This window comes from Amblyomma americanum, chromosome 6, assembly GCF_052857255.1.
Source record: "Amblyomma americanum isolate KBUSLIRL-KWMA chromosome 6, ASM5285725v1, whole genome shotgun sequence".
Lineage (NCBI taxonomy): Eukaryota > Metazoa > Arthropoda > Arachnida > Ixodida > Ixodidae > Amblyomma > Amblyomma americanum.
In genome coordinates, this window is record NC_135502.1 from 12,668,809 (window position 1) to 12,811,147 (window position 142,339).

At 48.3% G+C, this 142,339-nt stretch overlaps 7 protein-coding genes across 7 annotated transcripts in view; 3 read left to right on the forward strand and 4 right to left on the reverse strand.

Moving 5' to 3' along the window:
• The first annotated feature begins 2,741 nt into the window (after positions 1-2,741).
• On the forward strand, positions 2,742-29,771 carry LOC144136331 (uridine phosphorylase 1-like). Its single transcript, XM_077668580.1, has 8 exons — positions 2,742-2,855; positions 20,776-20,926; positions 21,166-21,327; positions 21,763-21,877; positions 23,680-23,750; positions 25,925-26,066; positions 27,766-27,912; positions 29,460-29,771. The coding sequence occupies exons 1-8, from the start codon at positions 2,821-2,823 to the stop codon at positions 29,606-29,608; spliced, it is 972 nt and encodes a 323-aa protein (XP_077524706.1). The 5' UTR covers positions 2,742-2,820; the 3' UTR covers positions 29,609-29,771.
• A 5,175-nt stretch (positions 29,772-34,946) lies between these two features.
• Positions 34,947-59,773, reverse strand: LOC144136332 (uncharacterized). The gene is made up of 13 exons (XM_077668581.1): positions 59,576-59,773; positions 55,120-55,252; positions 53,964-54,115; positions 51,133-51,339; positions 50,653-50,874; positions 46,914-47,438; positions 45,727-46,073; positions 43,682-43,850; positions 40,258-40,382; positions 37,925-38,548; positions 36,224-36,497; positions 35,996-36,117; positions 34,947-35,174 (listed from the first exon to the last, which is right to left on the reverse strand). The coding sequence occupies exons 2-13, from the start codon at positions 55,238-55,240 to the stop codon at positions 35,042-35,044; spliced, it is 3,021 nt and encodes a 1,006-aa protein (XP_077524707.1). The 5' UTR covers positions 55,241-55,252; positions 59,576-59,773; the 3' UTR covers positions 34,947-35,041.
• A 286-nt stretch (positions 59,774-60,059) lies between these two features.
• On the forward strand, positions 60,060-88,400 carry Pex19 (peroxisomal biogenesis factor 19). The gene is given in 9 exon segments (XM_077668582.1): positions 60,060-60,312; positions 69,991-70,055; positions 71,207-71,375; positions 73,146-73,228; positions 75,855-76,034; positions 84,139-84,219; positions 84,221-84,316; positions 84,745-84,786; positions 86,142-88,400. Coding segments are annotated over 9 exon segments (909 nt in total). The 5' UTR covers positions 60,060-60,194; the 3' UTR covers positions 86,217-88,400.
• A 7,719-nt stretch (positions 88,401-96,119) lies between these two features.
• On the reverse strand, positions 96,120-120,882 carry LOC144094557 (uncharacterized). Its single transcript, XM_077628473.1, has 9 exons — positions 120,812-120,882; positions 119,796-119,819; positions 117,135-117,257; positions 115,320-115,489; positions 114,083-114,286; positions 111,976-112,085; positions 110,419-110,533; positions 104,060-104,380; positions 96,120-97,939 (listed from the first exon to the last, which is right to left on the reverse strand). Exons 1-9 carry the CDS (start codon positions 120,879-120,881, stop codon positions 97,775-97,777), a joined length of 1,302 nt encoding a protein of 433 aa, XP_077484599.1. The 5' UTR covers position 120,882; the 3' UTR covers positions 96,120-97,774.
• A 5,868-nt stretch (positions 120,883-126,750) lies between these two features.
• Positions 126,751-129,115, reverse strand: LOC144094470 (uncharacterized). The gene is made up of 2 exons (XM_077628400.1): positions 128,720-129,115; positions 126,751-126,950 (listed from the first exon to the last, which is right to left on the reverse strand). The coding sequence occupies exons 1-2, from the start codon at positions 128,889-128,891 to the stop codon at positions 126,751-126,753; spliced, it is 372 nt and encodes a 123-aa protein (XP_077484526.1). The 5' UTR covers positions 128,892-129,115.
• Positions 129,116-132,747: 3,632 nt separating this feature from the next.
• Positions 132,748-136,965, reverse strand: LOC144094558 (uncharacterized). The gene is made up of 4 exons (XM_077628474.1): positions 136,694-136,965; positions 136,141-136,325; positions 135,410-135,689; positions 132,748-133,100 (listed from the first exon to the last, which is right to left on the reverse strand). The coding sequence occupies exons 1-4, from the start codon at positions 136,938-136,940 to the stop codon at positions 132,850-132,852; spliced, it is 963 nt and encodes a 320-aa protein (XP_077484600.1). The 5' UTR covers positions 136,941-136,965; the 3' UTR covers positions 132,748-132,849.
• Positions 136,966-140,279: 3,314 nt separating this feature from the next.
• The window catches only part of LOC144094559 (uncharacterized), an 11,459-nt gene continuing 9,399 nt past the window's right edge, over positions 140,280-142,339 (forward strand). The window contains exons 1-2 of the mRNA XM_077628475.1: positions 140,280-140,659; positions 142,071-142,106. Of these exons, the coding sequence (XP_077484601.1) occupies positions 140,305-140,659; positions 142,071-142,106 (391 nt within the window). The 5' untranslated portion in view covers positions 140,280-140,304. The remainder of the gene's footprint in view (positions 140,660-142,070; positions 142,107-142,339) is intronic.

A 142,339-nucleotide genomic window follows, 5' to 3' on the forward strand; every position in this document is an offset into this window, starting at 1 on the left:
AAAGCCCTGTGTTTCTGGTTAACCAAAGCTTTCGCACTGTTACTCTAAAGTCATCACTGTAAGGAGACTCATAGTACCTTGGTTGTGACAGTGACAAGTGCGACTGACTGCAAGTGCCAGGGAATAATAAATATTGCAGTCAAAGTTACAAAAAACAAAAAGTGAGAGCAGTAGCTTTGTATAGCCTGCCCTCATTAAGTGCACCCACCCTATCACATTTGCTAAAGCTCCCGCCCGGCTGCATATAGCTTAGGCCCACGTGCTTTGTACTAACATTGAACAGTAGGTCAGTGCAGGCATTATCAACTGAAGGCCTTAACCCTCGTTGAGGTGGAGTTCCAAGTGTGGGCTCACTGAGCAAGAAAGTGCACTACAAAAAATTCATCATAATGCTGATTTTTTATGTGGTGTACAAAACTGGAGTAACACAGCACTGCAACATCAAAGTAAACTAGCTACGTGGTGGCACTAAGACGGGGTAAAACCTCTTGTGCAGTCATTTCACTGCTGATGGCGGCCCAGCCATATGCACATGTTCTTTAGTGTGGCAAGCACACCAAAAGAAGGCCGCTGATTGGTATTTGATGCTGATTTATCGTGATCTGGCTCGTCACTACCTCCTTTTTTTTGCAGCCTCTTGTTGGATATAACCCAAGAACGAGGAGGCAAATGCTCGTTAAAGAATGCCCTCCAACCAATGGCTTCGATCGATTCTCACAGTGTTCTGGTTAATCTCCTTAGACCTGCTAGTGTGACATCGCCATGGGGTGGCAGATGAAGCGGGATAAACCAGGGCTTAAATCAGACTAACCATGACATCAGAAGCGGTCAGTGCCACTGGTTGAAGGGCCTTTTTTGAGAGGCATCTGCTGCTTTGTTCTTGAGTTGTTTCTGACTGTAGCATGCTCTGATGGAACTCATATCACTTTTGTGTTTTCATGGCACACATGCTCATGCACCATATTATATTTGCAATGCAGAAGCTCCCATTAAGGTGTCATCTTAAATGATTAAATTAAATTCTGTGCAGCTATTGCAAGGAGGTTATGGTACATAGAGGCATCGGAAAATGCTCTTCTCGAGACAGTGCCATTGCTACATTATATAGCCCTATTTAAGGTTTTGGTTCGCACACATCTAATAGCCTCAGAGCATGAAATGGTTTTCACCTACTTGTAGCGGTTGATGCCATTTTGTGATGGAACCTTAATTTGGCACAATTCTGTGGCACATGGACCTATCTGCCATACTTTTTCTGGAAACAATGAATTGTGAGAACTAATTTTTTTTTTGCGCTGGTTTATTTCTTTCTTGTATTCATGTAAATACTTGAGCACAGATTGTTTCATGAATTTTGTAACTGAAAAACTTCAGTACATTTAAGTTACTGTGCTACAAAATCTCTCGTCCTTCTATGCCTCTTTATGTGTTGTCTAAGTGTATTAAGTGCGTGTGTATTATCTGCTGCCCAGGTCTCTCCTGCTGTCTGGTCCTCCAGGATAAGAAATAGGTGGACTTGTGAGCTGTTTGGCTGTAACCTTATTTAAAATAAAGCCCATATGTGGTATGTTTTCTTTTCAGTTGTGAAAAATCTTGTTCAGTTATTGCACTGTGCCTAAACCAAAACACGCAACTACTACACATTATACATGCCTGCTTCTTGTGTACACATTGCATCACTACTCTGCATGATTAGAAGGCCAGCCATTGCATTCTGGAGAGAAATATAACCCATAGCAGCAAAGCTTTATGCTGCTGTGGAAGTAAGTTATGCTGTCTGGAATAAAACATACTCGTTCTCAAAAATGTATCAATACTCCTAGACAGCCTAACATTGCACTGGTATTGATGGCATAAATTTACGCTGCTGTGGGAGTAGGAGTTAACCCCTTTGGACTAAAATATAGTCTTCCTGAAAAGATGTAACTTTAATCTTGGGCAGCATAAACTTACACTGCCTTTGAAGACGTAACTTTACACTAGAGAGAGTGTAACGTTTACACTGTCGTAGACTAAAACATAGTTTTCCTGAAAAGGTGCAACTATAGTCTTCGGCAGCGTAAACTTGCACTGCCTTTCAAAGTGTACCTTTACGCTAGAGAGAGTGTAACGTTTATATTGTTTGTCGTGGACTAAAACTTTAGTCTGGAGCAAATAGCGTAACATTACCCTCCTAAAGGTGTTAGCTCAGCGACAAGTAGTTTACCCCCCAAAAAGACTAAAATCGCACTCCTTTTTTTTAGAGTGCACCCCCTGTTACGCGTGCCTTCTCTTGGAATCCACTCCGTCACCCTTAACGACCAACGGTTATCTTGTCTTCGCATGACATGCCCTGCACAGGCCCATTTCTTCCTCTTGATTTCGAATAGGATTTGATCAAACCGTGTTTGTTCCCTCACCCACTCTATGTTACCTCTATGTAGAGAAATACTAATAAATGTGCCAAGTTGCTCTCCCTCCAAAGGAAGTGGGTCGGGGGAAATCTTTATTGAACGCCCCTCGCAGCAACCCCGACGGAAATGTGAAAGGTTAATAGAAAGGAGACAGACAGAATACGGGCGTTGAGCGAGCTTTGACGTCGCGACGTTGTCTGAGCTCTTACTTTCTGGAGTAGTCCACCGTAAATCGAAGGCCGCGCGCTAGTTCTCGATGGGGCCGGAAGGTGGCATCGCCTCTTGCCTTCCCTCCGTCCCCACGCTTCCGTCCCTTTGCGGCGCACTGCGTCGCCGTCCATCGATCCGCGCTTCCAGTGACGCAGTACGACGTCAGCGCAGCGTTGACGACAAAGCGAGCGCGCCGCCGGGGCTCTTTCATTCGACCATGGCGCAGCAGACGAACCGGGACGGCAGCGCGCGGTAAGTGCAGACCGGCAACGGCCGATGCTTTCGGAATCCGTCCTCTTGTCGCGAAAGCCGGGCTGTCCGGTCGCGCAGGTTGTAGAGAACGCCATGACAGCTGGACGCGCGCAGAGTTGTAACCACACCAGCGCAAACCTTTGAACGAGTCAAATGAATGGGTGTGCTCCAGGCATGTGGAGACGTCGCGGCACAGTCGGTGATCAGCCGATCGAGGCGCGATTTGTGTCGGGCTAGGCTCATGATTCCCCATGGCAACCTTCGCGCCTCCGAAATTAGCTGTTCTTCGAAGGCGCTTAGCGTACTCGCGCAATCCTTCAGCGCGTGAGAGCGTCTGGCCTGGAATGAAGGGGCGCCGGCGTTCCTATATTTGCGCCCGATGATCTAGAGTTTTGATGAAGACGATTGCACTCAGCGCCTCTTGGGCTGAACTCCGGGGCCCGCTGTCGGTAAAGGACCTTAGTTTGTTTTGGCGGGCAGCCCCATGCGTGCTGCCGGTGTTACGTTGCCAGTACAGAAATGCGAAGCCGCGACCTGTCTCTGCGATCAGTCGAAATACATTTTTCTTCTTTTATGCTCTTCCATTTTTAGAGACCTGCACAGTCATCTCGCGTTGTTTTCCTCAGTGAAGAAAGGAACAGCAGCACTGATAGCTGAGCGGTATTCGCGTGGTAAGAAGGGGCTTTGTCACAGCTGCAGGTGATAAGAAGACTGACGTAAACTGAAGACAAATAGCGGTGCCGTTAATTTGTCCGAGTAGTCGTTCGCCGGCCTAGAGCGCTTGAGTGTGGCATCCAACCGCGCAGGGGCGACACCTGACAGTCGAACAGCGAAGAATGCTGATCAACAGGTCGCTATATCACCCGTGAGCAGTCATTTGAGAGCACAGCTTTCGCTGTAGAAAGCCGAGCCAGAAGCAAGTGGCCGTGCTATGTTTTAACGCCGTTTAGCGTTAAGGCTCCCGTTCAGCGGAGATTAACCCGGCGGCGGCGTGTGAGAAAATGCGTATATTGGTCGAAAAGGTAGTGACTGCACACGCGGAGCGGCGGATTTGGAAAGTGATCAAAACATCAAATTACTGGCGAATATAAGGTCGCAGCATGACTCAAACATCTTTATAACATGTAAGAATGTAAATGAAGTGCACTTAAAGGAAAATTGTGAGATGGGAATCGATACGTGCTTCTTGGATCCCGAGTCGGACACGCTTCCCCTAGGTCACCGAGGCACATACGTTCGACCCGATTAGGAGGAGGCCTTGCTTGTCTTATCCGAGAGTGTCCGTGTCTGCGAAGTGAAGTGCAAAGAGAACCCCAGGCCGCGAAGGGGAGTTATTACCGCTATTCCGACATAACCTTAAGGCGGAGCTTAAGCTTGCTCGGATTCCTTTTTTTTTTCTGTCCATGGCGTCGCGAACGTCCGCTGCTCCGTTCTTGCATTCTCCCTTTCTCATCGTGCCCTTCTCCTCTCTCTGTAAAGAAGGAGGACATTTCTCGACCTCACAATAGCACCGAAAACGAAACGGAGAACGAGGCCCGTGTGCTGGACGACGCTAGTTTAATGAACATCTGGCGCTTCCGGAGCCCTTCACGACGGTGCTTCCTTCTTTCATTCTTTCCTGGCGGAGCTGTTGAGGTGTCCACTGAAAGTGAGGTTTTTAATACGCCTTTACCGAGCGCTCCTATAGTTTCCCATGGGAGCTATCGCACTCAACGAAATCTGAAACACGTCAATTTCGTAACTGTGCAGAGCGCACCTGCATTAGATTACATGCCACGAGGAGCGTGCTGGATGCATGCAGACTACGGCACTTTGCCGAAAATTACGGAGGGCACTTACGTGCTATGAATGCGAAGGCATCATTTATTTTTATTTTCTTTTTTTTTATTTTTGAATATTTTTATCTTTTCTATTGACACGCCTACTCATTAGCATACAGTTGTAAGGCAACGCATACACTACGTTCACCTTTGTTCACCATGCATCAACGCTGTTTTGTGGCCCAGGGTTGCGTGCTCGCCTCGCAATCTGAAAGTTTCGGGTTGAATTTGCCGCACCTTCGGAAGACATTTGTTCTTTTACGTAACGGTGACGTCATCTTGGATTTTTGGGACGACTGCCGCTGGTCAGCGTAGACGCCGGGTTTCGTTGTCGATGAGCCACACGATGCTTTCACATTGAAGAGCTTCCTCCCTGATATGTCATTCAAGACTTGGCGCAAGTTCAGTCTCACGGAAGAGGAGGAGTATGAGGAAAAACATTTATTAAGAGCATAAATACTGATTGGGTTCAGTAGGAAAACCCATTGGTCGGCATCATAATCCGGCCCCTCTCAGCCAACGAACATGTGTGCAGCGGCAGGGGCACAGCACAGGCACACACATACACCTCGACCAACCACGCGTCAAGGCCCGGCTTCTCTCTGTCCCTTGAGCACCCGGCTAAGCTCTCTTCTCCTTTCTGACAAGAAAGTTGTTCAGTGGTAGCGTTTGGATTAAAGTGACGCAAATACATCATCGTGACGCCGCAGATAAACCTACATTGGACGAGATAAAACAAAAGCCAGATCACAGGCGTGGGCTTTAGGTATACACTGAAGGAACGCATTGGCTAGCTGCTGCTGTGATCGTTGTGATGTGCTGTGTGCTGCTGTGAAGAAAGACTGAAGAGGAACACGTTAAGGGGGCCTGTCGATTGGCTCCAACTGTCACTGCCGCGTGCAGACGAAAAGGAGTTGAAAGTGAGCGGCAAGCAACGGTCTCCCCCACCGAAAGCGTTTAATAAACGAGTTTTGAGGCGAGCAACGGCCAGTTAGCTTCCTCACTCTCGGTGGACACCTCCGAGCTGTCAGGCAAGTGATGAAGGGGGAGTGAAAGAAGGAAGAAAGAAAGAAGGGCCGCAGCTGTGGGCTCCGGATTAATTTCATCCACCCATGGGTTTCTTTAAAGTGCGCTGATATCGCGCACCGGACGGTCACATAATTTAGCCGCCGCGGTGGCTGAGTGGTTATGGCGCTCGGCTGCTGGCCCGAAAGACGCGGGCTCGATCCCGGCCGCGGTGGTCGAATTTCGATGGAGGCGAAATTCTAGAGGTCCGTGTACTCTGCGATTTTAAGTGCACGTTAAAGAACCCCAGGTGGTCGAAATTTCCGGAGCCCTTCACTACGGCGTCTCTCATAGCCTGAGTCGCTTTGGGACGTTAAACTCACATAAAGCAAACCACATAATTCATTTCGCGTCAATCTAAATGCGAGCGCCGCGACTGGGGTTAGATCCCGTGTCCTCGTACTCGGCGTCCTAGCGCCTTAGCCACTAAGGGCCCTCCAAACCGTGGCGGGCTTTGATGAGACACTGGCGTAGTTGCTCGCCCCTCTGAAACGCGTGCCAGAGTATAAACGCCGTCAGCTTCTTGGAGCGACGTCATCGGCGCTCCCACACAGAACGCGGCAGGATGAATGTGGCCGCGCCTGTCCGGTATCTGCGAGCGCTGTGAGGGTCCGGGCAGGCAAAACATTTCCATCACTGCTCAGGCTTTCCCCGAGCGTTGGCACAAAGAGGAGCAACGAGCGTGCGTTACGAAGCTTTCGTAACGTCTCCTTCCGTTTCCCCGTGACGCACAAAGGAGGCAACTCACCGCCGCGGTATCACGCAGTAATAAAATGTATGCACCTACTGGCTCGCGCGTTTCGAAAGCGGAAAACCGTGCGTAAAGAAAAGAAGTATACGAGCTTCGCTGGGATCCCACACTATGAGGATAACGCAGTGTAGAAATAGCCTTTGTTTCGTTTTTTTCGTGCCAGCACTCATTGTTTCCTGGAGCCAAAGAGGACTAGACAAACTGGAGAAGGCAGAAAATTTAGCAGCTCGTTATGTCGCCGCAACTATCAGCGCACCTTGTGCATAAAACACTGCGGGATGGCAATTACGACAGAGACGCAGATAATTTTTGAGATCGATTTTTTTTAAATTTTTAATACTTCATCGTAAAACTGGGCTTAATTGTTATATATATATATATATATATATATATATATATATATATATATATATATATATATATATATATATATATATATATATATATATATATATATATATATATATATATATATATGCCGATCAAGTTTTGTCTCGCTGCGGGGAGTTTGAAAATAAATGAAATTACCTGTATATAGGTCTAACGTGTGCAAAAATCTTTTGACAGGTCTACTGTAACAGGCTGTCTGCCTGCAGAAGTGTGTTTTCATTACACTAACCGAACTATTTTGATAGTTATCAGGTGCCTTTTTTGGGTTGTATGTAGTGTATTGTGATCGGTGCATCGTTCACTCGCCTTTGCCCAAATGACACGGTACGCACGTCTCTGGCCCTTCATCCGGAATCGAGGGACCTTCTGAGGATGGGCGCCTTGCCAGCACACCGGCAAGGCTATGCAGCGTGGCCGAGCAATAACGGGTGGGCCGTCCGGAACCGTAGCGGTGCGCACCCCCTTTGCTTCTCTTCTTGTTCGCTCCCATCCTCTCGGAGCCTTTGAAGGCTCTCAAAAGACCGTGCGGAGAAGAGAGAGAGAGCCGGTAAAAGGAGGGAGAGAGGTGTAAAGAAGACCGGATGATGCTTGAGCGGCTGGCCATCTTTGGGGGGGGGGGGGGGGGGGGGCGGAGAGGGGGGGCAAGGAGAGCGGAGTGAGAAACCATCCTGAGTTCGCTGGCCGATGAATGTCGCCTCTGAAAGCAACAATGAGTTTCGTAAATCTAGAGCTCGACGAAGGACAGAAGCGCTTAAAAAAAAAAAAAAGAAGCCCCGGCCGGGGCTAGGCCATTCAGGTGGAGATACAGCAGGAGGCCGCCCCATCAAAAACGGGGGGGACTGCTGTTCTCCTAGCGTGGGATAGGGGTGGAATGCAAATGCGTCCAATCCCTACTCCAGCTCCTGCGCAGGAGCCGCCGTATCCATATATAGGAAACCGCGTCTCCACAGCCAGCTCCATTGGCAAGGTGCCGAAAATAAATTTGTACAGCGTTTTGGAGGCTGCCGAAGACCAAAAGCATGGAATTCTATAGCTATGTTAAACTGCTTTGGAGTAGTCTCCGATGTTTCCCATTTCTGCGGATGTATTATGAGGAGAGGCCGCTCGGCTACGAAAGCAGGGCTGATAAAGATACGAGGCTGCTGATAGCGTGGTTGCAAGTTGTACAGCTTGCATGTTTCTCGCTAACGCAGTGCCGATCTCGCTTTCGCTCGTCGGCGTCGTGCTGTGCTCTGAGCTCGCTTTCGTTCGCCAACCTCACTGCCGCTTCTCTTATCGGCCACACACCCACACCAGGCAAACCAAGCGGCCCATGGGAAGCTGGCACGCCCCTCCGCGTGTTACGCACTACAAATTCAGACTTCTCAGCCTGGTTGTGGTCGCTGCTGTGGCTTGGTTTCGCCAGGCACTGCTGCCCCCAGACGCCAACGGTCGGACTGAGGCTATGGGCTTCCTTCGGTTATGAAAGCAGGAAAAGCGTGGTCGCTGTCTTACTCTGGGTGAGAGTTCCTAAGGGGTGAATAGGGGAAAAAAGAAAGCTTCAGCAGTATAATGCGGAGACTTTTCTGTTGACATAGAATTCGCCTGCTTTCGGAGCTCTGTCGATGCGACTTACAATTTGGACGCCTTGAGTTGCTAGCAATGGACGTCTTTAGCATACCGGAGACGTACCTACACCGGCTTACCGGATGCCCCCTTACGTAACACGGGTGGGGTCAGGCGGAGTCACTGCGCGTGCGCAGGAGGCATCCAATATGTCTCCGGTATGCAAAAACGTCTAAGGTCACCTTCATTGCGTCCCCACCTGCGTGGTGACTGTGCGTGCGCAGCAGCAGCCACCCGGTTGGTCCGAACCTGCTGTCGCTTCTTCACGTCACAACTACGCATCCATCTTTTTTCTAACAATTTCCCAAAAGGTGTAACACACTTAACTAGTAATACCAGTTTGAGTTTGATTTTCTGTTTATGCGTTTTTTCATGAAGTAGCCAAAACTATGACATGAAGAGTTTATGTTTGGATGGGCCGAAAAGCGTATTTTCCTCATTAAATGGGCCTGCACGTGGCTTCGTATGTACAGTGTTTCTGTGTTTTTGTAAATGTGTTCAGGGGTCGCTTGCGCACGGTTTTAATTCGGACAGTGCCTGGACACTCGCGCGCAAGCGGCGCAGACTTGTTCACATTTTTTTTTATAATTTTGTCCTATCTCGCTATCGCTCCCCTCTGTATACTTCTTGCTGTCTTCTCCCGGTCCCTTTGTTTCCGCCGGCGCAGCTCTGGTGCTTAATCTTATTAAGGCGCGTTTACATGAACACGACAGAATGCGTCTTGAGTCGACTTTTCGAGAGAAAGCGCAGGTTTTGAGAATGAATGGCGTGGAGAGAGAGAGAGAGAGAGACCATTTAATGAAAAAGGAGAGAATTTAGCCGACGTTTAAAAATCGCGGGTATGCTACTCTGCGTGGGGAAGGCAATTTTGGAGATAAAGACGGAAGGAGAGGAGTGCGGGAAAGGCTAAATTTGAGAAAGGAAAAATAAAAGGGGGAGAACACAAAATGCGGCCATTAAATGCGTACTAAGGGTCATCGGTTAGAAATGATGGAACATATGAAATGTTGAAGTGCATAGTCTGATAAATGGGCTAACAAAGTTCTGCGAGAAAAATGCATGAGGGCAACATGCTTGATGAATTTAGAGCTTGTCGAGATGTTCAAATTCCTTTAAATACGCGAAAAAAAGTTCATTGCATGTCTCTGTTGCCTAGGGCAGGAGGCTAAGGGACTTAGAACACTGTCCATTGTTAGAGGCACTGGTGAGAGACTTTGCACTGCTCATGGTACGCACGCTCATCAGCATGTGCAGGGCACTCAAGAAGGGTATGTTCCACAGATTCGATCGAGCCGCAGTTGTCAAAAGGCGGACTGTTCGTTTGACTGAAACGGTATCTCAAGCCGTTTGTAAACGCAGCGTTCAGGCGAAGTCGGTGATAAAGTGTTTCCAAATAGCGAGGAATACTGGGTGGGAATCTCGATCTCAGATGTTAGTCGACTGAGTAAAGAAATTGGTAGTGATGTGTCGGCAAGCTCCTGAGCCGATACATTTATTCTGAAGCAAATCTTTCAGCAATTTTGGACGCATCAGATTTTGTGAAGAAGGTACGAATGTAACGCCGATGCTGGTGGCCTTTACGGGCCGCTTCATATTGTCTTTCATTGGCCACAATGCTACAGTGTGCTGGTATCCACTGAAATGTTATGCAGTGGCCTGCGAAAATAGCCAAATGATGTAGATACGCGATGTCAAAGGAAATGGGCTGATGATTGGTGTTCTTCAGCAGGTTGAAGAGTATCTGCAGGGATGCTTTTGAGTCGGTGAGGATAACCCATCGGCTGGGGGATCGGCGCAGGATATAGGAAACATATTCTTTAATGCCGTGAAGCTCAGCTGTCGTAGAGGAAGTCTTTCGCTGTGGCCGGTAAGAAACGACAAGGCTGGTTGAGGGCACATAAAGGCCACAGGAAGAGGTTTCTTGAGTAGTTTAACCGTCGGTGAAAACGTGGGTTTGCTGCGTATATTCCTCGGCTAAGTAGGCTAGAGTAGCTTGCAGTAGCGCTGCCTGTGCCATGCGGCTCTTTGCATCTACACCTGGAATAAACTTCTTCACCTTTTGAGGCGAGAGTGTCAGGGGGGGGGGGGGGAGAGGTCGTAGTTTTTGTGGCTGATTAATAGTGGGAAGGGGCAGGAGCTGCACAGCTTGGCTAAAGCCAGAGTTGCAGTGAGTTAGGTGGACACTGTGTAGGAAGTATTCCTACCCTTTGATGACATGGCGGAGGTGGTGCGCAAAGTTTCCTGGGCGGCATCACACTAGCGGGAGACAGCCTGCTTCCGCCACTGTTCCTGATGCAGAGGAACCCTTTGGGAGGCCAAGGCATATCCGCAAGCAGTTGTTCCGGGCTGCCTCGAGGATCTTCTTGCTTGTTGGAGATAATCTTCGAAGCACCGGTAGACATTATCGCAAGGTTCCTTCAACGTAGGCTTTTTCAAGCAGAACCAATGACCGGCAGTTGCTGCCTCTGCGTGTTCCCGCCATGAATCTGAAAACTTGCGATGCTGCACTGATCCTCTCGCTTTTTTTATTTTGGTAAAAGCCATGGCAACACTTTTTTCTGGCGAGAGACGAAGACCTCAGGGAGCCAGCTACATCGAGATGTGCAGTAACGCTCTCTGAAGACGTTGCTGGGCAATATAGCGTGAACGTGACGTGCTCCACATGCAGATGTCATCTGCATAGATCGTTATGCGCAATCCTGGCGGAAGGTTTCTCGTTAGGTGTATGAGGGTAATATTGAACAGGAGAGGGCTGAGCACCGCTCCCTGAGGTACGCCCCTCTGCACTGCGTGAAAGCGTGTAGGACCATCTGGAGTGCTCATACAAATTTGTCGTTCTTTTAGATAGTGCCCAATCCCCTTGTACAGCTTTCCTCCGAGGCCAAGACTCACCAAGGCAGCGAGAATCGCATGGTAAAAAACAGAGACAAAAGCGGCCTTGATGTCGAGGAAAACGGCTGTCGGTATGCACCCAGCATGAAGGTACTCTTCAACTGATCAGACGAGGGCAATAACATTATCAGTCGCAGACCTGTTTCGACGGGAGCCGTTCACTTCTTTGGGGTACTCATTGCGGCTTTCAAGGAACCAGGTGATGCGTCAGAATCGTCTTTTCTTGGGCTAGTTGGTTTTTCATGCGCTGTGTTTCGTTCCCTTTTCTGTCCGTCCGTGTTTTGTGTGCGCTGCAAACACCTACAGCAGGTGATGCGTTTGCAGATCATTCGCTACATTATCTTACCTACGCAGCTAGCGACGGGCCGGAAGGACGCGTAGCTTGTTGGCTGCTTACAAGGTTTCAAAACAGGCACAATCATTCGCCAGCTTCCATTCTGTGGGGACCTCACCAGTCATCCAGGAAGAATTATAATATTCCCGGAGTCGAAGACGGGAGTTGTGGGGTAGCTTTGCGATTGCGTCATAGGTCACCTCATCGTGACCAGGAGACGTGCGTCTGCTTGATTCCGTGATAGCTGCGGATAGCTCTTCAATTTTGGAAGGCAAGTCCAACGCTGGCAATGCCGCCTGTGGGATGCCTGAGTGACCATCTGCGGACAATGTCGAAGGACCTGATCCCGCTGACAGTAGTCTGCAGTATTCTTCTGAGACTTCTTTCAGGGATTTTTGTTTATGCAGAGACAGCGCAGTGAAGGGGTGAAGCTCTTGGAGTGGCGTATACGCATACCTCTAACGATCCGCCAAATTTTGGTTACTGGTTGGCGCACATCCAGCATAGATGTGCGCCACCTTTGCCGACTGTGTTTATCCAGACAGCGCCGAATCTGACGCTGCGCCCGTCGGCAGGCACGAAGGTCTTTAATGTTTTTGGTGCGCAAACCTTTCCTTTCACTGGAGTCGACTTTTTGCCATTTTCATGTACAACCTTTGTCCTAAAGTTTCGAGACTGAGTTGTTTTCTTCTCTAAAAATGATTCCCCAAAACAACTGTTGGTGCGTATGCGTAGCGTCATCTTTTCGGGCTAACCTGAGATATTTATGTTAATTGCTGTGGCAACCGCTAATGGCACTATATGTAGAAAAATACGTTGTCACTATAGTCGTCTGCGCATTCTACTGTGAGTGAATGTGGAGAGATGGACGTCCACCTCGAGCAGCGTGTAAACATAAAATTCAGCGTGAAGCTTGGCAAGACAGCCACACAGACGTATGAGCTCCTTCGTGATGCTTACGGCAACGAGACATTATCGCGGGCGCGAGATTTCGAGTGGTACAAGAGGTTCGTTTCGGGGAGATCGTCGGAGGAAGACAACACAAGGCAGGGGCGCCCTTCAACCTCACGGAATGGAAACAACGTGGCTCGGATCAGGGAAATCGTACAACAAGACAGCACCATTACAGTCCGCATGCTATCAGATGCTCTCGACATTAGTAAGACAACATGCCACCAAATTTTGCATGAGAACTTGGGAAACGAAAGCTGAATCCAGACTTGTGCCGCACTCCTCACACAGGACCAGAAGGACACGCGGGCATAACTGAGCGCTGATTTGCTCTCCGAAACAGAGAAGGATGCTGCATTCGTCGACAGTATCATTGCTGAATTAAGACCTAGCATGGGGTTTTCAATACGATCATCAATTAAAGAGGCAGAGCGCCGAATGGCGGTCCGCAAGCTCTCCGGCGTTGAGAAAGGTGCGGTGACAGAAGACCAAAACAAAGACGATGCTGATAGTTTGTTTCGATGCCAGAAGTGTCATACACCACCAGTTCGTCCCACAAAGGCAGATTGTGAATCAGGGGTTTTATATCTGCGTGCTCCAACACATGCATGATGCACTGCGACGCCGTCGCCGACTTATGACCATCTGGACAATGGAGCCTTCTCCACGATAACGCAAGGCCGCACACTGCTCTCAGCGTGACAGAATTTCTCGTCAAGCACAGCATTACTTTACTTCCCCATCCGCCATACTCGCCTGACCTCTCCCCATTCGATTTTTTCATGTTTCCTCGTGTGAAGAGAGCCCTAAAAGGTTGCTGGATGGGGAGCGTGGAGGCCGTTCAAGACGCCACGACAAAGGAGCTGACAGCCCTGCCAAATGAAGCGTTTTCCAACTGTTTACAAGAACTCAAGAAGCGTTGGAAGCTGTGTATAGAGTGCAAGAGAGACTATTTCGAAGGGGTGCCGCACAAATGATTTCAATGTTAAACGCATTTTTTTAATGAACTCAGTCTCGGAACTTTACGGACAAAGGCTGTAAACGCGACTTTAGATAGCAATTGACGCAGCTGGCAACATATTCTTCTTCATTTTTGTATTTTTGTAATAACAAACTACTACTACTATTACTATTACTACTACTACTACTACTACTACTACTACTATTACTACTACTACTACTACTACTACTACTACTACTACTACTACTACCACTACTACTAAATGCGGTAGGATCGCTAGGTCAGAGATGGGAAGCATCTTCACGTTCCACGAGTTGCCCAGGCTGTTTGTTTTATCTGGCCACGAAGCCACTGTCGACGAAGATGTGTCCGCCTGTGCGCGGAGTAGAAAAGGCAGACAGAAGCAGAGGGGTGAGAGAAAAACGATCCGGTTCAGTGGCGGTGGGGAGACATGACAACGCGCTGATGTCCTTCACGGCTCAAGCGGCTGGTCACGACGCAAGACGGTCGCCCGCCCACAGAGAGGCAGAGCTGGAGCGGAGCAATACAATGGCGAACGACTAAAAAATAAGAAAAAAAAACAGCCATCCTGAATCCTGCTTTAAAGGGGGGGGGGGGGGCAGCAAGCATGGGTGGTGTGGTCAGGCCAAACGTTCGAATAAAGGAACACGCTTTGAGGGCGCTGCATGCGCAGATTTGAAGGTAATCGAGCAGTGAATCGCCGTTGCCAGGCACTGCACATGGCTGTGTGTTGTTTTTACATGCATAGCGTATAGGCAACCTGCGCTGAAGTTTTCCGTGTCGATAGAGGAGCAAGCATTTTCTGGTGCGCCCGTATTGTTTTCCATGCCAGTTGCCTGCACTTATAAGCACTAGCTTCCACTTTCTGTCAAAGCCACGTGTGCAGCGCGTCAGCCGATTCGGATACGGTGAGCCCTCCTAGGCGAGCGATGTTATGAGCCAATCACAAGCTTCTTATCCTTCAAAATGTGGTCCCGTGTCTGCCACGGTCAAAGCAGCTGACGGCAGGAGTTGTTAGGCGCGCAGCGCAGCCTGAGCAGTGCATCTTGCCTATGCATTCCTGCAGTGCGGTTATATAGTCTGCAAGCGCGGCACAGATTGCACCGCAGTTTCTTTTCCTTTCCTTTCCTATTTTCTTTAGGAGTGCTCTAAATTTTGGAGAAGGAACTCGACACGACGCGGAACAACAGAGCGCAGACTTTCATCTCAGATTTATTTTTGTCTGTGATGATTTTTATACGTCTCTTATCAGCAGATGCGCCAAGAAAAGAAGTCGAGGGAAAAAGACAAGCAATTAAAAGCATGAGGTATTTACGCCCGTGCACACGTGTCTTTTTCCTTTTGAGCGGTCAATAATTTGTTCTTTTGCTGACAGTACTACGGACAGGCCGCTGATGCACTCGCAGTGTGTGCCTGGGGTCATGAAATATGACTCCCACAGCTGCTGTGCCACCTTGTTATTTGAACGGAGCAAGGCTGACGCATCTATGACTGGCGGCCCAGCTAACAGGGTCTTGCAATTATTCTTGGCGCTGTGCCAAGAATAATAATGGAGTGGGATATTATTCCATGGTCATGCAGCGTGGCTTAAGTGGGCCAGGCGGGAAGGTGCGCGAACGAAACGTTGAGAGAGCATCGGTACAAGTGCGCTCCATTGTCAACACTCCTCGCGTCGCACCGCGCGAAGAATAACGAATGCGAGACAGCCGCACGTCTCGCCTTCAGGCTTTCGAATGTATTTATGTAACATTTAGCCTAATCCTGCAAATGCTTTTTCAGCGGCACAGCCGACTGGAAGCTAGTCGCACCAGGCAGCTCTCCATAATGTCACAATACGACTTTCACTTTCTGAAGCGTTCTCTTGATATTGCCGTGCTGTATGGGCTCCGCCTTCCGTTGTGCTCGGAGGCGTGGTGCGAAAATTGGTTCGCAGTATACTGTCACTTCTCCGCGGACACTTCAACGTGTCCGTGAGTGAAAGAATATGAAGGAGGAAGCGAAAGGAGGAATCAAGAGAGAAAGAGGCGCCATAGCGGAGGACTCCGGCTGAATTTCGACCACCCGAGACGTAGTGCTATGGTGCTCGAGGGATGGAGCCCTCCAGAAGACAGTCTGTCTGCTGCGGCGCTCCTGAGCAAGAGTCCCATGTGGCACTATCGAAATCAATTGAATTTCTTTTATTGCTCGCGTGGCAGTGATGATAGACAGTATACGTGATGAAGGAAAGGGGAAGCACGCAGCCCGAAGGCCCCGAAGTGCCACTGCATTGCATCGACACTGAGACCAAACTGAAGTTGATCTGTATCGATAGATGACCACATTCTAATGGCAAAGGTGCTACATTAATTGAAAACGGAGCTTTTATAAGGTCGAAAATAATAGTGCAGGCGTCGCCGCCTTTGGCCGATTTTGCAACTAAACTGCGGTGCGTAAACACTTTCGTGCGCGGATCCGACAGGCTAGGTTATATCGCCACGTGCATTAAAACGGGGATCACACGAGTTTAAGTCGAGTGGCGGAAAACTTTCTTTAAAAAAGTTCCTCTTTCAACCATAAATTATTCTTTTGCTCCCGGACAATCATCGACATAACCTGAAAGAGTCATAGAACCGTATTTAACTAAGAACGAAAATTTGATGGAATAGTCCTCCGTGGCCCTTCAAGCATCCGGCCTCATTTTGCACAGAGCGTAGAATCTCGTTGAAATGGTCGCAGAAGGCAACGCAGTTGCGACGCGATTACAGACATTGAAGATCACAATACCCTGCAGCATTTAGTCGAAACAAAGATGATACATTTTACGCGTGGAGTGGACGCGCTGAAATTTATGCACGGGGCGAGAAGTGGATCGGAAGATTTGTTTCTAAAGCTGTACATTTCGGGTACTCGATCTGATTAATTTCGTAACACAAGATCACTGGCTGCACGCGTGCTGCACTGCTGTCGATATCGTAGTCGGATACGTTTACCGAAGGATATGGACAGTTTCGTGAGGCTCCTTGCAGGTTCGCCATTACGTAACGGGAGCATGCACACTGGTTAGCCAGGTAGTACCTGCTGTCCCGTGAAACCCGCAGGCTGCTATTCCGGCTGGCCGTTTCATAACCTGACATTTCAACGGCTACGTTCGTAGTCGGATTTGTTGTCCTGTCCTGTAAACGCAATACCAGTAGCGGCGGCGGCGGCGGATCGTCTGTCGTGTTGGCACCTGCACACCTCTGCGCGCTCCTCGTTGTTACGTAACGGTTGGTTGCGTCTGGCGGAATCTTTCGTAAGCGACTCACGCCGTTCCAACGGAGAATGCAGCCTAGCGCGACAGTTCTGCCCCGATGCGAGCACCGAGTTTCATTCATGCGCATACTTCTGCGATCGCTGCTCGCAGACTGAGCTGACACGGCGAATTTTACGCCGATATCTTCTAGCGAAAATAACGATTACATAACGGGACATGGACAGGAGAACGACTGACACGAGGCTGACTAACTCGTATACTTATTGCACTGGTAGCAATAAATACAGGAAGAACCGTTCACAAAACAAAAAAGGATAGCGTCCTGTTGTCACTTTTTCAACATTAGTCAAATCAAATTTATTTCTGCCTTGAAAAGGTACAGACAGCGGAGGCGCAGAAAAAGCTGTAAGATGCAGCTTGACAAAGCCGCAGCCCCCTTTCGCTTGGCAGCGACTTGACAGCAAGGCTTATAAAACAAAGGCAATTGGTAAACCTATGAACAGGTATACAATAATGAAACTACAGAATAAAGTCAAACAGCATTATACAATATTGAGTCGACATTCGCACTCGATAAACACAGATCGATAGCAAAGAAAAAGAATAAACATATTCTACATGTCAACGTACATAGAACGCAAAGATTTTTTTGACGAACTAAAGAGGTCAAAATTTTTATATGCGTATGTATTTATATGCGTATGTATGTATGCGTTCTCTAACTGAATTTATTAGAGGAGTCGGCAGTATCCAAGTCTCCGCATACCTTGTCGTGTAGCTGGCTTCTCGGGCATGTAATTCAGCAAGGTTACGTATGTAGTTTACATTCCTACGTGTTTCAAATTTAAACCGGATACTTATACGATATTTATACAAGGTGTGAATTTTTACCACGCCACTTTGTAAAAAGAGATCCGCGCTTGGAGAGTCCCAGGGGACATTGTAAATAAGACGAAAGAACTTTTTCTGTGGAATATAGATACGTTGAAGACAGCTATCCGTGGCTGTACCCCACACTAAGTGGCAGTAGTTTGAATAGGAGTAGAGAAGGGAATTATAGAGGAGTAGCTTTATTTTTCTTGGAATAACATACCTCAGCCGACTTATGACCCCGGTTAGTTGAGCAAGCTTCTTGCTCTATGTTCCACATGGTGATCCCAAGTCATGTTGGAAGAAAAAACTACTCCTAGACATTTAAATTGTTCAACCAAATCTATACACCGCGAGCTTAGTTTAAGTCTGCAAGGTAACCGAATTCTGTCCTTGTCAAAGCCTTGTATGAGTTGCTTGCACTTGTCAAACATTTCATGTCAGTCACTGGGCCTCATATGCATTTTACGACAAAAGAAGTTGATTACTTAACAGAATATAAATGATGAAAAAGTAACACTACGACGCCATTCTTGCATTTTTTTCTCGTTGCTGTTTTTAACGGCTACCTCTGTGTATCTTGTGAGCTCTATAAGAAAAGTATTCGAGTTAGTCGGTGCTTGTGTCTGTCATTCTCCTGTCTGTGTTTCGTCTTCTAAGCGCTATTTTCGGCAAGTCGTGCACCAAAATGGCCAGCTTTTTTCTACTTATGCTGACAGTTCCGTCACGGAATTTGTCTGGGGTAAACGAGGTCATTTGATGATTATGAGCTTTTATGGCGCAAGGGCATCTATGGCCAAAGAGCGCCATGGCACAAGTAATTTTTGACTGCTCGAGGTGGGGTCTAAGACCCATTTTCCAAGCATTTCACCCCAGATAAGCCGAGCACCTGGCCAGGGGAAAGCTTGTGCCCATTGTATCACCGGTGAGCGCCCGGCGGCATTGGGGATCGAGCCCCGCACCTCCTGCATGCGAGGCTGATGCTCAACCACTTCGCCACCGCTGCGGTCAAATGGCGTCATATGTGTTCCCGCATTGAAGCGTTGAATCGAATCAGTGTACTCGAGCCTATAGATACTGAAAAGGAGGCTGCACGTTCTGCTGACTAATGTAGCTGGTCAGCGTAAGTTTTGGAGTGCGGCCATGCGGGCGGAGGCCACCCCATGTGTGGTAGACCGATTTTTCGGACTCAATAATTCGGACTAGCCCGGTATTTCGGACTTCACTGAGGAAGCATCACGCACCTCATATAAACGTGTACATATTTACGGCCAATATTTCGGACTCTGTGGGGCCCGGAAATTCGGTTTTCGGAATAATAGGCGCCAGCAATACTGCGGAAATCGTTTTTTCGACCTAACCTAGACTCGAGCGGGCACTGATGTCTCGAAATACCGCAGTTAGAGGCGCCATCTTAGATTTGAAGGGAGTCAGACATACTGTCTTGGATAGGCTTGGATATTTGTTCCTCATTATTGCCACTCAAGTTACAATATGGCATGCTCTTCGCTAACATTGAGGCGGCCTACAAAGAAGAGCACGCGAGCCATGGTGTGCGATCCCGCTGAACACGAGACAGCACCATGGCGGCAGCGTCCACCGAGGCTTATAGCCTACGCTGTAACCGCGGTTACTGCGGTATCGATTGTGGTACGTTGGCATGCTCGTGCAGGCGCTCAATTGCTTCCGTTCGCTTCTTCCCGTGGGTTCCCACCCCCTCGGTCTTCGCGAACGTAGTTGCGCTGGGAAACAGACCGTTTTCCAAGTTCTCAGAGAGCGTTCGCGGCATGACCAGCTGCTGCATCGCACAATATCGTATCGCTGTCGTGAGGAGGTGCGGGCATGAAAGCATGTCTCTTGCTCAGATATAATCTAATATCGTTTTCAAACGGAGCATGGGAAACGGCGAAGAAAGCGATCTTTCAAGTCGGCTTTTAGCAGCAGTGACTTTTACACCAAAAGCTGTAATAGCTTAGTCAAAAAGCCAAGCATTATAGGGATACAACGGCGAAGTTTATAGTCACGCCACGTAGCATCACGCGCTACACTGCGGAAAGGTGGGAGTGAAAGAAGAGAGAAAGAGGTGCCGTAGTGGAGGTCTGCGGAATAATTTCGGCCACCTGGAGATCTTGAACGTGGACTGACATCGCACAGCACACGGGCGCCTTTTGCGTTTCGTCCCCGTCGAAACGAGGCCGCCGCGGCCGTGTTAATTGGCACCCGGTATACTCCGGAGTGCCCTAACCACTTCCTAAGTTTCTTCCTGAAGACTTCGTAAATATTTGAGTACGTATAAAATTATATCAGTGTTATAAATGTTCTCTTCATTAAAAAAAAAAAAAGATCCCACAGCGGTGGCCTATACGGGCTGGAGCATCTGCCTTGTCTTGTCTGCGGCCCGGGAGATGCGGGTCGATACCCAGTGCTGCCGGGTACCCATGGGCTCTCCGATGAGTACAAGCTTTCTCCTGGCCCGGGGCTCGGCTTCTCTGGGATGAAATTCTTTTTCGTTTTCTTTTTTTCTCTGAGGGCCCTGAACACAGGATGAATAGCTTTGACGCCACACTGTGCAGACCGAAATATCTTGTGTCATGTCGCTCTTTGGATAAAGCTCCCCTTGGGTCATTAAAATTCATTGCCAAGAGAAGGCAGCGCGCATGTTTAAGATCACTCTCATGTCTCATAGACTTATCCAGACTTGCGCACGTCTTACACATTTTTATCGATATCGTTGGATGGACGGTGCGCGCTAGGAAAGAGCTTGCAGATAGCGCCAGAAGTTACAAAACAGCTGGCGAATACGACACGAGTGGTATTGGAGATGAAAATACAGACCTGAGGAAATTGCACGCACGAGTTAACGCGCCCGCAAAGTCGCACCGTGCGCAAAGAACAGAGGCGCAAGATACTCAAAAGAAAAATTGAGACAAGTCCGGCGTGCCATCGCGAAAGAAGTCAATAGCGCCGGTACGGCGTTCCCAAACAGCGGTAACGACATTACAGCGAGCGCCGTCGTGACTCGTTGCAGACTCGACGGGAATGGCGGCGGCGAGCAGGTGGACGACGGCCGCCTGCGCCTGCACAACCCGCACCTGTCCAAGATGGCGACCGACAACCTTTATCACCTGGCCCTGGCGACGGATACGCACGACCTGCAGGAGATGTTCGGAGACGTCAAGGTGCGTGTGCTGCTGAACGTCTTTCAGGGCCTCTTGCGTCCTCCCTAACTTGCCTCTAGCTGAGCGATATACATCCTACAGCAATGGATAAAGGACACGATAAGCATATAAGCAAACCATAAGACTATGTAGATTGATTTGCGGAGTTTTTCAGCTTTTCTTTTGGAAACAAAGGAAAGCGCAGCTGCTACTTTTCATTTCTGTAAGTCTGAGCGGATACTGTGACTCGTTTGGCGCAGTTCGTGTGCATGGGTGGCACACCAGCCCGGATGCAGGAGTTTGCGCACCTCGCACGGCGACGCCTGGGCATCAAGCTGCCGACGGGCGCCGAGCTGTGCGACATCAGCCACCGGTCGTACCGCTACGCCATGTTCAAGTGCGGACCGCTGCTCTCCGTCAGCGTGAGTGTTTGCTCTCGACAGGCCGGCTCTCCGCTTCACGAGGTTGTCCAAGGCACTCAAGTCTTGATTCAGATAGAAATTCGGAACCTTCTTGTCCACTTGTCTGTGCAATACTCGTGAAGCAAAATGGCGTCTCCCCTGATTCTCCTTTCGTAGATGACGAATACGAGACGTGAATGCGCTCTTGCTGTCTGTGCTGCCATCTTGGGGCGTTCCTCCGAAAATCTGGGGACTCTTGGAGGTGATTAGGGAGGAAGAGAGTATTTTGAAGATCTATAAAATCGCGAATGAATAGAATTGAACGATTTTCTACATAACACAGCTCGAAGATGAATTTACAGAGCCACTAGTCTCATAGGAAAAAAAAAAGAGAACGTGAATGCTTTTTGGTGGCACCATGCGTGCGGACACAGCTGACCATAGTGTGCACCGCAGCACGGCATGGGCGCCCCGTCGCTGTCCATCCTGATGCACGAGATCCTGAAGCTGATCCACTATGCGCGTTGCCGGGACGTGGTGCTCGTCCGCATCGGCACCAGCGGCGGAATCGGTGAGCCCCAACGAACGCCGGGAAAAAAACAGCGCTTGTCTTGCACTCTTCTTTTCTTTCAGGTCGCGCGCCTTTTGCGCTATTGCTCCGTGAACCAAATACCGCAGCGACGGCCTAGTTGTTAGGGCATCCGCCTCGCATTCGGGAGCTGCCGGGTTCGATCCCCACCGGGCACCCACCGGTGATACGATGGGCACAAGCTTTCCCCTGGCCTGGTGCTCGGCTTACCTGGGGTGAAATTCTTGGAAAATGGGTCTTTGACCCTACCTCGAGTAGACGAAAGCACCTTGTATCAGGGCGCTGTTTAGCCAAAGCTGCCGTTCCATAAAAATTCATCATCATCACCACCGTGAATCAAACACAAGTGCCCAGTTTTGTACCAAACTAAGATACGGAGACACGAAAGCCCAAAAGAGAAAGAATGGCCTCATTTGTCCTACTACGTTTCTCAGTCCGCGCGAGAGGCATAGAAAAAAAAAACATACAAATGAGGGCTGCGCACAAGATGATGAAACGATAAATTGCACCAGGTTATTTTGAGTGCAGTCAGTGATTTAGTAATGGTAATGAATTTTTGTATGCCGAATCTGCACTCTGGAATACGAGGGCCGCCGCACTGAAGGGCTTCGCATTTATCTATAGATCACCTGCGGTTCTTTCAGTGAGCACTGACATGGCTGAGCACACGGAATTATTTTGCTGCTCCATCGAAACGCCGCCGCGCGGCGGGGATTCGATCCTGCGATCTCATAGTCTGGCGCCAAACGCAGGTGCTTCGGAACTTTTTCTTGAGTGACGCCTGGGGGCAGTACTTTTTTTTTTCAGGCATTTGTTTATTTAATGCAGGTATAATTTAAATAATTACTCAATACCATTACTTTTTCCTTTTTTATGTTTCGCTGTTCGAAGCACTATTTGCCAATGCGTATAAAACTTAAATTGAAATGGGCAGGTTTGTAAAGGTGTACACACGAGGACTGATCGAGTGCATTAAAAAAGTTTGAGCATAGCCTTCTTCAATTCTGCTAGTCATGCTCATGAACAGAGGTCATCCAATCAACTACTTCTTTCGAGACATGGTTGTTTTAGTTTACACAGATTAAACGCTTTACTACTCGCTATGAAGCTAAGTAGCTACACCGAGCTTTACGTTAATAAAGTCCTAAAATTGAAGCGTTTGTCATAAATCTGATCTGAGTGCAAGTAGTTGGGGATGGGGGGCGCCCCTTGTTCTGCAGTCCCTGGCTGAAGGCCGTAGACTGTGGCCTGTCGGCAAGCAACGATTTTTGCTATTTTGCATGCGATAATAATAATAATAAATAATAATTGGTTTTGGGGGAAAGGAAATGGCGCAGTATCTGTCGCATATATCGTTGGACACCTGAACCGCGCCGTAAGGGAAGGGTAAAGGAGGGAGTGAAAGAAGAAAGGAAGAGAGAGGCCGTAGTGGAGGGCTCCGGAATAATTTCGACCACCTGGGGATCTTTAACGTGCGCTGACATCGCACAGCACACGGGCGCCTTGGCGTTTTTCCTCCATAAAAACGCCGCCGCCGTGGTCGGGTTCGAAACCGGGGACTCCGGATCAGTAGTCGAGCGCCCTACTGAGCCACCGCCGCGGGTCATCATGGCAATGCGGCTAGGAGGAATTACAAATGAGATGTGTGCGCAACGAATTACCATATTTATTTTTGCCGAATATATCGATAGAGAGTTCAGGCATGCGCCCGAGCTTGTTTACGTGCGTCACCGTTGTTAATGAACTTAATATTCATGCAGCTTTCTACGGCACGTCTGTTCCAGGTGTTCCGCCAGGCTCCGTTGTGGTCAGCTCTGCAGCCCTGAACGGTCTTCTGAAGGAAGAAATCGAGATGGTGAGTAAGACGAGCAGCTTCCATTTGTGCCGCGTAATTAGGGGCACTGCCAGCTGCTTCGACAACGTGGATTCGATCGTAACAGTAGAACTTTTCTCGAGGTAAGTCTGAAAAAATGCTTTACTAATTTCCATACGAGCGTGATACGAAGCATTTATTTAGGTTAAAATAGTCCGTATCAGAATCTGCGTTTTCACCCTAGCACTAGCCAGAACAAATAGAAACCACATATTGCCGGAGTTCTTGCAGAGGATGAAGTGCTCTAAGAAACTTGCTTAGACGGTGGCGCCATTTTACGTTCTAGGTAAATCTGAGAAATTCTATAGATATACATACTAGGGTCCACAGAAGCAGTCATTTTTAATGTCATATTGGCTCGACTGATTGGCGGGTTCGCCCGCCGTGGCCGGGATCGAACCCGCGTCTTTCGGGATATATATGGTGTATGGTTTATGGGGTGTTTAACGTCCCAAAGCGACTCAGGCTATGAGGGACGCCGTAGTGAAGGACTCCGGAAATTTCGACCACCTGGGGTTCTTTTACGTACACTGACATCGCACAGCACACGGGCCTCTAGAATTTCGCCTACATCGAAATTCGACCACCGCGGCCGGGATCGAACCCGCGTCTTTCGGGCCGGCAGCCGAGCGCCATAACCACTCAGCCACCGCGGCGGCTCTCGGGATATATATATATATATATATATATATATATATATATATATATATATATATATATATATATATATATATATATATATATATATATATATATATACATATATATATACATACATATATATATATACATACATATATATATACATACATACATATATATATACATACATACATATATATATACATACATACATATATATATATACATACATATATATATATATATATATATTAGAAGCGAGAAGCAAGAAGAAGTGGTGCCACTAATGCCCGAGCGTGCTGACGATAAAACGTGCTGAAGAACAAAAAAAAAAACCGCATTCAAGTTACTCCTGTCTAGTAAGCCCACTGCAAGAGAATAAATATCACACGGGGAAGTTGGCAACAGTCAGCGGACTGAAGCCCAGCGATGCAGGTGGAGGGGGTATCTTGCACTGTGCTCAAGTTCGATTTAACGCTGTTTTTTTGTTATCAAAGGTATACCATGGAAAGCAACAAATGCGATTGCGCTGATGTTGTGCAGAAGCGGGGCAAACAAGTCGAGTCAGGCAACTAATGGTTTCATCTAATTCTTAGCGATAAACGATGAAATGTTCTCTAAGCTCTTACGCCTGAATATTTTGACCCGGTTCTCGCGCAGGAAAGGTATTTGAACGGGTGCGAGCTTTTTCTTTGCATCACGTTTGGCTTTCTGGAGTTTTAAAACCAGCTCGTGCAGACCAGACACGTTATAGCCACAGCCCTCTTTGGCCAAGACGCCCTACGCCATTCATCGTCATCGTGATCAATCCTGAAGTAAACTGACGAGATTATCACGATGCGCGGCGCGTGCGCAGGGAGTCGCGATGGTAACGTCCAAAATTCCTGCTCTGAGCGGACGCACGTGGTGTCACCCATGGAACTACTTTCACCATTCATTCGTTCTTCATCGGGAGCCTTTGATTCTGAAGGTTTCACTGCGTTGGTCGGCCTCCGGACACTTTACGAAGACGAATTATTTTTGCTGTCGCGATCTTTTTGCGACGAGTCCACGGGTGTCGTTTTCACAGCGTGCCAAACATCTTACGCCAGTCTCCGCTTGTCTACCTTCTAGCTTTGTAGCAGGCCTCGGGAAGAGAGAGAGAAAGAGAGAGATCATTACTGCAGCGCTGCAGCGGGGACATCCTGTGCCAGAGTCACTGAGGACAGGTGGTCCGTCAGCTGGTTCGAGAGTAGACAGGCCCGCCGCATTGAGGGGAGTGGGGTACGGATAATGAAGGAAGGGGGGGGGGGGGCTTGAATTGCGCCGGGGCGAATGAAAGGGGAATGTACCAGGTTAGTAAAAAAGTCGGACGAACTTCAGTAACGAGTGGCATATGCGGTGAAGAACGCATAGCCCTGGGGCGTTTCACCGTCCCATGTGGCGTTGCAACGCTGGAGGAGCATTTCCTTTCTCTGTGCTCGTCGTGTACTGTTCGTCTGCGCATGCACGTGTCCTTTTACTTTCCCGTACAGCACATCCTTGGCGAGGTTGTGCGTCGGCCGTGCGTGCTGGACACGCAGCTGGCCGACGAGATGGTGGCCGTGGGACGCGAGTGCCTGCCTGGAGTGCACGTGGTGGCTGGCAAGACGTTGAGTTCCAACGACTTCTACGAGGGTGAGCACTGCATCCACCGCGCGTCGTGCACCTGATCACGGGAAGCAACTTACCATTTGTTTTTTAGTACGAAAGCACTATTCCGATCGGATAAGACCCGAACTTACGATGTTTGTAGGTTTGTGCCATCACTGTCGACGATGCCGCGCGGCATTACCTGTACAGCCGCAAGAAGTCCCACAACACCGTTTATATACACTCCTAGCGCCCCCGCTTGGCCAACACTGCCGCCCACACCGCAGCGCTTTAATCGTGATGACGTCATCCATCGGTATATAAACGGCAGCCATCGCACACGTATGCTTCATTTCGATAAAAACACAATGATAGTACGACATGAAAAACAACATGATAAGCCAACACTGAAGTAACAACACAAGCCAAAGTTCATGCAATTCTGCATTCGCACATGGAAAGAATTTAGGCAAAAATTGTTATTTTTTGTTTTGTTCTCAACTCTGTCTTTTTCAGCATCCTATACGCCCTTCGCATGCTCCCTTCGCCAGCTCCAAACATGGGTGGCATTTGCTACACATGCCAGTTGATTTTTACGGGGCACAAAATCACCGCAGTGACGCACTAATTTTGCGAATTTTCCTTTGCGTCGTGCTTATGTGAACGTGGATTTTATTTATGCAAGTATCAATCCTGTGATAGCGAATCATGGCACGGTTCCTTTTCTGCGGTGCGAATTATATTTCCATCTAGAAACGAGCACAAATACACGGACAGCTGTGTACAGCTAGTTGTGAGCCTTTCACATGTTGGCTGCCTTTAATGATTCAGAGAGACTGCTTTTGAAGTATTCAGAGATTATCCTGAAAATTCTGATGCTCGAAAACGGCAAAACTAAGAGCGAAAGTTTTAGCAGAACAAACAAGGCCAGAACTTGCCTTTTTTTTCAAAAAGCGCAGTGTCTAGCTGCTACCCTTAATGAGCAACAAGTCCAGATAGCGCCATTAGCACTCATTCAGTCGGTACTCTCTCAGAAGTAGAGCCAGGCGTTACCTTTATAGTTGGTCCCGCTTAATTGCCACTTGTAAAATCTGTGATAAGTGGTGTTCTGAATCATCCAGTTTTAAATAGAATATAGCTCCACTTATGAGTCTGCAGAGTAGTACTTCTTGCATTCGTCACGGCCTTCTATAAATTTTCGGCTCCAGTGTTTTTAGTACCAGAACATGCGTCGTTACTTTCAACAGTTGCCATGTGTGGCTAAGCATCCCCTAAAAGCTAAGAGACAGGCATCGCCGGCGTGCGATGAAAAGCTTGCAGCACGGGGCAGATACCTGGCATCATTGTGGACTAATACTTCAGACGCGACACAGGCACTACGATTGGTTTATGGGTTATGGGGGTTTAACCTCCCAAAGCGACCCAGGCTATGAGGGACGCCGTAGTGAAGGGCTCCGGATAATTTCGACCACCTGGGTGGCTCTTTAACATGCACTGACATCGCACAGTACATGGGCCTCTAAAATTTCGCCTCCATCGAAACTGGACCGCCGCGGCTGGGATTGAACCCGCATCTTTCGGGCCAGTAGCCGAGCACCATAACCATTGAGCCACCGCGGCGGGTTCAGGCACTACGATCCTTTTATCTTTAGACGCCCAAGAGGCACTGACTTTTTCGTGGTTCAAAAGACGCCGGCGCGCAAATATGACTTGCCTGCATAGTGACCGCGCCACTTCTTTCCAGGCCAGGCAAGGCTAGACGGGGCCATCTGCCACTACTCGGAGGAGGACAAGTTCGCGTTTCTCGAGCGGCTGCGCGACCTGGGCGTCGTCAACATCGAAATGGAGTCCTCGCAGTTCGCTGCCATGTGTCACCACGCCGGCGTCAAAGGTAAGCACGCCGATTGTCGGAGCCGTGGGTCTCTGCGCACACTTGCCGCTTCGAGTTCTTTGCTCGCCACGCGTGCAAAGGAGGGGTACAGGTTGTCCCAGATAGAATGGGCTCAGATTTCAATTGAAATAATGGGAATATGCTGTTAGGAGTTATGTGAAGTACCGGCTAGTATTTCTTCGTTCCGCCTACTCACTAAACAAACTCTCACCCTTAAGGGTGCAAATCAGCTGTCCCCAGACGAATACCCTTTTGGGGGCTAAAAAGGGTGCAGAGATCAGCACCCTTCAGGAAGGTGCACAGCATGAAAGTTTAGAGGGCGCGCATCAGGCCAAGGCTTTTCCTTCATGGGTGGATCAATGTTGAGCACCCTTCCAACATGCATTCGTAGAAGTGTTATGGAAAAATAGTACCCTTTAATGAGGGTGCAACCATTACATCCTGTAAAGCATCATTAGGTGCAACCTTCCTTAAGGGTGCTGATCTCTGCACTCTTTTTTTAGCACCGAACAATTGCAAAAAGGGTGTTCGTCTGGCGACAGGTGATTTACACCCTAAAGGGTGAGAAATTGTTCAGTGTGTACTTTGATAATTAGTCGACATTAATGAACTTTCTAAATATGGCTTTAAACGCTCAGATGTGAATAGTAATGTGGTCGAACGACAAGAAAATGATCCGCCTCAGGTGCTTCGGATGGGTAGCCTTAGCACAGACCTTTTAATTCGGTAAAACTAAAAGCCCGTGAAATTTTAACAAATTCCACGAGGCGGCGTGCTCAATACGCCTGAATGCACCGCGATTACAGCGCCCTCGTCCGCGATTTGGTACGGAACAATGGTGAAGTCCGATCGAGTCCCAGCGCCCTTCACAGTAAGGGTTTTACAGCGAAGCTGCTAGTGGCTCACTTGTGGCGTGAGCGTCACTGACGTAACACGTCATGTGACATGTTAACGTTACCGGTGATGTCATCGGCAGCGCGGCGCCGTCCAAGAGCTCCGCGGAGGTGTTTTCGGAGTCTCTTCATTGTATCGCAAGTAGCAAAAGCAAGAACAGCTACTTCAGTAACGCATGAATGAGAAAGCACAATCGGAGAGGTGATCTTTTCGTCTTTCCTTTCATTCTTCACAGCTTAGACCTCACTCAAATATCTGCTATGCCGAGTTTGACATCATCATCAGCCTGACTGCGCCCACTGCAGGACAAAGGCCCTTCCCACATCTCTCCAATGAACGTGGTCCTGTGCCAGCTGCGGCCACCTTATCTCTGTAGACTTCCTTATCTCGTCCGCCCACTTAACTTTCTGCTACACTCCTGTATACGCTTGCCTTCTCTTGGAATCCAGTAATTTGCCCCTTACGAGCATCGGTTATCTCGATTTCGCATTACCCCAAGCAGCAGAGATGTGAGGCCGGTGCCCGTAAAATTTCAGTTGAAGATTCGCCCTGGTTCAGGGGCTAATTCCACGACAACGGTATGATTACGATGTCGCGTAAAAAGTTTTTTTCGACGGCCTGCTGAAGCGCTCTTTGGCAATGGCTTTCTGCAGGAGCGGTGCTCTGCACTACCCTGCTGGACAGGACTCAGGGAGACCAGGTGGATGTGCCCAAGGACGTCATGGCCGAGTGGCAGCAGCGGCCGCAGCTGCTGGCCATCCACTTCATGGCGCAGAGATTGGGAGTGGCGCTATGCGCTTAAAATCCCATAGTCTGCACAACCACCTATATGCCGGCACGGCATCCAGTCGAAACCAAGGGAGCACTTAAGCTATTTATCTCTGCCCTATTTATTGTTGTTTCAGAATGATGAAGATAAAATTAATGTGAAATGGATGTAAGTTATAAAGCTGTTTGTGAACAAATTCTTGTTCCCATCTTGGGCTCCCGCAGGCGCGCTGTCTGCGTCGTGTGCGCTATGAGGCTGCGTTCTAGCGTGAACAGCAGGCAGCTCATGTGCGGTCATTATAAACGGACCTCGTATGTCTGCACATCAGCGCATGTGACAGCGTCGCGTAGCTGTTTGGACCAGTATCATAGAATGTAACGCGGTCATGTATAAGTGGGTGGCTCAGGCGGATGCCAACGACAGCAAGATATTTCACATCGGTCTGCACTGCCCCGCCGACTGCACTCTGACATACAGAAAGGACAGCTTAAATTGGTACCAAACGTGTTTACATTCTCGTACACGAAATAGAGTTTAATGCGAACAACAGTAATTGCCCTACACGTGGATAACGAAGAAGAAAGAGCCAATGGTAATCGGTTACGGTTTATAGGGCTTAACGCCCGAAAGCGGCTCCGGATAATTTCGACACCATGGGGTTTAACGCGCACAGACTTCGCACTGTACACGGTCCTCTAGTATTTCGTCTCCATCGAAATACGACCGCCGCGGCTGGGAAAACTCGCTGTTCACCTGAACTACTTTCAGTCCGCAGCATATAGCCGATCCGGCTATACCTCGATCATCTTGCTCATTTATGCCATCTAGTGCAGCGCACGTAAAATATAACAGCAAACGAAACACCAACACATAGATCTGCTTGCACATACTGGTTTCCAGTTCGTAGCCTGCTTGGTAAACAGATACCACGTCAACGAGAAACAACGCGCGCCAAATAACAGTACTGGCCACTACAGGGCAACTCTGAGCAGTGATGCACAGCACACAGCTGCATACATTAAGTGATGGAGCGCGCCATGTACGGAAATGAGCACGCCCCCATAGGCACGCGTTCTACGCGCGCTGCCCGCTCGACCCGCAGTGCACCGGGCCGCAGCTGCTGACGAATGGCGCTTTGTGTTGAGGTTAGCTAGCATAACAGCACGACCGCAGCCTGCGGAGGTAAAACAAATTTCACAAGTTGTTTGCAGAGCTGTGAGGCTATCAGGATGCCGCGCTGCATAAATATGTTCCTCCTGTCCCAATCCCGCGACTGATGGCTCCATCAATGGGAAGGAAAGAGCACCAGAAATTGCGCGCAGGATGCTCGGCGGACTCCACGTTTAGGGATGGCGGAGCATCGGTTCTGAACAGGCCTTCGTGCGGGTTGCTAATTTAATCGTTAAATGAAATACTCACTGTACTTTCAAAACACTAGCCTAAACTATACCTCTTCAATTACAGCAACAACTGTTTGACAAAGTTCAACAGTGATCGAATATATGATGGACTACTTGCTGTGTTCCTAGCGTAGTGACGTGTCCCCGATGCGGTGGTCAGCGCACGTGAAGATTTTGTAGCCATATGGCTCCGGCCGCAGTGGAAGGAGTAGGGTTCTGGAAGGGACAGCCTACGGACTTTTACGGAACATATAGCGCTAAGACACCAGGACGAACAATGAAAGAGACACCACGAGCACTATTTTTTTTTCATTGACATGTCTGGTCGAGCGAGTCCTGGACGTCATCACCACGGAGACCCGCAAATGTAGGAGGTTCGTTCGCGCTGAAGGGTGGTGACGGTCCATGTTGGGTGTCTAGGTGACGGAGGGGCAGTAGGTGCGTTGGAGTTGGCTGCGGGTGGAGGGATCAGCAGGAAGGGGAAGCACAACTGCCGACGCACCGGCAAGGCCAGCGGAAGCGTCAGTGCGATGTTGGCCGACGGTTTCCATCTTTGGAGATGGTCCGACCAGGTGACGACCGGAACGTAGCTGCAGTGTTGCGACGGAGGGGACGCAGGATCGAGAGCAGCCTCCACCACATGCGAGACTGTGGACGAAGCGAGCTTTTATTGCCACTCGCGATTATGGCGGCCACTCCTCCGAAGACGAACTTGCGTGATGATGAATATTTACAGATGAAGACAAGGGTCGCGGACTGTGCTTACACTATATGCAGCAGTCAATAAAACCAGACCACTGAATTAGATTAGCTTGATCTTCTGACCTGTTTTCATTATGTCCAAGACCACTGCGGCCGTTAAGAACTTCGCTTCATAGATAAGTGCTGCTGGTCCTAGTGGGAGGGTCTGATGATTTTGGGATAAGTGGCTGCAAAAGTGCATTCTGTGGATATATGTTGAGAACTTACGTTAGTATAGTGTCAGACTATAGCGTCCCTTGTACGTGATGCATGCTTGTAGGTCTCTCAGGATTTCCATAAATGCATGAAATTCTTGTTTCAATTCTCGTGTAAAATGTTGGCAGTTTTTTGTTTTTATTGCTGGCAAGATCAAACCATTCTTATTCAGTAGGTATGCCATTAGAGTTCATTGGTGAGCCGTTCGGTTTGGTTGGCGACAATCTATTTCTAACAGGAAGCACCAATTAGGCTCAGTTCGATGGCCCAATGAGTGGCGAAAACAACTGGTTTTAGGTGAAAATGTTCTAACTGGACCCACTGCGTTTTTTTGACTAGGCCCCTCAAATGCTACGCCACAAATGCAAAAATTTTCATGCCTTCATTTTCCAGATATCAGCTGAAATTTTTTAATTGTGTAGGACGAAAGCTTGCCACAAACAGACTGCGCAGGAGCGCATGTGTGCTGCAGTTTTACCCAACCCACTATCAAGATCTGTCCTTGGGGAGCCTCCATATAAAAGCCCTTTTTTTTCTAGACTTGCCATGTCACGGGCGATAGCAGTACAAGCACTCGTTCACTTGACACTGCAAGGTTTATGCTGTAAATCTAGTCTTTGCCAAAAGTAACCAGGCTGCATGGCTTGCTTCTCATTTGTTAGTAGAGCCCTTACCGCTTCCCAAAAGATAAAAGTATTGAAAAGTGAGGACAATGCTTCTCTTTGCTTTACAAAGGTTTAGAGCTTGAGGGGTGAGATAAGTAACCCACTATACAACTGAAAAGCAATCTATGCAGCTTGGTTACATTTTTCAGACTGTACAGTACGTGGTGCTGCGCATCTCGTGCATTCCCACAACCACACTAGCTGTTGACAGCTGTCATCGCATGGGTCTGTTGGAAGGACGGTGTGTGCTTCTGCCGCATGCTTGCAGTAGATTCTACGAAGAATGAGCAAGTTAACTGAAATGGCAATTGAGAGATACTGTGGCACCAGTTAGAAACATGACGGCTGGCTGAGAGATTATTGTTAAAGTCCACAATTTCCAAACATTCAGTGATTGTTGCATACTTTATTAAAAAGTGGTTGAATTGGAAAGCACCGATATTTGCAAACTATAAAAATTCGAATATTCGCACAACCCGATGTGTACCAGAAAGCCGCAACACTGGACAAAAATTGTGTACGGCTCACTCGTTGTGCAGCGAGCCACAAAACGATCAGTTGCATCGGAATGGCACAGCTGTCTCAACCCTGGATGTGCAATGCTGTAGTGCGAAACTGCAAAAAGCCAGACTTGTCCAAAATTTAGTATATAAAGGAAGACAAATAAATTATGGCATTCTTACGGCAAATCAAAATGAGGCTTTTAAAAACTATAAAAGAAATAATGAAACAGCGAAGTGTCTCCGTCACCGGCTGGTTTTGCAAGTAAACTGCGTGCATTGACATTTTGTGGGTGGTCCCCAAGGCTGGGCTACACCGCCATTCAATAACTGATCGCGGAGTCCTAGGTGTAGACGTCACGAGTTTGAATTCAGTGAACTGAGCATGCGGTGAAGTGCATGAAACAAATTTGAGCTGGCCACATTGGCTCAAGGTTGGCGCTCTGCTGTCGAGCCTGAGCACACTGGTTCAATTCCAGCTGTGGCCACGTCGAGATGCAAAAGGCTTTATGTTGAGCGATGTCATGCATGTTAAAGCTCTCCACTATGGTGCCCTCCTCCCTTCCTGGCGCGCGCAGCAGCCTGGTTGAAGTGTCCACCAAGAAGAAAGGCAGTTACTGTGCCCTTTCGTTTCCTCAAAACAAACTCTTGCAATGTGCAATGGGGCCGGTTTGCATTGGTCACTATTTACACAGTAGAATGGTCAGAAAGAAAGCTGCCCAGCCCGAACTGCCAGGCGACATTTTACAGTGAGGAGCTGTTACAGAGGGCCTAACCATCATGTAGTCACAGCACAACTACAATGCAGCAGGAGTGCGCCAAATACACTCTTGGCTGAAAGACTAAATGTTCGCCAACAGGGTAAGATGTGCCTGTAATTGCAAATTCCAGCCCGTTGTAAGATAGAAGGCAAAGCCGCTAGGTTGCACAGACAAACCAGACAACTTCACCAGATGAATGCAGCATATGTTCGGGAGTGTTGCAAGTGTACAGGGGAAGCATCTGGCAAAGATGTTCTAACAATGCCTGGACTGTCAACAGATGTCACTGCTAATGTTTACAGATGGATCAGTAGTGCACTCGCACAGTCGAATGGCACCGGAAATGCCACCACGAGGATAGCTTTTCATTGAATTGTTCATGTTCAGCAGTGCCGTAGCCGATGGTTTTTTTTTTTTTGTCACATAGCCAGCAAATACAAGCATTCTCAAGAAGTACCCCTGCCACCTCGTTTTCACTGTGGCTCTTTAAAAGAATATTTCAGTGGAATTTCATCATTTTGCTCACAGCACAACAAGAACGGGACACACTGAGTGCTGTGTGCAAAATGATGAATACTTACCAACTCGCCCAAATTTCAGCCTTGCTGTTAGTGGAATTTCACACACACAAAAAGGAATGCCTATCTGTAGTAACATAAAGCAGGTTTAGCAAAACGGCGATGTTCGGCACAACACTCCCAGCACTCCACTACGCAAACAGTAGTGTCTCCACAGGCTGTCTCAAACCTAACCTAACCCTTTTTTCTGTTCAAAGCACCCCATGCATCTCGGCTGATGTCAAGCTTACTACAGCCAAGTCCGTCGGCAGTCGAGGCAAGTGTAATGAAAGTTGAAAGTCAGTACAGAGTTCCTTAATGATGGCAATCCATAACAGCGCGACAGACGGGACAGAGAAGAGAGGACGCAACACAGAGCTCTCTGTGTTGAGTCCTCTCTTCTCTGTCCCGTTTGTCGCGCTGTTATGGATTATCGTGAGCACCAACCCGCCCAACAAATGGTATTAATGACGGCAATGATGATAAAGGGGGGGGGAGGCCGATGACACCCCACCATTTAGCATGCAACACTATACAGATTTGTCATTTATCACGTAAAAGATAATAAAATACAGAGCTGTTAAAATCTAGATGAACATTATATAAAGTTCAGACGAGGAGGATGATCAATGTTTGGCCCGTCGGCGGCCAGTTGTCTTGCGCGCTGATGGTGGCGGCTCCTCGTCTTCCACCTCGACAAAGCCTTGGTCAGCTGGCAGGAGCTGGTGTCGGCGAGTCTTGCGTGTGCTGGCTGTTGCACTGCGCATAGAATGCAACATTCCCTTCATTGCTACGCTGTTCTGACGAAGAAGAGGTGTGGTCAATTCATGAACTGACAAATGTTTCCTAAAATGAAAAACAAAGAAAACTGAAAGGCAAGTATTTTGTGTTCAGTGAAGGGGTCATTTAAATGCAGTGGGCCACTAGTGCCCTCAACAACTGCCCTGTTTTATGACAACATAAGGCTGGTTCACATGCAAGTGTGAACCGATTGAGTGCCGCGTCGCAGCGAAAATTTCCAACTTGTTGGAACCTCGCTGCCTATCGCAGCGACACTCGAAACAGGTTTTTCTGCCACAGCGGCAGGATTCGCTACCATTTTCGCTTGCATGCGAAACAGGCTATACAGAGACTAGTGCTTTGGGTGGCAAAAGTATTCCCACCAGTGGGGGACTACGGTACAGGCTCCTATACACATTTTCGAAAGTTTCAGAAAAACTGCAATACTAGAACTGAGGGTATCACGAATAGCAGGTGATTGAGTTGAGGCTAGAAGGTGGATACCCCTCTTCAAACTGTCAAAAGCTATAGCTACCTTACTTTTCCTGATAGCCAGAGAAAACAATGCACAGGAGGCCAATCAGGGTTCTATTTGAATCGAGCAGAAGGGAAAAAAAGTGGTGCGGTATGGCATAAGAGGCTTAACGTTTCCAAGCTGCACACTGGCTATGAGAAATTGTGTAGTGGAGGACGGGATTAATTCAGACCACCTGGGGCTTTGCAGTATGCACCGACATAACATAGTACACAGGAAGTTTCACATTATGCGTCCATTGCAAAAGAAAGGAACATACACTCACCCATCATTTGCACTGCGAGAGAACATGCCAACGACCATTTCGCCAAGGCGCTTCAGGGGCGAGGATTCCGAATTGCCATCGGCGAGAACAGATCGCCGACAAGCAACGTCGTCGTCATCGTCCTAGCAAACACAAGAAAAATACAGGGGTACACACAGCTGTCCGGAACTGAACCCGAAAGGTGTGAACCCGAACCGAACCTGAATTCTGGTTCAACATCCTGCTCACCAGTGGGTCTTCGGAGACTGCCACGGACTTCTTTACACGACGCGGGCGCTGTGTACGAACTGGAGTCCTGAAGTCTGAATCTCCATCTGTTGCTTCTTTTCTGGTTGCAGATGTCGTCCGAGTGGCGCGAGATGCACGAGTGGTGCGCCGAGTAGGACGCGGATGGTTTTCATCAGCTGCTGGCTCATCCCCCCCAGTGGCAGACTGCTGCAAGCAACGCAGCTCTTCCTCTTTTGCTTCCACAAGCTCCATGGCTGCCTTGTGGGACAGCTCTCTGCGAGGCATGCACAGCAGGGACATTGGCACTAGCTCGCATTTCATTCCTTGGATGACCTGCAGTGGCCATTGCTCATTTGCTTTGGCTTCATTTTATTTATCAGCTGTTTCATGAAGGATGCTGAAGGGGGATACCAAATCCAGCTAGACCGAGACTGGCATTGGAGGCTGTGAATGTCATTTTTTGCTAAGAACAGATCTTGAATAAGCCAGAAGGTCATGGACTGCAACAATTTGCGATAGTTCCAGTAACTCTGCCTGGTCAAGTTACAGCACTGGCTGCAATTGATTTATTGCTTTAATGTGCAATGCTATTCAGCGCAGAGAAATAGGAACAAAATTAGAGGAAAGCGTTGCACTAATCATTGCCGAGAAGAATGAATATCACAGCATGAAAGTTGGTAATCTATAGTAGATATAATAATTAATAGACCAAGTGGTCTTTTCTCCAAGATCCACCAAGTACCTGACATTTACACATCATAAAAACTGTACATGAACAGCTACATTGCATGTGACGGAGTAGAGAGGGAGAAAATTGGAACCATTTAAGAATCTGGAAGCAACACAGCCAGTTCTTGATGCAGGAAAAATGGCTAAGACGTGAAGTGCAGTGCAGGTCACATGCCACCACTTAGCATTCGCAGTACATACTCTAGAACTGGCGATTGCAGTGATGGCGATATGCATGCTCGTGGATGCATATCGTACAACTGGAGATACTGGATATAATGCAGCTGACACGTAGAACACGCGACACCCCACAATCTCCATTTTAAGGCACGTTGTTTGGAGCTTGCCAAACTGTTTCCGCCAAAATCCTGAATACTTCAACCTCTTCACCGTATGTGTACCGACAGCTGCAGCTCTTATGTCCACACCATCTCTGGAGGTGTGGGAGTGTGTTTGCAACACAGAACATTTGCATATTGTACTCAATGCACTTTGGCTAGAGAATTTAGTGAATCTGCACAATTGTAGTGCCACAAATAATACCTACAGCAGAATCTGAAGCCAGTGACTACAATGCAAAATGTGTTTGGTGTTCATCCACATGCACGATTTCTGCAAAAATCATCAAAGCAATTGGTGGATGGAGAAATTAGGTAGAACCTGGACAGCACAGTTACAGTTGATGCGAGGGTGGTAGCTGCAACCGCGCCTTTGAGCACTAAGCACTACCCGCACATCGCTGATGTGCAGTGAGCGACAAACAGATCACAAACATATCAGGGTGAGTGCATTTCTTGTGCTTCTGCATACGAATTTTGTTTTTTTTTTAACAATAAGATTATTTTTCCAAGACTCCGCGAGATTCATACAATCTAATTTTTAATGCAAATAGTGCTGATTACTCTGCTGCAGGGCAACGATTAAAAATGGATGTCATGAGCCAATGCAGTGGCAATCCCGGCGTGCCCTCACCTTGCCGCCAGCTCCTCGCGACAGTCTGAGAGGTTGGCATTTGCCTTTTCTAGGCGTGACTGCACATCTCTCAGCGACCTCTTGGCCTCAGAAGCCGACTCAGCGGTGTCCTTGAGTTCCATGGCCAGTTTGGAGCAGCGCTCTTCGGCAGCCTTCCTCACTGCCACCTCCCTTTCCAGGTCCTCCTTGAGGGCAAGCAAACTCAGCTCGGCTTCCCTGAGCGCCTCGTCCTTGTCATCGAGCTGCTTGCGCAGGGAGAGCTCGTGCTCCTGCATGTGGCGCCTCAGCTGCTCCAGTTCTTGGCTCAGTTCAGAGGTGGCATGCTGCAGCGCTTCTCCAGCGTCCCGCTCTACCTGCTCGATGCGCTGTTGCAGACTCGAGCTGTGTGCAACCTCTTCCGCAAGTTTCTCCGAGACAGTGGACAGCTCTTCGTGCGCTTGTTGGGCAGAGTCTTCGGCATCCCTGCGTGCTTGTACTTCGCATGCCAGCTGGGATGACATCTCTTCAAGCGAGCAGCGAAGGCTCTCCAGCTCCATTCCTGCAGCAGCCAGCTGAGCCTCTGCTTCTCGTTCCGCTGCAGCACCGTCTGTCTGCACTGCTTTGTCATCCATCAGGGGGGCAACACTGCATTTGAGCAAAGAGCACATGTTAGACAAGGTAATAGTAAATTAATAGTAAAGAGGAATTGGGACGCAACGGGTCCGCAGGTGAACAGTCCATCGCGTGAATCTGCCTTTAGCATCGTTGCTTCGAACGGTGGTTGCTGTATCACGGCACAATCCAACAATTTTGTAGTAGCCAACGGAGCCAGCTAATCGCGGTGAGATAAAGTGAACATGCTGAACATGGCCCTGAAGGACAGGTGCACGTCTTTTACGAGAGGTTAAAAAAACTCTCGGGACAGTTACTAGTCTGTAATTCGAATGTTTAACCGTTAGCTGGGACGTGAGAGAGGTTAGGCCTTTTTTGCTCCTGATCTCAAGCTCGCCAGATCGCTGAGGAAGCAGGGCCTTCAGGTCCCCAAGCATTCAGGTTTCAACTGCTACGCTCCTCTACGATGCTCAAACGCTCGCCTGCTTTCTGAGCATACAATGGTACAATGGTGCAGCTGGATGCGCAGCAGCGTGCCGAGCAAGCCACTGCCGCCGGTGCTCCTGTGAAGGGTGAGCAGCATCTTTGTGCTCTGCCAAGTTTGCCGAGTGCACCATTCCGACAAGAGCTCTCGTAAACAAACAACAAAAAAACGCTGTGATGCTATCAGCGTACAACATCTTGGCGCGCTGCCATGGCCTATGCTGCAGACTGCACAGAACCGAGGATTGCGCTAAAACGCTTAAAAACAAAGTCAACTGTCAACGACAAAAGTGGACGTGAGTAAAGAGGGTAAATACAGCACAAAGCCACGCACAGTTCACAAAAACGACCACTCAAAGCTGGGAGGGGGGGGGGGGGGGGGGGGGGGGGGGGGGGGATCGTTGTATACATGGTCCATGCGGGTACCTGTTCCCAGTACAATACTTCGAACTCCGAGCACACACACACACAAAAAAAACATTGCTGATTCATGGCCAAATCGATTCCATTAAAGAAAAGTGAAACTGCATGCCCCTTTATCTGGCTCATTTGTGCTAGCGGTCTCTTCCTTGAACAAGTTGCAGGTGGCACGAGAACAAAACTTCGGATAACCAACGGGATGTGCATTGTGCTGGAATCCCGAACTGCAGGGCTGTTTGTAATTCAGTGTGCCACTAGCCAATTGGGCAGTGTCCCTGCTTGTGATCCTTATTTGCTTCCACCTGCTGGTTTGGAGATCACATTGCTATCAGTTTATCAGTTGCACGGGCACTGCGCTGTCATCCAGTGTGAAACTAAACAACGGTGTCAGTGGCAGGGAGAAGCAGGGTGACATGTGTCATTCGACATGTGTGCAAGCTAGGAAAACGAACTGGAGGGTCTGCTCATGAGCGGCAACATACGGTATTTTGAAAGAGCAAATGACAAGGTATCATTAAAGTGGCTAGGATGACAACATCACACACAGTTACGTCCAAACAGTGCACACAATTTGCAAATGAGTTGCTGATGAAGCCAGAAATTTCCCATTCATTTCAAGTATTGTAGATTCACCCCTGCAAAGCATGCACTGCAGTTTGCCATTTTGCCTGTGTGGATACTAGGTACAACGTGTGTCCCAACTTGTGCCAATTTCATCACTTTCAAAAAAGCAAGCATGAGCAATAAATGCACATTTAGCACTTTTCCAAATCTGTAGCAATGAAAAATATGGTAGGAAATATTGCGGCTGCGATGTCGATTCCCCAAATCTGGCTTACCCGAGATGCCGCTCTTCTGCATTGTGCTGACCACTACCCTCGTCAAGCAATTTTGTCAGCTCTGCAACGCGCCGCTCTGCCTCTTCGCAACGCCCCAGGAGTTCCATGGTGGAACTCGCCTCTGCCTGCACACACACACACACACACACACATTAGGAGGAGTGTCCAAAAAAAGCAATGTTACCGTCCTGCAAGCAGCAGATATGCGAAAAATATTTTTTTTTCTGCTGGTGAGCCTGAGGTGCAAAAGGCTGTTCAGATGACTGCAATAGGCCTGGCATAATGCCACAACAGATTTGAAATGTCATATCACATAAGCGTGAGCTTGAATTGGTAGAGGAGCTAAATAAAACTCGATTCCATTTTGTTAGTAAAAAATTCTATGGCTCTAGCTGGGTACGTTGACAGAGGAAAACGCATTAAAAAAATTTTCCTGCCCCTCACTTGCAACATCTACACTGAAAAGAACTCTAATCACAGTCTTGAAGTGAATGTCGTATATACTCATGCAATGGCCACACCCCGAACTTGGCAACTGGTAATTAAAAAAAATTAAGATTGTTGATTTGCATAGTTAGGCCAAATGCAAATTAGGTGTGCTAGCAATTCAGTTATCACTTCGGTTCCAGTGTTCAGATCCACTGTTCATGGATAGCAGCTGACCAGACAGCGATAGTGTGTTAGTAAACATACATATTAGAATCTGCGATACGAATCTCACGGGGTCGCGAAAAAATTCGTGTCATCAGAAATTTTGTACCACTCGAACAAACAAAATTCATAAGCAGAAGCATGAAAAATGCATTCACACAGATCTGTTTACGGCTGACGGGAGTTATTCACTGCTGTGTGGCCACAGCTCGTAACGCACGATTAGCAATCTCGACGTCAGCAATAAGCGGGCCACAGACTGCCGCTCACTGCTTGCGGCAAGTGCTGGACAGTGCAGACACGGCTCGCGTGTTCGTATCATCCGTAGAGAGAGAGTTCGGCACGTCCGAAATTCCACACATTGTACACAATACACTCAAGCCGCGAAATGTTATGATTTTGTATCATTGCGAAATTCATATTAACAGTGCTCATATCACATATTATACTGTATGCAGAATTTGTCATTCTTGACATTCGTACATCCCTGGGAGTCTTCCTACGACTCGTGGTGCAGCGGTCAAGAGATGTGCCACTGCCCTTATACGGCAGGTGCTACCATTGGTGGCACTTGGGTTGCTTGGGTTGGGTTATGATCCAGGTTCCTCTTCCTTGTGCAATCTGTTTTCATCAGAAAGGACAAAACACCGCTGCGCAAAAAACTAAAATGGGGAGTACCCTCTGCAGTGGTACATCACCAGTTTTGGGCACGGCAAAAGAACAACTATGCAAAAACTCGTGGAATGTTTACTGCTGTCAATGTATGTGTGTGTCACTGTACGCATGACGCCTCTGGCAGGTGGCAACCCGGCCGCCAGGTTGTGGGCAACTTGCAAGAAGGGTTTATGGCTAGCTATACAAAATACTTAGTGTGCGAGCACAAAACCTTCAATCTCAGATTTCGCCAATGTTTGTGTGTCCAAAGCCTCTCAGTGATCTTCAGGAAGAGCAACTTTGGTCTCGCAGCCTACTGGTGCCAATACTTCCGTTCGCAAAGCAGTGGAGCATCGTTTAACTTCTGCACCACTGGGTCAGGAGTGGTATAAGGATTCCCAGTGAACTAAGAATATAATGTGGAGAATGACCAATTCTGCATAGCATATGGGCATTAACCCTTTCACGCTATTATTTCATACTCTTAAAAAGTACAATTTCGCCGGCCTTTATATGAAGCCTGCTTTAGCTTTAAATCCGAGCTTCAAACCGAAAGTGAAGTGAAAACTGAAGTGCTAGCGCACCTACTAATTCACTTTCGGGCTTACCGCGCTAAATTGTCCGCCATTTTCTGGCATTTCTTCATGCGCCCTAAGACAATATTTGGGCAGAGATGGTGGGGGAGTCATGCATAGTGAGAAAAATGCGTGCAATTCAACTACAAAAAAGCTTGCCAAACAGCACACCGGAATGGCCACGTTCCATTGTTGGGAGGGACCCAATAAACGACCACAAAGGGCACCAAAGAAATGTCTCAGTGGAAACAAGAAGCCATGCAACACTGGCCAATTACCTTGTGGGAACATTAAAGCTGCTTTTTTTTTTCTGCACAAAGAAGTGACTACACCGCAGAGAAAATAGCAACCCCAATTTCTTCCACTATTTGGAAGGCAGCCTATTTGGACCGTATAAGGAAAGCCATTTGGAAGAGCTCTGGATAAATTTCAACTACCGAAGAAGAGAAATTTCAACCACCCACTAGAACCACCTCACTCCCAGCTTCGAAGCTCGGCAAATTATGGCAGAGACTGGAGAACTGAAGCGGGACATAGTGTTTCCTAAGGCAACAACGGCGTGCTAGCCTAAGGTGGGGACACGCTGGAAAAAGCGTGCCTCAAATCCACCCCTCTTTCCCACATAGTGTAGCTCCCTTAACAATGTGATCGCGTGCTCGAAGCAGGCGCACTTCGCATGCTGCAGTGCTGCCATACAGGGCTCCTTTTATTATTATTATTATTATTATTATTATTATTATTAAGTGCCCAATTTGCATAAAGAAGTTTGCTCTATAAAATAACGCTAGACAAAAGGCTTAATTGTTTACAATTCATGATGAATAAACCACAAAAATTTCAGTACATTGCGTATCTCGGAACTATTTTTAAAACTTCGTTTTCACAAGTTAAAGTTACTGAGGGCTAAGTGTAATATGCTGTTCTGCAGCAAATTAGTGTAAACACAGAATGCCAACAAATGCAGCTGCAGTGCAGTAGAAAGCATAAGGCATCTTGACATATATGCCAATCAGATGAAAGTAAATAGCCACTTTATCTGCTAATAAGCTTGTGTAACAAGCTCTGGAATTCTTTGGTGAAAGTGCTAGTGGCTGGATGACAACACAAACACAGCGAGCGATCAATAAGTAATCAAAACACTAAACCCTGCTCACAAACGGCTTCTCTTATAATAGACAAAAACTTCTCTTGTGCTTGTCTCTTATAAAAAGGTTCAACGGGTAAATTTCAGGCAGAGAGTGGTGCGGCAGCTGTGGGCACTCAGATTCATCCCGCAGAAGCAGACCAGTTCAGCATCACCAGTGCGCAGACATGGTGCGTGGGCTTTGATTGCTCACGCACCATGGTCCTGCTGAACAGAGTGCTTGAAGCAAGCATTCCAGAAACTTTATTCGCTTGAGAATAATACTTCGAGCTTTTGAATATCAAACATTTGGATTGAATTTCGAATACTTTATTTGACCAAACGTTCGAAATTATCGAAAAGCACTCGCACAGTCCTAGTAATTAAGAGTGATGACAGCAGCCAAACATGGGATAATTACCTTGCGGTACAAGTCCAGCCGCGTGATCTCGCAGGCATTGCGGACGCGAGTGGCCATCTCTCTGTCTGCAATACACATGAGTTCTTGCTGTGTCCGCTCCATCTCTGCAACCAGATTCTTGTAGTCACCGACCTCAGCCCTGCTAGCACTGAGCATCCTCTCATTCCACCTGCGGTGAAGACGGAACAAATTGATTGTTGACGTGGGCATCATGGCACTACACCGACTGCAAGACTGTTGTGACGTCCGTGTGTAACATCACAACCACCAGAAGGAATACCTCTGATGAGTGACAACATAGACTGAAGCACCTAGGAAAATGTAGCTGCGAAGCTAGCCTAAAGAAAGGCATTTGATAAAGGTCATCTAAACACATCGTAGGACTACAGCTTGAAAAAAATAAAATGTTTCCTGTGCTGCCATGCAAGCAGATTCTTTTCTTCCAAAAGGAACTTCGGTCGCCCTACACCTGGCTGACATACACTGAGCAATGATACTCCACATGGCGATTGAACCACAAAGATCAGAACTCTGCGCTGCATGTACTGTCCCACACACGGACACACCACGGCTGTTGAAATGCGATGAACAGCTAGCACCTCAGAAGGACTGGCATCAGACTAGACGGATGGCTGACTTAATCACGGCAATATCTGACAGAGGCAGCTGCGAATTACAGTCGACGACCGAAAATTCGGACACCTGATTATTCGGTCATGCTTGAATATTCGGACTTTTTGGCGGCACCGCGACATGGCCCATAGAACCAATGCATAAGAGCGCTTGAAATTTCAGACGCACCGGAACCGACTGCTCGATTTTTCGGACCTTGTTCGCACTCGGCGCCAATAACCAAGCCGCCATATACCGTATTTACTTGCATATTGAACCCACTTTTCTCCCAGAAAAGTTGACATCAGTGTGAGGGCAGGGTTCATTATGCAGGAAAAAAAGTTAACAGATTTTTTTCGAAGGGTCGATATCTCATCTCATACCTCCGTCCGTCCGTCATCAATGCACGCGGTCAGACGGGTTTGTGTTCGTGCCACTGCTGTTTAGCATCGTTCACTTTGATGCGATCCGGCAATTTAGTGGTACCCTGCGGCGCATAAAGCGAACATGCCGAACACCGGCCCTGAAGGTCAGGCGCGCGTTTTTTACGAGAGGTTAAAAAAAACACAGGACGGTGACCAGTGCGTAATGCGAATGACTATGCCTTGGCGCTCTGCCAAGTTCCCTGAGCGCCGCCGTGCTCTCCACCTCCCCTCCACCACCCCTCTGGCAGGAGCTCTCCTAAAAAAATAGACAAGTGGTGGTGTTATCGGTGGCAGGCAGCATCTTGGCGCGTACATTTCTGTAAATCTTCCTCTGTGATGAAAATAACTATGGAAATACACTTTGTTTTGGTAAGAATTGCCATCTTAATCGCCAAGTCAGTCAGAAGAAAGAAGGCCAGACCTGCCACTGCAATCGCACAGTTTTCAACCTTCAAGGCTCTCATGGCAGCCTGGTTCTGCCTCATGGAATGGGCACATAACACGCTTTACTCACTCCTGTTCATAAAGTGCAAGTTTCGTTTGAAAGCATTTAAGACTTATTCATTTTTTGTTTCTTGAAACTGCTCATTTCTTGAAATGCTTTGAAGCAGACTGCCAAAATGATGACAGTGGCAGATCTGCTACTAGCAGAAAACTGGATGGCAACAGATACCACCAGCCTTATTTTACTGATAGGTTTTTAAAATCTCCTTAGTGCATCCCAGTAATGTAATACTCATTACTGCCACTCTACACTACCTAAGCAGCGGCAGTCATGTCTGCGATGCCTTTTTACCGACCCTCACTATTATGGGAAAGAAACTGCCATATAAAGAATTTCTTGAATTGTTCTACCACATTTCCGAGCCCCAGAGCTGGATGCAAGTTTATTTTGGAAAGATTCTTTTGATTGCCAGAAATAAACCTTCGTTAATTCGGGCTTCAAGAGAGTTCAAATTATCAGAATCAACACTGGACGCAACAGTAGAGGCAAAGCCATGCACGGACCTGAGCACTTTCTGGGTGTTGTCAAGCTCCTGCTGCAGTGCAGTGACCGTGTCAAAGAGCTCGTCAGTCTCAGCAGGGTCCAAGATGGCAGGGCCAGCAGAGCTGTCAGCGGTCATGAAAGAGTCGCCTTCACCTGTACTTGCACGGGCGTTGCTCCAGACCTCTGTGAGTCGACGGACGGCCTGCCGACAGCGTTCATGACGTGGTTCCAGCTGAACTGGCACCACTTGACAGGCGATGGCAGAGAACTTGAGCGCATTTAGAGACTCTTCAAGCATTGCCATTGATGGGCAGACATTCACCACAAGTGAAACCTGCCCACCAGTTGTAAAGTAGGCCTGCATCACCTGCAGACAACCACAGAAACAGTGATGAAATGATTCAATTACACGGAAGCCCTGGCATGGGCAGCTCAAAAATCCGTATACCCTGGGAAACCAATTTTACGGAATGCATCCGGAGAAAATGAAAACATCGTTATGAAGAGCTCATTTACCAGATGCACTCTGGCAACCGTAGGAAAAAAGCAGTAGTGAATTTGAGTGTGTTGTGTTTCATGGTACATAAGCAGCTAAGGCCATCATGCGCCAAGTACAAGAAATAATATAAAAAGTTTTTTGCCGAGACTTATAGAACTGAAAATTCATCGGTTGTGTAGAGGGCCTAAAACATCAGTACTACCTAGTGATCACATAGTGATCACATAGAAAGCAAATTTTACGATGGCTATTAGTAGAAGCTTAAAAGTGGGTTGGGTAACCTCAGCAGTTATCCTTGGCTGGGCAAGGATCTCAAGGCTCCCAACGAACCTAATAAAGACCTGTCTTCTCATTGGATCTGAGCATGCGCAGCAAATATTTTAATAAAATGCTCCGTTCAATCAAACACTTGTGCTTAACGCAGCAGATTCAACAGCTACAAGCTCGTGAACTAAGTAGAACCTCGATAATACAACTTTCAGGGGACTGCGCAAAACAGCTGTATAATCCGAACGTCGTATAATCGAAAATGTTGCACAAATGATGCATTCGTGATATAAACGTGTCCGCTACTCTGACTTTCAAAAATTCAAGAACAAAGAAAGCTGTATAGATTTTTTTATGTAACGTAACCGTATGCCTACCATTTGGCTACCCTTGGAAAATATAGACCAGCCCCCTTGGGTAGCTGTTGGCAGTGTTTTGTACCTTGGTGAGCTTGCTCTCACGGAAGGGCACAGGCACCTTCTTGGCAGCGTCCTTGTTGCGACGCAGGCCTTCGAGGCAGCGGCTGAGCACCATGAGAGAGGTGTTGATCCGGCCAGCTTCGCGAAGCCGCGACCCGTCGGTGCCAGACTTAGATGGCTTCTCTGAGCCAGCCAGGTCACAGAGCATGAGCGAGCTGACGTGCCAGTCCTGGCTGCGCGCCCCCGAGGTCACCAGCCGCACGGTAAACACGCAGTGGCTGCGGCTCGAGTTGCGGTTTAGGTGTGTCTCGGCGATGCTCCGGTTGTGGTATGCAAGGCACAGCAGCCGGTGTGCTTCGTCAGCATTGTGAATGGGCACTTCAATGAGCCCACGGATGAAGAAGCGCTTTGCATGGTCCTCCCCAAGCTTCAGCAGGGTGCGGCGGGTGCCTTTGGCACCTTTCTTTGTGGGTGCCTCCACTGAAGGGAGCAGCAGGTCATAGAGTCCTTCATTGTAGATTTCGTAAAAGGACAGCCACAGCAGAACCTATTGAGGATCCAGTGAACAATGAAGTCAACATTCTGCACCCGATATGGCAGATATATGGCGAGTACCCCTTTCCAAACTACACACCAACTCCACTTCAAGGGATGAAAACAAAAAATCACTACAGTCAAATACAGTAGTCTCGGTGATACGAACCTCACAGGGTCGCGAAAGAATTCGTATCATCCAAACGAACAAAATTCATATGCAGAAGCATGAAAAATGCATTCACACAGATCTGTTTACGGCCGACGAGATTTATTCACTGCTGTGTGGCCACAGCTTGCTACTCGCGGTGCGTACCGCGCGATTACAGATTGAGACTTTGGCGACATGCGGGCCGCGCACCGCCGCACTGGGCGTCGTGTGCATAGCGCGGTGGGCAATCGCGACGTTGGCGGTGTGCGGGTAGCGCTTAGTGCCAGAGGGTGTGGTCACGGCTTGCGCGTTCGTATCATCCATAGAGGCGAGGGAGAGAGAGAGTTCGGAACATCCAAAATTCCACACATCATATACAATGCACACTGGCCTGGGAATTTCGCGAATTCGTATCACCACGAATTAAACTGGGTTCGTATCACCAAGAAGATTCTACTGTACTCCACTTGACTGCTGCTGCTGAACAAACATATTGACAGTCAACTGTGAAGAGTGGTTCAATGGTGCTCTTAAACTGGTTGAGCTTAACAGAAGTGTTCGAAATGTCTGGGCATGCAAAAGCATAGGCAGATTTGGTAAACCAGCAATAAGACGAGCATGTAATAAGTTGTGGAACGGGAATGTTGAGTACCCTAAGATACATTTTCACAAATTCAACAGAAGGCCTGCACTAAACTTCTTTAGCTTTGGCATTCCCAGTGGGCCTCTTCGATTTACCGCGCTCGCGCTGGCTGCCAGAAAGCTCGCCCCCAACAGGAAAGCGCATCATGGTCACATGGGCTGGAGGCCACCAGAACCAGCTCACGGTAAGCCCTCCATGAATCACGGAGGGCAAACGCTCTCCGCAGCTTTGGGTTCTGCCGTCTCTCGTTGCTACGCGCGCTTGAGATCGAAAACAACGACCTGAAGCTATTGAGGGCTGCCGCAGACTGCAGAAAAATCAGCTGATCGCGCTCGCAACTTTTATAGTACATCGGCGGCGACAACGTGAGCGTGTGGTCTTCGGTGCAAAGTGTGCTGTGTAAGTTTCAAGAAATCCTAAAAGCATGCGATGAGCAATCACAATCTAATGTGTCAGTCGACACCATGTCGGAGGGAAAAACTGCCCGTGTGTTGCTCATCAAACGCCACGCCACATTCTCGGATCATCGCATGCTTGTTTACTGCGCAGTAGGTATGACTGGTATAACCGCTGACAATCGACCCTGCGTGGTGATTGACTTTGCTGCGGTCACTGCGATTTCTACATCTGAACTCCTTCCTGTGGGCTGTAATCAGATAAGAATGTGGATACATTCCGTTCAACTGTAGTCTGTCAGCCGCCAGCTTTTGCTGCTGGCAAGGAATGCACGCATAATGTCTACACTTGCTACCATACCACCTCTCCGTCGTCTGCTAGGTGCCCGAGCTCTGCCACACTAAATAGTCCTGGTAAGTCTGGCTGCCCGCTGGTAGCTTGAAACCGCCCAGCCAGAGAAAAACGAATGCATTCTGGGCAGCCACTGGAAGTACGCAGAGCAACCCGAGAAAATCGAGCGCTTGGCTCCGCGCAGGCAGATAATTGAAGAGGCCCAATGGTTAGCAGCACACTTCTGGAAAATTCTTGCAAGGGCGTTTGCATTTGTGAAGAGCAATCCTGAAATTAATAGAATATGCATGCTCCATGCCTGCTTTAAGAGGGAAGCTGGTCTTAGAAAAAAAATTACGCTATTCAATAAGAGTTAAATTATTACCCTGCCTATCATAGAAGTTAAGTTACAGGGTTTTCAAGTTGCCACTTCACAAACTGGAAGAAAAGTTTGTATTCCCGTTTTATGAATGGACAACTTCAAAACCCTGTAAGTTAGCGTTATGATAGGCAGGATGACAATTTTACCTTTATAGTATAGTTGGATGTCAAGAGAAACCAAAAGCATGCAATCTAGAAAATTCCATGCAGCAAATTTTCTTTAAACCTCTCGGCAAGAAGTTACATAACATAAGTGCACAAGGAATAGTACCTACATAAAATTAAATGACATTTGAAATCAGCACGCAAAAATACGTGTTCCCCGAAGATTTCATAATTATGACTTCATTAAGACAGCCAGGAGTCCAAAATTTTCATGGCATGAAATTGTCTGCTCCGGCCCAAATTTAGTCCATACTATGATCTGAATTAATATTGTGGTAAAAAAAATGATTTTCTCAAGGAATAAAATGGTAGAGCTGGACAGATCAGCGAACCTTTTTTTTCCCGTTTATTTAAGCATCCTTGTCATCCTTCATTACATATCCTTTTATGCCCTCTTAAAAAAAGATAACAGCTGTAGATTCCACAAATGTCATTTTTAGATAAATTTTTAGACCAATGCCCCATTACTGAATTTTTCCAAGACCCTCTTCTCCCCTTAAAGTGCTCACGGCCTTTACACTGATGCGAGTGAAGAATGCTTACTCCAATTCCAAATGGATGCAGTACTGGTAAGGGCTAATATGACTCATTACTACATGGAATGTGCGTGTAATTTGCCGTGTTTAATCGAAAACGCATAGAATTCCTTGACAGTTTGGAAAGTATAATTCGAAGCCAACATAACAGATGCTGGTGCACGTTTCTTTGTGAATTCATGCTTTCCCTCCTCCAACCATTTTTAACTCCTGGACAGTCAGCCATGTGCTGCACTGTGCACACTATGCCCCTCACTGACCTTTACATTCGCACAACGGCCAACTCTCCCCGGCCTCCTCTGTGGATGGCCACGTGCATGACGTCTACTTGCACCTTTTCACATCCCTTAACTGGGTGTTGCCAGAAAAAAGAAGTCGTGCTTAAAACACGACTTCGGCAGGGGCAGGAAACTTCAGTTTTGGTTTGAAATACTTCAGCACACCCAGTGACTGAAGGAGAACTCATGGATAAAAATGATTCATTCCTGTGCATGTAAGCAGTGCCAGAGACAGCAGAGGTGGCCAAATTGTTCGAGGCACCGGGAAACGAAGTTGCTCTCTTCGTGACACCACCATGACATGCATCATTGGCACTGCACGCCTTTGGTGCAGATTCGGAACGCACCTGCCCAGTGGAGTCATTGCTGCCTGCGCTGGAGCGAGACAGGAAGAGTGAAGCATCACTGTCATTGCGAGGCAGATGGAAAGTGCTGAAGTCCGCTGCATTGCGGGCACCCTTCTCGCCGAGCAGCTGGTTCTTGAGCTGCAAAACGGCAGCCTCTTCTGTGGTGCTCAGCTGAACCGCTTCATCAAAGCAGTCTGGCCGCACGGGTGCCCCCTGGCATATCTGCACAGTAGAAAGAGGTTGTACCGAGTCATCATCAACATTGTGTATACCTGTGAAGGCCAGAAGGGTCACCCAATACAAGTTTTTAGCACACCAACATAAATATGAAAGAAAAAGTACAACCATAACCATTCAAGCATGTCGTTGTTGGCTGCAGACAACATAACCGCAACAATAGAATGCACAAATAAAAAAAGAATGAAAGGTCGGTGAGTGCAGAGCAAAATCTTGGGTTGCTGCGAGGGAAGAGGGGAGTACCTGGGTGCCAAGCAAACGGAAGAGGCGGTCCAAGGTTCGGGGCACGATGCCAGGGTCAGTGCATGGCCCCTGCATGGTGTGAGTCTTTCCACCGGCCGTGGGACCGTACGCAAAGAGCAGCACATTTTTGCCCTCAATGAATGCATTTAGGGGCTCCTGCACCACCTCCTGGAACAGCTGCTCCTGGCTGCTGTCCTCTGGGAACACCTGTGCACGCAGAGTGACGCAGCTTGAGGCACACAGCCACTGCCAATACAGCGTCCGACTGCCGCCTGAAGTGTTATGGTTGTACAACCAACACTCGCCACTGCAATAAGGAGGTGACACAACAAACGCAGAGCACTATGTATACTGTTGCCTGCTTGCAAGCACTGCAAAAGAACTGCTGCATCAAAGCTGCGCAAACATGTAGCAGTGGTCGGCCTAAAAGGCAAGACGACCAACTGTACAAAATCTTCCATCCCCGAAAAAGACCCCATGTACGCATTTACAGCGACAGCTGTTAAGCTACTTTCAGTTTTTGTGTCGGTATAACACGTATGGAATGTGTTATGCTGACTGGTTCGCTTAGAGTTACGGCAACACGATACTGATTCGTCCGGTGCAGCAACATCAAGTATGACGCGACAAAGCACCACGCTGCCTGTCCTGCTAGAATGCCAATAACGAATTGGTCCATGCGCACAAAAGGCAAGCCTACTCAAATTATGAAACACCCCAAATGACAACGTAATTTCGAGCCACCTCAGGTGTCACTGAAATTGACTGGTAAATTAAAAGGTCTTCTTGGGCACCCAAATGAAACTGGCAACATTGCACATGCCCTACAAGTACTTGCACTAAGTACAGTCGTGCCTCGTTGTCACAACCCTTGTTAATGTGGATAGTTTTTTCTGGACACCAAACTTTTTTAATACAATTACACCTCTTTAATAAGGAAACTTGCTGCCCAGACAACCGATGGGGCAACAATGCACCAAGCCCATTGGGGCCTTGTATTTTTGTCGCATTAATACAGACAGCGATGAAAACAGAACTTCCTCTATCCCAAATAGATGTTTCCTTCTCTGCGCTTTGAGTGCAGGAGACCTGCTAGAAACAGACAGCAAGGCAAAGCTGAAGGAGGTGACACAGGTTCTAGCCAGGCACACGCACACACGTCGAGAGCCCACCCAAATAACTAAACTGCCTTACGCCCGTTGTGAAAGGCATTCTAGCAAGACACAGCGCAAAAGTGCAAGAGACTCGGTAACCGCCCTCCTTTCCGTTTTTGCATAAATTATTGTGCAAAAGTGCCTGGTTGATCCTTCTTTCAAATTATGGGTTGTGTTGGGTTTTACGACGCATAAGAACTCAGGCCATCATGCTCCAAGCTATAGGATTCTTTCAATTTGTCACATTGCATGAATGCACCAAGCTGTCTATAGCTCTACAGCTGAAAGTCATTTCAGCCACTGTCAGCCGAGTGGGTACAGATGCACATTGGTGGTTAGCAGGATGGTCAGGCTTCAATTTGTTTAGGCCCGTGCAAAAGTTAGGCTAGAGGCAATATTAACACTGCACCATGTCTGCCGAGACCTTGGCGGAGAGATGCCAGTGGCCCAGTAATGCATGACCATACTGTGCATAAACTTGCACACAACTTCGCTGAATCGAGACTGCTTCAGTTTCCAAAAGGCTGTTGACTATTTGTGTGCATAACAGTAGGGGAAAGATGCAATACTTGCTCAAAAGTTTTCAAGTTTTCCTCAGCACACTAGTTTTTATACAAGTGGACTCTCCTGCCATCTTGCTATGCATCAACCGTCCCTGAAGTGCACACTGCTGAGCAAGAAGAAAAATGCGCAAGGAAAAACGTGGCATTGGCATTTTAATGCTTAAACATTGTGTGGGATGTACTCGTAGAAAAGGCATTGTGGGTGATGAAACCCTTGCACTGGTTGCAGGCTGCACCTGTCAGAAGCAGGGCCCTGAAAGGGAATTCATCAGTCGTCCAGGTATGCTGTGCTGAAAATGTATCACACTGCCAACTATGCAGTCTGATCCGCAATCAGCAGTAGTAAAAGGCTGTTAGTTTACACTTCTAATGGACTAGAAAAAAGTTCCGAGTTATCGAGTGACCCTGAAAAATTCACATTTATTTAGTGAAAGACTGGGCAATGGTTGCTTGCTTTTGAGATGAAAACAGAGCAGAAATGACTATTTCGCCTGTTTCTGTCAATACATTTCTGCGTGCATATTATCAGGGGTGTCGAAGCGGAACTGCTCCGAAATTGTAACGGCCTCTGTGGCGGCCTGCACAGGGAAACGCGGTAGAGCTGCACTGCTACCACGTCACACCACTCACAAGCGGCACTGATGCATCTGAGGAGGCTTCACCACACCATTGGTGAATGGCATGCGACAAGCGTGCAGTTTCGGTGAACTCGAATGTAACCATGCAGACAACAGCTAAGGAAACCCACAGCAAGGCTGAAGTGCAGAGAAAAAAAAAAGAAAGGAAAGAGGGGGAGGGGGGAGAGAACACTGGCGACGCGCCAATCAGAGTCTGAAGTGATGCGCAGTTGAACCCTCTTGGCTCGCAGATAGTGGCTGGTTGAGCCGCCGTTAATGCAAGCCATAACTAAGCAGTGGACTGTTCTCAGAGATGGGGCCATCCGGCCATCATTGAATGCACTTCGCAGATGAGTGAGTGAATCTGCTGTACAGAATTCAGGTTTCGAGTAGGGCTGTTTCGATGATCTCTTGCTTTGCCATCGTACCTGGGCATAGCCTCCCTGTGGAAGCCCTTTCAAAAAGATCGCTGCAGACCTGCCAGCCAATGAACCCACCTTGGTGAAGTTGAAGAATTTCTGCTGCTGGTGCTCCAGAGTGGCCGTTGTTGATGCCACAGTTGTCTCACTGTGGGGTTCAAAAGCCGGGTGTGTAAACGGCTTGCCACCCACACGTGGTCGCAAGCGCAGGTACACCTTGAGTGCAGAGCCTGCAGACAAAAGGCCGCTTCGATGTTGCAGCACTTCAGTATCTTCTTTCATCAGAGTTTCACGCGTGACCCTGCACTTTGAGCAGGTCTGCTTGTCAAGCTGAAAGTTCACCCATGAACTGTCGCGATCATAATATTGGGAGACATGGGAAAACATGGCAAAGCTGTTCTGTACGCTTTAACAGCGCACACGCGTTCTTTTCTCCCTCGCAGGCATATCTATACCCTCACTGCTGCTTCACGTGCCATACATAAATTGAAACCGGCGGCAGGTGCCACTTTGGCGACTAGTGTTTGCTCTAGCCATGTGATTGACGAAGCAAATTGCATGCTGCCTTTTGCTGAGCGGCAACTCTGCAGGGGGGTTGAAATTATGCATTTTTCTCTATTACTTTGCAATATAGCCCTCTTTCACCAAAAAGGCCACTATGTATACATGTGTCTGCATGTTCAAGCATGCATGTGTCAGCCTTCGCGTCTTGAACCCCCCAATGGTGGGTGCACAGCAGGGTAACAATCCAGTTGCCCGATACGAGCCTCAGCCCACTACCCATCATTCCGCCAGAAAGCCAATGCCCACCATACGCACACCTACACCTCCCAGAAGCCTCCAGACACCAGGAGCCCCTGCAGCAGTGGAATGAAAAAGCGACGGCGAAATCAAATTCAAAGACGCAATAGGAGGCGGATCGACCCATTGATCACTTGTCAAATTTTTCTTCATTGATCTTCTTTGCATTGTTTGCCCATTTGTTCAGTATCACGACTGAACAACACAATTAGACGTCCACAGTTAGCACAGTTAGAAATTAGACGTCCTCCCCCAATGCAGAGTTGCCACGCTGTGAAAGACTGTATGTGATCTGCTTCGCCTATCGTAGTGGCTATGGGAGAAGCTACGCGAAAAAGTTCAGCTGATGTTTTCACTTTCAAAACAATAATGCTTTACAAGTTTTTTTGCAGCAGTGCACTGCCTCCAAGTCTGAGAAATGCGAAGGACTCACTGGCAACAACGTCTGCGTCCAGCTTCTGACACACAGATTCCACTGGGGGAAGCTCGGGTTCCATTTCGGGAGGTTGAGCAGACTCTGTAGAGTCTTTATAAGGTCGGGCGGGTCTGTGCATGACTCTTCCAGCCTGAAAAAGCAGGATAGCATTACACACAGCAACCAAAGAGACTGAAGACAACTACACTGCATGCCAAGAGGTACACAGATAACCAGCTACTTTCTAGTGGGCAAGTAAGGACGTTTGCCTCAAATCAGCGCAGCTGCACCTTTTCACTGCCTTAAAAGATGCCAATGCAATGAAATTAAATCCCTTTGCCTTAGTTGCATTCCATAAACATATGGCAATGCGTATAGAGATAGTCAGAAGTACTAAGGGCAAAGAATTCTTTTTTTTTTTAGCGGTACAGCTTGGCACTTATGGCGCCTTTGAAGCTACCAAAACACGAAGTCGCATCTGCAGGGGCATCAGACACAAGGGCATAAGAAACAGGAAAAATTTTGATGGCAGGCTGCGACAGAGCAGAAACAATGCCAGCAAGATAGAGCTGGTGCCGGAAGCCCTCGCAGAAAATTGCGAGTGTATTGACAACCAGAATGCCTTCGAGCGAGCCAGAATGCTAGCTGTCAAGACTAATCTGCTGATGGCGCTTAGTTGAAACCTTGACATCAGAATGCTAAGTAGAACGTTCATTTGGGCGAGTTGGTATAGATGCATCTTTAGTAAAACAGCGCGAACAACGTAGGACAAGAGCAAACAACGTAGACAAGAACGTAGGACAAGGACGTAGGACAGCGCCCGTCCTGTGTCCTCCTTCATCTTGTCCTACGTTGTTCGCGCTGTTTTACTGAAGATGCATCAGAATGCTAGCCGTCGAGACTAATCTGGTAATGGCGCTTAGTTAAAACCTTGGCATATTCAGCACAAAGTATTACCCCACCTGTGTGAATGGCATGTGTCAAGTGGTGGGCAACCTAGGCAGGTTGCCCACCACTCAGTGGGCAGGTGTGCAGTCTGCCACAAAACTGGCTTCAGACAGACATACAATGGCTAAATGTAGGGACTGGTCACTATAAGTGCTAGCGCACCAAAAAAAAAAAAAGAATCAATGAGCCCAAGTAACCTGACAATACATCATACCAAAATGGACCCTTATCTTGACTAGCTGTATCCCAGACACAGTACAGCAAGCTGCAGGCAAGCGGGCAGCAAGGCTGTGTGCCATGCTTTCTGGATTGCATTGAGCAGAACAAAGCAGTAGCAAAAGCTGCCCTACGGCTGATCAACCCATGTAAATTAAACACAAGAACCCGCTGCCCCTTCACACGGGCACTCCATTAGTGAACTGGGCTCTGCGCATTTTATGTGGGAGAGCAGCGATTCTTTGTATGCGTCAGGCAGACTGCGCAGAAGAGAATACGTTACCGTCACTGCCCGGCGCCGTCCAGAGGACGGGAACTTGGCGCCTGAAAGCGCCCTGCACAAAGGTCACAAAAACCTATCAACCCATCTGCCATACGACCCCCCGGCAAGGCCCTCTACCCGTTTAGGGGCAGAATTTTTTTTATTTGGGGCTAAGGCCCTAGCCGAAAAAGGCAACGCGCCAAGAAGGCGGTTACGGTCACGGTGCTTGCGCCTGCGCTTTATCCTTCGCACCAGTCGGTGACAGGAACACACCCTCGAGAGCGTCTCACAGCATGAGTGCTAGGATTTGCATGCCTTATCGCAGTTTGTAACATGCCTGAGATAACAGCACGTACAGTCGTGAGCAAAAGTGGAGAGACCCCGCCTTCAGGCGCGGGAGCAGCTGCGGGGCCGCACCGCGGCGCTCCTATCTCGCGCCGCATGCTCGCTGCGAGAGTGCCCCGAGTGACGACAAACTTCACCCTCGCTCTTGCACGGGCGCTTATTACGCTTGATAAATTCCTAGTGCGGCATTCGGCTACTCTACAGCTGACGGTCGCGACGAAGGGGAGCGCGCATCGCAAAGTGCCTGAGTTCTCTGAAGGGAAACAACGGCGAGCTGCTCCCCTCCTCCTTTTTCAGCGCGCCTTGACGGTTCCGCGCCAATGCCTTGTCTGTATTGGCATGCTGTTGGAAGGCATTCGCGGCTTACAATCGACTCCCCAGTAATGAGGCAGAGACGAATACATGGAGGAATAAAATACAAGGTACTGTGGATCCTTGCCTTTAACACCCCGTTCAAATAAGTATTAAAAATGTTTGGAACTCACAGGTTCTTTATTGCCGCGAGAAATAAACAATCTGAACGTAACAATCAACTAATACTGACTGAAGTTGCCATTAACGGCAATTACACTAGCAGCTCGGCGCGGCATCGAATCAAACAGTGATGTGTCGCGACGAGCGCGAAGAGTGCCAATCTTGCATTACGGCAGTCCACAGTTGATCATCTGAGCCGCGCGGAGATCCCGGGCCGCAATTTGCTTCTTGATCATCCCGCACACGTTTTCGATGGGGTTCAGATCTGCATCTGCTGGTGGCCACTCCAGCGTGCGGATGTCCGCTCTTCCAGCAGTGCGCCCACGAGGCGAGCTGTGTGAACTGGGCTACGGCCCTGCTGGAAAAGGAAGCCTTCGATGCGTACAACGGGACCCAGGCCATCGTTGCTTATGACACACCACACAATGACAGCGCACCTCCCACTTGACGGGACACCCGTCGTGTACTTAGACAGATATCTATAAAATAGGCGGCTGCAGAAGACGCAAAGGAAGAAAGCAAACCAGGCAGCACACGATCTATCTAGCACAATGAAAGCATTAGGACAGATTACATTTGTCTTGGATAAAGAAATTTCTTATATTTCACAGGTTCAACATCAAGCACTGTATCATTTTTTTTTACGAGCCGATGTGCGCTAGGTAAGGGCTAGGCTTTGAAAAAGAGAACGCGAAATAACATGTCAGGAATTTCTTTATCCAAGATAAATGTAACCTATCCTAATGCTTTCTTTGTGCTAGATAGATTGTGTGCTACCTGATTTGCTTTTTTCCTTTGCATCTTCTCCACCATCCTATTTTATAGATATCTGTCCGAGTAAACGATGGGTGTCCTGTCAAGTGGGAGCTGCGCTGTCATTGTCTGGAGTGCCATAAGCAAACGATGGCCTGGGCTCCATTTTCCGCATCGAATGCTTCCTTCCTTCCTGCTGCTTCCTTTTCCAGCAGGGTCGTAGCCCAGTCCACACAGCTCGCCTCGTGGGCGCACTGCTGGAAGAGCGGACATGCGCACGCTGGAGTGGCCACCAGCAGATGCAGATCTGAACCCCATCGAAAACGTGGCGGGCTGATCAAGAAGCAAATTGCGGCCCGGGATCTCCGCGCGGCTACAGATGATCAACTGTGGACTGCCGTAAAGCAAGACTGGCAAACTCTTCGCGCTCGCCCCGACGTTGTGTCATCACTGTTCGATTCGATGTCGCGCCGGGCTGATAGTGTAATTGCCGTTAAAGGCAACTGCACTAAGCATTAGTTGATTGTTAAGTTCAGATTCTTTATTTCTCACTGCAATAAAGAGCCTGTGAGTGCCAAACATTTGCAATACTTTTTTAAAAGGGGGTGCTCAAAGCGAGGATCCAAAGTGCCTTGCATTTTACGCCTAGATGTATTCGTCTCTAAATAGCGATTCGGTAGTCGAGTGGAAGCCGCGCATGCCTTCCAACAGCATGCCAATACAGGCAACGCATCGGCGCGTAACCGTCAAGGCGCGCTGAAAAATGAGGAGGAGAGCAGTTCGCCGTATTTTCCCTTCAGAGACTTTAGGCGCTTTGCGATGCGCGCTCCTCTTTGTCGCGACCGTCAACTGTAGAGTAGCCGAATGCCGCACTAGAAATTTATCAAGCTTGATAAGCGCCCGCGCAAGAGCTAGGGTGAAGTTTGTCGTCACTCGGGGCACTCTCGCAGCGAGCGTGCGGCACGAGATAGCAGCGCCGCGGTGCGGCCCCGCAGCTGCTCCCGCGCCCGGAGCCGTGGTCTCTGCACTTATGCTCAAGACTGTACATACGTAAGGAGGTCGTTTGAAAATAAATTCGTACGCCCCGCCGCGGTGGCTCAGTGGTTAGGGCGCTCGACTACCGATCCGGAGTTCCCGGGTTCGAACCCGACCGCGGCGGCTGCGTTTTTATGGAGGAAAAACGCTAAGGCGCCCGTGTGCTGTGCGATGTCAGTGCACGTTAAAGATCCCCAGGTGGTCGAAATTATGCCGGAGCCCTCCACTACGGCACCTATTTCTCTTTCTTCTTTCACTCCCTCCTTCATCCCTTCCCTTACGGCGCGGTTCAGGTGTCCAACGATATATGAGACAGATACTGCGCCATTTCCTTTCCCCCAGAAAAACCAATTATTATTATTATCACCCCACCGGCTGGCCTTACAACGGTCGCGTAGGGAGCAACCGGACCGATATCCGCGGTCAACCCACGGAACTTACCTTTTTTTTTCTTTCACTCGCTTTACTCCTCTCTCCGTGTGTTGGCTTCCGTGCTTTTCCTTTCTCTGCCTAAACTACTTGGTGTACACGTCACCTTGCATCGACGAACAACACGGTCTGTAGGCAGCGGCGCGTTGACAGCGTTCCTTGCGTCGCGTGCTAGCTAATCCTTGGCTAATCCACGCGCACAATACGGCTGCGTGCGCGAATCATACCTTTTAAATTCGTTGTCTTGAGACCATGTGACTCTTCAAATCAAACGTGATTGGCTTCTAGAGATTTTTTTTTTTTTAGAGAGCTCTGATTGGTTCTTGTTCGTGTTCTGTTGTTGTCTCATGGATTGGCTAAAGATTGGCTGAAAGCTCAAGAAAATTGGCAGGCCAGAAAATTGACAGCAAACGGCACCAAATGATTTAGCTTCTGGCATGTTCGAACACTGGCTCGACAGAAGTTTTTTTTTAGGAGTTCTTGCAACAGAACAGATTAAAAAAAGAAGAAAACCAAGTAAACCATAGAAGAGCATGGTGGCTGTGGTGTCATACGGACGTGCGGCAGCTCTAAGTGCGCCAACGGTCACTAAGGATAAACGCGTGTGTGCTGTTGCTGCGAAAGTTTCGCGATGGCAGAGCAACAGAAGAGGGCAAGTCGGGGGAAGGACAGCGACGGTACAAGTGAGCATCCACCTGCCGCGCAAAACGCTGAGCTCGTCGATGAAGAACTGGATGATCTGCTTGACAGTAAGCGCCGGCCTTGCCATCTTTTCTGCATGCAGAGCAAATAAGAAAAAGCGTACTGTCCGCTTCGGGACCGTCGGTTTTTCTCGGTAGCGCGCCTTCACTGTCGGAGGAAGTCGGAGTACGCGCTGTTCCTCGGATTTTAGCAAAAGCCGCCTTGATATTGCCCTGTCACGACTACATGGCTTCACCCAGCCAGCGCATTGTTGAGCTCGCGTTTATATCTGCATCGTAGGTTATGCGATTTGACCTCACGTTCCCCCTCGGCCGCCAAGCGAACATAAGATAGTGTAAGTACTTGTAGTTTCGCCTTGAGAAGAAGTACGAAAAAGCGCCCTGGTTGCTCGTTTTTTCGAGAATCCAGTCCAACTGGCAAACCAACGAAATGTCATGGCTGCATCGGTGCTCACTGCGACAAGTTTTCCTGCTGGGCGCTATTTCACTAATAACTTCCCGGTGGTGTGTCAAGGTTGCTTCCAGAGCGAAGTGACTTCACAGTACAGAGCACTCGCTCTTGCGCGGAAAGACTCTTGGACAGCAGCAGCAGGAAGTTCGCAAGGTGTGCTCGCCGACCTTGGCACTGCACCGTTTCACGGGCGGTTTTGTCCGCGGCGAAGGGGCCTGCAAGGGCGTGTGCTATGTAGTACTAAGCGAAGAGTCGTCGCGCGGCTCTTGACCTCGTATCGGCCGGTCGGCCGCGCCTTTGGGACGGGTCAAGTCAGAAAGGAGGGCATAACCAGATCCAAGTATTAAATCCACGTGATGGTTTCTTTTTTTTTTTTAGGTGCCTAGACTGTTATAATGTGCCCGCGTTATAGTAATAGGACTCACCAGTTATAAAATTGAGTGCCTAATGTAATGTCGAAGTGCCAAGTCTTGCATATGCCATCCTAAATGATACTAGAGATTTAATTTCAGCTAATTATAAATTCTCAGCTTTTGTAGCGTGTTCTTTTTGCAGCTTTTTGATTTTCGATCCTTCATTTGCACTTTCGAGGGAAAGTCCAATATTTGCGTTCGTGTTTTTTTTTCTGTGGTTTACTTTCTCTCGCCTATGGTCGTCTGCCAATGTGTCGCAGTCTATGCATGTCTTTGGGCAGGGTTGACAAATGCCTCGCGTTTACCTGGTATATAGTGTACAGCATTTTGCATTCATTCATGAAATCATCTATAAATATTGAGCTTGGCAGAAAATCTTCCATGGAAATTGTGTGGTTTCTGCACCAGGGCCGCCGTTGTTTTTCAACTTCAAACATAGCCACAGAGCCAGTGAGAGCATCTTTTTTGCTCACAGCGCAACAAGAACGGGACACGAGACAAAAGACTCCCTCTGGAGGTTGCTGCGATTTATACTGATGTGGAGGCTGGCGTAGGAGAGAGCTCAAAATTATATGATTGAAAATTAGCTGTGTTGCCTTACTGCTGACATTGGATGTTATACTGCTGTAGTTGTAGCGAACCATGACGGCCGCGCCTGATGCCGCATAGGCAGATCATTGACCAACCGCCGGTGAAAGACGAAGTTTCGCCGCGCTGCACGAGGTCGCTTGGTTTTTGGACTAGCCGTCGGCGCTCCCCGCTGTCCTGCTCGCCGTTTTGTGTCGCCCGCCGTGAACTCTTTCCCCTGACCTATTTGTGTACAAACCCCCTTTCACTTGGTGGAGGTGTGGATTTGCTGACGCCTTCCAGCTTCGAAGTCGTATGCTTCCGGTCATCACCATGCCCAAAGATTCCAGCCGCACCTCTGCCGCACTGCCGCCGACTGTCGTCTGCACTGGAGCTTTGCGCCAGCGCGATCCTGCTGTATTCAGTGGAACCAGGGACCATGACGTCGAGGATTGGTTAGCCTCGTACGAGCGGGTAAGCACCCATAACAAATGGGACGATGCCCTCAAACTGAACAACGTTATCTTCTATCTTACGGACGTTGCGAATCTGTGGTACCGCAACCACGAGGCTCTGACCACTCGCCACTGTTACCCCAGTTAAAGCAGTTTGTTCGTGAAGAAGTTGCTCGTCAGCTCTCTCTCGTCCACCCGAGTCCTGGTGCTCCCTCTCCTCTTGTGCCTTCGCTTCAGCGCGTCATCCGAGAACAAGTCGCCGAGGCTCTTCCTACCCTGCCTGAAGTTCCTTCCGTCCCTCCTTTCTTGTGCGCTGAAGGCGCGGCACATTACAGTCCCTCCACTCCTGTGGCGGCGCCCTTGACGTACGCCGCTGTGGCTGCGCGGCCTCGGCCTGTGGCGTTTTCACCCAGTCCGCCTGTCCTGCGTCCGGCACCGGTCCCACCAGCGGCCCCGCTTCATCCTCCCTCTTCGCCACATTACAACCCTTGGCGCGCACCGGACAATCGTCCTATATGCTTTTCGTGTGGTTTCCCCGGCCACGTAGCTTGCCACTGTCATCGCCGCATGGTCGCCCCTCCAGCGTTTGCGCCTTCTGCCGGCTCACCCCAGCTGCTTCGGGCTGCTCCACCTCCGGAAGCGTATGCCAGCGACCAGCGTCCGTATACGACCCGTCGATCCCCTCCCCACGTTGCCGTTCACTGTCGCCTATGCGCCGTCGCCCTACGTTCGCTGACGAGGGAAACTATGTTCTGCAGTTCCAAAGGCAAGAACTGCATGCTCTTCGAACAGTTCTAGGCCTCATCGTTCTCCCATGAACATTCTAGTAGTGTCTGTCGACCGTTGTCTGTGTCCGCGCTTGTCGACACGGGTGCTGCTGTGTCAGTGATTGATGAGAGACTACGGAAAGTGACGACGCCATTTTCTGGTTTGTCGCTTCGCACTGCAACTGAAGAGAGGATCGCACCTTTGGCCACATGCATAGCACGGTGTAGGGTTCGGCGCGCTGTCGCATCTTGTTGTACATGTGTTGCGAATATTCCGCGAGAGGGCAGTGACCTAGGCTGCGCGTCCGGTTTTGTTTTATTTTGTTTTGCTTTGGTGCACGCCGTTAGAAGGGGACTCATGCCTTTTTGGTTAGTCTCCCCATTCGTCCTTGCGGTTTCCTTCGCCGCTCTGAATGGCGGGGCTATCTGCCGGCCTCGCCCTTGGACCCCTGTCCCCTTGGCGGATTGCGAGACCACCTAGGGAGCAACTCGTGGGTAAGGGAAAACGCTGACATCAGTTCTGAGCTTTCCTTTTCGTCAAAACTGATGAGCCGCAGTTAGCAGTTTATTTTTACGTGTGGAAAGGGGCGCGGGCATCTTTGGGGTGTACCCGCGAAGGGAGCCGCACCCGCGTGCTTTTTGTCTCTAGCGACTCCTAGCTGGCAGGCCCTCGGTCTGGCCGAGTGCGGAGGGAGTGACCGTTGAGAGCTGGTGCGAGGCGCGCCAGTTTGACTCTTGGGATGCGGTGTCCCTCGCCTCTGTGCAGGTGGTTGGCTAGGCCGGCCGTGGATAGTTGTGGCCGTATACTGACTTTTGTTTGTACTGTACCCATCTGTAAATGAAATAGCCTGTATAAAAGTTCATTTCTCACTAAATCGCTTCGCCTGCAAGCCATATCATCGAGAAGCCTTCAAGCGGTGCATTCAGTTTCTGGAAATCATCGGACCAACACCACCGGCAAACCTTTACTCACGGGTTGCCATCGCTGACATTTTGTACAGTGTCGAATTCTTGGTCTTGCCGTCTTGTTCCCACGACGTGATTCTCAGGTGGGACTTCCTGTCAAAAAATAACGCCGTGATTGATTGCGCCCGCGCTAAGGTAGAATTTTCTGCATTTTGCGATGAACTGGCCGACGACCTTCATTTTGTTTGTCCGCAGAAGCTCACCGTCACTGAAGACGTCCATATCGCTCTGGAGGCTTCAGCGCTTGTATCTCTCTCGTGCCCTGCCACGCCGGCCGTCACCGTTTTATTTACGCCGTCTTCTTCCTTTGTCCACCGCAAAAACCTGCCGCTGCCGTCTGCTGTTCTCGATGTTCACGGAGATCTCACGAAGATGCTTATCAACAAACCATCTTCTTGCCCGCTTACCCTGCTATGTGGCGAATCTCCTGGTTCAATTCAACCTGCCCACATTCTCTCTGACCTGGATGTCCTCGTGACCTCCCGCCGTTCCTCCTTCAACGCTCTTCATTCCGATTTGGCACCTGATCCATTGCCCGACGCCGCTTTCCAAGCTGCCATCGACGACGCTCTTCCTTCCGCCCACCGGACGCAGCTCTCAGCCCTTGTGCACATGTTTCGCTCCGCTTTCGACGTCGCCCACACTCCTCTAGGCCGGACTTCCACCGTCGCTCATCGCATAGAGACCGGTTCTCAACCGCCTTTTCGACAGCAGCCATATCGTGCGTCGGCAGCAGAGCGCCGCGTGATTAGTGAACAAGTTGAGGACATGCTACGCCGTGGTGTCATCCGTCCGTCTCACAGCCCTTGGTCTTCGCCGGTGGTACTTGTAAAGAAGAAAGATGGCTCAATCCGATTTTGTGTCGACTACCGCCGCCTCAGCAAAATTACCCACAAGGACAATTACCCTCTTCCCCGCATCGGTGACGCTCTTGATTGCCTCCAAGGCGCTGAGTACTTTTCTTCCCTTGACCTATGTTCCGGCTACTGGCAAGTACCGATGGCTGCACCTGACAGAGAAAAGACAGCATTTGTTACACCTGACGGCCTCTTTGAGTTCAATGTGATGCCGATCGGTCTGTGCAACGCACCCGCCACATTCGAAAGGATGATGGATAACATCTTGCGGAAGTTCAAGTGGCAGATATGCCTCTGCTACTTGGACGACATTGTTGTCTTTTCTGCCGATTTCACCACGCACCTCGCACGTTTACGACAGGTTTTGACTTGCCTGACTGAGGCTGGCCTGCAGCTGAATCTCAAGAAGTGCCACTTCGCCGCTCGGAAGTTAATGATCATGGGGCACATCGTCTCCAAGGAAGACATTCTCCCTGACCTGGCCAAGCTCCTTGCTGTTGCGCAATTTCCTAAACCTCTGTCGCTCAAGCAACTTCGAAGCTTCATAGGTTTGTGTTCCTATTTCCGGCGCTTCGTACGCATTTTTGCGTCGATCATTGCGCCACTGACGAAGCTACTTGGCGGAAACAATGACATGTCTGGCTGTTCGGCCGAGTGCGACGAAGTGTTCACTACCCTGCGCCATCTTTTGACTTCGCCGCCAATACTCCGACACTATGACCCAGCAGCACCTACCGAGGTCCATATGGATGTGAGTGGCATTGGCCTCGGAGCTGTCTTGGCTCAGCGAAAAGATTGGTTTGAAGAATACGTTAGTTGCGTACGCGAGTCGCGTGCTCACGAAAGCTCAATCCAACTATTCCGTCACGGAGAAGGAATGCTTAGCTACTGTATGGGCACTAACGAAATTCCGGCCCTAACTGTACGGTCGCCGGTTTGACGTCGTCACGGACCACCATGCGCTCTGCTGGTTATCGTCTATTAAAGATCCATCCGGTCGCCTCGCTCGATGGGCTCTTCGCCTTCAAGAGTTTGACATTCGCGTCATCTACCGTTCCGGCCGTAAGCACATCTCTGTCTAACATTCCCAGTGACGCTGCCTGCCCCTCGGCGACAGATCCCGTGCTTTCGTCTCTTACCATCGCTGATATGCCTGCGGAGCAGCAAAAAGACCCGTGGCTTGCTTCCCTAATAGACACCGTGTTTTCGTCACAAAACGTTGCACCTTCAAGAACATTAAACGTCAAGCTCCGCGCTTTGCCCCCCCGGGACGGCCTTCCATACCACCGCAACTACGTGCCTGATGGTCGGCGGTGGCTTCTCGCGATTCCCCGCCATTTACGATCTCAAATTTGCGCCTCTTACTACACCGACCCTCAGTGTGCGCACACTGGTGTACTGAAAACATTCAAAAGACTTTCTCAGCGCTACTATTGGCGCAGCTTGTACGCCTATGTTCGGAAATATGTCCGATCGTGCATCGCCTGTCAGCGGCGGAAGACCTCCGCTCCTTGTGTGACCGGCCCATTGCAACCACTCCCTTGCCCGGCACATCCCTTCAATCGTGTTGGCGTTGACCTTTACGGCCTGCTTCCCTGTACGGTCTCTGGGAACCGCTGGATTATCGTCGGCGTCGACCACTTCACCCGGTATGCCGAGACAGCCGCTCTTCCTGCTGCTACTGCCCGTGAAGTTGCGATGTTCCTGCTGCATCATTTTGTTCTTCGCCGTGGCGCGCCGTGCGAGATCCTAAGTGATAGAGGCCGCGTCTTCCTTTCCCATGTCATTGCCTTACTGCTGACATTGGTAGTTGTACTGCTGTTTCATAAAATTCATAAGAATTTGAGGTATTGCTATACACAGCTTCCTGTCCACAAGTAATGCTATTGCGGTCATGGTTGTGCCGGCCTCTGCACACCCATAGAGCTTTTGCTTCACTTGAATTGCATGTGGCGCATTCTTTCTTGAGAATGTATGTATTTCTCATTTCTAACACTTTATGTTGTCTGCACAGTTAAATATTAAGGGGCCGCCGCGGTGGCTGAGTGGTTACGGCGCTCGGCTGCCGGCCCGAAAGACGCGGGTTCGATCCCGGCCGCGGCGGTCGAATTTCGATGGAGGCGAAATTCTAGAGGCCCGTGTACTGTACGATGTCAGTGCACGTTAAAGAACCCCAGGTGGTCGAAATTTCCGGAGCCCTTCACTACGGCGTCTCTCATAGCCTGAGTCGCTTTGGGACGTTAAACCCCCATAAACCAAACCAGTTAAATATTAAGTTCAAATCAAATCAAATTTATTTCAACATCACAACGTGCATTGCAATGCTGCGGGTGCAGGCAAAAAGCCTTCAGGAGGCTTGACGAGACCTACACCGTACTAACAAACACTTGGCAGAAACAACAGTGATGATCACTATATTAGGAATGAACAAAAAACAATCGGAAGATTCGGAAGAACACGAAAGAAACAAAAAATAACGAATGAGTGCAATCTGCTTTCATAGTAAGGAGATACATTCTGAGTTAAGATTGGTTGGCAAACACTATTTTAACATTTGACGCCTGTGCGAGGAACTGCACAGTGGTCATTGCAACGCGCGTTGTATACATTGGTTCGCAATGGTAATGAGGCAAGATCTTTGAGGTATGTGTCATTTTTGGCTATGCCGCGGTGGTAGCACGAAGTAAGCATTTAATTTTGCAATGCGGTGACGGGTAGAAGCTGCATTTCATCAAAGATAAGTGTTGTGTGGGCGTTAAAGTTGGCATTTTTAATGACCTGTATTGCTTTTTTCTGTAACCTAAAAAGAATGTTAATATTAGTTTGTGTGGTGGTGCCCCAGATCAGAAAACAGTGGCTCAGCGTGGAAAAAATCATTGTATAGAGTAGCAATTTAATGTTATGTGGCAAAAGAAGCCGTAGTCGTGAGAACAAGCCGGCTGTGCGAGCGAGTTTAGAACGAATGTGGGTGATATATTCTCGTGTAAAATGACGCCCATGCTTTTTACTTGTGACGTTATCTCGATGTCGTTAGAGCCACTATATAGGTTGATATCAGTATCTATTTTCTTGTTGTGAGGACGAAATAATACGGCTTTTGTCTTGGAGGGGTTAAGAATCAGTGAAATTAAAATGCTCCAGTTTTTTATCAAATAGAGTACCTCATTAGCTTTGACTTGCAGTTCGGGTTAAAACAGGCTGGGGAAAAGCAAGGTAGTGTCCTCAGTGTAAATGATGAAGTGGCTAGTTGAGTCGATGTTAGCTACGTCATTAATGTGGATGTTAAAAAAATGGGGGCCTAGAATACTGCCCTGCGGGACACCGCAATGGACTGTTCTCTGTTCAGATATAAAATCATGACCTGTTGCTGGTGATTCCGCAAGTAGCTCTTCAGAAGGAACAAAAAGCTATCCCGAAATTCGTAATATTCTAGTTTTTCCGTAAGAGTTCTGTGGTTAATGCGGTCAAATGCCTTTGAAAAGTCAATAAATAATGCAAGCATGTACTCTTTATGCTCATAGGCTTCCAAAATTCTTTCTGGTGGAGCAGTGCACTTTCTGTAGAGCATTTTTTTTTTTTGTGAATATGAACTGATAGGGTGTAATGACGTTATGTTTGTTTAAAAAAGCTGCTTATTCTCTCATGAATCAATTCTTGACTGAAATGGCCATTTTGCTTGATTTAATGGTGCACAAGTTGGTTTGTATAAATAGGAGTTGTAACTAATTGAGCCACTTCCAATGATAGGGAGGTACTCTGTGAAGGTTGCCATATGGTAATCTCATTTGTACATGCATGATCTCGAGCTTGAATTATGTTATGTTGCTAGGAAGTCCAAACAGAGTCTGTTTGTCGTAGGCACTTGAAGAGGGAGCAGCTAAGCGCACAAGAAGCACACGGCAATGCTGACTCCATCAGCGGAGCAAATGGCGAATAACCCTCTAATCCGGTTGCAAAATATTTATCAATGACGGAAGCTTCCCCGTTGACATGCGTAGAACGTTGCAAATGGACCCGAGCATGGTATGCCCTTTTCAGATAACCATAATCATTTGAGGCACGTGCGTTTTGAGACCAGGACTGCGCATGCACGAGAAAACAGTTTGTCGTGAGAGGCGCAGCCATTTTGGACTGCAGGAAACCTGCCATAGCCGTCTATGAACCTGTGCACTGACTAGGCAATGACCTGTCTTATGGCATGAAACAGCGATGGTGTGGTTATGCTCAAGCTGCGGCATCATAACTTTTAACGATGCAAAGTGGCCACACTCATCCCAGAATGATTGCTGTGACCGCAGTGGCCTCTTTATTCATTCTTGCTTTCCCTAATCGAGTTTCTTCAGTCAAAGTGCATTTTAGAATGCTAGAGTCGCGTGGCAATTTTGAAATCTCTTGCTCTTTTTTTCAAGTTTCAGAAAAGAAACCATGATAAAGTGGTATTAAAAAAACATCTCAGATGGGTGTTTGTGAACATTCTCTAAAACTTGAAAAATTTGTGCTAATTTTAACTATACAAAATATTGCTAATTTTAATTTGTTACACAGTAAGTAAACCCTGAAAAAATAAAGGGAGGCTTGTTGCTCGACTCTCCTTTTGTGGCTGAGTGGTCGAAGACACGAGAAGGCAAAAGCGAGTCGTCAGCACTAAGAGTGCATTTAATCAAACTCATGACAAATGTGTGATGTAATAGACATACAGGCAAAGAATTTTATCACTCACCACAAGGAACGCATTACTTTTTGATCATGAATGTAGGTGCAAACTAGAGTGCCAGCTGTCAGTGCTGCAGATGATGTGTGAAATGGAGCTTATTCAAGACAGCTGCCTACAACCCTGCACCACTCAAATCTTCGTGCAGCGCGTTGTCATTTTTTAGACCGTGACATTCTCACCATGGGTTTCCTGCTACAAAACACAAGGAAGCTGCTCCAAATTGAATTTTAACCTGCTACAAACCCTGCTTCGAAATGCACTTGGCCATTCCCACCGCTGCCATAGCTTAGGAAATGGCATCATTTAGAATGTCAGTGCCTCTTAAGTGTATCCTAGTTTCTTTTTATTGTTTCTATCTGGGCCACTATTTGCAGCAGCATTTGGTATTCATTTTTAGCTCCATTTGTTCACAGGCGCATGTTCTTTCAGCGTGGCGAGTAAAGCTGTTGTTATTTATCACAGCTGCTGAGTGGCCCTCCTTTCTTGGTGGTTGGTTGGGCAGCATGCGGTGAAACGCTTTGATTGTTCTCCCGCAGGTGCATTGCAAGACTTTGAGAAACCCGTAGCAAAGAAGGCTGACGACGATGCCAGCAAAAGCAAGGTATGTATTTGTGTGGCTGTCGGCGAGGTGCGCTGCGACATGAACGGAGGAATATGTGCTACTGCACCAGAATGCGACACTCTTGCTCATCCCAAGTGTATATTGATAATTAGCTACTTCAGTCATATTTTTGGGCATTCATCAATCTTTCATAACATAATTAGTTGAAGAAAGGACTACTTTAACTTTATGCCAACTGGAGCGGGCTAACAAACAGTCCCCGTAGTGTGTCTCGCCCGGCTTACTGTACAAATGGTCAGGTCATTCAAGTTAGATTCCTCATTTTTATCATGTAACTTTTTTATGGAAGCACACCACATTACTACGTGCAATGTTTTTTTATATATTTGTGATTTCATACCAAACAACCTAAACTTTCCAGTCAGTAGTTCTTCATTTCTTTTTTAAAAAATTATGTTCTATTGTGTCATTGTTTTAATGTTTCCCAGCATGTTATGGTGAAAAAAAAATTATCTTCGCATGACTGCTTTCTTAAGTTGACAGATGATAGCAAAATTAGTAAAATATCCAATCAAAATTTTTATGCATTACCGCAAAATTTTCTTTAATTATAATACTCTTGAATGAAGTTTATTTTCCTCCAAATAAAAGAAAGATGAAAACTTGTAAATTTTAAGAATTTTGAATTTTTTCTTATAGCCGTGAGTGTCCTTACAGTAGCCATTCCAAGTATTTCGCATATTTTTTTCGAGTAGGCAGAGAAACTGATATAAATGCCTTGGAACACTGTGCACATAAATCTTGTCCGAAAATAATATTCCTAACTTGGAAAAAAAACTGCTTTCAGCTGTGTGTTTAGCTGCACACAGCATGGTGAGGTAGTCCTAGTTTTTTATAGAGGAAGAGAAGGACTTTAATGGAACAGGAGAGGTCGGCCTAGTTGTCTATAGAGTACAAATATGAAAGGTAATTTCTTGGATAACAGAATTTGTTTGAAGAAGTTTGGTCACCACTTTTTGTTTTCCTTCATTGAAGGAGAGAGGCACAGGCCACTTATTTGCAGTTTTCGGGTAAACCCTGCATACCACTTACGTGGCAATTTTTTTCTTTTGCTGCGTGCGTAAGAGCTAAGTTGTCTTTACTAATTTTTGTATTGCTTCACAGTGAGTTGAGGATGTCTGTTCCTTCAGGATGACGGGTCGACAACGCCAGCAGCAGCTCTGGGAGGCAGTGGCGACCAGCCACACCCGTGGACAGCCGAGTTTGGCCAGTTTGCAGACGTGATGCAGGGCTTGCTGCGTGAAGATCCCCAGCTACAGGAGCAGTTCACCCGCATTGCCCAGAGCGCCAACAGGGCAGGTGGGCCGCTGTGCTGGCACTGAGCACATGGGAAAGGGACTGTTTGTCTCATCTGTCTTTGCAGTGCAGTTTCACTCACACTCCCGAGGAGTTTAAAAGAAGTATGGACACTAAATTTTAGTTGCATGTTTTCTTCTATGTAACGAGGCATAACATAATAAGCATGGTTCGTCACACAGGGTTCACCTACTACTGATAAATAATTTATAATATATATATAAGGGCTACACTCGTGTACCAAATGGGCACCTAGTAAAGTAGTTTCCTCATAATATAGCTTGAAAATCGAAGTAAAAAATGGCAGTTTTGGGTAAGTGCAGCTCCCTAACTAAATTTCAGAAAATAAAAAAAGTGTGGCCCCTACCTGCATATGTATGGTATAATTGAATTTCTTCTCTCATGCTGTTTTGGTTTGGTTCAGCAGCCAAAAGGTGGCTGCGTCGTCAAAGTTTAGTGTAGGTCATGTTAGGCATGAAAAAATTGCTGTATAACTGCTCCTTCTTCAGTCTTTCCAGCTCTTGAGGGTGGCTGGCTTTAGCATTGCAGTGATTTAAATTGACAAAGTGACGAGCACATCCCAGGTTTTCATGCTTCAGGTGACCTATACTAAGCTTTGATGGTGCAGCCATTTTTAGGGTGTTGAAACTGAAATAGCATGGGAAAATAAATTTTATTAATAAATTATTCACCTTTGTAAGCAAATATCAAGTGGTGATCCATGTAGAGTAATCTCTTGTATATCACAAAGAAGAAAACATGGAACCAATAATTTGCTGTCTGTGTTGTAACTCTATACCCTGCCTTGTGCATGACATGGGTGTCTTCATAAACAATGAGGCTCTCGGAAGTGGCACAAAGTACTGGTGTCACTGAGGCTTTTGCATTGTTGCACTTAATCCTTGGGGAGGTCACTTCTTGTCTGGTGAGGATGTTTGAAGATGGGCCCACTAGTTTTGAATGTTCTGGACTTTGGGATGCAGACATGACCTGACACATTTTTGGCATTTGCTGGCCACCTGTGTTTTGCCTGTGTCGAAGCTGCGTGCATTCCTCCTCATTATGTCAGTACCCTCTGAAAAAGTGCTAGAGGCCAAATTTGCACATGGCATCGCTTGTAGCCCATGTGTAGCTTTGAGCTGTTAAACATACCACATGCCTGTACGTAACGGCATTATACTGTAACCCTTTAAGACTTCTGGTTCTGCAGTTTCTCTCCATAAGCAATGCTTCTTTAATGGCACGATGGCAGCTGTTGCTCCACAGTTGGCATGACGAGCACTGCTGTCAGAGGTATGTGGGGTCAGTGGTACTAGCACTAAGCTGAAGGGCACTTAGATAGAAATGACAATGTGTGCAGACTTTGTGATGCAGAGCGTGTGGCTGATAGTGACGTGCACGGAACTGTAATCTTCGAAATAAAGGGGTGTTATGAATGTGTGCCAGATGCACTGAAGTACTGCAGATGGTGGGTGTAGTTAGCATGTCGCTTTTACATTATACACTGCTTGTGATGATGAAGATGACGTTATCCTAATGGCACAAGATAGCTTGGCTAAAGAGTGTCTTGGCTTATGTGTTCGGTTTACTTCAGGTGGGGTCAGAGACCCATCCTTGAGATGAGGACAGAAAAAGGCTGGGTGCACTATTTTCTGCATGCTTTATGAAAGCAGGGTGGCAGGGCTATCACTTCCCTGTGTACTGCTACATTTCATTTTTGTTGTAAAAGGTGGAGATACTCTTATTGGGTACATTACTTTGCTTGCATCGCAGCGTCGGCAGCATCTGATGAGGAGTTTGCTGCCACGTTGAACGAGACCCTGCGGAGCATCTCGGATACAGCCATTGCATTTGGGGTGAGCAATGTTGCACAGTCAGCTGCAGCCTGCTGATGAGTCTGCAGGTTTCGCTTGGCGGCCATTACGGGGACAGCCTCCCTGGCTGACATTTTTAACAGGAGCAGAGCAGATGCTCAACATGCTTGTGATTCAAAGCTATGTGCCAATCTGTGTGCAAGAAACTGACTGCTGGTTGCTAATCCTTTGTAAGGACATATTCAGCAGCAGCTTTTTATGGTGCCGAATGTGCTGTTCGCTCTGTCCTTGTGGGGTGCCCTCTGTGCGCTAAGGTGCAAACGGTGCAAGAGCTAGCGCATACAGTTGCGTATAGGTAACACCACAATCCCATGATGTGGGGAGCAGTGCCACTCCCCTTTCCTCCCAGTTTCATGTTACGCCAACACTGCAAAACCGGGAAACATGCCATTAACAGCTGTCGCAGTAAAAAGGAAACTCAGAAAATTATGCTGGAGAACTTTAGCTATTTTTTAGTGAACATTATGTCTATGGCCTTTGTCAAATGGAGCTTTTGGGCTCCTGGTGCGACAACTGTATTTCTGTGGTTAGCAATAGTGCTTGCTTTACGGTGTGGTAACATTCATAAAGAATGGCACATTTTATATTTATGCTAGTCGTAGAGAGTTGATTGCTTTTTGAGAGGCGCCTGTGCTTTTTGCTTTACTAGCATTGTGCACTGCTGCAGTGTGTGCCATTGTGCTGTCTGCTGTGCCTCCTGAGCCTCTGTGTCAGCCTGCTGTTGCTTGAGCACTTTGATCCTGACTGAAGTTTCGAGTGCAGCTAACACTTAACGTTGCTACTCGTTTGCACTCAATCCTGATTGACGAGTTTTCGTGCTAAGTAATGATGACATTGGATTTGTAATGACACAAAGGTAGCTTGGCCAAAGAGTGCCATAACACAAGGTGGGGTCAGGGACCCATTTTTCATACATGTCACCTCACAGAAGCTGAGCAACAGGTCAGGGGAATGCTTCTATCCATGGGAAACTCCTGGATACCGGTGAAAATGAAACGGGGAGCTCGATGTACACCGGGGTGGAAGTTGTGGTGAGCAGATAGGTTTGTAATTGTTTAAAAGTAGCCAAAACACTTTTGATGAAAAGTTCCGTGACTATGGTGAAGCTACAGTAGCTTTCATCGAAGACTCTCAAAATACCATACTACTGGCCGGTCCGCTACTATGAAGACAGGCACATGGTGGTCAATGTGGATAGAGTTTTGCATATCAAGCCGCACGGAATGAAATAATTAATTTCAATATTTATAGCTTTTACAGAGCAGCTTATTTATGTTTCATTTCTAGTTTGCATTTCAGTGTTTCCTGAGTACAAGTGTCGCAGCAATTTAAGATGCAGCTTGAAAAAAAATGGTTGTTTTTGAGGAGAGGAATTGGCATAGTAACTGTCTTGTCTGGCTTCTTGGTGGGCACCTCAACTAACTGGGCTGTGAGGGAAGTGCAAAAAGTGGGAGTGAAAGAGGAGACAGAAAGAGGTGGCATAATAGAGGGCTGGGAAATAACCTCCACCACCTGGGGATCTCTAATGTGCACTTTGCATTTCACCTCCATCAAAACATACATGCTGCGGTCAGTACCTTGAGTTTGCCCAGGATTAGGCCTGATGGCAATTCAGTTGGTCATGTAGTGGTGCTAGGTCTGTATTGAGTTCGATCCCAGATAAATTGAACCAGGATATATTGAATTATTGCTTATGTTGAACTGTCAGAATATCCCCTTGAAAATCCCATCCAAAAGTTTAGCAGTGTTGTTTCATTATCGAACTCCCATTCAGTGGAACATTCAATATGTCTAACTACATGCCGCACCTGTGCAAGCGGCGCTTCTCCTAATGGCGCTTTTGTGATCTTTTTCGCGCGCTCAGCTGGGTCGGCTGCGCGGCTTTGGCCATGTGCTGGCAGTGCTAGCGCTCTAAAACTGCAAGGCGACGTGAACTTGGGGTGCGCTTGATGTGTGGCCTTTGCCCTGGCAGGCTTATTTTTAAGGTGACACTGCTGTAATGCGGGGAAGCCAGTGTTCAGTGCACCGGTTGTCATGTGGTGAAGCCTGCCTTGCTGACCGAAGGCTTGCGGAGGCTCTCGCATGGCCTCCTTTGCTGCTTAAGGCGATGAAAAAATCGACTGTACCCTAATTTTAATTGAGATGCTATTGCGTTTAATCTACCGGCAACAGAATCAGACTCCCAAAGCACTGTTTGCTGTGGCTTCAATGCTAAGTGAGCTAGGCCTAGTGACACTCTGCGAGCGGTGAGCTGCCAGTATGCGGTGGGCAGCAAGTTGCTGTAGGAAGTGCGCTACTAGCGGGGGAGCACTGTATTCACATTTCTCATTTACAGATAAGCTTATCTGTTGCCATGTTTTATATATCGATTTGTCGACATATTGAACTATTTCGCAATTCTTTCAAGTTCGAGTTATCCAGCACCAACTGTATTCTTCCAGCTCAGACTGAGCATACGCATTTTATTGTTTGTGTAGGGTGGAATGCAATCTTTGCTTTGATCTTTACACTATTGTGTAACACTAGTGAAGATTGAAAGAATGTGGCCACACAAGGCCATGCGAATTGCTTATCTGCTGTGGCATTTAAGGTGTTGCGCTCCTTTCAGGACCCTCCAACGGAAGAGGAGCTGTCCCGGCTGGTTGGCTCCATGGGCTTAGATGGAAATGCCGGCAGTGCCCTCAATGGTGGAGATGTCCCAGGCCTGGTGACGATGATGCAGGGTATGATGCAGAACCTGCTCTCAAAGGACCTCCTGTACCCAGCACTCAGGGACATTGTTGACAAGGTATGATGGGCATGGAAAGAGGTTTATAGCAAACTATCTATGGCAAGAGTTTGTCTGCCATGGGTGTATTGGGGACGTCTGGTGGGTTGACCTGAGTAGTGGGAGGCCCCAGCGTGGGTAGCTTGTGTGTGATGTCACAAGAAAAAATGGAAATATTAGCAGAGTGAAATGCACACTGTTTATTGATTTCACAAGCAACACATTGTGTATGGTACTGCAGCAAATAATGCGAATATTCACAGACTGGCATTTATTGGCATCAGAAGACCCTCTTACTTTGCTTTTGCTAGCCTGTCATTTCGTGGCATGGTTGCACTTAAATATACTTATATGTCACGACATGCAGCCGAATGCAAGTACTTGCTTTTTACATAAGCAAGTCATGAAAATGCTTGTTCACATGCATATTTGGTTGAAGATTGTAGCAACAATCTTGCAGCCTTTTTGTAGAGCAAGGGAAACATTTCAGCTGTCTCCAACCAAAATGTATTGAGGTCCTCAGTGGCAAACTTTGCCTTCGTTGCAGCATTTTCTAAAAGCTCGATCAGCTCATTTTTAGCATCTGCACTTTCATGAGTGCAGCAAGTTACATCTACCTAGAAAGGGGCCACAAGCCATGTGTCTGGAGCATACTCAGGGAAGTAACTCATTAGGTGATGCCTGAGTGTGCTGAAATGTGTCATTACGGTCTTTGTCAGCTGCGGATACTGTACCAAATGTTGCTAAGTCGCCCGACAACTTAAGGGGGGACGCGGGGATCAGATCGCGAAAATCGCGGAAAAAATAGATTTTTTGGAAACCACGCAATTCGGTATCTGCAACGCCTAATCTACTTTGTATCGAAATGGTTTCACTGAAAATGTACTACAAGTGTCCGAAAAAATTTGTCAGTGTGCAGGGCGAGAAAACAGTTATAAATAGCGCAAAATCACCGCAGTTCGCGGAGCCATATCTTGTCTTTCCTGCCACCGAGTGCCGCCATCTTGGTATCGCTTGAAAGCTCAAAGTTCCACCGTTTTGTTCCTGAATTCTTCAGTCGTCACCATCTTGTAACAGTCGCACAAACACAAAAGAAGCGCGGGTGTGCCAGGGGTGGTCACATGGGCCCTCCGATGAAAGGGGGCCTCAAGATTGGCTGCCGGTCTGAAAGGCTCCTCCCCATTGGTTGCTGCTGCGGCAGCGGCCAAGCTGGCAACCACAGTGGACCGCTGTTTTCTGCTTCTCAAACCACGCCCGTGTCTTCATTTGACACGCAGAATTCGGATTTCTGAAAGCCCCAAAGTTAGTAATGTGTCGTCGCTCATTTGAAAAGAAATTTTTGATGAAGCACGCCTTCCGAAAACAGAAGTGCAAGCCTCCTACGGCGAGAAAAAGACGGTGGCCAGCGGGAGAAGCGGAGCACCCGACTGAACGTACGAAAACGTGCCTCGCTATCTTGCGCCGCTTTACTCCAGGAGCGAAGCCCACAGTCGCTCTGTGCCATCGATGCCGACAACCCAGTCAATGGAAGACGTGCCAATGGAGTCTCTTGCTCTTTTGCGTACGGCCGTGCGAATCGGGAGCCGAGATCGCAGCGCTGGAGGCGACGCCGGCAGAGACGGTGTGCTCTGTTTCTGGCGCATCGTGCGACACGGACACGCAGCCTGCGAGTGAGCCCAGCTGTCGATGAGCTACAGTGTGATAACTGAAGATTCACCGGACGAAGCGTCCCCCGAACGTAGCACCATTCAGGCCCTCCTCAAGCCGCGTTTCGTGTCATCGGTAGTGACGGCAGAAGCGCAGACATGCAGCGTTCGCGACTCCCTTCGCGCAGCGTCTGCAACTGAACGGAAGTTTGGTCAGCACTGTCAAAGGACGAGCATGCCTCGCTTTTTGCGATAGAGATGGCAGTAAATGAGGCAGTCGTGAAGTACAATTCATGGAGCCAAGGAGCCTACTCGGCAATGTGTGCCACCTTGGGTGTGCATCATGGTGCCCTTGCCGTCCAGAGGGCTCAAGAAAAGGACCAAGAATGCCTGAAGAAGGCGTCCAAAGCCCACCAAACAAAGAGGCAAAGGTGCAAGAAGATGCCTGACAGCAATGATGCAAAATAGTACAGCTCTGGTGCTTTCTAATAAATCTGCAGTGCTTGCAAAACATTAGAGCCAGTTTTCTCAGAAGTGAGTTTTGAGCCGACTGTTCTGCTAGCAGAAAGCATAGAACAGCTATGCCTTGTGTGATTTGCATGGGGTTTGTTGCACTTTATTTCTTATTGAATTCTCTGTGCAGTAACATTCCTATATTTTTAATAACTATCTCATTTTTTTACTGTTCAGCTAAATTGGCACGTTGATAACGACCTCATTTTTCAAACATGGATATAATGTCCTGTGTAAAAAAAGTAAGGGTGATAAAAATATTTGGACAATGTCACTGCACGAACTATTCATTTGGGTAAAATATAAAAGCAACTGTGGGCTTCTACCACGTTTTTTGTCATGCCAGGCTTTCTGCAAGTTGGGTGCAAATAAAAATTTGTAAAGTCAGAAACTACTCAAGATATATCAAAGAAACTTTGCATTTAGTCATTCAGCACACTTCTCAATAACCGTGCCAGATTTCATTGCTCTACTACAAAAAAATGAGGAATTTCACTCCGATCCCTACCTCTCCCCTTAAAGGGACTATGCAATGAATAAAAAGTCGCTTGTAAATGTTTTCAATGCTTAGAAATGATGCTAATGAGCATTCACACCAAGTATGAGTCTTTGGAACTGAGCCGGCAATTTATTATGAATTTTAAAAAACCGTGTTTTTTAAAATTCGCGGGCCGATTGGTGTGCTCGTAGTGACCGATTTTGAAACTAAAATCGTGAAAAAAGACGTCACTGTACCCTTGACGTTGCCAGGCCACCACACGCTGTCATTCGCTGGAGCCACGGCAGCCACAACGTCACGGGCACACTTCCGGTACTGCTTGTGCCGCCGCGTGACCCTCTCGGGCAAGCGCGAGCCAGGCCATCGCCTTCGCGCATATGGTTTCAATTTTCCTCTGCTGCCTCCTTCTGTCGGGAGTTCCGGAGCCACTCGCAGTGGCCCGCCGAGCCGCTACTGTTGTCGCTGGCGTTCAGCCGGTACGGCGTGAACGCATAGGGCTTGATTGATGCCCACCGCGGCCGTAAAAGTGAGCAGTCGCGCCTTGAGGTCCGGGTCCATTACTGCTAGCTACAACAGACGACAAGCAAAGAAACCCGACGTGCGCCGCAATTACGCCGCCGACGCTGCTGCTGGGGTGTAGGAGCGACAACTGGAAGTTGCAAAAGGAATGTCAGCGGATGACGCATTCATGGGCGGGGCCCAGTCCCAGAGCTGTTTTCTTTATTTTTGTCTGGTGCCCCGCGTGTACGAGTTGAGTGGGGAGAGGAGGCATGTAACTTTTAATCGTCTATATCTTCGGTGTTATTGATGCTAGCTTAAAAATTCTTGCGTTGGGGTGACGAGTGATGAAATGCCTGTCTCTCATCTGCTTTACGTAACCTCAATTAATTTATTGCATAGTCCCTTTAAACGGAGAATAGTCACCTCTTTGCACCCGACTGAGCCAACCTGAAAGTTTCCTACAGAAGCCCCTCACCTTGTCACCAGACAATGCAACATTATTCCCAACCTCTTGCATGCTGGAGTTTATGTGACTCAGCTGGTCAGACATTTCGCACAGATAGGCAAGTTTATTAAGGAAAGAAGGGTCTTTGAAGGCTCCCCATGCTTCTTGTCTTCTGCTAGAAAAATGCTCACTTCTTTCTGGAGCTCAAAAACTGTGACCAGCACTTTTCCGCACAATAGCCAATGCACCTCTGTGTGTAGTAGCAGGTGCTGGTTTTCTAAGCCCATCTCTTCGCAATGCGCTTTAACGAGGCTGTGCACAATTTCGACAACATGCTGCGTCACGCTGGCTAGCTCTTGGCTCAGTTTCTTTGATGAAAATCAAAGGCATACAATGTATAAATATGACTGAGCCATTCGCTTCCTTGACAAGGCCTGGCAAACCTGCCGATGTGCCAACCATTACATAGGTGCCATCAATTTACACTCCCGCATACATATCTCAGTTAACTAAGCCCATGCAGAACAAAAAAAAACTTTCTTGACCTTTCGCTGCCATTTCAAGCTCTCTGCAAGCAACTCTTGCGCAATGAACAAGTCATCTATGAAATGCACAAACAGAATGAGCTGTGGGCTACCAGACGCTTAGTAGCTGTCATCCATGGCAAAAGAAAACCTCCCAGCATATTTCAGTTATTCAATTATTGGCTTTGCACATCAGACACCATTTCAGACACTGGGCAGCCCTTTATATATGGAATTGCAACAATCGCCATTTAAGCAAAAGCCAGAATGGGTTGCACCCATGCTAGTTGTTCACTTCCTTGTGGGGATGCACTGTCTGTGAGTGCGCGTGTGGACTGGTAGCGCACTGCTTACTCGTTGTCACTAGGCCTAGTATACCTGGTATTGAAGCTGCGATGTAAAGTGCTTTGAAACTGGCCACTGGTGGCCATGAGATGTTTCATTTCTGTACCAATAAACTTGCATTAAAAAGAGGGTGCAGTTGATTTCTAGTGTGCGTTCGGCAGTGAAGTTGAGCGGAAAAGCAAGCTAGGCAAGAGCTGCCTTGCACCATTCCAAACTATTAGTCAGCCGTCATTGACATCACTCGAGCACTGGATTTCAGCATTGCATGCGGCATGTCTCTACCTTGGTTCCTATTCAGTGTAACTCAATTGGGGTTCTGTAATGTATGGCATTGGCGAGATTTCGCCAATGCTTTTTACCGCCTATTTACAGGAGGTATTCGGAGGTCTGAATTGGGAACAGTTGGGGATAAGAGTTAATGGAGAATACCTAAATAATCTGCGATTTGCTGATGACATTGCCTTGCTGAGTCACTCAGGAGATGAACTGCAAACCATGATCAATGAGTTAGACAGACAGAGCAGTACAGTGGGTCTTTAAATTGACATGCAGAAAACCAAAGTAATGTTCAACAGTCTAGCAAAGGAACAGCAGTTCACAATTGGCAGTGAGGTGCTGGAAGTGGTAAAGGTCTACTTAAGGCAAGTAGTGACAGCTGATCCAGATCATGAGAGGGAAATAACTAGAAGGATAAGAATGGGGTGGAGTGCATATGGCAGGTTCTCTCAGATTATGAACAGCAGATTACCGATATTCCTCAAGAGAAAAGTACAACAGTTGTATCTTACCTGTACTCACCTACGGGGCAGAAACATGGAGGCTAACGAAAAGGGTTCAGCTTAAGTTGAGTACAACACAGGGAGCCATGGGAAGAAAAATGATAGGTGTAACGTTAAAGAGACCGGAAGCGGGCAGAGTGAGTCAGCGAACAAACGTGTGTTAATGACATCCTGGTCGAAATCAAAAGGAAGAAATGGGCTTGGGCAGGGCATGTACTGCGAAGGCAAGATAACCGTTGGTCCTTAAGGGTAACGGAGAACAGAGTGGATTCCAAGTGAAGGCAAGCATGGCAGGGGGCGGCGGAAGGTTAGGTGGGCGGATTAGATTAGGAAGTTTGCAAGCATAGGGTGGGCGCAGCTGGCAAAAAACGGATAATTGAAAAGACGTGGGACAGGCTTTTGTCCTGCAGTGGGCGTAGCCAGGCTGATGATGACGATATATGGCAATAAAGTGCTCTACGAGCCTGATTTCCCCTTGAAGGCTCCTGCTGGTCTTTGCGCTCAGGCAGGCCGTGTGTGTATTCTTGTGTCTGATCATTTAGACTTGAATGCATTATCACTACGAAGGCGTTTTCAGACCATGCTAATTTGTCATAAATTACCAGCCGTTGCGTTAACTGCGGGTACATATTTGAGGTTCCACTGTGTGGGGCCCATATTGGGCACCAGTTGTGGGGTTCTTACTAGGCCGTTGAGCCTACTTTGAGGTCTAGGCCGTGAACTCCGAGCTCCTGGTATCGCACACCATGCGCGGCCGTTCTCACGGCGGCGCAGCGGAAATGCGAAATAAACACAACACGGAACAGGACACTTTGCCTGGGGCCAAACGTTTATTGGGTTCTCCCAAAATCGCTGTTTGCTGGATGCTGGATCTGCGACCCTTGCCGTCTGGCTTGGTCGTGCGGCTGATGGGGCAAGATGGCGACAACAAAGAGGGAAGACGGGAGGCATTTACCTTACGTCCTCTTGCTGTTGCGTCTCGCTGAAGTCTCTGGCCACAACTGGTACTCGCTGATCTCGGCGCACTTGCCCATTGTCACATTTCGCCAATCAGTGACTGCTTCGGCGGCGCCTGGCGGTGCGCGCTTGTGACCGGTTTTGAGGAAGGAGGTGGCGCAGCGTTCTCAAGCAGACCTTCTGGCTACTCGCCCGTGGGGAAGGAGGAAAGCGTCAGCTTTTTTGCGTCTCCACGGTGCGCCTCACTGTAGTTTGAAAAATTGGGCAGAAAAATGCTGCTTCCCTCTGAGAACCGCATCCCATGAATACTGTGACAATGTGGCCTTTGCACAAATCTATATGATACATAGCTAAAATGGTCAGTGTGCGAATTGCAGACTGTGAGCACAGGCAAAATCTAATAATTATTGTGACAGCATGCCACTGCTCTCTGTCAGTGTGCAAGGAACTAAGGAACAAAAAGGCAAAGAGTCTGCCTAACCATGAAGAGAATCCCTGCGCTGTGGAAACGGAAGGGGGAGTGCAAAGAAGAAAAAAAAGAAAAAGGATGACACACAAAGATGAAGCATAACACGTGTGTGAGAACCATGCTGCACCACTCTGCAACCTGATGTGCAAGTGCTGCTGCACCCGTGGAGGGCAGAGCAGTGCCTAACCTGTTTTCAGAGCTGAAAATCGCTTGGCCCACTGTCCGAAGGCTTTGGTCTTTGTCAGCGTTTCAGTGCGGAGCACTTCAATTTTCGTGCTAAACACAGGGATTGCACAAGAGAGTTTCCTGGTGCACATCTACATTTCTTTTGTCTTTACCTTCATTTTGCTTGCTGTGACGTTAAGCAAGTTTGTCTTGTGTAACAACCATTAATTATGTCTGGTGGGTTGCATATTTACATGTGAAATGTGAAAAGTAATGATCGGCGACCATTGATCATTAGATTGCAGGTTCTCTGCTCATTACATAATGCCCAACAAGGTGGATTTCCTTTTGGAGTCTGGAGTAAATTGCTCACCAGTATGGCTGAAAGCCTCGGCTGTGGCACCTGTGGTTGTGGTGAAATGACGGAGCATGTATGCAACATGCAAGGTGACATCTAGGCGTAATGACTCAGGTGTAAGGGAAATAGCTGAAGCAGATGGAGCCCGGCTCATCTTATTTAGTGTAGCCACTGTATCTAAAGGGTCCATTGGTGCTGCTACAACGCTTCAGCATTTCAGTGGATGACATCGTGAAGTCTTAGAGAAAGTATGTGTTTGTAGCATTGGTAAAAAAAAATTAAAGTACGGTTCTTTGGTTGAATCTACTGTCATTGTTGTGTCTGTTAGTAGTGCTGTAGCTACAAAACGCAACAGCCAGTAGATCAAGTGCCAGTTAAAATTGTGAATTTTTTCCGATATATTAGTGACACGCCGATAGCAGTGCAATCTTTGTTGACCGCTGGCACTGAGAGGTGCATTTTCTTATGCTCGGCGGCAACTTTTCTTGGCAATGGAGTGGGAGCTGCAGAACTAAATCACATCCTCTCTTCCTACACAGCGATTATAGGCCCCAGTTGCAGTTAATATTTTCGTCTTAAAATGTAGTATACTGGAAATACCAGTTATTTGGCACATTTGTAATGTAACTCCACATTTTCCAAGTTAAAAAGTCACTGAGAAGACAGCTACTTTGGTTGGTTACAGCAAATCTTTTAGGTACTTTAGGCTACCAGAACCTTTCATAGATTGTGCAGTTTCGCCAGTGATGGAGTGAAGCAATTGTGCAGTGAGCAGCATGCCAGGCTGCTATCTTCTGGCCAGACTATTGGTGGAGTGACACAGTTACAAATGCCTTTTCCCTGTAGCCTTCTCATCATTCCCAAGAAAAGCTGTCGCCGAGTATAGTCTTAGCTTCCTATGCAGATTGTACCTGTCCATTGCAGTACCCAGACTGGCTGGCTGACAAGCGGTCCTCGTTGGCAGACGGAGAGTACGAGCGGTATAACCAACAGTTTGGCCTAATGCGACGGTGTGTGCGAGGAATTTGAAGCCGAGCAGGCATCAGATGCAGCCGAGGTTAAGCAGGCTCGCTTCGAGCGCGTGCTCAGTCTCATGCAGAAGGTGAGTGCTGCCCTGCCGGCTGTGTTGCATTGGAAAGAATGCAGGCTGGAATGTGTACTTATTGGTATTTCCAGCATGAACAGCGCCACGTGATGTCTGCTTGGTCAAGGTCCTGGCAAAACACTCTACAGTCTATCACTTTTTTTTATTTCTGCCAGCGCCTGTGCTGTGTGTTGTGCTGCACATTGGTTTGGATTCTGTGTCATGGAGGCGGTGCTACAACAAGAATGGCTAGAAAAATGAAAAAGTGCATGAAGCTGCTTAGAGCTATAATGTGCTCTGCTGACAAGTTTTGCACTCGTGAGTGCAAAACTCACTGTTTGATTGTCCTTTCTGGTTGCAGCACCTGCTGCATTGTTTTAGTTTCCTGTGTGTCCGAATGTATGGCATCAGAAACATGGCTTATTATGAGCTGCTCCTTTTTCCAGATGCAAGAGTGTGGCCATCCACCTAAAGACCTGGTTGAGATTGTGAGTTTTTTTTTTCTTCCTCTATGCTCTCACATCTGCTGTGTCGTGCCAAGCAAGGAGATGGAAAACTTACCATAGTGGGTGTTGCTCTTGGGTGCATGTTCACCTCAAACTGACCAGATGGCTCACTAATCAGTTGTTCCGGCTGACAAGACACACTTAATCCCTTAATAGTTCTGGACAAGCTCACCTCGTCATGGGTATTTTGCTACTTTCTGGATGGCTTTTGATGACTACATGTCATCAAAGGGTGGTTCTTCATTTACAAGATAGATGGCAGTAGCCATTTTCCTATCAGCACTTTCATTGAACAATATTTTTTGCACTAGATGGCTGCAGACGTTCCTTGTTGCTGAGGCACTGGTGGACTGGAGCGGCGGTGATGCGTGCTTTGGCTGACATCACCCTGCTTGCATGAGATTTTCACTCGCATTATAACTAATATGGCATCTTCTATGCGGCATTCTAGTGCGGTGGATCACTATCTGTGAGGTGATAATAGTGCAAGTGATGAGGATATTGACTTGGTGTTTTATTCTTCAAGCAAAGAATACAATTACACCACTCCAGACTACAGCGAGTCCTGGTCTTGTGTAGGGGGTACGAGAAGGCCCTGTGCAAAGTGCTGTGTTTTGAGCACTACCACACTGATGGTAGCAGTTTGGATGGCATCGGTGGAGGAACAGTGCATTTCAAAACAATTCAGTACACTACTGCTATTAATTAGGGTTCCATGAGTAAAGTGGGCAATGCATAATAATGAATACACCATTATTTTTTGCTGTAAAATTTTTCCAGATATATATATTTTTTAAACAAGTTATTAAAGCATTTCACATCATTAAAAAAAATGAGCCATTATGGTACCTTTATTCTTTTTTTTTTAAGTGAGCCCTTAAGGGTTTAAAGGGGCAATGAGGGCAAATTGAAGTTGGCCTGCATCAATAGATTACCATGTTCTAATGACCGGGCGACCACTGTCACTGAAAAGGGAGGTTTTATAAGGTAGCAAAGACAAAAAAAAAAAAGAAATACGGGCATCGCCATTACCAGCTAGTTTCGCTACTAAACTGCAGTGCATCAACATAGTTTTTTGGGCACAGATCCCAGAGGCTAGGCTACAATGCCATTCACTTCAAAGCAGTGGCAACATGCCCTTCTCGGTATTAACGTCACGGGCTTGAATCGACTGGCTGGAAGTTTCTTAAATGCAGTTCTCTCGGCAATAAATGCGTCCTTTGTTGCAGGAGAAGCATCTATGTAGCCAAAAAGAGACATGGAATCGACTTTTACAAATAACAAGAATTGGATGGAGTTTTCGCGAGTCAGTCTAATCCCTCCTCTTCTCCCTGCAGGGGCCTGACATCGGCTTGGACGAGCATGGAAACATGCGTGTCCCTGGAATGCCTGAGCAGTGCGCTATAATGTAAAGAAATATTGGCCACACCGTGGACACTCTCTGCCACAGATGTGACAAGCGGTTCAACGCCTTGTGCCCATTAATGAGAGGTTAGCTGAATGGACTGTGTCACATTTACATGGCCGTGTTTGGAGTTCTGGAACACTGTGCGAGGTGGTGTTGCAAGTGGGCAAGCTGTTGGCATGCTTGTTTTTACACGGGCATCTCCAGAGGGCCGAGACGACGTTATAGTTTGGTTGTGCAATTGTTGTCAGTCTGAGAGGCATGCATCCCAGAGATTAGTTCTTATTGGAAGGCAGCATTTCTTGTGCATCAACCCCTTTTGTTGCCTTCATTCTAGTGTAGGTTCTACAGCTCAGTTCGAGTGCCCATGCCATTCAAGTCACATGCATTGGCTTTCTTCATCGTTAGGTTATTGCTGAATTGTATTCTCGCTTCTGACTGCAGTTACCTGTTTTGTTTCGGCTTTAATGGTTCCACTGAGCATTTCTAGGCTTACAGTCTGTGATGGTATTTTTTACATTTCTCTTAATTAGCTACTGTATTTTGAAACATATAAAGCGGGAAAATTTCATTCATGCTTATTCAAAGTCATTAACTTTGGATCCATGCGATTGAATCGGCAGACATTCTGAAGATAGGAGACGCTTTTTGGAACCAAGGGGGCAGTCTAGCGCTTTTTGTACTGCCTACTCTTGTGGCCATGCTGTGCAATAAGCTATGCTTTTGGGCTTGCTTTGGTGCAAGAGTGGTGCAAGGCGTCAGGTAAATGGCTGCGGTGCTTTTTTAAGACCATCACAAATGTTTTTTAGCACTCTGAAAAATGAAATTGGCACAGTGTTATCTTTTCTTGTGTAGAATCACCTCACTAGCAATGTGGAATGCAGAATTTGGGGCATGACTGTGCGGGCACAGTTTTGTTTGCTGCAGTTAAGTGTAAAGCGCTGCTTCTTCTGTGTTCTGGCAGCATTATAGATGTGCTCGCTGTATTTTTTCTGCGATAAAAATAATTTTGTTATTGTAGATGCTTGCTTTTATTATTAGAAACTGCATTATTTATTTTTTAATGTTAACATTGCCAGTTTGGTGTTTTGTGATCAAGCTCAGTATCACACTCGGCAGCCCGCTTTCGTCTGCTGATCGGTGGTCACAGAGTTCGTCAGTTTAACTCACTCTTCAGTGTTGAATCTCTTGGAATTAGTAGGCAGCTGTTTCTTTTTTCTTCGGCAGCTGCTGGTGTGCCTTTCTGGAGGTGCTGGTAGCATTTAATAGTCCCCATGCCTGGGTTTGCATGGTTAAAAACATGTTTCATCCTGTCTTATTTTGTGCGCAGCAATGCCAATTATCATTGTGGCTTCTTATCGGGCCTGCCGTCATGACTGTTGTTCAGAAGCTTTTAGTCTTCATATTGTAGTACTCTGTTACTCAGTTTGCATACAAACACATTTGATGTGGCTATAATAGTTAATTCTTCCTGCAGGTATTTGCTTCAAGCATTGAGTGTAAACACTATCTACTTTTTTGTCCAGACTGGGGTTGTGCCACACAGTCTTGTTGCCAAGAGTGTAAAGCTATGATCCTTTGTTTAGTGTCAGCAGCAACATTGTGGGGAAAGCTGCGTTGCTTGATGATACTCACAAAAATGTCATGGCCGTGTAAATTAAATAAAACAAACATATTTATGTTCTTAACAACATTCATAATTTGCTTTCATCGAAGGTATGGCACTCATCTGGTGGGAAAATTGTATCTTCTATACTGATTCAAATGAGGGGGCCAGCTAAGCTGCCAGCTTTGTAAACTGCCAGTCTACTTGGCAGCAACACTAGCAACTATTGGCTGGCTGCATATTGATGTTTTGTTTGAAACTTCCTTATGGTTTGAAATTTCCTGATGGAAAGAAATAGCCGTTGTTTTATTACTACCCATTCTGAAATGAAGGATCATCTTTATGCTCATGACCGCACGCTGATGGGAGTGACATGTTTTTTTGTCTTTGCTGCCCAAAAGTGAGAACTCTGCCAGTTCTGTTGGGCTTGGATTCAGATTTTAGCCAGAATTGCGGCCTTGTTGTCATGGCACAGTGTGTAGTGCAGTAGTCGCCTTTTCTCTCCTTGTGCATTTTCTTTTTGTACAGAGAAGACAAGTACAGATAATCAAACTGCAACAGAAGTAAAGAAGATATTTTCATGCTTTTGTTGCCTTCATTTTTCAATGTCTGTTATTTTCCCTGACCATAACACAGCCATTATGGCAAGGCTTGTATATGTGTTCAAGCCACAGTGCAATATTTTTGGGTGTTGACACTGCGCCCATGGGTGCGACCAGATCTTATTGCCGCTCCTTGTGCTTTTCTTGAGCGCGGACAGATGGCGCCATGCTACGGAGGGTTGTATAGTCGCCGAGCTGCGGCAGCCGTAATGCAGGTATTGAGAGATCGTTCGGTGCCACGGCATGTACGCTTGCTTGTTTTTTAAGTGCTGAAGTGGGTTTTTTGATAGGCACAAAAATCTCAAATGCGTTTCCACAATTTGCCTGCGTCATAAGTACTTCCCCTAATGCTGGGAATCGCCCCGCCCCGCATTCTCGTACTTGGTGGCACAACTCTGACGCTATACGCGCTCGCGCAGGGAGCAAAAGGAAGCCATCAGTGCGGTGTTTTAGTGGCTAGTGCAATGCACTTCTAGCTAAGTGATGCAAAAATGATTTGCAAAAATAGCCGTAGTGTTCGTCCCTCTGAGCTCATCTTTTACGCGAGCACTGGTGATGGTGATGGTGAGCTGCTGACGATCTCAAGGAAAGCTATACTGGCATGTGCACAAAAAGATATAATACTTGAAGCTGTAAACTGGACATGGTGGATGTCAGTACGGAAAATTGCACTGCGTCTGCTAAAGTGGCTATGTTGCCCCCATAACTGTTTCGGACGATCAGAGCTTGACCAAGCGAAGCCGTCCCCAAACTGTTCTGGATGAGCTTTGCTCGTCCTCCATGAATGGTTTCTCCTCTTGAGTGTCCAGGACGAGAAGTGCTCGTCTGCAGCTTAGATGTGGTTTCAGCCACTGGATGGAAGCACTTACTTGGTGATTTCATTTTCTTCTACGGCAGGAGCGCGGTTTTTGTGTGAAAACATGGAATCTGGTGGCGGCGACGCATGTACTGCTGGTCTGTCAGCCCGAAAAAGAAGCTTTTCGTATTTGTCATCTTCTTCCAATGAAGATTGTTGTAGGCAGCAGCCACATGCAGTGGCTAGGCCGTCTGTGTGGCTTGGCTTGGCTGCGCTGCGGCGCGCTCGGGTGAGGCTCACGGTGGCTGGCACGCGTCTTGGGTGTCTTGTGCTCGTGCCGGGATCCGCCTGGCTGGAATAAAGCTGTCCGGTTGGCGTCTCAACGGTCCTGCTTTCGTCATCTCAGCGTGGTGTCAGAAGTAACGGAATTCCCACAGTAAGCTCAGCCGGGGCTGCGTCCTCTCACTCGGATACCCGTTGACGATGGCACACGTCACAGCAGCTTCTATGGCCTGGACTACGCGGCCAGTACATGGCGTCCTTCCTCATTGAACCGCCTGAGGCCTTTCGCTTCACGACTCTTGCCGACTGACCGAAATGGAGGAAGCGGTTCGAGCGTTTCTACACGGCTTCTCGTCTCTGCGACAAATCAGAGTCATATAAAGTCCACACACTCCTTTACTTGATGGGCGACCAGGCCGAGGACGTCTTTGGAACCTTCAAACTCTCCGGTGAGAACGCTCTGAACTTAGAAGTCGTCCCAAGGCAGTTCGACAGCTACTTCATACCTCGGCGCAATGTCATTTTTGAATGGGCACGCTTCAACACGAGGGTCCAAAACGACGGCCTAAAGCGACGGCGAATCTGTGGAAGACTTCGTAACTGCGCTTCACACGCTTTTTAACCATTGTGAGTATGGCACCCTCCGAGAGGAACTGGTTCGAGACAGACTGGTCGTCGGCATTCAAGACCAGAAATTGTCAGTGAGACTGCAACTTAACGCTGATCTTACTCTTCAGAAGGCGCTCGAGAGTATCAGGCAGGTCGAAAGCGTTCGTCAGCAGCAAGCGGAGCTTCACTTTGAAACGCTGACCGTCAACAAAGTTACATCAGGCAGGCAGCAAGTCAGGCACCCCACGAACGCTACTCACGTCAGCGACGATCGAGAGCACTTTGAATCAAGGCCACATCCGCGTCCAGCTGACAATGTTCCGACATTGTGTCGTTGGTGTGGGAAAGAACGACATCCGTGTTCACAGTGCCCAGCGCGGATGCGGGCATGCAGGGGCTGCCACAAGAAGGGCCCCTTCGCGTCTGTCTGTATGTCACGCCGGGTTGACATCATTGAAGCATCTGGAACCCACAGCGAAGGTGGATTTCTCGGAACCGTCTCGTCCTTCGATACGTCGACATGGGAGACAACCATCCGCATGCATGGCCAACCTGTCAAATTCAAGATCGACATAGGTGCTGACAAATCTGTCCTCCCACCTACGACTTTCAGCATGCTCCGACATCAGCCTCTGTTGTCCATAGCTCGTCGGCAGCTCTACGGTCCTGATCGGAGACCTCTCGCAGCCAAGGGCGTAGCGCGTCTTCAACTCTCCTAGCGTGGACATGAAGCACCACTCCGAGATGTCTACGTGCTGGAAGATGTCCACACTCCCTTACTCGGCAAGCCCACCATCAGAGACTTGCAGGTGCTAACCTTCGTCAGCACCCTTCAATAGCCACTGGTGGTTAATAGTGACTGATTATTACTCCAGATATCCGGAACTGACTCGTCTAGAGAAGCTATCATCTAGTACAGTGATCAATCACTGCAAATAAATTTTCGCCCGGCACGGCATTCCAGAAGTGGTGGTCTCCGATAATGGTCCGCAGTTCTTGTCCTCTGACTTCGCTAAGTTTGCTCAAGAATACGGGTTCAACCACGTCACATCAAGCCCACAATACCCTCAGAGCAATGGACTTGCTGAGGCTGCGGTGGAAATCATCAAAACTTCAATGAAGACGACCCAAGACCCATTCCTGACCCTCTTGTCCTACAGGTCAACTCCATTGAAAAATGGCTACAGCCCCTCTGAACTATTGATGGGGAGGCGGTTGTGGACAAAGATTCCTCTGACTCCCGGAAGGTTTGTTCCCCGTTTGCCAGACGCCACTAAACTTCGGAATTTTGAAACCCAATACCGCGAACAGCAGCGATGAGATTATGATAGACGACATGGCGTACAGCAACTTCCGACCATTCTGGAAGGAGATGAAGTCTGGGTTACCGACTTCAAGCGAAAAGGGAACGTAGTGGCACCCGCAAGCGAGCCTAGGTCATATATAGTTGACAGTGGGAACGGCACTATACGGCCAAATCGAACCCATCTTATCCCTTTTCTCAAGCCTGTGGAAGGGTAGAGAGACAACCAAGACGTCATATATGACGAATCTCTCCCTGGGACTTCAGTTTCTCAAGAAGATTCACAAACAACCTGCCTGCGCCTCCTGCGAGGAATGTCTCCCTGGGACTTCAATTTCTCAAGAAGATTCACAAACAACCTGCGCTGACGTCTCCCACCGGCACACCAGGTGTGGACGTTGTGTCATTCCTCCCAAGAGTTTGCTTTTCTGTCAGGGGAGATGTTTTAGGCAGTAGCCACATGCAGTGGCTAGGCTGTCTGCATGGCTTGGCTTGGCTGCGCTGCGGCGCGCTCACGTGAGGCTCGCGGCGGCTGGCACGCATCTCGGGCGTCTCGTGCTCGTGCCGGGATTCGCCTGGCTGGAATAAAGCTGTCCGGTTGGCGTCTCAACGGTCCTGCTTTCATAACTCAACAAAGATTATTTAGATATCGACGTTATGCTGAAGTGAGCAATTCGTCTGATGGCGATGAGGACAGCTCTGAAGCGAACATTGCGAGTGCTCGTAAATGGATGAAGCTTGACGTCAACAATCCTCTGGCAAGGCCTCCTTGGTTTGCATTTTTGGCTGTTCCAGGGAAGCCTTTCAATTTGACATCTCCAGATGAATTTCTTGAGCACATACAGCAGTTTCTTGATGATGAGCTCATTTCATTGATGGTCGATGAAACCAATTGCTATGTGCTGAAAAGCTGTTTGTCCCTGTGAACACTCCTGCCTCAGAACATGGATACCAGTGACTAAGGAGGAGATGTGGGTATTCCTTGCAGTCTTGCTATTGCAAGGAATTATTTGCTAGCCCCGACAAGTATGGTACTGGTCCAAGAACAAGTGTTTGTTCACACCAATTTTGGAAAAGTGATGAGATGTAATTGGTTTCTGTTAATAGTGCGAAAGCTGCACTTTGAGGATAATGCCAGCATCACCGACCTTAGTGGCCACCCAGAGCTGAAGCTGTGCAAGATATGGCCATTTTTGGATCGACTGTTGAACTGCCGCTTGGCATACATCCTAGAGCGAGACATATCGATGGACGAAAGTCTGATGCTCTACAAAGGCAGGCTAGGATGGGCGCAGTACATCCTGCTGAAAAAAGCAAGATTTGGGTGTAAATTTTTTATGCTCTGCGAGGCATCATTGGGATATGTGTGGTGCATCCTGATCTATACTGGAAAAGGCACAAATCTGGGCACCCCAGCAAATCATTCACCAGTGGGCACCAAAGTAGTGATGAAGCTCCTTGAGCCCTTGCTAGGAAAATGTTACTGCCTGACCACAGACAAATTCTATACTTCACCAGACCTCGTTGGTCTTCTCATTCAGAACCACACGGATGTATGAGACTGAACAGAAAAGATATGTCTCCAGAATTCCAAACACAGAAGCTCAAGAAAGGAGCGGTACAGGCTTACCAGCACAATAAATGTGTTGCTCTCCAATGGCGAGACAAAAAAGTAGTGTCTGTCATGAGCACATTGTACACTTAAAGCATGGAGAGGTTATGAGATTCGAAAGAGCGAGATGTCGCGAAGCCAAGCACAGTGAGTGACTATAACCACACGATGGGTAATATGGACAAGTCGGATCAGATGCTGGCCAACTAACTACTCTGTCCTTAGAATATGAAAGAAAATATACTACAAGAAGACTTTGCCACCTGGTTGATGAAGTTACTTTTCGCTCGTTTGTCTTGTACCAGAAAGATGGAAGGAAGATAGGCCACCTTGACTACCGCCTCGCCCAATATTGAGTTGTTCCTGAATAGGTGATCCTGATCCTGTACGTCTCAAGGAGTGGCACTTTCCTGCCTGTATCCCTCCAAGCCAAACCAAAGCAGCGCCAACCAAGAAATGCTTCATTTGCTGTTGGAAGCGAGAAGAAAATGGGAAAAAGTTGAGAAAAGAGACTCAGTTCTGATGTAGGAGCTGCAACAAGCCACTCTTGTGATTCCCTGTCTTGAAATTTATATCGCGTCCCGAAAGCTTCCCAAGTGAAATACCCAATTGTTGGTTAGCCCGCACAAGTGAAAATGATAAGACATTTGTGATTGTTTTCTCTGTTCTTTTTATTGTTTATTACTGGCAAGCAGCTGGTTTCGTATGCAGTGTTCATAAGTAAACTTTATTGTGCTAATCTGACTTACCATATGGTTTTAATTATTCTGTCAAGATCGAGTAGTTGCTTTTTATTGCAATATCATTCGAAATCAGTAAAAAAAGCAGTTTAGGTTAGAAAAATTTAAAAAAAAAACACTTAAAAGGTTAGTAATGCCGTAAAATGTTCCAGCGATCTTTTGAAAGTAATGTGCAAATTATGTACCTGCATATTTGTTATAAACGTTTCCGTCATATTTTCTGCGATTCATACCACCGTGTGTTGTGGCAGCAAAATGCACTGCGCGTAACTGCTGGAGGCCATGAGATCGCAGACTGCATTTTGCTGTGCTACACTTCTCTTATCTACTGTGCCTACAGACTACTGTTGGCAGTAGCACCAGTTGTTTTATTTGCTGACATCAATGACCTCCATACTTTAGAACCCGGGATAGCTCAGTGGTCTGAGCACTCGGCTGTTGTGCTGCAGACACTGGCTCAGTCCTGGCTGCGGTGACCACGTTTCAGTGGGGTCGAAACGCAAAAGGTGCCCGTGCGCTGTGCGATGTCAGTGCACAATAAAGAATCCCAGGTGGTCTGAATTAATCCGTTGTACTAAGCAAGGCTTCCCTCGTATTGCTCATGCAGCTTAGCGATGGTAAACTGTGCAATTCTCATTTATTAATCCAATGCGGCCTGAATAGCGATTCTGTGCAACAAGCAAATTTAGTACAACAAACAGCCTTGCTGGGAGATGTGATTTCGTGTGTTTAAAAGATTAGGTGCAAAACACATTTAGTCGCAGTTTTATGGACAATTTTCAATCACTGCGCCCGTCTCCTTGGACGATGACTGCATAGACTTCGCAGAAACACATACACACAGTCCCAAACTGATAACTACACAACAGACATGGTCTCCTGGTTGCAATACCCTATCTGCTTTTGCGACTGCCCTGTTCGGCAGGTCCGGGCAAAGCCGCTGCGGTGGCTCAGCAGTTATGGTGCTCGGCTGCTGACCCGAAAGACGTGGGTTCAATCCCGGGCCCGTGTACATTGCGACACCAGTGCATGTTAAGGAACCCCAGGTGGTCTAAATTATCTGCAGCCCTCTCCTACAGTGTCCTCATAGCCTGAGTCGCTTTAGGACGTTAAACCTCTTGAAACCAAACCAAACAGGTCCAAAAGCGGCACTTGATCAATGCAAGTCGGCTAGCCTGAACTGCAGTTCGGTACAAAGTATGCATTGCCCATAATCACAGGGAGTCAGTTTTTCGACCCGGCTGGGCTTTGTAGGTGTGCCGCAACAAAACCAACACATCACAGCCAGCAGGCGCATAGCCAGTGATGACCGCCCACGGGCTCGGAACGTGCTATCACGGTTGCTTGCACAATGATCACTGCAGGAGATTCCAAACCGCTATGCAAAAGATTAGTTTCAGCAGAACTTGTTCATGCATGGTGCCTACCGCAACATAGAAGCAAAGAACATAACGTTCACTCATTAGGATGCCCTCTGCCAGCACAAAACGCAGACAAATGCAGCCTAAAACTGCACCGTGCCGGGCACGCTGCACTCGCCGCTCTGCAAGTGATTGGCCACTTTTCTGCACTGGCATGGGGGCGCTGCGGTTGGCGCATGTACTAGAGAGTGAGCATAATCTCTGCACATTCTCCGCCGCGTCAGGTGATCAGTCATCATTATCATGAGTGTCAACACCAAAATATATTCTAACACCTAAGAAGTTGTATTTAAGAAAGCCTTTTCCAAACTTGTTCAAAGGTGTAAATCTATTGGAGATTGAAACGACACTCGGTTAATGGATTTTTCCTTTTTCTGCTACATGGGTAGCAGTATTTTACTTCGAGCACCACGTAGCAATGCTATCAAAAATATATATATACAATTTTCTTTGTTCATTTTTGCCACTTTTATTCACCACTTGACGTGAAGACTGATTTTCTTGAGAGCCCTATGACTTCCTCATGCAGACAAAGGTCTCAGGCAGAGACATTTTTGAAAATTAAAATCCTGTGCTTTTCCAGCATCTGATGCAACAAATCTCTGCTATCATTTGCTTAGCTTGTGGACCTTTAAGGGAGTGTAATCCCATAACATTCCTAAATGTAGCTCCGGCACTGTATTTTTTTTTTACTGTAAGTATCTGTTGTATAGCTGTTCCGCTGAATGGACATCGGGTGGATTGCTCTGTGGAGCGGCCGAGCTCGAACATGATTGACTCCGTGGCCAAACTGAGCACTGAAGCCAGGTACTGGCCGAATTATTTGTGTGAAGCCACAAGCATAAGCATCGCATTTTTTTTCTGTTCTACATTTGCTGCTGACGCTGCTGTTAAATGTGGAAATGAGCACTACAGAAATGTTTCCTTGCATGATTAGCGCACATCAGTCTAGCATGGTGGCATCTTCAGGACTTGTGGTCGAAGAGAAACTAGTGAAGGTAGGAGTCAACGGCGTAGTGGTTAATATTTCTTTTTGCTGGTGACGCCGTTGGCGCTTTATTCCGTATGCGATGCGCCTTTGAGGCAGGTCAGTTATAAGGACGGCGGTATGCAAATAATAATACTGCAGTTGAAAGTCACATGCCTGTCATGAGTATATGATTTTTCCCCTGTGCTTGCCTCGCATTATAAGGTGCTGAAGTTGTGTTTGAAGGTTTAAGTTCTACAGAATGGTCGAAATCAGGACAGTAGCTGGAAGTTTGGAACGTTTTTCTCTGCATACCGCCAGAAATGTGACGGCAGCCAGCAGTTCGATGGCCTTTCGCAGATGGTGGCACCTCCTAGCGGCAAAATTTTTTAGCGTTTTAAGGAGGAGGTAGTTGCGACGAGTTGTCAGGAGTATGCTCTCATTGAATGTGTCATATCCAACGCATGTGCGCTCTCAGTTTGCAGCTGTCAAGGGGCGCCAGTGAAAATCCAAGGTGGCTGCCCAAGAGGTGATTTACTCCCTTTCCGGCACGTGCGTGTGTTGTGCTCCGCGTTGGTGCAACCGAGAGGAGTGCACTGCGTTGCTATGAAAACGAAGAAGCACTCAATGAGGGGGATGCTGTGTGTGTGCTATGGTGTAAAATCAATGTGCACGGTGTCGTCTGTCACAGTAGCCCCGTGTGTGCAGAGGCTATAATAAGAGAATTTGTCCACTGGGCCAGGGCTTCATATTTGAAAACAGGAAGAAATCTGCTGTGCAAGCATGTGCAACTTTGCTGTGGCGATGTGCAATCGAACTTCGATACAATGAACACGGATATTGTGAATTAGTGGCTATATCGAACTGTTCCTAAATATTTTGAATACATGATTTTAATGCGGCAGCATTAGGAGGGCCATAAAGGCGAAAACTGTTCACGGTGTCGGCGTTGTTGTGAAGCCTCCACCTATATGGTTTTTTAGGGAGATTTACCTCTCTCCACCTGCTACCTATCCACCGTGGTGGCTTGGTGGTACACTTCGGGTATGTGTAAGTACAACTTAGGGTATGTGTGGGTAACTTCGGGTACAACGAACTCTGTCTGCTTGACCGTCAGGTTTTTAATAAGTGGGCTCAATTGTATGTTGTGACCAGCTGCCTACAGAGGCATCTTTCCTTGTCATCTTGTTTTGCAATTTTTTTCATGCATTTGCAACTGCGGGTCTCATTGCTTCACTTTATTTCATTATACAAGTAATGACATCCTTGCTACTAGGCCTTGGGAAGGAATGGGAGTTTTAAGTAGCCAAACAAAAACAGCTAACAAGATAACAGACACCGATCAATATAGCGCTATATAGCTGCGGAACAGCTATTCCGTCCTAGTGGCTTGACAGAGAGAGAGGAGTGATGAAGCTGTTTGGGCAACCAAGAATGTTGGCGGGTATACGTAAGTTCCATGCGTAAACCGTTGGACCTGCGTGAAAGGTCTCTAACCTTTTTTGGTGTGGTACGAGCATGTGGAGTTGGTTAGCGGGCAGTGTAAAATTTGTTCGACAACGCATAGCTTGCACATAGGCAAATATGGTTCAGTTTGTGTGTAATCAGCACTGTTGCAGCAGTGTTTTTAAGCGTGGTGCTCGTTCCGCGCACGCGCAGTCCTCGAAGGCTTCAGCAATGAGACAGCCCATTCGAGACGGCGGTAAGGCCTGCTCTGCTTGCAGGGCCAGTAGACGTCGCGGTGGACGTCGAAGAATGCCCAGCCTTGAAGCTTGCCCTTGTACGACGTGATCTGCAGAGCGGCAACATTCGTTATTTGGGCAATGCCTTTTTTTTTTTCTTCTGTTGGAGCTGGGTACCCAGCGGAAATCATTCTTTCGCAGAAATATTTAATTTGCTCCAGCTCTACAGCGTGAATTTTTTTTTTTTATCACATACTGCAAATCAAATTTGGTCCAAGCAGGAGAGGCGCAGTAGAAAACAATAGAGTACAAAATATCGACCTTGAAAGAAGAAAAAGCATACATGACGACGAAAGAAGTACTAAAAAAAGACGACCAACACTTGTACAATGCTAAATAGGCACAGGAGGAAAGAAGCAACATGCAGTGTCAACAACGTAGCGAGTCACGGGCAGCGCCAACCGACAGTTGAAATTACTCAGGAGAGGCAAGCGAAGGTGAATCATGAGGCAGTGCGTTCCAATCAGTAATTGTATTAGGAAAAAATGAATGCTTATAGGTATTCGTGCGAGCAAAAATGGGTTCAATGTAGTGTTTATGCTTATGACGAGATTTCTTAGGTGCCTGTTTAGTAATGTAATCCTGAGGGTCTATGCCTAGTTTTGAAAAATACTACTTGTTTAACGACCAAGAAATTTAATTCCAGCCGTTTTTCTTCGTTCTCATAAGCATTCAAGGTTTGCTTCATGCAACATAGCAGATGGAGAGTCCCGGCGTTTGTAGCGGTTGTATAGAAGACGCGCGGCTAGCCTCTGAATTTTGTCAATTCTTTTTTTATCTACCGTTGTGTGAGGGTCCCACACAATACTAGCGTACTCCAACGAAGGTCTTACTAGCGCTTTGTACACATTCTTCTCAGTTCACTTGACGATCTTCCTAATTTGTGTTTTAAGAAGCCTAACTTTTTACAAGCTGAAGAGCATATGTTATCGATGTGCGCCGTCCATTTAAGCCTGTTTGTAATTGTGATGCCTAAATACTTATATTGCACTACTTGTTTAATCATATTGCCACCCATGTTATATGAAAATTTTTTTTCTTTTATCAGTAACACACATATGCACAGTCTTTTCAATGTTAATCATCATATCCCATTTATCACACCATTCTGCTAGTAATTTTAGATTTGCGTTCAGCTCGAGTCGATCCGTAACACAATTTATGGTTTTAAAAATGACTCAGTTGTCTGCAAACAGTTTAACTGATACAATTGGCCTGACAGAGTCGACCAAATCATTGATGTTGTAAGCACTGTGAGTGACCTTCATCTTCATCTCAGCGTAATCATCATCGGTCTTCGGGTCGTGCGAAGAAGACGAAGTGTTGCTAAGCTGTGACTAGTCGGTAGCTGCTGCTTCGGCCTACCTGAAGTAAAAAGGTGAATTTGCTGGTGCGTTCTTCTGCCTCACAAGTGGTGGAGGTGACTCCTGATCCCAGCGTCCTCAACGCGGCACCCCCTGGAGCTCCGTTCCGGTCGTGTTCTTGGCGGCACATCAACCGCCATGGCGCAGTCACATCCCCCTGCTCTCACCGTTCCGGCGCCTGTAGCTACCGATGGGCATCCCACGGCTGCCCATGCCACCTCTGCACCACTGACGTCCCAAGGTGCACTTGCTCAGCACCATTTGACCCACCCAACTTGGTCAGTTACCTCACGTCAGCGCGACCCTCCGGTTTTCGCCGGTCTCCGCGGTGACGACGTCGAAGACTGGCTACAGCAGTACGATCGGGTGAGCGCTTTTAACGGTTGGGACGCTTCTATGAAGCTACTCAACGTCTCATTCTACCTGAGTGACGTGGCTAAGACGTGGTTCCTCAACCATGAGGACGCCATTCCTGACTGGCCTCAATTCACGACACAGATCCGCCAGATATTTGGAACTGTTGGTGCTGGTCCGACCTCTTTTCAAAAGAAGCTAGAGACCCGTGTGCAGCTTCCAGGAGAGACATACACATCATACATTGAGGACGTACTCGCCCTTTGCCGGCGAGTTAACAATGGCATGGTCGAGGCTGAACGTGTCGGACATATTTTAAAAGGAATTGGCTCTTTTGCCTACGCAGCTCTAGCTGCCCAAAATCCCGTCACGGTGGCAGACATTCGTGCCACTTGCCAGCGACTTGACTATCTACAGTCGCGCCGCCTCAACAACACCTGGGATCCGAGCCAAATTCCCGAAACTGATCTGCGCACCATCATACGATCTATAATACGGGAAGAGCTCCACAATGATATTTCGTCGGTTCCTGCCTTCTCACGCCCACCTGCTCAATCTACTGGGTTGCGTGGCATTATCAAGGAGGAGCTTACTTCACTCAATCGTCCCATGGCTACAGAACCACCAGCCCCTCCCTACGTTCCGACGTATGCTGAAGTCACTGCGGCTCCTCCTCCTTGTCCTCCTGTCCATCACGCGCCCGTCCCACCCAGCCTCGCCGCCCTGTCCCCGCGACCACCGGTGTATGGTAATTGGCGGCCTCTCCCACCTCGTCCAGTATGTTTCTACTGCGGAATCCGCGGCCATGTAACACGCGTTTGTCGCCGACGACTGCGAGATGAGCGTGCGAGCTATGGGTACGTTCGACGTGACGACGCCTACCAGCTTCCTCCTCACCAGTACTACACCGATAATGACCTCCGTCCCTCTTCCTCCCCGTCGACTTCTCCTGACCGGTCTAGGACAGCACGGCCATCGCGTCGTCGCTCCCCGTCACCCTTTCGCCGGACTTCGTCGCCCCTTCGCCCTCCATCTTCAGCTTCTGCACGCCAAACGGAAAACTAACCTGTGCAGTTTCCGGAGGTAAAACTGCACCGCCTGTCGTCGCTCCAATTCCTCCTCTGCTCCCATCAAACATGTTGACTGTATTCCTTGAGGGACATGAACTGGAAGCTTTAATTGATACCGGCGCCGCTATTTCTATTATGAAACTTGACTTGTGTTTAAAACTGCGAAAATATTAAATGAGACTGGTCCTATTACAGATCCTTGGGGCACTCCCGAGTAGACATCTAAATTTTCAGAACAAGAGCCGTCTACGTCCACATATTGTTTCCTGTTAGTCATGTACGATTTAACCCAATTGATTATTTTGGAAGGTATACCAATTGTTTTCATCTTCAGGATTAATTTATTATGAGGCACCCTATCAAATGCTTTGGAGAAGTCCAAAAATATGTCTACCTGGCCATTCATATCTAGAACTTTAGCGATTTCGTTGATGGTTGCTATTAATTGCGTGTTGGTGGAAAAGCCGTGCCTGAACCCACGTTGCGCTTTATTTATAATCTTATTTGTATCTAAGAAGGTATTGAGATATTTCACAAGAATATGCTCGAGTACCTTGCAAGAAATACATGTAAGTGAAATAGGTCGGTAATTACTAATTTCAGCCGGGCTACCTTTCTTGAAAACCGGAACAACACGAGCCAGGAGCCAATCAGTCGGTACTTTACCAGATTTTAAAGACTTATAAAATATTATTAGAAGAAATTTACCTATCAGCTATGCATATCTCTTTATAAAAATTGCTGGAATTTTATCAGGACGTGTCGATTTCTTTGCATCTAGTCTTAACAGCAGTTCGACTACACTCTAAAGATATGGACAGGGTGTCTGATCCACCCGTTGCTGGTGTGACATCACAACTATTGTCCGGCTTTGAAGACACGCTTTTAAAGTGAAAGTTAAACATTTCTGCTATTTGCCTGCAGTGTGTAACGAAAGTTGCCTGCCACTATCTGCTCGACTCGTCGAAGACTTTTGTTCCCTAGGAACTGCCAGAATTTTCGTGGACTTTCTGAAGCAAAACGGCCTAGAGTGTCAGCGTAGTAACGTTTCCGGGACTCTCGCAACTTAATTGTGAGTATAGTTTTTGCGTAGTATAGTATTGTTTTTTGGTATGCAGCCAGAGCATTGTTTTCAAACAGGGAAGGGGCGGCGGGGGACTTCTGGGCTGAGTAAATTAAGGGAAAAAAAATCTTTGCTTTCTCTTGACATACTCTTGAAATACACCCTTCTTTTAATTATTAACTTCTATAACTATTACTATATCAAATTATACTATGTCTCACCTCAACGAAGCTGGTCATGTCCGAATCGACATCTCAATAGATGCTGCAGCTTTCTTGCTGTTTTTCTATTCAGATTAATAGTTTTTTTAAAAATACCATCTAGAGGAAAAGCAGGCGGCACTGCAACTCATCCACCATGGGGAGGCACAGGACTGCTGGGAAGGTGAGGTTTCGTATTTGGCTTGGCTGTTGTTGGGCAGGTGATTTGGATTGAGCCAATAGTACTCTTCTCGCAGTCCATAGTGCTCGCTGCAAACATTGCTGCAAACCGCGAAGAAATTCTCTAAAATTTTCGCACCAGCCCAAACGTGTTACATTTATTGAAGTGAAAAATGCACTACTAACAATGTCATTTGCGCGCAGATGAGAGCACCGCGGCGCGCACTGCGCAGCTGCCGATTTAGAGGCAGAATTCACGTTTTCGGGCCAACGGGCAAAGCCAAATAAGGAACCCCATCTATACCTCGTCTTCCTGGCATTCTCGCGATTGATGAAGTGGGATGGAGTGCTCTTTGAGAAACTAGCACAGACGGTTTTTTCTCTAAGTAGTATTGAGAAACTCTTAAGTTCAGATCAAAATCTACTGAACTACAGAGCTGCTCAGATGGCGGGGACCTGCGCGCCAACTTTCGTTAGCTCTTCAGCCGTCGAGGATGCTCGGTTGCCCTGTTCGTTTGCTATAGCCATTATCATTGTCTGCTACTCGGTGCGTGTAATTTAGGTATATCTACTTTCTCTTTATCTGCTCTTTCAACGCCAGCAATGAAAACAGTCGACTTTCTTTCCGCTCTAGGAGAGAAAAAAGCAACTTACATTTTGCCCGCTTTGGGAGTAAAAAGGGAGTAAGTTGTCCTCTCGCACTCTGACAGCTTACACCCTTTCTACTCCTTTCTGTTTAGAGCGTAGCATAAATTAGCGGATTTTGGTGATCACATGGATAAATGATGAAAATGTCCTTTCTAAAATACATGGAGGAGGCCGTTTTCCTACCAGGTATATTATTAGCGCCACACCACCAGTGGTATTTTTATCCTATCGGCGAAAGGCATGAACTAGGACATGTGCGCTGCAGCAGTGCCGCCTGTACAGGTCTACTTCAGTAGGTCTAGGTTGAGATAGAGTCACTAAATATAGACTCTAGGTTGAGATTGACTGTAGCGTCCTGGTCTTGCTTCAAAAAGTAAGCCGCTAACTCTCGAATGATCATACAAGGATCCGATTATTTTACTTTTCCCAATTGTGTATATTGATTCGAAGCTGGATTATAAAGCTGCAGAAAATTCTGTCACGTAAATAGTGGTCAGTGAATAGGATACAAGTCGGTGACATCTATCTAGTGATGTGCGCTGCTGTCTGGGGCAGTTTGTGATGCATGTAGGCCCGACAGTAAGCTCTATCCAAAGATAGGGAGGCCAGTAATACAGCTGTCGCTGTCATTTCCTCCAGACAAGGCTGAGAGACTGGAAGCTGATTATTTCAAGTCCTGTCGAGATCGGGCAAATTCTATCAAAGGGACAATAAGGGCAAATTGAAGCTAGCCTGAGCAGACAGACTACTCCCTTCGGATAAAAAAAATAAGCCCATTTTACTAAAAACAAAGATCTTATAAGCTAGAAAGGAAAAAAAAAATAGTCGCTACCTCCGGCCGTTTTCACGAGTAAACTGCGATGACATCAAGACAATTTTTTTTTAGCTCGGATCCTTGAGGCCAGACCACACCGCCATTGGTTTTTCCTGTCTTGGCGTCACGAGTTCAAATTGAGTGGCGGGGAAAAAAGGTCCGTTTACAAATCGAACTTTTCTCGTCAACAGATGCATGTTTTACTGTTAGACCAATGTCAGCACAGTGAGAAAGAGCCATGCAGTAGATTTTTACTCGGAGCAAAAGCTGTAAGTAGCTTTCTTTGGTGTCCCTTTAAGCGTACTCTTAAGCTCTCGCTTTCGTGGCTGGTATGCCCCTCACTCGCACGGGCGTGTTTTGAACGGCAGCCCACCCAACGGCATCTTGTGCTCAGATTGGTGGTCCAAATTATGCGTAGTGGCGTGGCTGAGTGTTCGAACCCGGCGGTTGAATTCCCGCAACAGCCTGCAAACTCGCCTTGTCTTGTAGCGAATCGATCTCTTCGAAAGTGACGAAGTAGCCGGTGCTCCGGTGGCGGAATGTGGCGTAGTGCGCCATGTCCGCCTTGACATACGAGGCGCTCAGCTCTCCCGCCGTCCCCTCGCACGTGACGTCAATGTCGGCCACGAAGAAGAGGTCGCAGAAGCGCTGGCGCAGGGTCACGTCGGCACCGTTGGGAGCTCCCACGTACGCCACGGCGGCCAGCGTCGACGAGAGGAGCACGCGCGGCGCCGCCGCCACTGCACCGGAGGGGGAGGGGCGCTGCCGCAGCTCTCGCAGCACCGCGTCTGCCACATCCTGCACGCACGCGCGATGTCAGTGCGCTTAAAAAGAAACCCAGATGGTCGAAATGTACCCCCGAGCCCTAGACTGCGGCCGCTTTCACTTCCCTCCTTTATCCCTTCCCTCACGGCGTGGTGGAGGTGAGGCAGTTGCTGGCCTTTTGTTTCCAAAAAAAAAAAAAAAAACCACGCGCTGTGGGTGTGTCCACTGACAAGTGAGACAGTTCCTGCGCCTTTCCAGAAAACCGGTCATTTTACATGCCGAAACATTCGATGGAAGCGAAACGCAAAAGGCGCCGATGTGCTGTGCGAAGTCAGTACACGTTATCCCCAGGTGGTCCAAATGATTCCGGAGCCGTCCAGCTACGGCACCCCTTTCCATCTTCTTGTACCCCCTTCCCATCTTCCCTTATGGCGCGGTTGAGGTCCGCCGAGTAGTGAGACAGTTGCTGCGCTATTCTTTTCGTAAAAAAAAAACGCTAAAATCAAGACCGTCTGCAGACCATTATTAAGGCCACCTGACCACCGGCGGAGCTGCAGGCTTTATCCACCGCCCGTAGGCATAGATAGGGTGAGGTCGGCTACTCTGTCGTCATGTCGCCCGTGCGGCGCCGAGTAAGAACCGTCGATTGATGGTGACGTCGACGCCGGCTCCTGTGTGACACTGCTTTAAATTTCGCGTTCACATCAGTATATACAATACACAAGGACAGCATGGATGCCATTCGCTCCCTTCAAAACCATATAATCCCTGCACGACCTCACTGAGGCCCTTCGTATCCCCTCTCCTCCACAGTCACAGATAGGTGGATCCCTGGCCATGCAAGGATCGGAGGCTGTAAGCTGGTCCACAAGCTCGCCCGCGGATCCCTTGCGATCCCTTGGTCAAGCCCTCCGACCTGTGATGGGGCTCTGTGCTACAAACGCACCATTAAGAAACACTACACAGAGTTCTGTGACTAAGACACTTCCCAAACCCCGTCCGCAACTCAGCGTCGCCAGACGGACTCACATTCTCCGCAAGCTCCAACACCCTCCTTACCCTAGCTCGCCTGCTCCTCTCGCATGCGGTCTGACCCCTCTTGCCCTAGCAATATCTCTCCCTATGCCAATCTGGAGCACTAGTCTCTTTCAGTACTCAGGAGCACTCCGAACTCCCTTCTTCTCCTCTATGTGAGGGTAATCAAGCTGCCCGAAGATGACACATTTGGGTGAGGAATATCCTGCGCTATAGGTGGACCCCGCGGAGATACGTCTGAAAAGCTCCTTCAAAAAACAAAGATATTGCGAAAGACGTCGTTGAGCAGCTGCCGTACTGCTCCGAGAGCAGCAAAAGCTTTATATTTCCCTTGCCTATTCTAGTAGTCGCGCACGGCCTGATAGGCCTTGCGTGCGTGAATATAGCAGAAGCGACTGACTAGGGGCGTTCCGTGACGAGACGCGGACGTGAGTGCATCGCCGGCGCGCCGCCGCTTCCTGACCACGACTTTAGGCCTAACTATCCCCATCTACGCGATTTAGTTCACCGCTCGAACCTTCGCATGCTTTAGCTTTGCGTGGCGTTGAAAATTGGTTTTTTGGGGAAAGGAAATGGCGCAGTATCTGTCTCGCATATCTGCGACACCTGAACCGCGCCGTAAGGGAAGGGATAAGGGAGGGACTAAGAGAAGAAATGAAGTTGCCGTAGTGGAGGTTCCGGAATAATTTCGACCACCTGGGGATCTTCAACGTGCACTGACATCGCACAGCACACGGGCGCCTTTGCGTTTCGCCTCCATCGAAACGCGGCCGGGTTCGAACCCGGGTACTCCGGATCAGTAGCCGAGCGCCCTAGCCACTGCACCACCGCGGCGGGTGCATGGCGTTGCCATCACCCATTTTAGGTGATGACTACTGCGTCATTCTGAGTCAGAGCCAGTCCGCAGTAATATTCCGAAAAACTTCATTTTGGGCTGTCTGGGCCACAAGGCTGATCAATAGAGCTGCCTGAGGTTCCATATGAATTTACGCAGCATCATTGGCGTTGCATAGTATTCTTACATTAGGCTTTAGTGTACATCTTATTTCTTATGAAGGCGAGGGTGCAGAGAATCTCGTCACGCCGGGAGGATACATTAGGGACAAGGACTCAAGATGATGTTTCGGCTCCCAGCACGGCAACAATTAAATTGGTTCGTTTGCATCGTCTTGGTAATGGACTCAGGGAGCCTGGGCAGAGCCTTTCAATAAGGTTTCGGGTCACGAAATTCTCCTTAAATATCATATGAAAAAGCCTAATACACCGCACAAGGCAGCCACGTGGAAGCACTACTGTCATGCAAAGGGGCGCAACGCTGTCGTTGAAAAGCCGTCTGCATGTGAATCCGCTTCTGTTGTTTTCTGTGCCCATATACATTGAATGCAATCTGCAACCTCACTCGCGAGAGACAATTTGACGCTTAACACGTCTTGCGTGGCGGGTTGCCGTCGCCCACAGAGGTATGACGAAAAAATGGAGGGGACACTGAAGCTCCGCTTTAAGGGCACGACGTGATAGCGTAACGGGTTAATTCCCATATCTGCAGAAGGTCATTCTATACTCTACATTCGTACATCCCTGGGAGTCCTCATTCCCCTCCTGGCACAGCTAGTGGTGCTGCGGTTAAGCGATGCGCCACTGCCCTGCGATGACAGGTGCCCCCAGCGGTGGGCCTTGTGCGGCCCTGGTTGCTCTTCCCGAGCGACCAATCACTAATTTAGCTGTCACCTGCCACGGTGGACGGTTATCCGGTGGGCCGGTTGTGATGACGCCGTAAGGTCACCTGACCTAGATGGCCCGCCTAGTGCCTCCTGTAGGTATCTCTCTGGGGACCACCTGTCAGAGCCATGCCCCTTTTTGCTCACAACGCCGACACCGGATTTTCTGGCGAATGGGGCCTTTAACTCTATCGCGTTAAAAACCTGGTTATTGTTTCCGCAGTCATTCGGAGCAGTGTGAGAAATGGATCCTCAGCAATGAACAAGCGTCTTCCCCTTCGGTACGAAATGATGCGCGTGCGCACGTGCGAATAAACACTTCACATTGTTCCGGCCGAAGAATGAACCTGTGAATTTCGAGCTAGTGGTACTGTTGCTTTTATTTGTGTATTATTGAATACTTTAAATCGTTGCAGATCAAAAGCATGGGAAAATAAATATAATGCGGGAAAGAAACGCCACTCCGAGCCAGTTACTATTCACTGTGTAGACTTACTAAGTTAATTTTTTGCACACGTGTTTGAATGCATCAGTCCGAGCAAAGTGCAAGGTTAGTAAACCGGGGTGATGGTGACACGTGCGAAGTGTCAACAAAAGTTAAATACGGCGAAGGGCTAAATGTCCGTTTTTTTTTAAATCAGTCACTGGGAAAAATCATGGGCGAAGGTTTTTCCTTCGTGGCTGGAATGCTGGGATGCTGCTAGATTCTACAGAAGTGACGTTTTGGTCAGAGGGCCGGTGGCACCTTTTCTCATAGGCTCTGTCCGGAGAAAGCGGAGCCGGTGCTGAGAAGCGACCGGGAGTTTGTCTTTCCACTGCTTACCCGATGAGTCCCTGACGAAGCCGCGATTCGGACCCGGTAACTCCTCTGTGCAAAGAGGGCAGCTCGGCTGTCGTTGAGGGAGAGCTAGGCTTTATAACGCGTCCTACATGAAAGAGGCTTCGGTTCCGGATCTCGCATCTCGCGAGGTTGGTTTACTGACCCAATTTTAGCTGCCATGTTTCTACTGCTGCGCAAAGCCAACAATGTTCCTAGAGTAATTGAGCGCTATATATTTCTGCCATGATGCGGGCTGGGCACTATTTTTCTTATTTATTTTATAGCCCAGCCTAACTGATGTCAGCGCCGCGAAACTTCATATTACTTCAGTGGAGCAATCGGGGCTACCTTTTTCTTTTCCCTTTTTAATCGATATCTTCGGCGCACTTTCACGGTACATTCTCTCCGCAGTTTTTTAAAACTGAAGTTGTGTTTTTTTACTTTGACAACAAAACAGTTGTCAGGAAAGTTGACGAAAAAGCAATACTAAGCATGACAAGATAGAAGTCAGAGTATCCAAACAGGTGCATGTAACATACATATTGGCTGTACGCAGGTAAAATAACTCACAGTAGTTATATCCATCATTCTTTGCGCCAAATTTCGCAGCCGTGGGGCGTTTTGCTACAGCGAAATTTAACTTTCCCATTTTGTATCCTCAATCGGGTCTATTTCTACGGGCAACCTTGCCTGTGTGACCTCGAAGTTTGCATGCTCATCGATATGGGCTGTGCGTTTGCTGAAGGACAAAATTTAGAGCTTGTTTTTGGTCATTTCAGACAAATAATGACCACTTAAAATTCGTCAATTAATTCAATCAGCACGCACAGGATAGGCTTTATGACAGTGTCCGTGACATCATAGCTTGTTCGTGACGTCACAGCTAGGTCGAAACCCGTTTTCAGTTTCCCGGCTTTTGCTGCTTTAATATACTTCTACCCGGTATTTTGAAAAGCGGTTTTAGGTGCCGGAGACAGGGAAACCTAAAGGATGTCATGTTATTATCAACTCAAAATGTTAACAAAAAAAAAAGGAGTTTCCCTTCAAAACTCAGCGAATGTCAGCGCAGTGAAGCCTTCTATATGTTAGTGGCGCAAGCGGAGGCACTTTTTTTTTAAGGCCTCCACATAATGAATATCAGTGCAATGTGGGCACAATATGCAGCATGGCGTTTCTCAAAATTACGTGCAGGGGGTAAAGAGGCGCCACTGCCTGCGCGAGCTTCTAGGCGGAAGCGTGTTCCGCTCAGCTTGGCTACTGCTTGGCCCGCAAAAAAGGGTTCAACGTCTGCACTTCTAATCAGCGCCTTGTTGCTCTGCTATGCTGTTCCAAGTGCACAGAATAAATTATTTTAACGATAAATACGTTACAAGTAAATATTTAGCATTAGGCGAGTCTGCAATTAGACATGCATTTTTAGGAGGTGCACCTCAAGAAAAATCAGATATTCCTACACAACTGATCTATGATATTCCTACACAACTGAGCTATGTCAGTCAATTACTATAGCCAAAGCGAATACCTAGTTCACACTTTCGACATTTCTGCAGTGACCCAGCGCCTTTTCTTCCCGTGTGAGTAATTCTGAATGCAACATAGCGGCCATTTTGGACATGATGCGTATTGCCATTGGGTTTGTTTAGTGCCGTTAGTTTTTCCTGAATTCGGGGGCTAAGAATCGGGCGATATTTTTGGACCTCAAAATCGGGATGAAATAGGGTTATTCGGAAAAAAAAATCCGTAGTTTTGGCTTCTCCGGGTCATTTTTTGCAGAAGAAGCCAGTTTGCTCAAACGGTTCGTTTTTCTATTAGACATAAAATTTCTTATATTTTAGTCGTTATTTCATAAAAAATGGAAATCGCAAGTTCAACCAAAAATTAATTACCAGTTAATATTTTTTTCTAACATATTACTAATATTTCGTCGCGTACGTTATCAATCTTCTATGAGGCACTCCTGCGTCTGAGCAATACCGGCCTGCATTTATTTGTACAGTGCCAAAATATTCAACATCACAGAGACGATTTTAAACGGGCAAGGTCCTTGGATCAAGATGTCGTTAGCGTGGCCAGTGCTTCACGCAGTGACTCCAATAAGACGTCCTGTCGGCAGCCATGTTCTGGCTTCTGGCTTCTAAATCGCCCTTCCAAACTTATCCAGAATTCAACCGCCTCATGAAAATGAGCGTTAAAGGAGGTGTAAGATCCCTAGTTGACCAAGTAACAAGCAGTAAATATCCACACATTTTCTTGCGGTGTATTCATCTTTGTCACATGGAAAACCAAGATCGTCTAGAAGGCTCATTACCGTGGAGAAATCGGGTTTAGCCAGATTTTTGAGAAATATGTTTGGAGTACAAGAATCGGGTAAAATTGGTTTTTAACTAAAACCAAGCCAAGCAACCATTCTAAAACGAAGGGCCGTATACGTATATACCTATAGGAGAAGCCACGCTGTTAACGCGATGTTTCGTGTCTCCAAGTAGCAGCGCACTCACGTAGTTGGGCACCACGCCGTCTGCTTTCTTCTGGCTGACCAGGTAAGCGACGCACGGGTCACTCATTCCTTCAAAGGGCGCGATGTGCGTCTGCACGATCAGCAGGTCGATGTCGCTGCGAAGGTGAACGCATTGTGCTGGTCTCGCACACACCACGAACCACACAAGTGCACGCTCCGGGGCTGCTCCAAAAGTCTGTCCTCATGACATGCACTTCGTTTTTGCGCCCACAGGTCGGAGGCTATATGGCTCAACTCAGGGGCGGATTTAAGAGAGGAGGGGTGGCCGTCCCACAGCGACAAGTTTTTCCTGAATTCGGGGGCCCAAGTCCAAGTAATGAATTTCGCAAATAAGACCACCTCCCTCCGAGAGTCACCCGAAAATCCGTCACTGGTTGAACTACTTCTAAAAGCGGCACACAGCAACAAAACCTCCTTAAACTGAGGATTTTTTTTTTCTTGGAAGGGAAGGTACAGACGTTACCCTCTTCATCCATTCTAGCATTTCCTCGGCTAACAACCCGCTTGTGTTTTCTGTCCGGTTTTAACAAGTGGAATATGAAGTGCGCCGTAATTGTAGCAATTTCATGGGGTGCCACAGCGGTTCGATCGATTCGGAGTACCTCACAATGAAACGAGTTGTCGGCTGACTGCATAGTTGTCATCATTCTCTGTAGTCAGACAGGGCGCAGTAGCCGCAGTGTTCCTCACGACTGGCCCTGCTTATGCTTGCCAGACAATATCCGCGCCAGGTTTGTCCAATTTATTGACTGGCATTAGTACGCAGTTATCGTACACTCCATGCGTCCACGACATGGGGCAAGAATATTTCTCCTACGATAATTGATTAGTGAGTGCAAGTGGCCGCTAACACAATGAAACGCTTGCCGAAACACTGCAGTTGAACGAACACGCTAAGTTATGCTAAACCCAGATGTAAAATGATTTTAATTTCTAATTTACGAAAACATGAGTAACATGGCAAAGGCAGCAGTGTGAACGCTGTTCCTCTTCGACAGGCGTGTCACTGTGCACGCGTCTTATTTCCTCACGTTGCTTGTGGAAATCAGATGTCCACAGAACATTTAACATACACACTCATCGTTGAACACTATAGACACTAATGAAGCACCCCCCCCCCCTCCGGACACACACACTCAATTCCCTCAAGAGAGCGGACGCTTTCCAAATACCTAATGCAAACACCTCTCCTTCCCCACACTGTATCTTGGATGCTGCCCAACATGCAGCAGCCCTACACCCACATTCTTCCATTCCCTATGGGAATGCTCCGACTCACCGGGGCCCCAGATGCCCATCGTGCACCACGCTTTCTCTTCTTAGGAGGTTGCTCTGTCCAGCACAAGCCAGCAACGGCTGATCGAGCGGCCGCGCAGGATAGCGACAGCCAACGGAGTCCTGGACTAAGGACACCGCCCGAAGAGGATGCCGATCAACTACTACCAGTCTACCATTGATTAGACAGAAGTTTTTTACCTTCTCCTCCTCCTCTCCGTTCGAATGCCAGCTACAAGAGGGGCGCCTTGAATGTGCTTACTTCGTTTTGGTGATGGCCTTGACGAAGCTCTTAGCGTTGGACACTGTTTGTAGCCACACACCAAGAAACGTCACCGCGCCTTGCTTGCTCTTCAAGACGCTCTTCAGTTGCTGAAAGAAGCGAAAAATATAGAAAGCGTCGTTGTGCGCAAGGGGCGCCCGTCCACTGTACGCACATCGCAGTGAGATAGGCATGCAGTGGACCCTCTCATGTCCTGCAAGGGTCAGTTCGCAACCCTTTACTATTCTTAATTGATATATCTATGACGCCCACTCATGTTTTTCAAAAAATTGTCGATTTGCATATTTCTGGGTATGTAATCGGAAAATAGCTAACCATCCTGGCAGTTTGATAATTTATAGTGATCTTAGTGATATTAAATACAGGTAGCATACTTTACGCATGAAATTCGACATTAACAAGTGCAAATGAATTACCCCGTTCTAATCTGCTGCGTCCCGCTACTCACTCATTAACGGCATTTCATTAAAATCTGTAACTTCATACGAATACATGGGTGTCGACAATCTATCTTGGAAATCGTGCGTAGATCACAGAGCCTCTAAGACCCATCGCACACTGGCACACATCCACCTAATTTTCTCACTCGCACCACCATCACTGTAAAAGTATTACTTATACTACTTACATTAGTCTACAACTCGAATGCGCATCGTCAGTTTGAGATCCCGGGCATGGCGCACCCAAACAATAACTAGAAGCAATAAAGAATTGCTCAACCGATTTGATCGCAACTATATCACAGGACAGCCGATTTTTGATAACATGAAAGCATTCTTACACCTACCGCCGTTGTCAGCTCCAGGAATATCATTTCGCTTGTGTCTTTTCTGTTAAATATGCCGTTTTAACGCAGCTTTACATTCCTCCATGGTTGAGCAGATACCACACATTTCATGTGTAGCGAATAACAGAACCACCACAAATCACGTGCTTTCATTGAGACGACGGAGCAGCGCGCGTCGCTGTTCTGTGAGCGCGTGTCTTATGGCGGTCATGTGACTCATGTCTACACGGCGCAGGCCGTGCAGAACGAAACCGAAGCCTGAGACGAAAACAGTGCTGCATTGCGTTATGTAAAGCGCGCTGAGTCGTATCTTCTCTCCTGTCGCTCCTAAGCCCTGGCGCACAAGGTTGAAGTGGGTCCTAGAACTTGGTGCCCCTACTTCTTTAAAGTTGTGTTGTGAGATGGCGTGAGCCGCTGGAGCTCGCTGTAATCCTGATGTTAGCTAGCTGGTGTTCCAGGAATCGTAAGGGAGAAGGGGGTAGTAAGGCGAAGTTAGAGCATCGTTGCAGTGAAAGCGCCGACGTTCAATGTCTTCGATGATTCCAACTCTTTACAGAACATGTTCGTATCCTCATGTCTCATACAAGCAGACTCTTAACCATACTCAGGCTTTACTTATAAAGAAAGCCTTTCGATTTCCTATCCTCTTCTGCTAATCAGGCTTTATTTGTTCGGTTTTTCTATACACCCCTATTTGCCCTCAACTGCACATCGCATCAAGGCGCCAACTGTTATCATGGCATGTTATGTAAGTTATCATGCAAGACTAAGATATAATGTAAGCTAGCGTGCAAGACTCCCTGCCTGCCCTTGTTCGTACACTGCGAAAACACTCATTCAACACCAAAGCGATGCTTTAAACGCACAAGAGCCTTGGGACAATGATGGTAGTAAGGCTTCTGGTCAGTTTGCCTCTCGTTTCTGGAACTTACTTTACGAAGTAAAGCTCAAATTAAGCTGCTTATTAATAACAAGCATTAAAGGAGGTTTAGAATCATCAAGTGTCTGCAAACAGCCCTCTGAAATAAGCGCAAGACATATTCTCTGATTCCCGTGCGGTGCATTCAGCTTTGGGCACTGGAAAGCGATATATTTACTCTAGACGACGTTATTTCGGGTAGAAATGGGTTTAATCCGACCGATGTTTAAGAAATTTCTTAAGGATGCAGGAGTCGTGCAAAGCCGAAGCTTGGTAATCTTCCTTCGCAAGTGGTTGCGTTGTACCGCTGTCCCCGTAGCTTCCAGCATGGTGCTGGTGCCTATAGAGGAAAAGGCCCCTCAAGCGCGATCAGCACTAACCCGGAAGACGTTCGCGAAGCTGTCCGTGGTGCGCCACTGCTGGGCGCGCAGGTTGAGCGTGCCCATGGCCAGCATGCGGAGGTCGGCCAGCGCGTTCACCTCGGTCCCCATCGCCTCCAGCCGGCGCATCGTGCTCCCGGGCTGCTCGCTGTTCAGGGGAGAGAAGCTCACTCCGCCCACGGTCCGGTTGGCCGCGGAGACGCCCTGGCGATGCAGAGGCGCAAGAACGTGGGCTGCTTGACGCTATTGCCAGCGCGGCACAGTTGTGGACGCTCCATGGCGCCGGAACCAAGCTAAAACTGGCCCCCCTTCATAAATGTCTTCACGTATTGCGGTTGCATGCCTACTTCGCACTCGGAGTTGGCACAACGCGCTTTCATCGGGGAGCAGAAGAAACAAAGGGGCCACAGAATGGTCCAGAACGGTCGCAGTCTTCAATGACTACGCGTATGGCGCGACAGCTCAGGGATCATCACCAGGGTACTTAGCCCTCCCTGAATTAGTTGTGCGCTGTGGAATGGAAGCTATGAGCGTGCAGAGAAGGTCTTTGTAACTCATCAGCTCGTGAGCCAAATGGAAGTGAACAAGTTGTGAGACGCACTATTCCCCGATATTTTGTTGTCTTCAACTCGCCGTTTAATTTCGGAAGTGCGCTGAGTTGTCTGGTCAAAGACTCTTTTCCCAAGCATTTCACCCCAGGAAAAGCCGAGCACCACGCCGGGGGGTAAGCTTATACCCACTGAAAAACCATTGGACTTCGTGGAACTGGGGTCGAATCCAGTAGCTCTGGCACGCTAGGCGTATATGTTCGAACTACTAAGCCACCGCTGCGGTGTTTGATATATGTACACCCGGCCAGGTATTTAAAAGTATCACCCGAGTGCCGAACAAACGGCTGTGCAGCGCTCTGTGACAAAGCAGAGCGGCAAAATAGGATCAAAACGGCAAGCACATTACGCGCATGTGCATATTCTTGGCTCTTTCGCCGTCTCGCGTCGTCATATGGCGCTGTGCGGCTTTTTGTTCGACAATCGGGTGACAGTGCTGTGGAAGTGGCAGGGTGTACACTGTTCTCTGCGGCGATGTGAATACATCGTTGCATGCAACAGTTTAAGTTTCTGCCGTGCTCCCACCTTGATACCGGCTTATTTTTGTATATCTTAAAGGCTGAGGGCTTCTAGAGTAAATATATGAAAAACCCCGACCGAAGTATTAAAGCTCCCTGCGGAGAACTTACGCGCTTGAATATTTCCCAGGCGCTGTGGCCGTCAGCCGGATCGAAGCCTCCCTCGTCGGAAGCCTCGAGGTCGGAAAATACCGCATAGTCGCACAGCCCTTCAGTAATTGGGTCTTCCACAAGCAGCGTCTCGCTAACGGTGCAGAATACCAAGTTCTGGCTCGTATCAACTGTCAGTAAGGTGGGAACAAACAAAAGCGATAGTTATATGTCGAGCGGTCTCCTCGATGAGGTATCAATGAGCATTCATTCTAACATGCGAAGTAAATTCTAGGCGCGCTGATTTCTGCCTAGTTTGATTTCGTCGTATTTCTTCCACTACGTGCCACATGGCCTTAGTGTATGAATTTTGTCATAAACTGCCAGGTGCAGAGACAAATGTGCTTTTTCACGTGGCGCTAATGATGCGTATTTTTCTTATATCGCTAGATTCCTACTTGTACGATAGGGTTAAAAATTTCGCAGAATAAAATATGTTCGGGTAGTTTTTAAACATTGCTACTTTAGGTTAGCTACAGGCAAGCTTACAGCGGATTTGACTTAGCTAAATAGACTAGGCTATGTAAGGCCAGGTTAAATTTTTATAAGTAAAATATAGATGAACTAGATGAAAAAGGAGCGAACTGAAATTACGGATTGATTGTGAGACAGCAAACAACGTTTTTGATTACATGGACTCAATTGTTCGTATGAAATGACAGTCAACGGGTATTAATTAGCAGCATTCGAGAAAATAAATTCACAAGGATGAAGAGGGGGACAAAACTTGCTCTAAACATATGCTATATTCTACCGTGAAATAGCATTTGCTTACGACCTTCATAGTGCTATACTAACTGCTTGTCTTCGCACTTTAGGCTCTGTGGGCGCAGTTTTTCTCTGCTGCGCTTCAACTACTGAAAAGTGCCAACAAATTTCTCTATAATTGTGCAGCGTGATGGAAAGTGAGCATTGCAGTTTATCTGGACGTTACACGGTTGGAAATTCTGGGAAAAGTCAGTTTATAAAATGTCCAATTGAAGTTCTTTCTCATTTTTCTGCAGAAAAGAACCTCCGTGAGCGGTTTTCACTGCCGAAATTCTTTCCTTTGCAAAAACGTTGCCAGCCAATGGCGCCGACCAGTTTTCATGACGTCGCCGTTAATCCTCTAACGTGAAATCGCAGGTGAATGGCAAGTGCCTCAGTGAAAGGGATTAACCGCGACGTCACGTAAATCGGTCGACGCCATTGTCTGGAGGGCCTTCTTTGAGGGGCATTCGCCGCTGCATTCTTGACTTGTATCCCACTATAACTACTTTTTCCTCGCGCATGCCGTCGGTCTTCCTCTTTTGTCGATAGGTTTTTCCAGAATGCCCAGATGTACTCGAACCGACATTCAGGCATCGGAAGCCCGACATAGGTGCATCTGTGTACGTGCCCGAGCCTGGCCCTGGACCGCGGCTTCAAGCTCCAACTCAGCCAAGGTCCGAGTGCTGAAAGTCTGTGCTTTCTGGTAGGGATGATTCCGTGCAGTGTTCATGTGCCAGTGCGAGTATTTCAAGCCGTGTGTCATAATGCAAATACAGCATCTCTACTCGCTTGCTCGAAGGACTGAATATAGAGCAAGAATTTATGGAAGATACTAGCTGGCATGAGCGAATTTTTCCATAAACACTACAATTGTAAATGTTCTGGTAGGCCATGACTCGCACGCTTTTTCGGCATCCCCAATAACTTCGCATGCGCAGCAATACAGAACGAAAATGCGCCAAATCAAAGCAATGAAACTCGTGATGTTGTACTAGGGGCCAGCGGTGGCAAATACGAGCGATTCACCTGTCGGCTCTGTGCTTGACGTCGAGGGCGCAGAGAGCGGTGGCGGACGCTTTGAAGCGGTGGTCTTTTGCGTGGGCTCCGTGATTTTGACGTCACCGTCAGACTTGGCCTCGTCGTCGCCATCTGGAGGGCGGAAGCGAGAGCCAAGTCAGCGCGCAACCCTAGAGTCACTAAATAAAGACTATTTAGTGACTCTACGCAACCCCACAGCGCCTCGGCGTCCTTGGGCGCGGCGGTGGCGCCGTCCGCAGGCAAAGGCAGTAGCGCTTCGGTGTTTTCCTGGCGGATGTGCTGTCACTAGTGGGGAGTGCTAGTGGCGGGCAGCGCTCAAGTTTCAGTGCTCCATCGCAGCAGATCGATGCTCCATTTTCGGGTTTGGAGCGCACAATGGGTTTTACAATTACACGTACATCCGGAGCATCTGTCGATACTAGTGTAATGCTGTGCTCTGCGAGAATCGGTGTATAGATTTCGCTCGTTCCACGGAACCCGCACAGTGGTCTCCCGTTCCACCGTAAGGTGCGGCCGCAGCTAGCAGCCCTATACTGTGCATAACGTCACAGATGAGGCAGGCACCCTCTCGGGCCTTTTCTGGCGGCACGGCATACCGTTGTTCAGGCCAACATTCAGCGGTACAGGTGCAGTGTATGTATGCTATCGGAAGATGTACATACCAATGCGGGTGAGGTTGCTCTCGGAGGAGGCTCCTTGTGTAGGAGCGTTGACTGTGTAGCAATCGCGGGTTTTAACAGCTCAATCGGTGGAGCCGCGGTTGACATACCCATTTTTTTTAAAAGGCAAGATGCAATTTAGGGCTTGTATCGCACACATTCGTATTCTGTTCGCAAAGCATCACAACTGTCGCGTCCGTTGCACTGCAAGGAATCTGAGCTTATCGGCGCATACCGCTCAAGGGGCGCTTTATAACAGCATGTTTTTTGTAAGCCCACTCAGAATTTCGGGAGTTAAGACTCGTCGTGTCTCCAGCACGGTCGACCTGTTGTGATGGCGCCTATGTCTTCTGAGCTCTACACCACATTCACGCCTGCCCCTTAAGAGGGCGCTCCGAGATTACCAGGACGATACAAGAGAAAAAATCAAGCGCGCCGCAGCGACAGCGTCTTTCGCATAGATTTTACGCGTTACCAGGAAGTCTGGAAATCGCAGCACCACCTAAGCGGTCGCTCCAAGACACACCGAAAGAGAACAAACAGAGAGGACAGTACGGGACCTGCTAAGAATCGAGAGGGAGAGCAAGTGCCCCAGACTATTTCTCTTTCACCACCTCATCTTTAACACCCGTGGAATAAATTTAAGTGCAGTTAACGGCTTACAATCGCGTTATTAGATACTGATAGGGATATATATTTAGGGAAAGACCAAATGCGGCTTCCTGGATGCATTCTTTCAATTCCTTGCGAGGGAAAAAGTCGATACTTCTAGAAACTTTTTGGTTCCACGATTGTGTACAAAACACGACAGGAAGCCGCCCATTCTCATTAAAAGGTACGTACCTTGCTATGGGCGTGGAAGGTTGCGCCACAATAATGGCTTAGAGTTTTTTAGTGTCGATGTAGACAAACAGGGCAGCTAAACGTCGCCGGCGCCGCTACGAAGGGGGGACCAATGCCAATGAGATATGCTGCCGTGTTCAGCTACGGGCGCGACTGCACTTCATTCGGTACTCGGTGAAAATTCTGACGGAGTCGGCAATGTATCGCACATACTTCCTGCGGTTCGGCAGGCGGCAGGTCATAGATCCTGCCTTCTTTTTTTTGCGTGCACCCACTCATGTGACTGAAAGCTGTAAGAGCGCTTCGCATTATGGATGGTTGTCTTATGGAAGCTATCCATAAAAGGGGTCTACTTTTCCGATGAACTCCGGCTGCGGCAAGGAGCGCTGTCCCCGAAACGATGCGACACCCGATCCGCGGCGCCCAGCCTGGAACCACAATGTGAGCTTATGAACCTATAGGCGGACGATATTACGACCCAAAAATGGAATGCGACAACTTCTCCGCGGTGAGGCATTTCATTTTGACTCCAGCCGCGTTGTCCCTGTACATGGAGCCCTCCTTGATCCCTGCTGCCTTCTTCACTTCTGTTCAGACCTTCCTTCTTGTTGCGGAAAAGAGGCTGGTCGTGGTTGCTTTTAGCAACACCGCGGCCGTTCCGGCGTTCTGTCTCAATCTTCGTTTGGTTGCCGTCTATGTCCGGTGCGATCTTTTTGAGCAACCGGTAATGCTTGCTGTTCTGCGGCACGTCTAGTCCTCCACTGCGTGGGTCGCGTCGACAAGCAGCTAGTTATATCCGCAGACACAAGACACAGCACAGCTAATTATTTATCCAAATAACCCATTGAAAGATGGCGACTGACTACGTTGAAAGTTCAATGTAAGCTCAGCTCCAGTCTTGTGAAGGTGCTGAAACTAAGTACCATGGATGCTCCGGCTCCACAAATGGTCTAGGAGACGGTCGCTGTTCACCTGCTTAACAGCGCTAACCTTCCAGTTGGCAGCTGCAAGACATGTGATGGCGAAATAACGACTTAGTTAATGCGCGTCTGCTTGAATGGCCAGTTGGTGGCTTAATCCGCAGTAATGCGGATGCAATCGCTCGCTGATAGTAACCGCAAGCAGGCAAAGCAGTCTGGTGACTTACCCTCCACCTTCTCTTGCATAAGGCCTGTAAAAAGACAGGGGGAGTCTTTTAAGGGCCGTAGCATGTTTCCCCTGCGGACAGTTACCACGGATGCATACCACTCATGACAGACACACTCAAGCACGCATGGAACGTAAAGACGTGCTAACGGTGGCGGGAGAGAGGTGAATGAATTTTAAAATTGAGGGACTATGAGGACAGAGCAAATAGCTATGCTGTGTCGTTGCAAGGAATTCCAGATTGTTCGGTTTCGAGACTGTCTTATGTTGTGCGCAACCCACTTTAGGCAGAGTGGCCGCGTCATTACATATCAGCTGTGCACGTACATGAAAGCTTCATTACGAGTGGTCCCTCACCTGTGCGTATTAAAATATTTCGAGCGATATTTCTAGCAATGCTTTGAACTGGCACTCGTTACTTATTGGGGCTAATTCCATACGTTCAGAAGAGGGCGTAGAGGTACCCGAGAGACACGAACTCCACCCGCAGACGGCTCCGAGAAAAGGAGCCGACAGGCTGCGTCCGTCCTGTCAGCTTCTATATTCTCGGTCCCGTCTGCTGGCGACCCTTCATCGCACGATCCACGCGCAGCACACACCACGTGGGATGTATTGGTTAACTGGCCACATAACTAGTGCAGAAATAATTTTATTCTTATAAGATGACTTGTTAATGTAGCTTGGAGGTACAGCCGTTGCCAAAGTAACCAGGCTTCATGGTTTGCCTCTCATTCGAATATTAGAGCCCTTACGGCTTCCCTAAAGGTAAAAAAGTCCTCGGAAGGTGAGGACAAGGGATCTCCTTACCTTACAGACATTTAGAGCATGAGGGCTGGCATAATAGCTTCAATACACGACTGAGAAGCAAACCGTCTAGCTTGGTTGCTTTTGGCAAAGACTGTGCCTCAAGGTGTCATCGGCCTATTGAATCGGCACCGTGAATATATGTTTTCCTGCAGTAAACCGGCGTTCGCGTCTTCACTGTTCTGTGCACTGGCGGAGCGCGTGTGAACTCACCCGCTATGAGGCCGGCCATGATTGTGAGGAGCAACAGGAGGACCAGAAAGAACAAGCTCGCCTTGACCATCTCCAGGGCTGTAGCTCTGCGATTAATTAGACAGCAATTGCGTGCAAAGAAAAAAGAGAGAGAAACACGACGAAAGGAATAAAAGGCAGCCGCATTGCATCCCGCCCATCGTCGGCTTAAGGAGAGAGTTATAGCAGAGCGCGATCCGCGATCCGCTAGCGTGATCCACTACTGCGGGGCGCCGCTGGGTACACGCTGATTGTTCTTGACGCGGCTGGCGCCCACGCAACTGACGGGCACGTGGCGCCATCTGGCGTCCCCAGGGCGATCTGCGCATGCGCAGTGGCGCCTCGCGGAAGCGGATCACACTAGCGGATCGCGATATGCTATAATTCTCTATTCGCGCAATGAGTTTTTTTTAGTGCGCTAGCACTAAAACTTCCAATCTCGAAAAACCCGTTGTCTGCTAGTCTGAAGCCAGCTAGACCTGCAGAAGTAAAATAAACATGGCCTCGACTGCACCGCGCCTGGCTTTCGAACCCGCCGCATGCAGTGCGGACAGATCAGCTTCAGTGGCCTCTGCACAAATCACCAGGCTATCGTCGCAACTGATCACCTCTCGTGTTTAACTGGCACACTCTCGCGCTGTGCGTTGCAAGTTGTGGTCTTCAACTTCTATCCGTGCGCAATGGATCCAGAACGCACCGCTACCGCAGTTCCCTCTTAATGTGCGTCAAGCTGTCCCAGAATTTTATAGCGCGCTATACCACTAATGTCCCCAATGGCCGACTTCGCCGATATTTGCCTGAAGCAAGGCTATGCAACCCTAGCCTTGAACCGAAAGCGAAATGAAACGCTACGTGCCAGCGCACATACTTCACGTTTCACAAAGTAAGCTAAATAAGCTGTATTTTTTTTTGTAATTCATACGTAGAAAAAAACAACAGGTTTCCATGGTTTCTTCACCGAAAATTTCTTGCTGAAGTGGAACTGGTGCCTCCCATCCACCCTCCCCCTTTTAAATCAGCCCCTAATTGTTGCCTCTCCAACGAGTGCCCGTTTTTGCTTAGCTTCAAGGCTGCTGTAATCTACCTCGAATATTACCCTGTTGGCGATCAAAATATGCGTGGTGTGTTAAAAATGTAGCAAATCTCTAGCTTTTCAGATTTCTGGGCTAGTTGGTCCATTCTGACATAAGTAAAACCCATTAACGCTATCGCGCCATACCCATAAACCGGAGCTAAAGTTCTTCCTCCGGCGCCTACAGCACATACCCCATCACAGACTTGGAGGTGAATACCGAAAACTCAGCTTCCGCGTCAGGTTGGATGTATCCTGTGTTGAAAGCAGCGCTAGCGTCAGTAAGGAATATCGCCAGGCTCATTGGTGCTACCATATAGGATTAGAACAAGCCGCAGCATGCGTAACAAATGGTACGAGACGATGATTACAAGCTCCTAATTATGCTTGCGGTACCAGCTATCCCGGAAACGTATACCTTTATTGAAATAGTGTAGCGAGCCCTCGATGATATGTGTCGCTTCCAAAGATCTTGTGATAATCGTCGCGTACTGTATGAGTACATATGAGTACGCATAAATAATGTGTTGAGGAGCTCGTTATGATATACACATGAAATAAGCCAACAGTCAACTTGGTTGCGGCTTCCTTTCCTTGTTTCTTTTTCATTAACATTGGTAATTTGGCTTTGTTTCCTTGGTTTTGGTGACTGTTGGCTTCTTTCATATGTATTTATTATATCTTTCGCCTTGTTCTAATAAAGCACCAACGTCATTTCTTTATTGCTTTATATGCCAGTAGATATCGGGCTATAAAGCGTGCACGTGAACAAAACGTGCAGAACGGCACACATCGGGGCCCAGGTGGGTATACTTACTTGCGCTTTTCATCTGTCGTCAAAAACCAGGCGCGAAAAAAGGAAAGTTCGTCAAACGCGAGCTGCCGCCAAGGTTCAAGTCCCACTTCAGATTGCACAAACTGCGCAAACGTATGATTTTTAAAAGCCGCAAAGGAGATGTATTGTAAAGGGCTTATTAGCTCAGCATGGCCTTCTTCGAACGCTGAAAGACGGACAGGACAACCGCTGCAGGGCGGAGCGCTCCGAGGGCATTGTCTTTCTCGCCTGCTGGCGCTATAGAAACCGAGATGCGAGTGCAGCAGAGAGGAGTCGCATGTTCGACGACACCCTATCTCAAGATATCCCCTGCATGTGTTAAACTTATCGAAAACTTCTCGCTGCGTCGACTACTGTTCACTTACTGAAGGCCTTAACATCTGTGCCAGCGTACTGAACATGACAATGAATAAAAATCATTCTGTTTGTTTCATTTTTTAATTCCTGAAAAACAAATCACTACATACCTCGTGCACCTCTTCATCGCAACGCAATGTTATGGGAGTTTTTTTATATGGATCAGTGTATTCACCGCTCGGCCCTCAGATACAGTCATGAACAAAAGTTTGCGGGGTGCCGGCCGCGGAACCGAAATATTTCTTTACGATCAGGCAAAGCACATCAATGAAACCTCAATGGGTGACTTATAGTTTCGTCTCCGGCATATCTATCAACATCTGACAACTTTATCTGCGCCGAAAACATCGTGCGACATGTTATCTGAATAGAACCAAACATCGTGACGTCTTTGTGTCCGTCTGTCAACAAACGGGGACGCGTAATACCTGAGGGGCTGGCGCGTGGTTGGAGCGCGAGCAGAGGAACAACCCGCGCTAGAGATTTCAGAGGCCACGTCATTATCGAAGCTGCAGCTGCGCGACATCACGCAGGAACCGCATCCTGGATCTTTAACGTGCACTGACATCGCACAGCACACGGGCTAAGGCGCCCGTGTGCTGTGCGATGTCAGTGCACGTTAAAGATCCCCAGGTGGTCGAAATTATTCCGGAGCCCTCCACTACGGCACCTATTCTTCCTTTCTTCTTTCACTCCCTCCTTTATCCCTTCCCTTACGGCGCGGTTCAGGTGTCCAAAGATATACGAGACAGATACTGCGCCATTTCCTTTCCCCAAAAAACCAATTACTATTAATACTCACAGAAACCGAAACTGGGCGTGAAAACTCGCATGCAGTTTGCCGCACCACACCGTAGATGTCTACGTTCATTTGCCCGAATTTTGTGCCTTCAGCGATGTTTCAAGGCAAAGTCGACGGCAAGCAATAGACTGCCAGCATACGCTATTAAGCACGTTTAAACAGCAACGGCACCGGCTTCACTGTCAAGTGTAGTTAATCAGAGCACTTTTTTCTACCGGTATGAAAGTGTGGACAGCCTATTTCAGCCCGTAGGTTTAAAGTGTCTCGCATTGAAGGGACACTGAGTACATCTGCACACTTCTATCCTAAGTGAGCATCTATTATTTTGCTCTGAATCGCTATATATGTTGGTTTGTTCGGCACATCCAGCTATTACTGAGAAAATTGAATTTCAAAACTTAAACATCGAATTTCGCAAGTGGAGCTCCGCGTTATCTTCGTAACATGCTGGGGACAAAAAGTGCGTGAGCGCAGTATTATGCAAGAAACAAACTCAACAAGCATGAAATACGCAAAATGAACCTTCAATTCATGCGAATATAAACGAACTCAGCTTCTGCATGCGGTATTTTTTGTTTACTTCACAGCTCGTGTCAATGTCATACGTACCTCGCATTGCTGTCGTCATCTCGGTCATGCCGGTCATACCTAGAAGCGAAAAACTTTTAATGAAAAACAAGAAACTGTGCCTAAGACATTGCCATTTTATTTTCAACCTGGAAATAGTAGAAATGCTTTACTTGCCGGGAAATTTCAGTTCAAGGAAAAAAAAAAATACACTGTCTCACTTTATGGTACATCCCGAATGCGTTTTAAATGCTTATCCTTTATAGGTCTCCTGTAAGCTGTACCTATTTGGGAAGCTGCATGGGATTAATGGGCCCCTAACTGGCCATTATATTTTCCTTGGCATTTGTTTAAACCTTCGCTGCATGCTACCGGGAGAGGGCTTCAGCAGTGCATCTCATCGTTGGCCGTCGTACTTGCCAGATATGAAAAAGTACCCGTCGTAAATGCGTTGCGATAAAGATGTGAAGGACCCAGCCTTCTGCTGGGCCCAGCGTCACAAAACGTTAGAAGTGACGCATAGGCTCCGGAACAACGTGTGTGCGTGTCTCCGTTTTAAATAATTATAGATATTTGTACCGGTGGATGTTTCTTGATGTTTTTCGGCGAAAACCGGAAAAGTTCACGGCCTGCCTATAATCGACGCTGGCGCCTTCCGATACACGACCAGGAAAGCTGTGAAGGGAACCTGCTAAGGCAGCACACCGCGGAAGCGGACGGCGGTCCCATTCACATATGCACTGCAGACCGAGCGTGGTATATCGGTGCACTTTTCCCTTCTCTCTCAATTCTTAAACCCGTGTGCCGTTACCCTCACTGCGGGGGTGAAGTGTCCACCCAAGTAGAGATAGTTAAAGCCGTCCTCTCCTCATTCCCTCCTCCTCTTCTGGTGCGCGGGTTGTTGCACTGCGGCGCAAGAGGGGCCGTAGTTGGAGGGCTCCGGAATGATTTCGATCTCCTGGGGATCCTTAACGTGCACTGACATCGCACAGCGCCCGTGTGCTGTGTGTTGCCAGTGCACGTTAAGGATCCCCAGGTGGCCGAAATTATTCCGGAGCAGGCACTTATCCAAGCCCCCACTCCCGAAATCTCGCTCAACCCCCCTCCCCCTCCAGCAGTGTTCTTGTTAGAAATGGGCCCTGCCCCCCACCCTCCGCGCTTAGGTTTCGCCTTATACAACTGCCTCGCCCCCCCCCCCCCCCCCCCCGAAAAAAAAATTTCTGGCTACGTGCCTGTTCCGGAGGCCTCCATTACGGCACCTCTTTCTTTCATCTTCCACTCCCATCGTCCTCCCTTTCCTCACGGCGCGGTTGAGCTGTCCGCTAAGAAGTGGGACAGTTACTGCGCCTTTCATTTCCTGATAGCCAGTCATATATTACGCAGCTGCCAGCGCGGTGGCGATGCTGATAAGGGTGCAAGGTGCTGCTTCAGTTTCTTTTATGAACTTATTAAAGCTAGCGTCAGTCCTGTGTATTTGTGTTCTTCGTCTCGTGTGTTCACTAAGCGCTAGCAAAATGATTTCTTTTATGAAGCTCGAGACAAATCTAAGCTGCACTTTCTGCACATTTTCAAGTGATTTACTGATTTTACAACGAACGTGCATTGTGGCACTGCGCAACTGCGTGTAAATCCAGAAGTGTCGCAGCCCCTGAGCGAAACGCTAAAATTTTTGAAGCCATATTCCAGTGGCTCTCCGAAAGCAGTGCTTCAGGCTCTCATCCAAAAGTTCCTTGGTTTTATTCTGCGCTTAGAGACCTTTTCTTTTCTTTTTAGTGTGTGTGTGTGTGTGTGTGTGCGCGCGCGCGCGCGCGCGCGTGTGTGTGTGTGTGTGTGTGTGTGTGTGTGTGTGTGTGTGTGTGTGTGTGTGTGTGTGTGTGTGTGTGTGTGTGTGTGTGTGTGTGTGTGTGTGTGTGTGTGCGTGCGTGCGTGCGTGCGTGCGTGCGTGCGTGCATTTTAATCGAGGTTGTTTTCAAACAAGTGCTGTTAATTTGGACAGTTGGGCCTTCTGCTTGCTAATCACAGAAAACACGAAAATGACGTTGTTAGACCACCTATGTGGACAAAGATTCTCCTTTTAGATGCAGTCCGACTGTACTAAGCCAGTGCTATGAGTAATATATGTGTAACATAAATATTCACCTTCAATACGACGTGTATAAGGGTGAACACTCGCAAGTAATCCTGCCTCGCAGCTAGGAGGCAGAGTTCGCTTGTAGGCCTCACATCAAGGCAACAGACAGAGAAGTTCTAACCAGGGAAGGCACTCGCAGAGGAAGCGCAGCGGCATGTCAAATTCGTTGCGTTTCCGACACCACTGAACTTATTTCGAAAGGCGCAAAGAACGGCTTTTGCGCCGGTATCCTCAGACCATGCTGTATAAAAGAGCCATCAGCATGCATCAGCTCCACCCGTGGATAACGGCACTGATGGGTGCGATGTGTGACGGCTCTCTTACCAGTGACGCCTTGAGTGGTTGTCGTATCCATGACTGCAAGGAGAAAAGTTTGGAAAAATTAGTTGCACTGGTGGCACACAAATTGAGCAGGTTTCAAAGCAAGTATACTCACGTCATCTTGTGTGACAATCGCAGGCCAAAGGCAGCAGAACTAAGCGCACCTATTGCACTTATGCCTTTGCGTTGCCTTTCTTCTGGAGAACGTCCGAAGGTCATTCGCGAAAACATGTCATCCCAAATTTGTGGAAACATGCGAAATCGGCGTATACCACACGCCAGATACTCAGCGGAACCTACCTAATGGTATAAGTTTCACGGGACACGGTGTTCTCCTTAACTCCTTAAAATCTCGGTGCTCATGGCCCAACAAAACTCCTTCCGGACTGACCAGCCGCATGCCACTCCTTGTTCTGAGCAATAAGCTACAGGTGTGGGACAGATGAACGCAGCAGATGGCGCCGCAATCACATGCAGCTTTGCTCTTTGTGATCCCATTTCGGTCATCATTGCAGCCGGCCATGATGCCGCCGTCCAATGTGGATTAATTTAAATCCAATGCGGATTAAATTGTATTGAATTAATTTTTATTTAGAAAGTGAAAGAATCAAGCTCGTGAGCTGCAGAAAAAGCTTTTGTCAACGATGCGGCCTGTAAGACACGGCCTGTAAGCCACAGCATAGTTGTACATTCGTCGTTAAAATTGTTTTTGCTGTCGCTAAGAAAACCCTTTGAAGCTTACACCGAAAGGAAACAACCCTTCAACACTTCACATTTCTGTTACTCTTTATTTGCTTTCATGTGCAAATTAATTTTTCTTTTACGGCACAGTCAGGTTTAGGAAGGGAAAATGAAGTAAGACTTTTTCTGCCCTGTCGCGTCTGCCTTGTCATTTGCGCCCTCTCTCTGGCTTGTCAAGCCAAGCGCACATACATTCCACGGATCAAAGAAAATTTAATTATGGTGTTCAATTTAGAAAACGAAGGCTTGAAGCCGCTGGTTAGAGAAGCAGGATAAGAGGAAGGGACGGCGATCAAACTTCTGTGTTTCTTGGCTTGTTCCAAACCTCTGGGGGTCTATTTAAGCAGTGGTCGCTCATTGTGCAAGTATCCTTGGCAGTTAGCGAGAAAGCAGTTACCCATGAACATGAGCCCTACCGCAACCATGGACTAAGGCGGCGCTGCAGGTGTTCAGTGCACGCCTAAAAACAGCTGCCGTCAGCCGCTTGGGCCGCGATAAACGCGATATGAACTATTAGAGGTGCGCATTTAACTGATGACACTACGTGCCAAGATGCTCTTGACGTGGCCGTTAGATGACGCTCGTCACATGTGGCTTCGACCTATTAGCCACAAGTAAGATCTATAAGCGCAAACAGGGGGCGTGAAAAGCGCTAAAGGTATGCCTGCTCCTCTCGCTAAGCGGTGTGTCATGGCGCTGCGTTCGACACGCAGAACATCACCGCATTTTGCTGATATTGTAGCGGCTACAAATGAACGCTGTACAGCTTTTCAGTAGACAGAGCACTATATGACTGCGCTCGATTGGATGTTAATGAGTAACTACATCCTCGCTTGAATCCTACTTCGCAGGGGAATTCCCCTAAACACAGTGGATTCTCGGCAGTACTGTGATGGCGTCGGGGAGGGGAGGTTGGTCGGTATATAGCCTGAGTGTGCTGTTCCTTTACAAGATTGCAAAGCGACTAGCCACAATTCGACATTGCTGAATTTTATGGATTTGCTTATATTGAGGGCCGCATTTTCTGCTGTGTCGGGACAAGCTCGTCAGCGTGGGCAACGTACCGGGGTCATGCAGGTGCCGGGCTTGCGGCCGTGGCTGCGCGACTGCGCCGGGGTGCATCAGCGGTAGAGGATGCGCCGCGCCCGGGCTCCGGCCATCGTACCAGGGGCCAGGCATCGTGCGCAGAGGAGGCCGGGCGAATCCCTGCTGGGGGGCACTCGTCGCTGGGTGCATCACGCAGAAGGCACGCTGATGCTGCTGCTGTTGTTGCCCTCAGCGGGATATGCTGCAGTGGGCAATACTGAGAACGTGCTAGTCTTCTGCCTCGTCTATGGCGCCGCGTTCACGCTCCGCTCAGTGGCCGAAGCAGAAAGGTGGCTCTTTCTCAACGCAGTTTATTCTCTCTCTCTCTGGCTGAATCACAGCACGAGGGGATGGGAAGAAAAGACGTATGACCGTCGCCAGCAACAGGGAAACGTTTGTATTGCCTTTCTAGAAACGTGACGTGTGAAAAAACAAAAGACGAAATGAAATAAAAGAAAAACGATAACAATGTAGCCTTCTGTGCCGCAAGTTTTCCGCTAGGGCGGAGAAGAGTGGAAGAGAGCCTAGCCCAAGAAATCAACAAAGTTTGATTTCTTGACAGGATTTCTTTTGACAGGCTAACAACAACAACAACAGCAGCAACAACAATAAAGTTTGATAGCAAGAAGGGAAATAAGTATTAGTAAATGGGCAGTGGGGGCGGGGGAGGGGGGGTGGTGCGAGGTGCTTTAACTTTTTTTTTAGTATCCGCTATAAGGGTCGCTCGGTAGCCACCTGCTGCTGTGGATTCACGCCGAGATAAGAGGAACTGACCGCTGATCCATGCGGCTGGACGGTGGTCGTGCCTCCCGCGCCCAAGAGCCACTTTACAGCGCAATGGGCAATCCTGCTTACGGTTTCTACGACAAATTATACAATGGTCAAACATTGTACAGTGGTAACGAAAAGCTGTCACCGGCCAAGTCGTGATGTTATTGACTTTTCGCACCCACTACAGGTTCCATGTTCACACCGAAGTGCTAAGAGTATGCCACCCTCTTAAATATACAAGATGTGCTCTAATATTCTGAGAATGGCCCGGGCCACCCCAGAAATTTGACCTCGGCGGATTTGGACCAAAATCGATGTCCAACAATAATTGACGGTGCTCGACACAATGGCGACCTGCAAATTTGGCCGGGTCATTTCAAAAAATTTAGCCCGGGTCACCTGCGTAATTTGACCTTGGTCGATTTGGACCAAAATCGATGTCCAGCCATAATTGAGTGTGCCCAACACGATGGAGACCTTCAAATTTGGCCCGGGCCATTTCCAGAAATATGCCCAGGGCGACCCCCGAAAAAGTTGTTCACAGCTTTCAAATTTGCGGCATCTCGTTGCTATGGTGTCGATTGTGGCGTCACCAATTTAAGTCACCGCGCTTCCGCACTTCACACATGGGCATAAGCGGAGAACCCCGGTTATTTCCTCATTTCGCTCTCGGAACTTCGGATCTGCTCACACACGAGATCGCCGTTCAAAAAGCAGAGGGGGTCTCTCACATAATCTTCGCTTTGTGTTTACTACCGAACCAATTTATTCAAGTGTTCTTGCGATTTGAGAGTCTTTGTCCGCCACTTCTTGTGTAGCGGGAGGCTACTTGCAGTCAGTGGGCGACTGACCTCGAGCTGCTGCAGAAACGGGCTGCAGTGTGCTATGCTGAATGTTCTCTTGCGTTGCGCAAACGTCTGACGGCAAGCACCGCAGAAAGGAAAGTCCGCTATGCCGGCGACTGCACCGACCGTGGGTGCTCTTCGTCTAATGGTGCCAGATACTGACGGCGATGCAGATGTGGCTAGCCTGCATTTTTTATCAACCGCGCACACTCAGGCATCCATGCCATACTTTTCCTTCCTACGTCAGCACCTCGCCTGGACGCGCAATGGTATCCACATGGGAGCAGGGGAGCAAGTTATGCAGCGGTATAGTCTCGCACGGGGCGGACACGACAGCGCTGCCAGGCAAGGAAGGAAGGGGGTGAAAATACGCCACTGTCGAAAACTCGTGTGAGGACTGTCACGATAGAAATGCCGCCACCGGACACTGCCTTTATTGCGTTCTTTTGTACTTCCTGTGAACCCCGTAGCACCCGGTGAGGAAGGACTATGTGCAGGAGCTGATAAGAACTAAGTGCTAGGAGCGGCGTGCAGGCTGCGCCGTCCGTGTCTGGTCGCGGCCGAGTGAGGACTGTCACGATCGAAATGCAGCCACTGGACACTGCCTTTGTTGCGTTCTTTCCTACTTCCTGAGAGCCCCATAGCACCCGGTGAGGAAGGACTATGTACAGGAGCTGATAAGAACTAAGTGCTAGGAGCGGCGTGCAGGATGCGCCGTCCGTGTCTGGTCGCGGCCGAGTCAGGACTGTCACGATCGAAATGCCGCCACTGGACACTGCCTTTATTGCGTTCTTTTCTACTTCCTGAGAGCCCCATAGCACCCGGTGAGGAAGGACTATGTACAGGAGCTGATAAGAACTAAGTGCTAGGAGCGGCGTGCAGGCTGCGCCGTCCGTGTCTGGTCGCGGCCGAGTCAGGACTGTCACGATCGAAATGCAGCCACTGGACACTGCCTTTGTTGCGTTCTTTCCTACTTCCTGAGAGCCCCATAGCACCCGATGAGGAAGGACTATGTACAGGAGCTGATAAGAACTAAGTGCTAGGAGCGGCGTGCAGGTTGCGCCGTCCGTGTCTGGTCGCGGCCGAGTCAGGACTGTCACGATCGAAATGCCGCCACTGGACACTGCCTTTGTTGCGTTCTTTCCTACTTGCTGAGAGCCCCATAGCACCCGGTGAGGAAGGACTATGTACAGGAGCTGATAAGAACTAAGTTCTAGGAGCGGCGTGCAGGTTGCGCCGTCCGTGTCTGGTCGCGGCCGAGTCAGGACTGTCACGATCGAAATGCCGCCACTGGACACTGCCTTTATTGCGTTCTTTTCTACTTCCTGAGAGCCCCATAGCACCCGGTGAGGAAGGGCTATGCACAGGAGATGATAAGAACTAAGTGCTAGGAGCGGCGGGCAGGCTGCGCCGTCCGTGTCTGGTCGCGGCCGAGTCAGGACTGTCACGATCGAAATGCCGCCACTGGACACTGCCTTTATTGCGTTCTTTTCTACTTCCTGTGAGCCCTATAACACCCGGTGAGGAATGACTATGTACAGAAGATGATAAGAACTAAGTGCTAGGAGCGGCGTGCAGGCTGCGCCGTCCGTGTCTGGTCGCGGCCGAGTCAGGACTGTCACGATCGAAATGCCGCCACTGGACACTGCCTTTATTGCGTTCTTTTCTACTTCCTGAGAGCCCCATAGCACCCGGTGAGCAATGACTATGTACAGGAGATGATAAGAACTAAGTGCTAGGAGCGGCGGGCAGGCTGCGCCGTCCGTGTCTGGTCGCGGCCGAGTGAGGACTGTCACGATCGAAATGCCACCCCTGGACACTGCCTATTGTGTTCTTTTCTACTTCCTGTGAGCCCCATAACACCCGGTGAGGAAGGACTATGTACAGGAGCTGATAAGAACTAAGCGCTAGGAGCGGCGTGCAGGCTGCGCCGTCCGTGTCTGGTCGCGGCCGAGTGAGGACTGTCACGATCGAAATGCCGCCACTGGACACTGCCTTTATTGCGTTCTTTTCTACTTCCTGAGAGCCCCATAGCACCCGGTGAGGAAGGACTATGTACAGGAGCTGATAAGAACTAAGTGCTAGGAGCGGCGTGCAGGCTGCGCCGTCCGTGTCTGGTCGCGGCCGAGTTAGGACTGTCACGATCGAAATGCAGCCACTGGACACTGCCTTTGTTGCGTTCTTTCCTACTTCCTGAGAGCCCCATAGCACCCGGTGAGCAATGACTATGTACAGGAGATGATAAGAACTAAGTGCTAGGAGCGGCGGGCAGGCTGCGCCGTCCGTGTCTGGTCGCGGCCGAGTGAGGACTGTCACGATCGAAATGCCACCCCTGGAAACTGCCTTTATTGTGTTCTTTTCTACTTCCTGTGAGCCCCATAGCACCCGGTGAGGAAGGACTATGTACAGGAGCTGATAAGAACTAAGTGCTAGGAGCGGCGTGCAGGCTGCGCCGTCCGTGTCTGGTCGCGGCAAATCCTCCCTGGCCCGAGTCAGTCCACGGCGGCCGACGAGACGTTGCCGGGTCGGCAGCTCTCGCTGCATCGCAGCGCTTGCTCCCGCAGTCCGCGCAGCGAGTAGATGAGCAGCAGCAGCAGGATGGAGCCGGCGGCCGTCAGCGCAGCGAAACACTTCAGATGGACGCCGCCCCGTTGGTCGGACGAGCCGGAGCCGCTGTGCTTGGCCCGCGCCGGCGACGAGAAATTGGACAGCAGCACGGCCCTGAGCGGAGACAGCCGGCCCGCTGCAAGCAAGCGGTCGCCTTCTGTGGACTGCGCTCGGACGCAGTTGGCAGAGCACACGCCTCCTCGGCTCCATTCGTGCGCGGCGACCGAGCACTTAGCTTCAAGGAACAGCCAGGACAGATCCATCCAATTTTTAGTACTAGCAAAAGTCTAATCTGTTGCTATTTCTGGCTGTGTTGATGCTTGTTCGGCTGCGAAAGACGCATTTGCTGGCGAGAAAATTGAATTTAGAGATGTTCACGATACTCAATTAAAACTGGTTACGTCATTAGCGAAAATGACTTTGTGATCACCGTTCTGAACTTGACCCAAGAGACGTTTCTATGTCCAGTCTGCCGTTCTGTATCTTAAAAAAGAAGTGTCTCAGAGCTGTCATAATTATACATTGTGTTCTGCGCTAACATATCTATCAAACCGCTGAAGTTCATATTTATATGTTTCACGCATAACGAGATATAGTTGCGCAAAATAAAAAAAATATAGTTTCTAATGACACTAAAAAACACTTAAGAACAGTTTGGCCACATATTATTCTGTATATACATCAGCGATCAAAAACGTAAAGAAAAAAATGTTGCGCAGCATAGACGCAGTAGAAGTTACAGCCCTTCTAATGAGACCCTTACGCAAGGCTTGGCACACCAAGTAGCTATTAGAATACACCTTGTTTTCGGTGTCTGTGAATGCGGGAAATACTTGATCCCAGCTTCTTAGGCTAAGTCTGGAGGAGACACGAGCAAACGCAATGCACACAGCGTGGGAGCTTTGCATCCCACTTCGACTTTTCAGGAAACTGTACAAGCGTGCACCGACGAGGCTCAAGCCTATACCATCATCATCATCATCATCATAATCATCATCATCATCATCATCATCATCATCAGCCTTACTACACCCACTGCAGGGCAAAGGCCTCTCCCATGTCTCTCCAATTAACCCTATCCTTTGTCAGCTGCATCCACTCTTTGCCTGCAAACTTCTTAATCTCATCCGCCCACCTAACCTTCTGCCGCCCCCTGCTACGCTTACTTTCTCTTGGAACCCACTCCGTTACCCTTAAAGACCAGCGGTTATCCTGCCTTCGCATTACATGCCCTGCCCAAGCCCATTTCTTTCTCTTGATTTCGACTAGGATGTCATTAATCCGTGTTTGTTCCCTCACCCACTCTGCCCGCTTCCGATCTCTTAACGTTACACCTATAATTTTTCTTTCCATGGCTCGCTGCGTTGTCCTTAACTTAAGCTGAACTCTTTTCGTTAGCCTCCACGTTTCTGCCCCGTAGGTGAGTACCGGTAAGATTATGCTGTTGTACACTTTCCTCTTGAGGGAAATTGGTAAACTGCCACTCATGATCTGCGAGAATTTGCCATATGCGCTCCACCCCATTCTTATCCTTCTAGTTATCTCCCTCTCATGATCCGGATCAGCTGTCACTGCCTGCCCTAAGTAGACGTATTCCGGGACAATTTCTAGGCTCTCCCTGCCAACTGTGAACTGTTGTTCCCTTGCTAGGCTGTTGAACATTACCTTGGTTTTCTGCATGTTAATTTTTAGACCCATCGATCTGCTCTGCCTGTCTAACTCGTTGATCATGATTTGCAGTTCACCTCCTGAGTGAAGCCTATACCACTGACACAAAAAGCAAATATCAATATTTACGTGTCTGGTCATGACGAGAAAGTTATGTACAATTTCGCCATTGTCAATGACAGCAATACTCCGTTGTCTCAAGAAACTACTACAGACGGGCTTTCCTGACTGAACAGTGAACGACTTTACCCTAAACGAGGAGCTGGCATCGATACACCTTACAGTAGTGTGTGGCATTTGTAGCGCCGTCTGTTATTAGTCTAACCACCTGTTTGGCGAGAGTTATTCATGCCTAGCAGCAATGTGTACAGCCCTGTGGTAACGCCCGAATTATCTGTTGCTCATGAAAAGCATACTTCTGGTTCAGCGCCGGCGTTTGCGCGATTGTTGCTTCAAGCACTTTGTGAAGTATTCTTTCATTCTGGTGTGTGCGAACATATTCCTGATATAAATTCGTGGCTTATTCGGCGCTGATCTCGACAGGGAATTCGCCGCGATTTCGGGAAGATGTTCGATTAAGATAGCTGAGAACTGGAGCTACAAGCATTTCATGCTTAAACTAATGTGATGCGCTCCTGACCGTCACTCAACTGCGACGTGGTTCCTCCAGTTACTGCAGCTCCCTCGCGGCCAGATCTGGCGCCTGCGACGTAAGCGGTGGGTTTATCGGACAGATTCTCGAAGGGCCGTTAGAAGTAGATGCGATATCCCACTTACGGATCTGGACGAAGGAGTTGCAGTCTATATCGTCCGATGTCGGGGCCGTGTCCTCGGCCGTAGCCAGCAGAGACCGCTCTCTTTTCCTGAAGACGTGCGCCACGGACCGGAAGTCGCTTAGTAGGCTGTCCAGCATGCCGCCCACGTGCCAAGTCAAAGCTTCACCTACGGTGCCGCCAGGGTCCTCGGGCGCATCTGAGCGACGCCGGGGTTCCTCGTGCCCCACCGGCAACAGCGCAATGCGAGGTCTCAGCGGGGCCTTCGGAGCTTGTCCTTGAGCCTGCGATGTAGAACTCGTTTTAGCTTATTTGCTTCAAATATATTACAGGCCCCATGAGGCACTGCGCAAAGGAAGCGTCACAACAAACTTATAGCAGCCTAAGATTTTTAACAAAATAAATAACTAAAAATAACGGCACGCTACGAACTATAATTCTGCATGTGGCTGGTCCGCTTGCAGTGCCCTATGAACTGAGATACGGCGGGGGTTGTTTCTCTACTTTCAAAGGTGCTCAGCGCTGCCTAACATTGCGAGTGTTCACCAGCGCCACACACAGCCATAGCGGCGGGCATAGTGCTACGTCAAGCTGTGCAAGTGCCGCGTAGAGCGTGGTCGAGCAATGAAAGCAGCAGCTATATATGCAATAACCTTCTACCTGCGGCATCCGCACAATAAGAGAGTACGAGCCTCGTTAGCTGCGGGATCGGAGCTGCCAACTGCAACCACGTACGTCGGAGGCCAAAGCGGTTTCCAGCTGCGAGTTCCCTGCGCAGCACTGCGCCTCTGCCTGGTTCTGTGCGCCCTTCCTGGTTTCTGCAGCGGCGCCAGTGCTTGCCGGTAGGGTGACTGCAGGTTCGTCCTTGAGAACAGCGCCGCCGTCCACCGTGCTTTTCGACCTCGCTACATCCGCGGCGCCTGCGCAGTGGACGGAAAAAACTTTGGCGCTATAGGCAGGACACTGGCCAGGAAAGTTGCTCGCGCTGGCGACTGCAAACGAAATGAGTTCAAAGAAGACTGCAGGGAAATCTTAAGGACAGGTTATACTTCGTAGGGCGAGCAATCTTAGACGGCAAGGATCTTTGACTGGTACAGGAAAAGTTCCGCCGCAAATTAGAACCATATCTTATCAGCAAATAATTAGCGAAGGTTCGTAATGAGTGAGTAGTATAGGTGACTATGTGGGCAAAGCAGCATCACAAATTTCGTTTCCAATATTTCGCGGATAAATCGATGTAATCGATCAATGAAACCACCCCCGCGGAACTAGTGCGAGCGTAATGCACCTTTCGCAGGATGGCCAGGTTTCGGCCGTTTCGGCGATTTCAGGCAAGATCTGGGGGGGTACCGGAGCCCTTGTCTGTAGGCCCCGCTTCGCGGGGCTACGGCTGCTGTAGTCGAGCGATCCTTGGGGCAGGACGAACTGGGGTCAGTGGCGCCCGCATTCGCACCCGCAGCGCAGGCACCGGACGGCGAAATACTGGAAAGCAGGCTGTCCTCGGGAGATCGAGACTTTCCCGCCCGATGCTCCATGGCCGGACCTCTTCTTCTTTTCGCGTTCTGCACGTGTCTGTTTTTTCCTTTGCAACTGCATCACTAGCGTTTTTGGTTTTGCTGTCTTGATAACAAATGGTAGAACATATCTACGGTGGGGCTTAATTGCGATCTCTCAGCGGCGCAGTACCTCAACTTCCAATTGCGTATATACCAGCACGTGTGACAACGTTTTAGGCGGCGATATGAGCTAGAAATTATCTCATAATGGAACCTAGAAGCTAATGGACCTCTAGAAAAGAGAGTAAATTATTTACGAGTCGCTAATATTGAGAAATTCCGTTCGCTAAACGGTACGATACCTCTCGGCTGGCGTGGGCGTGTGTTATTTACGAAGTCTCGTGCAGAAAATATCTATAAACATGCTTCTGTCAACGCTAGTATACTAGTTCGTTTTATCCTTTTATCCATTTTATCCCCGTTCCTTGCATTCACCAGACCGGCCATCACCTGGAACGCGTCACACAATTGGAAATTAAAAAAAGTTATAGACGATCAATTCGACTTATGTGTTAACGTTAGTGTTCCCGTTAACGGAGAAGCCGCTGACGGGCTCAGACAGTGTGAGTGCGAGGCATGATCCAGTCTGTCAATCACCGTGGGAAACGCCGTGCCCCCGATTCACTCTCCCGACCCAACCGAGCAATCACAATGTAACACGCCGTATCAGCTCTCTGCTCAGCCCTCTACCCTGACGTGTTGGATGCTGTAAGGGGGAAAAGTAGACAGGATTTCTCTCTCTCTTTACTTTGCCACCTGCCAACCGAGGCTTCAGACGGACGGACACGTTTTTCCGACACGAATGTTCCAGTGCTAACGCAGTAAATGCTTGCACCAAGACACAGATACCAGGCGATGATTTTAAGCTGTCTTTATGTCGTACGCGCTACGTCATCGCAGGGTGCTTACAAGTGACCTAACGAAGAAAGTTCAAGGTTTCTTTAGTGAGAACCATCCTTGAGTTTCTTGTGTATACATGGGATCAAAACATTTAACAGCAGGCATTCGTTTCTGCAGTGGGATATCTAGGCTCAGCACGAGTTAGACCATTAATTTTTCGCTTCAAAAGCATTTCGTCTAGATTACTCCCGCGGACTCCAGATTAATACTCCATGCTTGGGAATAATCCAGGGTATTCTTCTGCAGCGTGTCTCATAGTTCATATGCTAGTTCGGATTGTTAAAGGCACTTTCTATGTTGGCGGTGTACACAAAACGAGTGACATACTAGAGTGTTTCACCTCCATCTAAATGCAGCCTGTAATCTGAACACCTGACATTGTGCTCAGCAGCCGAACGATATCATAAGCACTGAGTCACCATCATGGGTGCGCGATAGCCTTACAGCGACAGCTGTTAATCTCCGTGCATGCGGAGTTGTTGTGGTCACACGCCAGGTGCAACGCGCCGCGCTGATCGCAAACGCATGATGCACGCCTGAGCTACGCCCCTTCCCCACACCCCAGGACCGTCATTTTAACGCCACACTCGCGCTTTCGTTTTCCTGCTCAGAACCCATGGCAGCGAATAGCAGTGCCCAGTATCGTGTACATCTGCGAAGTTCTCCGACGGGCTTTCCCATTCGCCAACCCCATAGCTCGCGGACCAGTTCAACATCGCCCCCGTCCCGACGCTTGTCTACTTAGAGCTGTACTCGTTTTCCGCACCGCGCGCACTCAGCCGCTCCGACCAGCCGCGCAGCCCGAGCATGCGCAGAAGTAACGGCGTACCTCTTTACCGGCGTAGCTCGCGACTGCTCAAAGTCATTCCCAACCACCTGTGACCAGCTCCTCCTCCTCTCCCGCTGGCGCCTGTTCTCTGCGGCGGCGGATTGCGAGCTGTACTCCTCAGGCCAGCAGCACGGAAGCCACTCTGTTGACGTATCACGTCGTAAAGCGATTACAACTCTCGCTGTAAAAGGCCTCCAGTCGGTATTTCACACCCCTCCAGCAGCAGATTACATTCGCATTACCACAAAGATAAACGTCCGGTCGATATTTAATGGCTATGCGACGTGGGAGCCGCTGATGTAGCTTTCTGGGTGTCTTAATCTCCGAATCCTTGAAACTCGTGCCAAATTCTAAACCATGGCTGCGTGCTGTGTAGAAAGGTGAAGAGAAAAAGAAGGAAGGTTAAAAAGGAGGACGCCGTTTGTCGCAATCTCCTATGGAAATTTCCTTGTTTATGCCACTACACCTTGGCTAATCCTTCCATGTGGGTATGTGAGGGGCTTTAGGTATGTGCCTTGTTTTAAGAAGCAGAAGAAGAAAAAGAAGAAGAAGAAGAAGGTAGCACTTCCCTCTTTGGGTCACAGGGGTCTTCTATTAAATGAAGCAGCTGATGCTTTAGCGAAGGCAGCCCTGAGTGGACCGATTGTTGACCCGCTTCCAACAACTGCTTACATCACGGCGGCGCGCTTTCGACGGTACACTGTAATTAAAGAATTGGGCGCATTAGCGCTTACTTCCTTGGACGACTTCCAGCACCTACTGTTCCCTTGGAGAAGCTCAGACTGGCGATCGCGCAATCTTAAGTTTCCTTCACGAGGCTTCGTTGTCAGGTGCCGCAACTAAATTTTTACCTCTACAGGCCTGGTCTGGCGATCTCCCCATTGTGTCCGTATTGTGCGGAGCCGGAAACAATAGAGCACTTTCTTCTTTTTTGCCGTCGCTACTCATCGATTAGGAGGCGACTATTAGAAGTTCCAATACAGAATCTCAGTTTGCGCCTGTCTTCTGCGGTTGTTCTGTCTCTTGGCGCTTCTATGCTTGGCCATACCAATGGGAATGTTTGCTCTGCCGTTCAAAATTATCTACTAGAATCAAAACGTCTACCTTCATGAGCTTTCGTCCTGCCCATCCTATAGTAATCCCTACCCCTTCTTTGCCTAAATTTTAGTTTGTATGACCCCCCTAACCTCCTGCAACCACCTCGGCTACGAAAACTGTGCGATCCAAATTTTGGTAGGTCATCCCATGCTTGCCACATGCAACTGGTCATTTAAATAGTCACCGCCTGGTTATGGCCAATCCCCCTTGTGGGTATTTGCCATTGTGTGAGGTCAACAACAACAACAACAACAACAACAACAACAACAACAACAACAACAACAACAACAACAACAACAACAACAACAACAACAACAACAACAACAACCTTGGCCAATCCCCAGGAAATATTTATCTCTGTGCCCCCCAATTCTTGGCCAATCCCCCTATGTGGACATGTGCCATTGTATCAGGGTAACAACAACAACAACCCCCCCCGCGTGGGTATGTGCCATATTTACTGAGGTGAAGAAGAAGAAGGAGGACATCGTTCGACCCAGTGGACATTTCGCCTCCATGGATGTTTTTCCGCTATCGGCGTCTTCCGGGCATCGCGGCGTCGATCCACCGCCGGCAGCGTTTCGGGCGGCGCAAGTGGACTCGACGCCGGCTTCTTGCGTGCCGGCCATCGCCGCCGCCCTGCCCCAGGGCGCTTCTCCGCGCACAACGCCACCAGGGCCTCGGAGCGCCGTCGCCGGTCTCGTCCTTCCCCAAGCGGCGGCCGTCCTTCCGCCAGCGGACGCCCCGAGAGGAGCGCTAGTTGCCGCCCCGCCCAGGCCTCGCCAGCCACCGCACCGCGTGACGTTCGACGTTGCTTCTACTCCGGTGCCCTTCTTGTACACGCCCGCGCCGATGTCACCTCCGGAACCAAGTGAGCAGCCCCGGAACAGAGTGACGCTGAGCCTGCTGGGCGGGTCTGTTTGATATTGCAATCGTTAGAAGCCATCGTTACCATACAGCTATGACATAGGGCTAACCAGCCGGGTTGTCTTCGTTGCCGTATCTGCTTGTTGCGCGGCAGAGGTGCCACCAGTGTGTACCTTCTTTCCGTCGACGAAACAGAGCTCTGTGACAGAAGAAGCAGAGAAGAAGCGCTGTTTGACCAGTGTCCCGCCAATCCGCCTAAGCGTACACTTGTATCCCCTTTCCCGGATGACGTGACGCCATCAGAGTTTAGTCATCCTCGAGAGGGTCTGCTCCCCTCCTGTTCGTCCCGCAAGGCTAATGTATGTATAGATTTGGTCAAACGTTCCCAGGCCACAGGGTCTGTGATTCATCGCTTTATCCTGGCGCTTAAGATGCCGATCCAGCAATCAAGTTTCTCAGAGGTTAGAACGATAGTTCTTATGCCCTCTGCAGATATTTTTAGCTTCGGAGGGGTTGTAACCGCCTGGCTATAATGCTCAAAAGCAGACCCCGTGGCGTGGGAACTTTTCACCGACCCTCTACGTCCACGCAGCATTGCCCTCTACAGCAAAGTGCAGATGTTCTCCTTTACGACATAGTACGCCAGCGTTCCCACGCGGATCAAATGATGTCCAGGGAAGCCTGACTCCTGAGGGTCAATATGCATGTCGGCCGGCGCCTGCTGCCGAGAATGTTGCACATGAAAAGGAAAAGTGGCTTTGAGAAAAGACAAAGGCGCAACAACTGTCTCACTTCTTGGTAGACGTCTCAACCTCGCCGTATGCGAAGGGATCGAGAAGGGAATAAAAGGAGGACAGAAAAAGGTGTCGTAGTGTAGGGCTGCTTAATAATTTGGACCGCCCGGGGACGTTCAACGGACACTGACGTCACACAGCTCACGGGCGCCGTTGAGGCGTGTGGCTGCAGTCATCAGGGCGGCGCGTGGTAAGGTGTGGCATAGCTATCATTGTCACCCTATCGCACATTGACGGGGTGAAAAGCCTGGTAGTTTCTATTACAACGACAGCTGTTAAGGCCACGTTTTGGCGGTTCTGCGGTGTTGACATAAACATACTGTGACTCATAAACATTCAGTGACGTCATGTTGAGTGTCAATGCAACGCTCCACAGTGAATGGCTGGAACAGTGACGAGCGACGTCGTAGGCTGTGGCTGAACCTCAAGTTACACAACAGCAACCGTCCTGCGAGTTACTTTTTTTTTCTCCTGGAAATTTTCATTCTATCCTAAAAGCTTTACTTCAACAACTATTTTCAGAAGTTCTTGCGGTTGAGAACTTTGTTTATTCTTGGCACTTTTTTTTTGCGGGAGATTGTTCAACTGAACTCAACGGTTTCTTTATAACAACTTTTTCAGATTACGGCTACAGCACGGTGCTACTATCTGAAAGCGGTAAAGTATTTCAGAGTTCTGCACAATGTTCCCTGAAAGTCGTATGCAGTGTCCCGTACCTTTGTCATAGCAGCTTTGAAAAATTCACCCGCATCAACCATGATGCAAACACGTAATTGTCTGCGCCGGTATCGACGAACTCAACGCCTCAAGGGCGGGGTTCGATGGCGCGATCAAAGGACCCGCGCACCTTATAAGGTCACCTCGGCGCCTTTCGAATCGTGGCGCTTTCT

Excerpts from the sequence above, each read along its gene's own strand:
- LOC144094557 (XM_077628473.1), bottom strand. The coding sequence starts at position 120,881 with ATGGTCAAGGCGAGCTTGTTCTTTCTGGTCCTCCTGTTGCTCCTCACA. Across the intron at positions 119,820-120,811 it reads CATGGCCGGCCTCATAGCGG|GCCTTATGCAAGAGAAGGTG; the intron begins GTGAGTTCACAC and ends GTCTTTTTACAG. Across the intron at positions 110,534-111,975 it reads AAGGCCATCACCAAAACGAA|CGACATCGACCTGCTGATCG; the intron begins GTAAGCACATTC and ends TCACCTTCGCAG.
- LOC144136331 (XM_077668580.1), top strand. The coding sequence starts at position 2,821 with ATGGCGCAGCAGACGAACCGGGACGGCAGCGCGCG. Across the intron at positions 23,751-25,924 it reads TGAAGGAAGAAATCGAGATG|CACATCCTTGGCGAGGTTGT; the intron begins GTGAGTAAGACG and ends TTTCCCGTACAG. Across the intron at positions 26,067-27,765 it reads TTCCAACGACTTCTACGAGG|GCCAGGCAAGGCTAGACGGG; the intron begins GTGAGCACTGCA and ends ACTTCTTTCCAG.
- LOC144136332 (XM_077668581.1), bottom strand. The coding sequence starts at position 55,240 with ATGCACAGACCCGCCCGACCTTATAAAGACTCTACAGAGTCTGCTCAA. Across the intron at positions 54,116-55,119 it reads GGACGCAGACGTTGTTGCCA|GCTCTGCACTCAAGGTGTAC; the intron begins GTGAGTCCTTCG and ends TTTTGTCTGCAG. Across the intron at positions 35,175-35,995 it reads TCTCGCAGTGCAAATGATGG|TGCAACAGCCAGCACACGCA; the intron begins GTGAGTGTATGT and ends TTCTATGCGCAG.
- LOC144094470 (XM_077628400.1), bottom strand. The coding sequence starts at position 128,891 with ATGCACCCAGCGACGAGTGCCCCCCAGCAGGGATTCGCCCGGCCTCCT. Across the intron at positions 126,951-128,719 it reads CCGGCACCTGCATGACCCCG|TCATGGATACGACAACCACT; the intron begins GTACGTTGCCCA and ends TTCTCCTTGCAG.
- LOC144094558 (XM_077628474.1), bottom strand. The coding sequence starts at position 136,940 with ATGGAGCATCGGGCGGGAAAGTCTCGATCTCCCGAGGACAGCCTGCTT. Across the intron at positions 136,326-136,693 it reads ACCTGGCCATCCTGCGAAAG|GCGCCGCGGATGTAGCGAGG; the intron begins GTGCATTACGCT and ends TCCACTGCGCAG. Across the intron at positions 133,101-135,409 it reads CAACTCCTTCGTCCAGATCC|CGGGCCGGCTGTCTCCGCTC; the intron begins GTAAGTGGGATA and ends GCTTGCTTGCAG.